A 123,219-nucleotide genomic window follows, 5' to 3' on the forward strand; every position below is an offset into this window, starting at 1 on the left:
AAGCGTGTAGCTGAGCCGTTCTGCACCTTGCTTGAGCTGACCTGGTAATAGGGGAAAGACTATGTGGAGCAGAGGACCCAGCTGACAGCAGATCCTGTCCCTATGCAGTGGAGGGAAAAAATGATAGGGAGGTATGGACCTATGTGCGAGTGTCAACAGAGGGCTGCTGTTTTGTTTTCCCTCCCTGGACACTTATGCATGCAGTGAATTTGTGAGTCACAGGATGGCAGCCCAGCAGATCGACTCATTTGCCCAGTACTGGAATAAGCTAGTGTGCAAGCCTGAAATGGTGAGCTGGCTCTGTTTGCTCAGCTGACAGCAGTGCAGCAGTTTTCTAAATCCACTGCATCCCTTACAGCAAAAAAGGAGGAAATGTAGCAACCACCAAGAGAAAATACAGAAACTCTGTATTGCTCTTTCCACTAAATATGCCCAAATGCAGGCAGACAGCTCTCTCCCCTTATTTCCCCAAGCACAGAGTGTTCGCTTTATCCGGTGATGTAACAGATTGCTAAATAATAGACAAACCTGATATGAACTCTCCTACTTATCTCTGTGCTGTGGAAGAATGTGGAAGAATCTTGGTGCATTTTTCACTTGATTTTAACATCTTTACCACGAGCAATATGCCACTGCCCTCTGCTGGAAAAGCAAGAGCGGTCGTGCCAGGCAAGCGGGAAAGAAAACCAGAGTAGCATTTTGTAAATGCGTAATATTATTGCATTTACTGCACTTGGAACTGCAGCACTGCAAAATGCAGGATGACAGGGACAGCGGGATCCCTGTGCCCTTTGGGCAGAGCAGGATGCACTCCCCTACTACAGCCCTCTTCCGTTGCTTCAGTGAGCTCCCAGGACAGGAAAAGCCTGGCAGTGACAGGAAAAATCATACCAGAGTTATCAGCATTTGTGCTTTCTCATACACTTCAGAGAGGAGAACGGAATACTGCTGGGATTTTTGAGAACTCTTCTATCTAAAGCTGTTTTTTGAGAACTCTTACGACAATAGTCTGGATGCAAAACACCCAGTCTTGGCTATTTTGTACATGCTAAAGTTCCAAGCTGGCATATATAAGGTAGGTCATTCAATACACCTCGAGAAAACCATGCCATTCACATAGCTGTCAGATGCCTTTTGTTACATATCACCACAATGTGCTGCCTTCGTAAGTACTAAATCTGAGCTTAATCTTAGACCAAGAGCAGCATTGGTTTCGAGCAAACAGATGTATCTGAGGCATGCCTATCTTTCCAGAAAAGGTTTCCATAAGATTTATTTAGCTATTTCTGGTTTGGTACTTGAACCTTATCAGACTGATTTCTCATCATGATGGGGCATTAGGTTCTTCCTAAACTCACAGATAGCATTGTTAGGTTAGTCTCCAAGCACGGAAATAGTGGAGTTGCTGCCTTGAAGAACCATAGCAGATCTTCAGCTTAAAGCTGGAGGGTCAAAAACATTAGTTTTAATTGATAGTGCACAAATAGCCATAGCAGTGTGTTCCACCTACTCCAATGGTCTGCCTATATCACTGGTCAGGGTAACATCCTGTGGAAGGGTTGAGAACTCATGTAGAAAGTGTAAGAAGATGCAGCACAGGCCTTGACAACTACCCTTTCCCTTTCAGTCTCTCTTTATTTCTCTTCTCCTTACCCTTCCCCTAGCACTGCAGCAAATGATTGTCCTGAGGATGGGAGTGCCAGGATGGGGTCAGGAGATCTGAAAATTAAATGGACTGAGTGACCAAAGACCAGCTAAGCAGTGAACGCAAAAGCCTCCTTAGCATAGAAGCAGCTGGAGCACTGGGCGTGAAATGGCTGTTCCACAACCTGGTTTGCATGATTGCTTTCCCTGACATTAACTTCTAAGCCCTCTGCCTAATTTGCTGACCCATATATAGTTTTAGGTCTTTATATATAGTAAGTGCATAACAACTTTTTTTATAATGGCTCCATGAATGACACACTGTTGCCCTGTAACTCAGTAGCTGTCCCTGTGGTTACATAGATGTGTCTGATTATAGATCAGGCTTTCAAAAGTAATAAAATGAAGTGGCATTTTATGTAACTTCAATGGGTTACAGTAGGAAGCTGTTAAAAGTAGAGGCTTAAAATAAAATTGTTCTTGATATTTTAAAAGTGATGAAATGAGGAGAAATATAAATCCACCCCCAAACACTGCAGATCACTCTTTACAAGTTTGGCATCTGCCAAGATCCTTCTTGGGGAAAAAAACCTGGCTCCTTCCCTCAGAGGGTCCGCCCACACTGTTCAAAGCATAAAGCTCAAGGGTAATGTTCACTGTCCACAGGCACATGGACAGATCATTCACAGGCACACTCACCATCCTCATTAACAAATGCCACTTATCACACGGGTTTTTTTGATTGCTTTCTAAAAAGTATTACTGCTGTCTTCATATTCTGTGCACTTTCTGTGATAAGACTGAAATATAGGGGAGCAGAGCTGATATAGCCAGTTCAGCCAGTTTCTGCGTTCTTTAAAGGTAAATATTTGAAGCTAGGCCATTACTGTGTTAAATTTAACGTTTATACATTAGTGTGCACTAATCAAGTGATTAGCTGACTATAATGTTTCAGCAGTGGTCAGTCAAAGTATGATTACAAGTAGAATCAAGTTACTGATAATGAGAGAATATAGTCAGCTGGAAAGAAACACATGAACAGAAATAACTCCAGAATTTTAGATTATTCATTTGTGTTACCTCTAGAAGATCATCCCAGCATATTGTCTGTTGCCTTGATTTTCCTTTCATTTCTATGACATGGCTGTTGCCATAAATAAATGAACTTGCATAACTTTCAGATCATTCACTGATGTGGCACTGAGTAAATCATGAAAGGAAAAATTATATTCTGCAAAATGCATTCCTCTGATGAGATGAAGTAAGTCTTGCACATTTATTTCCAACATTTTGGCTAGGCATATACCTGTCTCACATACTTAATAAACACAAGATTATTTTCCAGAATTCCACTGAATGATTTTTGCCATTAAACACAAAAAGGAAAATAAAAAAATTAAAAAAACCCAACCATTCACTATTAAAAGACTTTAATTACTTGGAACACTAACATCAAGAATGTTTACTTGAAAATATTTCTTTCCACTTTAGTTCATCTTCAAACCTGTTACACTATATTCCACTGACTAATATTACAAATTATACTGACATGTTTCCTCACACTTATAAAAGATAGAACTACAGTAAATTGTTTCACAAGGTGTTTGGAAAAAACATATAAGAAATTATTCTCTCCCTCTTCTTCTATGATGAAGCAGAAGCTCAGTTTTAACGTACAAGAACAGTCATTATAGAGCTAAATATATTTGACATATTTAACCTCACAAATAAATAAATATATACAGGGGAGGTTACAGCATGTCAACTACAAAGTGGAATATTACATTGTAGAACTGAGAGCATTCAAGAGCATCTAACTGACACAGTTTAAGATTACTACATGGTAGTAAAAAAAAAAAGGAGAAAAAATAATTCAGCAAAAATATAGGTAGCTATACATTAAACTAATAGGTTACAGCTCAGCTTCAGTCAGGATACGGTGTTTGCTTTTTATTTATATTTTACTAATCTGTTACATTTTATTGATTCCTCATTTTTCAGGAATGTCTGGTCATCCTTCACTTCTGAACACCTTAATCAGGTAGAAATCTCACAGTAAGCTGCATGTGAACACTATTATCTACAGTAGGTAAGCAAGTGGGATGATAAATATAAGTTCAGTAAATGCTCGTACATAATCTCTCCCTAAATCATTTCCCTTACTAAAGATGATCTGACAACACTCATCTCTGTTAATAATTAGATTTTAAGTTAATCAATCAGGTTGACTTTCATTCACACCACCATGTAAGTATTTGCAGTTATGAGACTGAGGTCATTATGGTCCATGTAGTGACTGCGGTCAGATGGACAGAATACCATCAGGGCATCCTCCTTCCACCAGGGATTTGCAGCCAAGGAAAATACACCATTTGTGCAGTCACAGCATTAAATGATCTCTGCACATGATCACAGCATTAAGTGATCTCGTGCAAAGAGCAAAGAGAGGCACAAATCCACATCCCTAATCACTGAACATCCACCTGCTTGGCAACTGAAAAATCTCAGCACAACTTTCTGGTCCCTTCTGAATACTATAAATAAATACCTGGCTAAAATAATTTTGGTTAAAAAAAAAGAAAAGCCTTTTCAAAAATGAAAATTTCCATGAGGAAACATTCTCCTCTGAAAACAGTATTTAAAAACACCTTTGCTGTTTTGGCCTATTCCTTCAGCAACATGTGCAGTTACAATTGTTATAAAACTTGTCATGGGGCAAGACATGCTTTCTGGCAGTCATGGCCACATGCTAATGTGTCACACATTTATTAGAACAAGTTCTTTTATGTTCTTGTTCTCTGCACACAAACAACTCAATGTCGCTGTGCACACAGTATAGCTATGTGAAATTCCCCAATGTTGCCTAAATGCTGTTTAAACTCTGTGCCTCAACCTCAATCAAGTCAACCAACAGAGGGGCAGGAGAGGAATACTGATACTGATAACATTATGTGCCCAGAAAGATGTTATTTATTTATTACTGGTAAATGTATTCCAGGTTATTCTAATGTTGCAATGCCATCTGATGGAGGTGTCTATACATACAGCAATCTGAAGTACAGAAACTGACAAATGAACCCATGGGTTTACAAAGTATTCATCTTGCATTTAAATACTTACGTTTTAGCACCGTTCATTTTAAGACTGTGGTACACATTGTGGTTTCCTGTCATTTTACTGTGTGCATTATAAAAACGTGTGGAGAGAGTCCTACATACATATTTATACATCTACATATAGCTGCATGTCTTCTATTTTGTTTAGTGAAAAAGAATATTAAACATAGAATTGACTGGAGATGCCCTGTTTTATACATACCGATCAATAAACGTTGAAACATGACTTTGTGTAAACTTTGGATTTACCTGTGTACTTGTTGTGCACAGATGCAAATGATACATATGACTGTGTTTCCATATATATCAATGGGTTTAAAATCTGCAAAAGTTACTAATGACCTCCATGACTTTCTCAGCCAGCACATTTATGTAATACGTGTATTTCTTTGTACATGGATATAATATAGCCTGAATTTACAGCACATACTCTTTTGGCAAGCAAGATTTGCATGATTAGGTCTATTTAGTGAAAAATGGTTTAAAATAACCCTTTAACACTGGTGGTAGGGTTTTTCACTTATGAATAAAGAACAGACAGCACTAGACAGTAAAGAAGCAAGAATCTAACAAGTGTCATAGGGAAAAATACGTATTTTTCAACAGAAAAAGACCATCAGTAAACTGCTTTTCTGTACTGCATGTCACGTCTGTTATTTTCATCAGGAGTTAAGACTCGCTTCTGTCTGGACTATATAATTTAGAGATAGGCTTGTGGCTCTTCAGTTTTAAGAAATATTTACACAGGATTACAATTAGCTGTCCAGGCATCATGTTGGCTGGCGCGCATTTAAAAACAGCTCAATACCATAGTGGAAAAATTGACTTTTTCCACAACAGTAAAAAGGTAGAGAAATCAGTCCTTGAGTGGGAGCTGTTAACAGGAGAATATTATAAACTGGGAAAAAATAACTAAACAGGTCACATTTTATGACATCCAGTACTGGCAGTTCAAAAAAGACTTTCTGTCTTCCTTCAGTTTAAAAAATTCAGAAGCCCAGTTAGAACTTTGTGCTGTGACTGAATGTGTCGGACATGATGATATTTTTATAGAAGTTGTTGGAGTGAGGATTACAGTATCCCTTGACCTTGTCAATAACCTGGTGGACAGGGATAATTGATGTCTGTTCTCCATCATCTTGGGCAAATTTTGAAGATGGCTTGTCAAGATAAACATTCTCTAGAAAGGGGAAAGAGCAACAACAAGAAGTTAGAGCTCATAGTTTAACAGGTCTAACAGTGTCATTCCCACATAGTTATGCCTTCATTTGCCACTACTGGCATTATCTAAATACATTAATTTACTGTTGATGCTTTGAATCTTACAAACTAAAAACATTTTGATGTTTTTAGCACTGGAATAGGGGTTACCTCCTTAACATCTGGTAAATCACATCTCCACACAATAAAGTAGGGGAAAATGACAATAAAAGGATTTAATTATTTCAGTAGCTGAGGTTTTAGGGTAGCACAGAAATAATGCACTCTGTGCAAAATATACCAGAAAATGACTTGCATCTTAAAGCAGACAGCCAGACTGAAACTGGCCTAAACTTTGACTTGCTGAGCATCCCTTTGTTTTTTCCATAATATAGAGGGTACTGAACAACAGTGGGGAGAAAAAGATGCAGAAAACTGGCACCCCCTCACATTTCAGGTGCTACCAGCCAAGGGTGGAGCTGAAGAGAAAGAGGAGCAAAGGCATTTCCCAGCCGGGCTGGCGAAGTGCTTCAGCGGCTAACAGTATTGCTGTTCAGAGAACGGTCAGTAGGTAGAGCTCATGTAGTGAGCAATGAGACGACAGAGCCTGTTATCTCATTTTCTCAAGTACAAAGTGCCAATGAGCTCTCTTATCTCTTCCACCGCAGTGAATAAAGCTGGAATTAATTTTCTTAACCCAGGCAAGTTTTGCACCATTGCAAGCCAACAGTAAGATGGAGTATCCTGTGAAGCAGTGTTTTCTACAAGTGACATTTTTGATGGCTGTTTACAAGACTAGTGAAATCACCCTCAAAAATTCCTTGCTAAAGGATAATTTAAGAATTTAGCCTATTACTTAAACTATGATTTCATACAAAAAAATCTTAGAGAAATAAATTAACTAAAAGTAAACGGAAAAGTAACCCACCCCTGCAGAAGTCATGATATCAAGCCATAAAAAGCGTTGCAAAGGAGAAATGGATTGCAGAGTGAGAAATCAACACAATTTTACTTGTGACAAAAGAAACAGGCATGTTCAGGCATTATCAGGATGATTTTTTTTCAAAGCACGCAATAATATCTATGAATTGCAGCAAATAACTCCATGTCCAACAGCAACCTGCAGAGTACTGTGTGCCTTTCAGATGTATGCATTTACTAGCCAATGCTACTACATTTTGAAGTTTTTCTACATATTTAATCTTATTACAAAGTTAGTTCTCAGTCTTTAGCGAAAGTTTTTGAAATTCCTTGCAAATATGTACACTTTTTCTCACAAGGCATCATTACGTTAAATACCAGCTACTTCCTCATGAAATTTGTATGCACAGGAATTACGTAAGGCCTTTGAAACCACTGCGAGGCTCTTAAATTTTTTTTTAGCTCAATGGGCTTTGCACTTAAGTACAGGGTTAAAATCCTGTATCACTGAAGTAATTGGTAGTTGTACCACGAAATTATCCACAGAAATAATCTTAACTTTTAATTCACATAAGTGTCACATATGGTACTATCTACAAGTTTGTATCAGGCCCCTAGACAGCTGTCCCACAAGATGCTGAAGTGATTTTTTCCTTTACCCAGTGGGGTCCACTCAATATTCGTGTTCCAATCGGTGCATTCTGCAGTCAACCAGCAGTTCACAGCATGGCTTTCAGGCATATATAGTTTCTCATTCCGAGTTATTTTGGGTGTGACTAGATATGAAAAGCCATAGCTAGAAGACTAATTCCATAATGGCCATAGACCAAACAGAAATACAGTATCTTGAAATCCCTGTAATAACTTTAAAAAAATATGAAAATATTTTCTAGGACTCAATCAGATTGTTTTTGCTTTTTATTGTATTTTTTGTGTATGGGTATTTCAACTCAGTCTCTTTTCCACAGATTACTGTACACAGCATTAATGTCAGGACATGGTCTAGTTTCTAAAAAGGTATCTTCCAAATGCTTTATGCCCCATGCAGAGTGCAGACACCCAGACTCCGAAGCTCACTTATCCTTTGATTCAGCATCAATGGTGCAAGATGTAATATTGAGAAACAAGCAGCGCTTCTGATTAGCAAAGTACTTTGTGTCAATGAGGTCATCATGCAAGACACGTCCCTCCACCCTGCTGTTTGACCCATGCATTCAACAAAAGCAATTCTCATTTTACCTGTAATGCTCCACCACTGATGAGGAAAGGGCTTTAGAAGACATTATCTATACCACAAACACATGAACGCTTGTGTCAATTCCAGAGAGCACATTATAACCATATTAACAAGAGTTGCCAAGACATGTAGCTATTATATTATTTGTTTGCAATTTAGCTAAGACATCAAACAACTTTAGCTGTATTAAAAATCAGAATCTGAACGTTATTTTCTATTACTTTAACATGTGAGAAGAACGTCATCATATAAAAACCTAACCTTATCAAAAATTCCTTTGGATTATCACAAAAAATGTGTATTTTCAGAGGTCAAATGTATTAGAATCTTAAATGCAAAATGTATTAGAATCTTAAAAGCAGAGAGAAAACTGTGGTATTCCCTTAACGTCCAACAAACCATCACATTACAGACTCTGATTACATTACCAACGGCAGTCCCTTTTACTTGTCTATGGGATTAAGCTCACCACTTTTGAAGAAAGCATGAGCTTCTTCCTAAATGCAAGTTTCTTTTAACCTACTCACTTTTTATCTGGAACTGTTTTATTGTTTTGCTTTAAGAATGCATTTCAAAAGCCCCAGCATTAAGTCTCTTTAATTGTCAGACTGATAGAAAGTCGAGTCCAGCAAAACATTCAAGCATATTTTTATCATTAATCCCAATACTAAGGGTCTAGATGTTTATCTGCCACAAGTGCAAATGGGAATTCTCTGTCTGCAGAAGAGAGGTTGCTCTGCAGTGGACAATGCTCTCCTCCTCTACTATTAAATTATGAGCAGCATTGTGATCAGTGACTATTATAGATGCTGTCTGTGGAAGACTGCTGACAGAAGTGTGCCTTCATAGGAGAGAGTACTGAAGACAGCTTGCTTAGGGCAGTTGTGTGTGTGGCCCATCAAACCTGAGGTGGCAGCACGGACAGGTACCCTGGTGAGGCAAGCCCCAGATGTGTACTCCAGCATGGCTGCAAACAGCAGCCCTGAAAGCAAGCTCAGGTACACTGGGGTATTTCTAAGACACTGGTCATTTTTACTGCATTCAAAGCAAATGTTCTTCATGTACAATCTCAATAATCAGGAAAGACATACACTCTTAAAACACTTGATGCATAGCCCCTCATGCTAATGGATGCACTGAATATCGGTTACTGAGAAAATAATAGTAAGATTCTTATTAAACAGTAACATACATTTTAAAAATACCAAACCTATACAAATGGATAAATTTTCTCACATTAACCTTTGAGTAGAAATCCCTATTTTGCCTTTAACATGAAACTACATATTCAGAGAGGCAAGAACTCACCTGTATGGCTGTTCCGTTTGCAATATGTATTTGTTGTAGATTTTGATTTGGATGTTAAGTAGGTTGAATTGGAGCCAATGGAACTAGAGGATAGGGATTTCCCAAGATTATCAGAACTCTTCTTTATAATATTGGTGGCTGTTTTGCTCCAATCTAAAAATGATTGAAAATTTTTACATAAATAATTACCATAGGCACTAAATGCCTAATTTATTCAATTGTGAACATTTCAAGTATCAGGTACATTTCCTAATGTTGCTTCTTACACACAGCCTGTCCTTTTCCTATTAGGTAGCCTCTTTTATGCTTAAGAAATACAAATCAAGACAAATATTTTATCTTAAATCATTGCTTTAGGGTATCGGTTACTATTTCTCTGATCTAGCTGTGGCAGTGCTGCAAGGCTTTAACTTGTTTGTTTCTTTGCCTTATCATAGCATGCCCTGAAGTATACTTCAACTGGATAGGTATGCAAATTCACATTTGGCTATGTTTCAGTATTCTGCCGGAAAACTATGTCAGGTTCGTGCACAATAAAACCAGCCGATGGGGTTGGACTCGTTAGTGCTAGGCATAATGGCCGCACATAACTATACCACTGAAGTACTCAAATCATACCCACAACAGCAGCATAAAAATCTGGAAATAATGTGATCCGTGTCTTCCAGTTCAGGAGTTACAGCATGAACCACGTGGAAACTGAACAGATGAAACAATCTGGATGCCTGATCAGAAAGAATATGCTTTTCCTAATTTGTATTAACTCTTTAAAATCATGAATCAGATTTTCTTACTACAAAGTGAAAGCAGAAATACTTTATAGTGTACAATGACAATGCATTCCCTAACAAAACAGAGCAAGACAAAGCAGAAGTCACCATGGCAAAAAGGTTACTTAAAAACTTGAAAACAAACCTTGGATGCCAAGAGAGAAAGGACACAAGGATATTTGGAGCACTGTTATTATCCAGGATATACCAGCTCACCTTACTAGGCAATGAGCTTATGCCACTTTACATCAACTGTAGATTTCAAGGCTGGTCATTGAGCAAGAACCATATGAGCAAAAAATTATATGGTTCCATCAGACAGTAAAACAAAATCCAGTTCCTAAACATAGGAGTCTAATGCCATCTGAGACTGCCAAAGGTACAAGAGACTATAAATGCAGTGTCCCAAGTGGTGTACTTTTAAGTGTCCAAACCAACTGCTCTCCTTGCTCTCTGAGAGTTGCAGATGAAGATGAACTTCAATCCTGGAGCCTCATTAGGCTTCTCCTAAAGGAATTTTCTATGGTTTTGAGTACTCGGTGGTCTCCCTGAATTATACGGTCAAGTACAGAACAGTTTGAACAGGCAAAGATAAAAACAAAAGAAGTCAGAGTATTTCTATCTGCTTTTTAATAATTGCTCCTAGATCAACCTCACAGTCCACACAATTCATCGAACATGCTGTAATGTAGGAGACAAAGACTGGCTTTTGAATAACAGAGTTTGAATCTCTGGAACTTCTTTTTTTTTTTTTTTTTTTTCCCAGGTCCAAAAGGCTCTTTTGAAACCATGCTTATAGCACAAAATTCACCAGCTGCTTCAGTGGAAAACTGACAGAGAAGGCTTGAGCATTTTTATGAAGTGGTATATGAAAAGTCCCTTGGCAAGTGTTAGTACTGAAGTGAAATGACAGGCTGTGATTAATCTATATTTCCACATCTCTGGCTTACATTGAGTTATATTAAAAATAACATAGCAAGCTGTTCACTTTTATAGACTACTGGACTTTAATAGACTACTGCAGCACCTAAGGAGGGGAGCTATGAATTGCTTTTACCTGAATTGTCTGCCAGTCGGAATCTGCCACAGCAAAGATGTCTCCTCCATTGCTTCTGCACGTTTTCTTTCATTGCACAATGGAATACAAATATAAACAAACCTGTGACAAAAGCAAATAAACAGCAAATGAAGCATGTATTTATAAATAAACAGATTAATGAATGTCTGCTAAAACAAAGACTGAACTGTAAGTGAAGGAAAACAATTTTAAAGTTTTGTTATTGTCATCTCTGCCTCCTTTAGGAAGTATGGAAATTAATTAAAGTTTTTCCAACCTCTAACTGCCGTGTCAGTGTCTGGAGAGAAGAAGGGAAATCTAAAGAGAGAGAATAGGACCCCTTTTATTGACACTGTTGATTTAGATCCAGCTCAGTGTGGATCTTCTAATTATTTTTTTGGCTGGAAGGGAAATAATTAAAAGGTTTTGTCCTTGAACCAAATGAGTATTTTCACAGGACTGCTAGAGACAAATTGCAAAGTAAATACAGGCACTTATATTAGTAAGGAGATAATTTTATCTTCTCCTGTTCTGTATGTATAGAACTCTGGGCTGTATTCCTTTACAACCAGAAAGTCTTGTAATTGGCACTAAAGAATGCCCTGGAAAAGAGCACTTTGATTTATGTGCATCTCATGTATGTACTTGAAATGATTATGAAAATGGTAAGAATATGTTTACAAGTACTAATTAGGTGTCCAGATACTTCTTAAGAAAATTTCCTGGTTTGTGCATGCAATTGCAATAAATGTGTTTAAGAATGTTTTTGTAGTTTATTTTTTGCTTGCAATTGTATAATCTTTATTTTCAAGACAAAAGGTAAGCATCTACCATGCTATAAATGAGGTCTTAACTGGGCATATGATACAATTTCATCAGATATTTTGGAGCTAAATATAGAAGTTGGAAGTCTCATATGCTCCTGGCCCTTTCCAGGTAGGCACTAGTTGTGGAATCTTCCATCCTCTGTTTTGGCCTGTTCTTGTTTTACTCTTACTCTCTAGGAGAGAGCTAGCCTGAGGCTGAACACCTGATGGCAAAATGTCACTGCCAAATCCCTCATGATTATATCTTAAACATGGATAAATACTACTTAATGTGGGCAAATGTGGTTAAGTACCGTCCCTTAAAACAGTGCCTTTATGATCATCATGAATAGTTCTGTATACTAATGCCTACTATGTTTCAGCTGGTAGAGCACAATGGCAGGGTACAGCTTGGAAAAAAGTGCTCTGGAGTATAAAATTATCCTCTTTCCTCCAAAGCGTTAAAGTCTAATTTTGCATGAATGCATGTCATTGAACTGGACTTCTATTTGCTTACAGCCATCACGCCAGGCTCAGAGCACTGAGATCAGTTAACTTCAGGTAAAAGTTGTGACATGGAAAACTTTTTGCAGTTTTTCAAGAGCTGATAGGGAAAAAAAACCAAACCAAAACAAAGCAGCACAATTTAGGAAAGGCAAACATACCTTAACGCATCCCATACACAAGCTCTGCTGCACTACAGTTTTTCTGTTCAGTGAAACATTTCTTTGTGTGGTTTTAAGCACACAGTAATCCCAATTCAATCATTAGCAGCTCTTACAGGCTTAGAGATGAGCAGTTGTTTGTGGCCCAAATTACCTCTTCGTACTTCTGCACAGCTACAAACTTACTAAATTGATGCTTAATTAAGTTGTAGTGAATGTCTGGACCATTCTGAATGGTTAAAAAAGAAAATGTGTATGCCTATAGTAATACAAAACAAATGTACTGCATTAGTACTTTGCCTTTGCCCTGTCTGGACTTGGTCTCTAGATTTTTTTTTTTAATCTGTATTTCATTATTCATTAAGTTTACAATGTGCTTTAGTAGCACAGTTTTGGTTTTGCTTCCCAGAGCCAAATCAGACCTAGGCTTGGTTTGGACTTGAAGGTATTTGGCTTGCCCAGGCATACATATAAAATGAGCAGCCAAAAAAAGATGTTCCCATTTTTTTTTACTTTGAGCATCAAAGAGAGAAAAATCATTTCCTATGTAGATGAAATAGCAAAGTACACTAACACCAATAGTTGCGGCAATTTACTTTTTCACTGACAGTGCACAGAAAACTTGATGGAGGCTGCAGGTATAGCTTAAAATACTCATGCAGGTTTCAAAAACTTGAGAGGGAATAAACGTATTTACTGAGGTCTTCAAAAAAGCTCATTCTAATACTGATGAAAGACTTGTCAGACTTTGCCCATCTTTTTGGTGCTAAGAAATGCTTCCTGATACAAATCCTAATTTTTCCTTTGCTCCATTCCATCCCCTTACTGCTACATGTGCACTGCACCAGATATATGTGATTTTAAATATCCTCTTCCTTAGCTTTGCCTAGCTCTTTCTGACACAGCAGTAAGCATTTTGAGATAGGGATTGTTATCTTCCTGTGCTTTATATGACATTCCTGAGCATATACTGTGCCATCATTGCTACCAAAATCTGTGAAAAGCTCTTCACTCTTGCTTTTGCATTTACTCCTCAGCTTTTTCAGTTTCATCTCCTGGCTTAACTGCCTTCCAAATATTCATTTTCCATTGAACAGTGTTATTACCCCACAGAGACTTAAGCAGTGGTGGTCAACCTTGTGTACACTCTGCACATACAAGACTAATTGATTGCACTGGAAATTCTGGTTACAGAGAACTTGTTCAATTTGGTCCTTGGCATGCTTTTCAGAGTTTCAATCTTTTTTCATGTTCTTCGCATACTTCTAATCTCCTTAGGCCCTTCTAAATTTCTAACAGGGACACACTGCAGCAAATACTTTACTATGCTGCCAGGGGAGTATCAGAATCTGTTCTTTGGAAAACAAGTCTTTAGTAAGAACACCACATGCAAACAACTTTTGCCATTTTACCAAAGTATTTTTGGTTGAAACTGAACCATACCAAAACCTACAACATTATTCTCTTTCTGCAAATGCTCAATAAATCTTTTAGCACAGTAAATATACCTCAGCTGTAAGAGATATAATGTACACAGTGTCACAGTAAGTACTTTTTTTCATAAAGGGAAGATATTTTGCTGACCCTGAGAAAATGTGTTTCTTATCTCAGTTATTTGTGTGGCATAACACATGCTCCTCCAATGACATTGAAGGACAATGCAAATTTCAGCTCTGAGCTGAAATTCTTTTAAATGTCACCTATACAATTCTGTAATTTATGGCTGTTTGATTACAATTTTCAGCATTTTCAAAAAGATGAACTATGTTGGAAAGGTAAATATCCAAAACTTCACTAAAGGCAACCAAAAAAAAGCTGACAACAGTCACTGGATTTTCCTTACAGAGCTAAAAGATATCCCATATCTTTGTGCTACTTATCCACATTGGAACAGGACTGAATTTTGTCTTATGAGCTTTTCATGCCTAAATAAAATAGTTATGAGCTTTACAGATTCCCTTCAGGAATAAATTAAGTAAAGAGGCTTCCTATATGTGTTATAATCAGTGAAAGAAAATGCTGAAGGTCATACAGCGTCTATCTCAGCACTGATCGCTGAAGACTGTCAGCTAGGAATAGCATTATTTATTATTCAGTGCATTTTATGGAAAAGACCTTGAAGTGCTAATTACTTTAACTAAGACATTCAAGCCATATGTAGTTGGCATTATTCCACATAAAGGGAAACTAATGACGGTTTAGCATCAAGGGAAAAACTAGAGTGCTTGGATCTGTGTTTCCTAGTCAAATCACTAAACGTAGTATGTCCCAGGACAGCAACAGTTCAAATATTATTTGATCGGCTTACCTTGCAGTGAATTGAAAATTGAGAAGAGGTACAGGAAAGGAAGAGTTAAGGGACCCCAGGCAAAAAAGGCAAAGCCCCATGTCATGCCCAAGAGGAAGGTCAGGCTGACCACGCTACGGAGGTTCCTCAGGATCTCTTCCTTCAGGCTCCGATTAGTTCTTTTCCCATTCCTCCCACAGATCTGCACCATCACCACAATAAACATGGCAACATTCATCAGAAACATGATTCCAAAGTATCCAGCACATGTCACATAAAAGACAACTTCATTCTTGATCCAGCAGCTGTAAAAAAATACAAAAATACGATCATTTTTAGGTAATGCAAACTATACTCCAACTATTTATATGCCTACAAGGAACATCCATCTATCTCTGATATCACTGATGCTGAGCTATACTTTAACATGAAACCTTTGTCTATTTTCTGTTTGTAAAGAGGATCAAGTTTAGTGACATTTTAAATGACCATAGCCCATCTTCATTAGGGACTGTAGTGATAGGACAAAGGGTAACGGGTTAAAACTTAAACAGGGGAAGTTTAGATTGGATATAAGGAGGAAGTCCTTTACTGTGAGGGTGGTGAGGCACTGGAATGGGTTGCCCGAGGAAGTTGTGAATGCTCCATCCCTGACAGTGTTCAGGGCCAGGTTGGACAGAGCCTTGGATGACATGGTTTAGTGTGAGGTGTCCCTGCCCATGGCAGGGGGGTTGGTCTTAAGGTCCTTTCCAGCCCTAACTATTCTATGATTCTATGATTCTATGTCAGAAGTCTGAGGGTTGTACTGCATTTTTGTTGAAGCTAAACAGAAAATCTGGCCTCAGATACAAGTTGTGGGGACTGCAATGCCATCATGGAAAGCTTAGCCTCAGTATGTGTAGCTTCCACACTTTCACCTGTGTGAAGCATAGGATACTTTAGTAACAGAATGGGAAAACTTGGATTTTCAGTGTCAAAATCCCAAGTTTCTGTCACTTGAGTGAAAGGAGAACTCACATCTCTGCAGAATAAGCAGGATGGGTAGCCTTTTGAGGTAGCCGTTTGGCAGCTGGCCGTGTGAGAGACCTAGCTTGCTCCTCTAATAGCAAACTGACAGAATATTTAGCATGAAACAATAATAAAAATACAAAATGACAGCTTTGCCAGGCAAGGAACTTTTCCAAAGCATCTGACCAATGCTGTTTTTTCATACTTTTCTTTCATACATTCAGTGCAATTTCTTTCATACTTTAAATGCTAAATGGTATGAGATTAAAAGAAATACTCACAAGTTGTCTCCTCCTTGTCCATTAGCATCTTTGCCATATAACTGTTTGCCATATACATGACTTGCATTTGTATTAGCACTTGCAAAAACAATTGCTATCACCAGAGCTGGCAAACCTGTAACACAAGAAAACTAGCAGCTTGCTTTCAAATCACCTAAAACTTCAAAATCACCATGCAAAGCCAAATTACTGATGTCTCCACCCTTATTAATACAGACTATCCTGAGGTGGTTCTGTCAGAAAACTGCACAGAGAAGTAGAAGGAAACAATTTTTTAAACAATAGTTCAAATAGTAATCAAAGAAATTAATGGGTATTAACTGAATAAGCCTCATAACATCCTGTAAGTATGCAATATGGAAACTAAAGTAAAATAATCTCCCTTAGTTACCAAATTTGAAATTGCATGCAGGCTCTTATAGCGAGAAGAAGGTTAACAAACTATTACAAAAATGAGATCTAATGGAGGGATGATATTGGGAGTTTTTGGGGGGACCTTTTTTCATTGATGCTAGTGTCACTTTATTACTCTGGAGAATTGGGGAATGTGAACTTGAACCTGTAGTTTCTCCACTGCTTCTCGCAGCTGTAAATGTGTGTTAAGTGTATGCATTATTTCTTAATAATTAGGTAAAGGGAATATTTTTGTAAAATCGACAGCTATACAGAAGAGAACTCTGTGCAGAGTGGTACAGCTCACACAAAAGAAACCTACATTTCCTGACATGCCTTATTTACATGTCTTATCCTTGCTATGACAAAACAGATTCAAAGGGGAAGAGGTTAATTTGCTTTTCCGACCACTCAGTCCTTGTCCTCTGCTGAGGCTGCCAAAGAGGATGCTAGTTGCCAATGGAAAGACATCAATTATCAGCTGGACTGAGGTCAATGCTCTAGCCATGAGGTTAATGGTTTTGTATTGTGTTGTATTATTTCAAACACAATATGTGCATTCAAGCAGAGGGCACAGATTCCTGATACAGAAAAAAAAAAAAAAGAAGAATAAAAGCCTTGCTGCCTGAGCCTTGCAGTTATTTTTTAATATTATATTTTCCATTTCAGTCCTGCTGTGTACACTGCTTAGGGCAGGCAGGCTCTCTCTGTGGTTTAAACACTGTGCTGAAGCTCAGGAAGTTTTGTTTTGCTTCTGATTCTGCCATAGTCTTGTACTTGTTGGGAAGAAACTTTAAGTTGGGTTGAAAGCTTTTTGAAAGTCAATGCGAAGATCCCCATAGGCTTTGTAGTAACTGCAAAAGTTTCTGAATTCATTGTGTGCCACGGTTCTCCGTATTTGATATGACACTAATATTTCCCCTCTCCCATTCTGGCCTCCCTGGAAAGTCTGTTTGGTCTCCACACTCCTCCTTGGGCTGTGAGCTGCTCTGGACACGGGGTTCCAGTTATGGTGCATTTGCACAGAATTAATACAGAGTAATTCCGCAACAGAGTGGGTTTACTGCACTCAGGTACCACCGTGTGGAAAATGTCACACAAATTTTGATTCTGCTCTGCATTTGTGATAGACAGTTTTTATATAGCATAATTTCAAAATCTATGCTATGTAAATATTGACGCTACTGAACTCACCCCAGCCAATGATGCAAAACTTCAGTATGTATCGCCGTATATAGGTGTTAAACACTTTCACCAGAGCAATGTACATGTGAACAGCTTCCAGTCCCATCCATGTAAAGGTGGCCAGAAGAAAAAAGTGCAAAAGTGCAGCTACAGCTATGCAGAGGCCATCTATGTCAAAGGATGCAATCCAGCCATCAAGTAAGAAGATCAGGTTAAGAAAGAGCAGGGCTGTGCTCAAGTTCATCAGGATCTTGGATGGGTAATCTCTTCGCAACTTCCTAATGAGAGAAATACAGGCGCATATGATTAATTGGCTTCAATCACCCAAGCTACTTACTGGGATTTGCTGCTATCTGTAAGCTTTTATGGCAATAAAGCATAGTGATGTGTACTTCTGTGTGATATCTCTGCAGGCTTCTGCTGTATGTGATGTGGGAAAACTACTACTTCTTTGGGTGCTTAATAAGCTAATTAACTACTACAATATTTTAGCAACCTATTATTAAACCCCCTTCAAATTAAATATAACACAATGTGTTTTGTACTTTAAATGAAAACTGAATTAGAAGAACACTTTCAAAATACAGCTGATCAGAAGCTCATCTGGTAATTTTCCATGCAAATATTTGCTTAATTTTTGGAATATATAGTTCAGTGCATAATCTTTCCTGTTTGTTTGGGTTTTTTTGTTTGTTTGTTTGCTTGCTTAATAGCATTTTAGGAATATTGAAGATCAAGTCAGTTTTTGTTTTTAACTAATACACATTGAAATGTATGAACTGATGGCCAAGCCAACAACTTCTGCCATGTTGGAACAGAATGCTATACCATAGGTAATGCCATAGGAATGCAATCATTGGAGATACTCAGAACTCAGAAACTCCTTTTCTTCCCCTAGCAAACTATCATTCTTTAGGAGCTACTCTGTCCTGTTTTGTTACAGGCAGAATGGTTCCTTTGTGTTGACATGACTTCATTTTCTCTTTTTACTATTCACAGTACTGTACCACTTCACAACTTTTGTATTCCCTTGAGTCACTTTCACATTTCAGCAGGACTGCTATTGAAATTGTTGTAACATTTCACAATTTATATTAATTTTATTTCTCTTTCCACTTCTTCCTGAAGGGCTACATGTAATGTAAATGTAAATGCAGCTGGAAATTTCTCTCTTTATACTTAGGACTTGTTATACTCACACAGGTAAGATTTGTTTTATTTTTATTAAAAGCCTGGTGGAGGATTTTAAAATAATACATATCTGTTTAGACTCTAGAAGATTCTGTACTCCCAAAAGTGGAATTTTTGAGATGCACTAACGTAAAGTTAAGTCTCCTTAAAAAAAAAAAAAAAAAAAAAAATCACAACATTGTGACCATGATTTTGGAGGCTTTTTTTAAATTTTATATATATATATATATATATATATAAAAATTTCCTTTCCTAGACAAATAAACCACACTAACCATACAACTAATTTATTTTACTCATCACATTCAGATACCTCCTTTGTGATCTTTTTCACAGAACTAATACTTACTCAAATGCAATATATGTCAGAAGAGTTGCAGCTGAAAATATAGCAGATATCCCACAGCCTATGTAAGTGATAAAGGTGAGGACCTTGGTATTCTGTGGGTCTATTTGTGTAACGGTTCTCTGAAGATCCTATGTGAGAGAGAAGGAAGAGGTATCAGTCACAGCAAACACTTTTGCCATGTGCACAACACTCTTGGTAATTAGTCAAGTAAAATTCCAAAGCACTTTGGCAATATTACTGTAACCCTGACGTGAGGGTTCATGTTTACTGAGTATACTTAGTCTATAGTTGTTACACGTCTCACTTCCTTCCCATAGCTCTTCAAAACATTGTGTGTTAAGTATTATAACTGCTGGGATCAGCAGACAGAGTCTGATACTGACCCTTATAATTCAGTACCAGGAACTGAAATGTCCTTCTCTGGGAAAATTTTCAAAATTTTTAGTTCCATTGCTTTTTCAAAATTTTTAGTTCCACTGCTTACAAGCAACACTCTTTAAGAAGATGCAAGATTTAAGAGAATGTAATTTAAAAGTATTCATACTAAAATGTGCAACATTCTGGGAAGTTTCTGACATCACTTCTCATTATTAAAAGTTCCTGATCATCTATGGGTGAAACCAAGGGCAAGATACTCCTTTTTGGTTTTATGGTCTGTTTTGACATGCAAACTATAGTCATAAATAGAATTGGTCAGAAAAAAAGTGACAAAGACAACATTAAAAAAAAATTGGAAATGAAGCAGGAACATCCTGAGGATTTTTTTTTTCCAGTTTTCTGTCCAGCTGTAATTGTCACATAGTACTGTCTGAGCATAAATGGCAGTGTTATTTCCTTTTTTTAAGGACAAAAAAAATGAGAATGTTTGGATCTATATCACTGTGGAGTAAATGTAAGCAAATACTAACACATAATGGTGTCCATTTTACAGTAGCTGTCCCTAGGAAAATTATCTAGCAAAAAGAATGAAATGCTCCAAAGATTGCATTCTTTATAGGAAAAGGAAGAAGCAGGTTTCTTACACCTTGTCCCAACCTTATATGACAGTTTGTATATATAAGAAGAATGTTATTTGAAAACAATTTAATATCTAAATTAAAGTCAGAAAAGATTATTAAAATGGAAAAGCAATTAGAAGGGTCAAAACTATGTAAAAATCTACTGGAACACAGCCCAGATTCAGAGAACTTCTGCCTTATTTCAAAGTGCCACAAAAGCATTCGGAGAAGAGAAGGGACTCATTGACTATACCCTACAGAAAGCTCTTTTTTTCTGTGTTTGAGGATGAAAAGTGAAACAAGACTACAATTTAGCCTGCAAAAAGACAAAAAGCATGTGGCTTTTTCATATGTACATCTGAGCCTGACATGAAGAGAGTAGCTCTGTTAAGAAGGATCTGGAAAGCCAAAGCTGAAAAAATTGGTGCACGGGGCTCCCTTGTTCAGTTAAGTCAAGTCCTATGTGTCACTGAAACAAGTTAAATTAAACCCCAAAAACTTCCAGTAGGAGCACTGTTGTGATCAAGAGCAGATATCTTTTATGTAGGTATGCTTTAGAGGCCAAAGAATGTTCATTTTAGATGGAAAGAAATGTTCCAGCCCACTACTGAGCATAAAAAAAATCTCCACATGTTAATACAAGGTAACAGTATTCCATCTTTTAAATGTTGAGATTTTCTTCCTCTCAAAAAGACTTCATGTGCAAATTGCTGGAGACACTTGAATGAAGTGCCAGAAGAATTATGATACTGTGGTTAAAGTGCTCTGTACGTTTCCCTTTTTCATCTCCCTGATAGGCTATGCCCTACCTATCTCAGCCACCCTGTCTGGAGACTTTGCTTAAGGCTCTGAAAGAGTATGAGTTACACATATTATATGAGCTCTCAGTGAGCAGTCTTTTTCCAGGAAAAGGCTTGTACTGCAAGGCATCCCCAAAGCTGATTAAAGCCGTTTATAAGAAAACAGCAAGTAGAGGTGTACACATTTCAGGAAAGGAGGTACTGATCTATACTTTTTGGCAGTAGATAAATATAAATATTGTCAGATTTGCAACCTAAATTTGTGAGGGATGATTTAGTCTCTTGAATCTCAGGATGAAAGGGAATTATTGTGCTCCCTTGACTTTTCATCTTCCTTAGCCATTTTACTGACGCTAGGACATTTTTTCCCCGTGACTCTTTTCCCTGACAATGTGAGTCTCTCTTTTATTGTTCTGAAAACAGCACCTGAACTTTTTCTCCTACTTTTTTTCTTTTCTGCAAACAACTTTCCCACTTCCCTGATCTTGACATTTCAAATCTACCTAGACTTCGTTCACTTCCCTCTTGCTACGCCCTCTTGTTACATGTGACAGCTGCATGTCATTTTTGTCAGATTATATTGTTAAGAGAAACCCTTATGATTCATTAAGGTAATTTTTTTCTGTTTCACTAGTGGAAGTGTTAGTATTGGGCCTTGACTTTACAGTCTATGACTTTCTTTTTCACTGAGCCTTGTCCCAGCTTTGAAGGATGGTATAATATGCTCTCTGTATTTTGGTATTGCTCAGAAGTCTCAACACCAGGTCTTTTGTGGCACAGTACTTTTAAAATATAGAATACTCTTATGGGCACAATTTTTTATTTTTAAATATTTAGCCACTTGTAAAGAACTCAATAATAATCATAACAATAAAACAGCAACAACAACATACTTTCATTGCTAACTTTATTCATTACCTCATTCCTGAGTCCTTATCACTAGCTATTTTGTTATGAAAAAATAACTTTATGACAATAATGGGGAAAATGATGATAAGAAAAATATGAGTGTTCTTGACCCAAGACAAAAACTGCATTGCAGTTCCTAGAAAAGGTAACTTAGTGAACAGTGAGGTTGCCTACCATTAGGACCCCAAAGTGTGTGAGGTGATTGCATAAGCAAACCGTCTCATTTTCATTGGATTCTGTGTCCACCTGGCAGCCCTCAGGGCTCCAGCCACCACTTCCACCTGTGGAAATCAAAGAGGAGAAACTGTACTTTCCCACAAACTCATGTCATTCTCTCTTCTAATACATTTCTCATTTCATCTTGTGCAAATGCTTTCTCAAATTGTATAAGTGAACATAAAAAACAATTAGGAGAGAAGCAAGTGTCAGATTTCCTAGTTTCTGCAGAGAATCACACCAGATGAGTGTCCCAGTAACGGACCACTGAGCTGAAGCAAGAGATCAAGATCTAAAAAAGTAGGAAGCTTTTTTGAGCTGATGAATGACTTTGTGGATCACTCATTAAAACACAGTTTAGTTTTACCCAACAGGTTTTATAACTCCTTTTTAACACACTGACATAATGTCTGCACCTACCTCCCTCTACTTATATATCCCCAGGCACATGAAAGCATTTATTGCCTGGAGCAGAGGGTCCCACCCTTCCTCTCTGGAGCATGTAATGCACAAGGTCAGCGTGGATAATCCCAATGATCCTTTGTGGCCTTCAGAAAAAACATGAAGTAAACAATCCCCTACCCACCCCACCTGAAAAGGCCATTATGATAAATAAATAGAAATATTATCTTTTTAAAAATAGAAAGGTAAAAAGTAAAATTTGTATTTCTAGTTACTTCTTCTTTCATTTTTCTCCTGCTAAAACATGAACTAATTTTGTGAAATAGTTCGTATTCTCTGAACTCTTAGGACATTTTTGCACAGCTCCAGGCAAAATCAGCAAATTACCTGACTGGCCCTATAACTTTACCCCAAATTCAAGACAGAATCTCTCAAAAGACTGCGATGATGTTCCAAAACCACTTAAAAGTCTCCCCCATTCAAGCAGCTACTAGAAAAACTTTTCTCCCTGTGTGTTTCTCCTTCTTAAGTTTAGTTTCCAAAATAGATTATTCTTACCCATCCCACCCAGCCCCCCCTCATTTTTATCCTTCTGCATTCTCTTCAGTTCTTCTGTTGAATTTCACGATTTCAAGGACAAGTTTGGATGGTAAATTTTATTTCTTGCAACACTAAATCTCTCCCCTGGGAATCCTCCTGGTAAGGACAGTTATTTCTTTGCTTTATTTGTTTCACTGTAAGGAAGAGAAATATCTCAGTAGTGATCTTCTAAAGTAGAAGGATCTGGAAATTCATCCCAGAGAATGACTTTGTCTTTGCAAAGAATGAAGAACCTGAGTGTAACATCACACATGGGTTAGACAGTAGCAATGAAGAATGGGCTAAAATGCTGTCTTGTTAATGTCTCCATATGAGACCTCATCATGCTGGACTGCCATCTGTTTACAAGGTGGATGAGGTTTGTGTAATGCAGTTCCTAACCTTCTATGGAAGAAAAACGAGCTTAAGATTTGTAACAGGCACAATCTCAGAATTAAATAACACAACATATAAAAAACGATCAATTAAAAATATGGCTAAGAACCATTCATTTGTCTGTGTAGCATTACTTTTTTAATTAACAGATACAGACAGATCAGTGAGAAACTGCTATCAGATACAGAAAAGTAGAAAAAATTAATTTACAAATTTAAAATGCTAAACAAATTAACATTAAAAATTTTCTAAAAGTAAAGTATATTTAACCTCTGTTGTTGCAAGCAACTGTACTAACCAGAAGAAAAAATACAATCTAAAGATTTCATTGAATTCTGCAAGGACTGATTAAGAAGCAAAATGGCCAAGTCTGTGTCCAATTTTAAAACTTAGACACTTTTATTCCCCACATAAAAGAAAATACAGTAATTTTAAACTTACCATTTTTGTTCATATCCCAGAAGACGCAGGTAGGCTTAGGATCTTCCTAAGAACATATGCAAAATTAGGCTTTGTATACCTCTTCAGACAAGTCTTATCAACATATACATTTACAGCAGAAGTTTTACTACATATCTTTTCATTAAATGAGCAGAAGACTAAATATCATTCGGATTCTTGAAATTTTGTCTACTGGCAATTTAAAAAGTACTCTGCTAGAAAGACACAGCTGCCTAGATTATAAAATCTAGAGCACTGTTCCTTTGAACTGCTCCTTTTCCACATCCTCAGAATAATGACGTTTTATTTTCTCACTACAGTTATCCATGAATATGATGTCTTTACAGACTCTAAATACTTTTTACTGTTCACTTCCTTAGGACTTTTAAGTGAATCCTCTATGTAACTGGCCTAGAAAACGTGCAAAAGCCTGCTGAATTTAAGGGAAGGTTGTTTTGCCTGACAAAATATTAAATTATAATGAAACATAAGATTAATCCAAGTTAATCAAACTGTGAAAATTACAAAACAGGCTCTCACTATATAAACAGTTTTCTTAGGTACTGCATTTTAACATTTTAACATTCTGTCTTAACTTCTACAGTGCTGTCTCTTTTGGAGTAGCTATTGACAACATGCAGAACAGAGTCAAGCTCACATATTTTTTAACTGAAACAGCATGTAGCCAAAGGTTACATTTGGTCTGTATTTCCCTAAATTAATTGTAGTCATCTTTTAACAACATGATTCTGTCCATTCTTCCTTTGATGAAAACCACATGACAACAAAATAACATGGGGAACTATTAACAAAGCAATTCACGCTTGATCAAACAATTTAAGTCATTCTAAAGCTGAGGTGTAATAAATCATATCCCTGGTCACTGGTTGTGAATTTGGTCATGAACAGAGGTGCTGCCTACAGTTAATGGCACAGAAATTGCCTCTGAGTGGCAAAAAATCCATCCAAATGAATCAGGCTATATGCTTTGCCTATACATAATCTGCATTCTTTTCCGCTGAATGGTGAGTCTTGTTTTACCTGAATTTTGGTATGCTTAATTGTAACCTTCACGTAATCCTGAAGATCCTGAATGGTTATGTTTCCAATACTGCATGCCACCACAAAACTGGTCAAATCAGCAGGATTTTCTGCATCCTTTGAAAGATTCAGAAAAATATAATAAAAGCTTACATAGCAGGTAACATAAAAGCCAGAGTACACAATTTCATTTTTACAGAGTGATAGAGTAAGTAAGTTGTCAGCATTTCTGCACTTTTGATCATGCAATATAAGAACGTTATGTTATTCAATCAAATTATGGGTTTCCCTCACGGAAGTTTCCCTATTTTCCATATAGCCATAAACACATATAGGCACAATTATTCTGGAGAGGTTAGAAGGCTTAAATTCTCCTTTTAATCATTATGCCTGATGCCAAAAAAATTATGACTCAAACAATGCAGCAGATAACAACCCATGATATGATTAGCTCATTTCCTTAAACAATAATGAACTAGCTTTCTTATCTTATTGTCAACACTATCCTTTTTAGTAGATGCAAAGTTTTTGAAGCATAAAATATTTTCTGTGTATTGTTGCTAAATCATCCTCCATCTTAGAATGAATAAGAAGTAGTAAACAAATTCAAAACAATGTTATAGACTGTAGGAGAGAGTAATATCTAGAATGTCTTATTTGATGGGATTTTAAATAAAAGGCTGATGCTGTCAATAAGCAGTACCATTTCTAACCTGCAGTGAAAAAGTACCAGGTTCAGAATTTTCCAAAAGATAAGTTTTCCTTGAAAACTGATGTTTTACTAATATGGAAGTGCTTTGGAAATCCTATATTCTTCTGATGACCTTCCACTGAAACCTCATAATTACATGCCTGGTTGGCCTCATGGGAAGGTGAGAAGCTTGGTTACTGCCTGTGGCAGATCTTAGGTCAAATAATCTATTGCCACTCACTTTACCTCCAAAAATCTGGGCGGCCAAACTCCTAAACCCCTGATTCCTTCAGTCCAGGGGTTTTGTTAGCCTCACAAGATGTCAGATACCAGTACTGGGCTCATGATACCCCACCAGTCATGAGACACAGAATAGCTTCAGTTATTAAGTGCACACTATCCTGAGAAGAATATTTTCTTTCTTAAGAACCATATCCAAGAGTTTTTAAACACAGTATTTCAGATTATACTGAAGCTTTGAAACATAATTTCCTAAAAACTGAAAAATTGCAAAGAAATGAAAATGCAGTTTTCTGGATAGTTCTTTAGCATTTAAAAAAGAGAAAACCTCTTGGCTACCACCTAAATTTCAATATTAGTCAATTCTATGGAAGCCTTTGCACAGATTTTGATGGTTTTTTATGTATTCTATCTCCTGCAGATAAAAAGCAGAAATTAGTATCGATTGGTCTCTTTATAATATATGCTTACTTGTCCTTATAAAGGAATAGAAATAAGGTTTACATTAAAGTAGAATACAGGTAACTGATTATTTAGCTATAAGGCTGTGCTCAGCTAAATTAGGGGTAAGCTTTCAGCTAGCAAAATACATAGAGGTACAAAGTAAAGCAATGCTGAGGCTAGTTTCAATGACATAAACCTGGTCTAGTTTAAGCAATCAAAACAATTCACGTATTTATCATATTCGTACATTATTTTCATGGCCTCAGAACTCATGAGGATGATCCTTTCAAATAACTTTACACATGCAAAAAAGAAGATGTCTAGAAATGAAGTAGCCATTCCAGTGTTTCTTAACATAGTCAAAGATAGGAAATCAGTATGTCCAGAGCATAATACATCTTACCTATTCTTTCTAAATTATCTAGGTTGAATATGGGTCGCCTAAAAATATGTGTCCATTGTAAGAGGCTTTAAAGTATCCTGTCCAGTCTTTAGCTGCTACTGCAGAAGATCTCACATCTCTTACAGATTTATTGTCACATCTGTCAGCCAGTAAGTAGTACCTTTTACCTTGGGGTGTTGCAAATTGCACCCCTTTGTCTGATGCCTAGTCCTGCACCAGGATGAGATGCGTCACATCTCAACATTGTTAATTCTTTTCCATCAAGTGGCTTTGAAGGAAATTTACGGACAACAGTTCAGGCATAGGTATATATGCTGAACACACCTATGTTTGGTGAAATGCATCCTACCCTGAATATCTTACATCAGCTTTTCATACAGACTTACAAGTAATGTAACAATCATATTTTTATGAATCACAAGATAAAAATTACTAGTATTTTCTCAGTTGCAATAAAAAAAAACAAACAACCCTCCAGTGCTTTAAAGCATGCCGTTTCACTGTTATATTGAATGCTTGTAAGAAACACAGCCAATAGCATTGGGATTTTTACTTGCAACTGTAATAAATATTTATGAAATACTTTTATACTAATGGATAAAGTTATTGGGTTTGAGATGGCATGTACAATTCTGTGATTCTATGTGGGTCAATTTATTTTTAGGCTGTATTTTTAGCCTTTATTTACTTTTAATTTACTTAATTTTTAGACTTACCAAAATGAGATTTTTACACATTTTTAATAAATTACATTGAACATGTCAGCCATAAATAGTTTGAAAAACACACCAAAAAAAGAAGGTATTTAGATGCAAATTTTCATGGTTTCTGCTTTCCAGTGATTAAGTATCCCTTAGAAACCAGTTCAAACCATTAAAGGACAAATTCTGATTTTATATGTTTTTATGCCATTATGACGAGCCTACATCTGTAGTCTTCTGGGTTTTTTTAATTAAATATATCCATCCTGTTTTTTATCAACAGTGGCCTAAAATTAATATTATTTTAAATAGTTAATACTTAGGAGTGTATTTCAGAAGGCAACTGAGGGTCATGAGTATTTTCTTGCCTAGATTATCTTAAGAATCTGGATACACTGCCAATAAAAACGATAATATAGGGACAATACAATACTACAGAGTTCTGCGGATGCACAGGAGCCAAAGTTCATTTGAAATACTAATGGGAAAACAAACTCAAGCCTTCTGAGACTCAGTCAGCAGTTAAGTATGTAACAATGTTTCCTTCTTAATTAACTTTTTTTTTTCAAAATATGTAAGTTTTTGATTGTTTTTCCAAGCTGTGAACTCTTCCTAATTTTTTTCACATCTGCTATGCAGGAACTATTTATAATTAACATGTGTTGGGACCCAAAGGAGAAAAAAAGTCAAATGTACCTGAGTTCTCTTGGCGTTCAGGTACAAGTACTGTTATCCCATGTTAAAATACAGTGTGCTTATGAGAGCCCATATGTGGAAAGAATAATAGTATGTATAGAAACAAATGTTCTTTGGCTGATGACCACCAGCTCAGAGTTTCCAACTGAATATAAGTATTCAGGTGGATATCAGGGCCACCCAACTGTTTTAAGGAAAAGAGAAAGAAAGAGTACTTGGCAGTGTTAAATGCCAAATTCCCTTCCGATAGAAAAGAATCTGGCTCCACTGAACATCAACGACTTATATTAATACATTCTAACAGAAATTATGCTGTTTAAAAGGCCTTGCCACTTTACTCTGAGTCTAATCAGCTGGGATACAGTTTTCCACAGATTACCCTGAGAAAAAGTTTATTTCACATGTGACAGGAATGTGCAATTTGGGTGACAAGATTTAGCATAAGGTGTCCCTGCCCACGGCAGGGGGGTTGGAACTAGATGATCTTAAGGTCCTTTCCAAGCCTAATTATTCTATGATTCTATGATTCTATAATCAATTTGCAGTCAATCAAACTACAGCCAAAAGTTGGCTTTAATTCAACTTCAGCAATGTGACTACGTCACTATGAACATAACACTGTCTCTAGTGCCTACATCTGCTATCACCTTCTCATTCCTGTAACTCATGAGATGCTGTGAAATGATTAAACTACAGGAAACTTTCAGCAGCTGGCTTTGACTCACCCTAACTGAAATTCACACACAAACACATTAAAGTTTACCTGAAAAAGACCATTTTTATTGAAGAAAGTAAACTGAGCCCTGGATATAACTTCAAACTCATCTTGACTTAGATTCTTCAGTAAACTTGGTGGCAGAACAACAGAAGCGATGGCATTTGTCTGATCTTTGTCAAAATCTATCTGTTAAATAAAAAGAACAGAAGAAAATGTTCAAACAAAAAAGAAACCATCCACTGTCCACAACTGGGTTCACATCCTTACACAAAGATATGTAAACATGCAGCTAGAAGTTACCAAACTAATATGACCTGTACCTATGTAAGAACTGATGCAATAAATAAATAAAGGCCTGGGAGGTTTTCCCATTCTTTCAGCATGAGATCAGCCTTCTACAAAAATGTATTAGATAAAACCAACAAACAGAAAACCTCCCCCACTGCTATAATGATGATTTGGAAGTAATGAGATGGCAATAGTAGCAGTCAGTAATTTTCAGTAACCTTCAAGATGCTTCTCCTCATACCAAACAATATTGAGAAAAGAAAAACAAGTTCTGAATCCTACTTTCTTGAGTTGCATCATTTGATCTCCACATCTTAATTTTCTCATGAGCTTTTCTTGTTTCTCTATTACAGAAAGGAGATCTTGCAATAATGATTAGCATCATCTCTCAGTGTTTGTCATGCTATGTAGCACAAAGAAAAGACACCTTCTGGCATCAATATAAGCTTAATCTATACCTGCAAAATGTCAGACAGCTGAAAGCCCTCTATGGCATAGGGATGTAACAAGTGACCAGGAAAAGAATGAGGATGCAAACTTGCATTTCATCAGCTACCAATAAACAATTCTATGACTGCATGCTCTTCCTTCATGGCGTTCCACCTTATCCATCAAAAGGGGAGCAAGCCATCTCACAGTGGCTCTATAGAAAAAGCGATTAAGCATTTTACTGTGATATAAGGAAACTCACAATCCTGAGTTCTCCAGAGGCAACTTTATCACATATTTATGCTTCTCATGCTCAGCCACAGGATTCTTAAAGCACCATTAGCTAATAGAAAGTTAAAAGCCATACGCCAGATTTATTTAAGTTGCAAATTTTCGCAGTTTTACTGTGAATAACAGGCACCCTTGGAAATTAGTAAGAAATGGCTCACAGATATCTCCTGACATGGCTAGAAGCAGTTGAATAAATGATTTTGAAAGGATAATGGTGCCATATTAAACAGAAAGTCTGCGTGTGATAACGTTGTTCATTAGATACAGTCAGCAAATAGAATGGAAGAAGCTTCTATAAAGAAGTATGGATATATTACAGGAACAATTTAATAATATGAATCACCAAAAGCTAGCTCAGTCAAAGGTTTGGCAAGAAATGTAAAAGTACAGGGGACTGAAATAGAATCTTTCCAAATCGCCATGGACACTTTTGCTTAATATCTACTATAAAAAAAAAAAATAAAATCTGGAAACATTCTGATATACAGCTAGAAGAGTTTAATGCTCCCTGATGAGCCTGGGATAGGTCATCACATCACTGGTGAAAAACCTGGGTTTTCACAAGGGAATCTACCTCCAGCAGGGATAACAAGTATCTTTCCGACAGGCATGGAAAATCTAAACGGTGACCCAGCTGCTGCAGACTTTTCTGGGAGGAAGGATGCTAAGAATTCTCCATCAATCATCTGCTGGAAATGTGAAAGTCTTAGAATAAACTCATGTTCCAATAGGAACATTATAAATAATTTGATGGAGTTTGGATTCTATGATTATTTAGACAGTGCTGTAAGAAATGATTCCAGGGCAAGAAAATTCCTGGATGTCCTCAAGCCACAGATGGTAATTCTTATTATACATGCAAATATCCCAAACCTGGCTTCAGAATTTTTCCTTTCCTCTTTCCATAAATACAGGATAAAATCTGGATAAGAAGCATTCCTTTGATAATAATCAAAGAACAATCAGCTATTTAGCTTCATGAATAACAGACCTAAACAACAGCAAATTTACAATCATTAAAGATTTCTAATAAAATTGATTCAAAGAAATTTTACCCCAAATTTATATAAATATAAATATGTGAAAACTTGATTACATTACATCCATTTGTATCTATTCAAATCAGCATTTGAGTTTTGATCCAAGGTTTATATACATAGCATGTAAAAGGCCTGCACCTTATAATGCTACTACTACTTTTTCTGGCACCTTTATTATTTTTGATTTTTACAGTACACAGTACTTTATAAAATGATCAGACATATGTTAGGTTTGTTGTCTTACCAATTTGAAGCAGGAATTTTGTTTTGTTCTATAAGTTTATACCCCAGTGATTAGCCTGTTTTCATAATGGCATAATGGCACGTTTCGTTTGAATTCAGCTTTGGTTCCTTTTTGAATTCCTCTTTATTTCCTCTACCAAGTGATGGGTGATTTTTTTACTACTCCTGTTTAATCCTTTTTGTGTTTTTCTCCAAGTAAGACTCACCACATTCTAATAGTTAGATTCCCAGGAAACTGAGATTACATTACCTCTGTCATAGACTTCTCATATAACTGTGAAAAAAAGACACTGCACTACATTTTAAAAAGCATTTAGGTGCCATAAGATGCAAGCAGGCATATAGTGGAATTTTAAAAGTTTCAGCACCTTATTGCTACTGATTTCAAAAGAATCTTTGGAAAATTCCAATGGGTGTTCATGTGCTTCTCAAATGCTGTTTCATAGCTTTTAGATGTCTAGGCTTTTCTATTTGTGGAAAAAAAAGAAGAAAAAGTATTTTGTGATGACAAATATCTTAACTACAGCAGCCTGTCTAGATACTGTAGCACTAGAGACCATTATGCATTTTGTGTGATAAGTAGTTTTTTTCTTCATTTTTCATGTCTAGGCTGTTCAAGCTCCACATGAATGTCTTGAACCACCTCAAACATCGCCAACGGAGCAACCTATGTGTGGACAACTGGATCAGCCTTACATCCCTGTTAGCAGTAAGTTTTTAAACTCTACTGGAATATTGAAGACCTATTTTATATGTAGAAATTTACATGTAAATACCTACAGTTAGACGTCTTAGTCTAAAGCTGAAATGCATCAATGGAATTGTCTGTTAGCGTACAATGGGTGATAGAGAAGACTGTTAGAGACCATTTTCCCTTTTCATTATTAGAACGTAAATAGAACATGAAATGGATCCGTCCTGGATCTGTAAGGAAAATACTTTTTATCCATATGGAACATGTGACTTTATCTGGGTTTCCTGTCACTCAAAGAAATACTACATTAATTTGTTTGGATGGTTGCAGGAAAGAGGAAATAAAAAGTATGGGGAAAACTGGGAACTGCGGTTTTATAAAAGCACAGTAAAGACACCTGAACAACAGGCACATTTCATGTTCCAATATAACTGCTTGTTCCATACCTGGAAATCAGATGCATTATTTTGTGGACTGACACTGAAAGAACCACCTCTGAATGAAGTCGAGTTTATAGAAGACACTCCAAGTGCGAGGTTTCGCGTTGAAATACTCATGGATGGTCCAGTGAACTGGATCTTTAAAGCCAAGGCATCAATAGTTTTTAGAGCTCTAAAACCAGAAATAAAATTATTATAAAAACTGAAAACAGGAAAAAAAAAAATACTATGCTCTTTTTACTCTCCACATTTAAGATGATCCTTTTACTATGTTTCTATCACTCATCTGTGTATTCACAAGGAGACACTCAGGCTGTAAATTTAGGCATCTCTGTTGAAAATAAAAGGTTTTGATTAAGAAAAACTATCTGACTACATATCACTGGCCCTGAAATAAGTTTCCAACAATACTTAGATCTATGCTGTGTCATGTAACAGGAGAATTCCATCCAAACACTTTATCATCATCTTTGTCATGCACATTCATTTTAGTACAAGAAGAAATATTTGTATATCTAATTTGGAAAATTATTTTTGATCAAAATCACTGTGGTTGTTCATCTATAAATAGAAGGGAGAATCATAGAATCATAGAATAGTTAGGGTTGGAAAGGACCTTAAGATCATCAAGTTCCAACACCCCTGCCATGGGCAGGGACACCTCACACTAAACCATATCCTTCCAACCTTGCAGGTTGCTCTAAAAACCTTGACTTAAATGCAGAAATACTTACTCTGAAGATGATGCTGCCAGTACACTGTCTGAACTGGTTAGAATATTGGAAAAAATTGTCACCACGGTAGAACCCAGAGATTCATCAATTTCTTCATCGTTCACAATTTTTTTGAGCTTCTGCACAACATCATTCACTTTGTCTGAGGTTAGCTGTTGCCCTTCACCAGTGAGATTCAGAAGCTGATTGGCTATGTCAGCTGCATTTTCTGTAAGTGTATAGGTAAAATGAAGTAAAAAGAGAACATAATGTATATCAGTCCTGAAATATTCAGAAATACACATTTTTATCCTCATTGTTGAAAGCTACAGCATGTTCTGTGGTACTTGAACATAGGACCTTATAATTTTAACAAATCTATAATTTTCTGAAAAGCTATATAGAACTTGCTGTCCTCATTGGGGCTGTGTCTTTCTTGCCTTAATTTGATTTGAGTTTGCAAATTAGAACTATTATTGAAATGGCTGATTGAAAGGAAAAAGGGGAAGTAAGAAATAAAAAGCATATTTTCTCTCTTTTTTTTCTCCTTAGGCTATCCTTTTTTTTTTTTTTTCCACTGGGAAAAAAACAGTTTCACTTTGAAATGAAACAAATGCATCTGAAGTCACTATTACTGACAAAGTATTAACTCTTCTAAGCTTGAGGGAGAAAGTCTGACCACATTGCAAGTGTTTCAGTTCCTTCAGAAGGTCGTGCTTATACTGGGTTGGCAAGCACAACACACAAGCATATTTCTTGACAAGAATCTTCCTGGTAAGGAAAGTTTGACAGTTTATCCAATGGCAAAATATCAGAGTAAATCACGTGTTAAACCATAAATTTGATGCCATAGAAAACTAATGTAAACACTAAATTTTAAAATATAAAAGTTGAGATTTATTGGAATTTGTAAGTAAGATTTTGAAAGAAGACAGGGCTTCTTTAGTTTGCAACTGGATGTGTTTTTTTTTAATGCTGCGTTTTATAATATAGCTTTTGCTACCTTTACTGTAGAATTTTCATTTTACATGAAATAATGGTTTCCTATAGTCTGACTGTGAGTACTCAATCAAACAAGATAGGTAGCCAGGCCCCCTAGGACCCCTCTATCAGTGAGGGTGCTTCTTCAAGAAAGCAAATTAGAACAGGAGCTTAGTGTAGGTGCTCTGAATTCCTTAGGTAAGTATCATTCTCCTCACTAGCACTGGCACTAAAAATGGGGGCCATAAAATTGTTATGCATTGTTTCATTACTCCTTTAAGGCTAGAATGACACCAAGGGGTATTTTGCAAAGTGAGAAAAAATCTGAAAATTTCTGATTGTAAACCCAGTGAAGAGAGTGGGAGCCTTTCCACTGGCACTTACAGGCACTGGAAACATTTAAAATTTATCTGAATATCAAGCTACCACCTGCTTCAGTTCTTGCTGAATTACCTTTAGAGTTTGATTTATTTCATGAATTGGTACCCAGAGCTTTTCATGGATGGGCTGAATTCAACTTGATGTACTTCCCCAGAATTTAAATATTTTACATTTGCACTGACTTTTTAGACAGATTTTAAGCAACCCAGCATAAAGGAATATTTTCTTCCTTAATGTAACTTCATTACAGCAAGCGGTAACCAAGGCCTACAAAACTATTCCTTTAGCCAAAGACCAGTATCAATATACACACCTGTGCAATTTCTAAGATCAGGCTGGCCCCAGTATGATGTATAATTCTGCAGACCCAAATAGCTAAAGAGGAAAAATGACAAAATTCACATGAAATACAATAGCATGCATTATATAAATTTTTCATAATTATTCTATAGGAGTCACAGTGGTCAACTCTTCTCAATTCACAACTGTCCTAGCAACATGGCCCCTAGTAAAATGAAATATGTATGCTTGTCAGTGTAAATATGTGAACAATTAAGTGACAGTGCTGAGACAAACCCTTGCTCTTTTGGACAAATTCCCAGCTGATTGCTATACTGATTTGATAAACTGCATTAGTAGAAATTCTGGCCTTGCATTTCAGGAAAGAGCAAAATGTTGACAAAATCTACTGTGCCCTTACTATGACCTCATCAGATGCTGTTTCCATAATTTCCATCTGATACAAATGGTTTTGATCATGCCAATGGCAAACTGTAAGAAGAACAAGGACAGGAGCTATGTGGAGATATATAAATTTATGCCACCGCTGAAAACTGGGGCAAGTCACCGTCAGATCCAGGTCCCAGGTGAGGGTCACGTATAAACAGTTTTTTCAAAATGCTTTTTAAAAAAAGCCTTACCATAGCAAAATACCCAGATATGGCTCTGAAATGAACCACGCTTTGCTCCTCAGTTTTCTTTAAACACAGTCATGTTATCATAGCAAGGCAAAGGCAGAATGGAGAACAGGAAGAATGTATCCTTTCATTCAGCACATGATAGAATAAAGTTATTCCTCCATTGATTGACTTTATTATAACAGCACACTAGTTGGTAACCTTCCACTGTGGGAAGTACAGCATTAGAAGAAGGCCTTAGAAGAGCTTCCTCTTCTCTCAAAACACATCCCACCTGTACTCCACATTAGCAAAACCTAGTGGATGCAGAGTCAAGGAAAGCATAGCACAGTGCAGAACATGTACTTTTTTTTTTTCATGATAAGTGCTGTACATGGACAATCAACGTATTGTGCAGACCACACATGAACAATAAAGATAAGCAATATGGGGCAGCAAAGACCAGAAGCCTTAATTTTTAATGATTCTGAGGTTCTGACACAAAAACAATTTGACTTCTGCACTACTCACTCTACAACAAAAGTTGGTCTATTAGAATCCAGCAGTTCTTGTATAAGATTAAGAGGCTGAGGAAGTGAGTTAGTTACATATACTGCTGGTTGCTTTCCTGTTTGGCACAGATGCTCAAAGCTGATTCATATTCATGTTGCCATATTGTTTTCAAAAAGTAAAAGATCTGGTCTTCTCAGAACATGTTCCAGATGTAATGTGGGCAGATAAGACTACTGTATTACATGTAATGGTGATCATCCTAAATACTGATAAAATTAAATAACACATCATAGCCATGTTCAAGCCACTGAAAGGAGATCAAAGCCATATTGTTTTGGTAATATAGCAAAGGAAGTAATAATACTACCATTTTACAAATGTGAAATAGAGATATGGTGTCTAAATCTTTATTAAATGCTCACAAAGAAAGCCAACAGTAGGGAAAATTTATGCTAAACCATGTGTTTTTAAAAATACAAGCTTAAATCTTTAAGCATAAGATTATCCCCAACTTCAATCCTGACTAACTACTAGCAAAATGCTTGTTTCACAGAATTTCTTTTACTTTCTCTTAATGACATGAGATGATCTGGATTAAACCAGTTACACCACTCATCATCAAATTTTGTTGAAATTTCTTATACAAGTCAGATACTAGTAGTTGAGAGGTAGCAAATATGAAACTTTGGTTTCAATAACATAAACATCAAGACTAGAAGAGAGCAGTTTAATTTTGTATAAAGGTGCTATTTTTATAGTCACTTTGAACACGTATTACTTGTGGGCCTCAACTGCCCTACAGAAGCGGTAGATGAGCCTTTTTTTTCTTATCAGTGAAGTACATACTCTTACTGTACACACATAATCTCTCACAGTATAGAAATCATCTTCCTGAAATACAATACCAGCCAGTGACAACCATTATGCAGGATGCAGTTTAACAATATAACCAGAAAGTTGCATTTGAAGCTCTCAGCTTCTTAGGTATTTGAAAACCTACCAGGTTCTTGATGCAGTCTGAACAGAGCTCCCATGGCATAATGTGAAGTTGGTAACAGTTGGTCTGGTATCTGGCCAAAAATAGTTTGGAGGGTTTTCTTCTGCTAAACATTTTTCTGTAACAATAAAAGTGTATCAGTGTTAATGGTAAATTTCTTCATCTAATCATCTTCCACTTCTTCCTCATCTTATCACCCAGTCTACAGTGCAAAGCTGTCTTTACATTAAATGCTTGGTTGCTGTCTACAGAGTAGTGGCAATGGAAGGGGCCACAACAGGGGACAATATATAGTGCTGGTGCTTGAGACACAGGATTGAACCATGCATGCTGCGCATTCCACATGCACTCCACCAGCCCCCACCTCCTCCCTCTCAAAGGAAGGGCCATCTCTGCAAGAAGCTAAATGGTAAAAGATGAGAGCTAAAAGGAAGACGATTAAGGACAGCAACTGGCAGGAGCACAAACAACGGGGTGGAGGAGTGGGCATGAGGGGCCTTGGAGGTCCAAAATGTCTCACGAAAGCTCTGGCTGTAAATCATACTTCTTAGAAGAGGAGCTGTCAGGAACTGTCCCAGCCTCTTTGAACCAGACAGCAAAACTGACTAAAGCAGTCTGGACAACCGCATTTGCGTTAAAACAGGTATCTTGAGCACAGCTCTCCGAGATTAGTGGAACAATGAGGCTTACAGGAAAAATTTAAAATTTGAAACAGCCATACTGCTTGGCAATGTGAGATTAGTAGAGCACAGAAAATGCTTACTTATGGACAAGCAAACAAAATCTGTTGTAGCAAAGCCAAAAACTACCTACCCACTGGATCAACATCAACAGTATGAATCTTATATCCTCCTTCCATGGTCCCATTATTACTTATGAGCTTCTGTCGGATGTCTTCCTCTTCTAAATTGATGTTATTGGTAGAATTATAAACCAGAAGAGCCAAAACCCCAAAACTGCAAGGAAAATTATGAGTGTTTGAGTCAGAACAGCAGAGGCCAAATGTGTGGAAATAAAAATATCTGACAAACTCTGGTTTTCCCAGTATGGAACAAGTAGCACCAAGACAATGTTGCTCATTATCTGTAAATTACTTTTTTTGTATATATAAGGCCATGAAAAAAAGTACATTTAGGAAATTTCATCCTCGAGTTACCATTAAAGAAGCATCTTATCAAAGTAGCTAAGAAATGTTTTCAGAGGATTCAGATTCTTTTAAAAGATGAAAGCATAAAGCTGTGAGTTCTAAATGGGCCTTAATTAAATTTAAAAATCTGGTTGCTGATGTCTGAAGAACTTAAAAGCTGATTCATCCCACCTTACAAAACTTGGGAAAAATCATCCAAGAGGGTCTGTCTCTTCGCTGACTGCAGAAGACTGGAAGATTAACAAAGAACAGATGTCTACATTTTGATGTAGTGAAAAACACCCCGACACACTTCTGAAACTTGTAGTCCTAATTAGGGAAATCTAGTTACTCAGATGAGTAATTCAAGTTTGAGCAGCAGCAGCTGTTTTGTACTGTAGCCCACTGCTACTTTCTTGGGCATAAGATGTAGTTAAAAGTGCCCAAGACTCTTTCCTGTGAGAGAAATAAAGGTCCCCACCCTTGTCCAAAAACATAGCTTTTCTGGAAGGGAAATAATGAACAGAAAAAAGTTCTCGCAGGACACAGGAAAGAAGCCCAGAGTAGAAAGCTCAAAAATTTCCTCCTGGTACAGAGAAAACACATGTTGGAGAAGAGAATGTCGGTACCCAAGAGCACTGCTTGGATCTGGCTAGTAGAAGGTGACGCCACTGAAGCATGGAACATTGGCTCTTCGTGTTAGCCAAAATGCAGAGAAAAGGAAAAAGCAAGCCTCCTTTGGGTTGTCTTCATCATAGCCTTGCCCTTGGATACCCAGCAGTCTGAATAAAGACAGACCTTTGCAGCATGTGAGCAGTTCCTGGCAGCCTGGGAAGTGGCAGCACTGTCAGCACACATAGAGTGAGCAGGGCACACACCAAACAGAGCTGCTTTCACTGGCAGCACCCAGTGCAAGAAAGCAGCTGTGAGCTAAAGGGTCTTCAAGTCTACTTGAAGACTAGAAGAAAAAATCTGTATGGGTGCTGTATGTAGGAGGGCTGGTAGGGTTTTCAGGTACCCCTTCCTAGACAGACCAGGACTTCATTTCCAAAAATCTTTCAGAAGGACATCCCCATGATAACAGCTCAGAGTTGCACTTTCCAGAGGCGCCTAGTCTGGTACAGTATAAAGCTACAGCTTACTGTACAGATGTTGCTCTTAGATGGCAGATTGAACCCTCTTTCTCTCAGACATAATTCTAAAAACTGAGCAAATCCAGTAATTTTGAAGTGCTCTCATTAGTGGAATGACATTAAAAGAGCTGGCATTAGAGCAACCTCTCAGTCTAGGAAAAAACCTACAAATGAAAAACAAAGCCCAAACCTCATAAAGAAATCCCGACTGTTAACTAAATACTCCACACATTTCACTGTTGCAGATGTAAAGTAAATAAAATATACACAGTCCCTGGTTGGAGCCTTTTTTTTTGTCTAGGTTTGGGTTTGGTTTTTTTGTTGTTGTTTATTGCACACCAGGGCACTTTCCTATTTTTTTGCCATATCCACTGTTTTACTGGTAACATTTTGCTGGAGAAGAAGTGAAAAAGTGACAACCTGGCTTGGCGTGTTGTTTCCCAGTGGATGTATTTTAGCAGAGAAATTACAGCTATCCCTGGCTAGGTCACTCCTACCCTGCTCCCAGAGATAGTGAGTTCCTCCTAACACTCTTTTGGCCTCTGTGGAGTGTTCAGTATATGGCAATAGGCTCAGGAGGGTGGATATGCACCCTTGCAGCTTTTGCTATATACCTCGGGTATATTATGTGGCATAAGTTTATTAAGGCATTTATTTTTAGCAGAAGCATGGAAATTGCCTATGGGATTGCCAGTTCCTTCAGCCCTCCAGCACTTCAGCCCCAGAGTCTCCTGGCACTTAACCATCTTTCCTAAAAGATTCTGGCTTCACTCATCTATTCCCTTTACTTCAGAAGAGGAAAACTTAATGTACTGATGCCACTCCCTACCTCAGCACTTTGGCTGCAAAACAGAAGTCATCAGTCACTGCTACTGCTATGCTGCCTATTGCAGGACTCCCAGCTAACCAAAATGATATTTAATACTGTACCATAACTGTGCAGAGGGATAACGGCAACAAAACAGAAGGGATAATGATAGATGAAGTAGAACTGGTTACAGTTATCTTGAACAATTATAGAGAAAGGTATTGATTATGAAGCACTGATAAAAATAATCTCTAAACCACTTTGTTATTTGTGTTCTGAGAAACTCTGAGAGCACAAGACATGTATACTGTGTAATAAGAGCCTGTACCATATTATGATGAAAACAATTTCTATAAACTTTTCAGAATGACTCATGCTAGCTTCCCAAAGTAAATAAATACCTTTTAACTTGACAGCTGACGCAATATGAAGCTGAGCGCTTCCTTCCACTTTTGTCACACTCAGATCCCAGAAAGAAAACATTTTAATGGTGAAGAACAAAAATTCTTGCTTTGGGAAACAGTAGGCCTACACTCAAATAAATGGCAACACTGCTATGCTCTGCTGGTGTCACTGGATTTAACACACCCAGTCTTACATCTTTTTTTGTGTGGCATATAAAAGCAGAATGATTCTCAATGCAGTAACCAGATACAAACTGCACATCACCACAGCAACCTGTACTGCTAGTACTACTGCAGTCAGTATAAAAAGCTGGACTGTGGTGTACGTAAACACCATGGGGATAAGTATTTATGCCTCTCTTCTCTTTCACTGAAATGGTAACAGCTGCAGCAAGCAAGGAAACAGGGGAAGACTGGTGTCTATCCCACTTTTTCCTGGTCTGTTGAGCTAAGCTGGCTCACAGAGAGAAGTTTACAGAGCTGCATCCTCATCAAAAGCACAGAAGGCGGTGGTGGAGCCTATGCTGCCATGGTGCGTACCACAAAGCCGGCTTTCTTCTCTGGCAGCGTGACTCAGAGCTATTCCAGGACTGTGTGCCTACACACAGGCAGTGGTCTCACTGCTACGCAATGCAAGAAGCCTGAAGGAAGGATTAACAAACCATGTGAACCGTGCAGCACAGACTCCCTCATACCTGAAGATATGTGGTTGATAATTAGCAATGCATATTTCTCCATGCATTTCAGTTGTACTAGACAGTCTGGGCTAATACTGAGTTATTGTGGTTGCCAAACTGTTTAACAAATCACTATTTATTTCCTTTGTAGTTAATGTTACTTGATTTAAAGAATATAAAGAATCATTTTAAAAGCACCTAAGTACTCAGGGAGTCTATACTTCCACGAAAAGTCACTGGGAATTTCATTCCTAAGTACCTTGGCATATTCAAAAATGTTTCAAGATGTCAGAATTAAATTCTTTACCAATGTTGCTGTTATGCTGGCTTTGAAGAAGCAGAGATGGGTAGCTGTAACTCAAAACTGGCAGCACAGGTAGGCCATCTAGTCACCTGTGAACACTACTAACTTCTTCCCATTAAATGGACAAAGAGCGAGCTGATTATTGCTTAAGCCACTCATGAATATTTACTATAAAAAACAGAAAAAATATTAGAAAACACACAGAATGAGACAGAATGAAATGTCAAAATAGAGGGAAATTAAAAGTATTCCACACAAGCATCTGAGTTGTGGATCAGCTTTTACTTGAGTTGATTTTGACTGTGATATCATTAAAATGTTCAGAATAGAGAGAAAAAAAACAGGACTGGCCATAAAAAATACATTCAAAATAATGCCAGGGATGAAGTGGTTTCTTTATCAGCAGAAGGTTTTATTACAGAAAAAATAAAAAATCACAGACATCAGGACACAAAACTAAAATCTGCAGTTTCTTTTTAGACTACTAAAAATAAAAGAATCCTAAGCCTTTCTCTTAAGTCAGTGGCCACTGTATCAGAATAGACCTGTAAATAGCAGGGTCATACCTCTATGCCTGTCCTTCTGCCTTTGGGCCTTACTCCTCCTTACAGATCTGGTGTGGGAATACAAAAAAAAACTAAGGCTTTTAAACAGAAACCACTTACAGTACGTGAAGATTTGGTATGAAGACTATTTGTTAGTAGAGAATGTAGCAGAAAGGGCTGGAATCCTTCACATTTCAACATCTTGTTTTCACTGAAATGTTTTTGGTGGTGCTTGAACTATGTTCCAAAGATACAAAGAAAAACCCCATTCCCTAACACAGTACTTCCCTAAAAATGGCATCTAACAATGTCAGGCCAGTTAAAAGTCACTGGAAAGACAATGAAAGTCACTGGAAGTTGGAAGAAAAGCAGGCAGCTCCAGCAGGACACTAAGAAGCGTTCATCCCTCAGTCACTTGGGAGAAATTCTCAGATTTCTCCATCTGTAATGAAGGCTTTATTTATAGGTCATGGACACAAGATGCCACTGTGGAGAAACCTGTGGATTTATGCTTGGCTCTTTGTTGCTCAGTTTTTCAAGCAGAAATGTTACACATAATGTACACATTATGTGGCATTTTAAAACATTGCTCAGCACTGGTCAAGGCTGTTCTTTTCTGCCTTCAGTAACACTGAAGTTGAATTCACAGCGAGTAGAGGTGTGCCAGGTCCAAGTTGTTCCTAAAACCTCACCAGCAGAAACCAGGAAAATTTTAAAAATAGGAATAGGCATCACAGATGTGTTCGTTTAGAACAATAAAGTAACTATTATTTCATAACAAATAATCTTAAGTAACCTACAAAGAATGCAAAAGGCAGATACTTTACTCGGTAAAGATGCTTAGGACTATAAAAGTAAAATTATGCTGCTCTGATGTTGCTAGCTCCTGTCTAAAGCTATTACGCAATGTAATTAGCTTAAGTTTTATCCAAGTGCATTAAAATTTCCATTAAGCAACACAAGACCCAAGAACACAGCATGCAGGAGCCTCACTCTGCTTCACTGACACTGGTGGCACAACTCCCACGGACCTCAAAAAAGAACTAGGCATGACTATGGGCAGCTCTGATTTCCTGCTTTCTTCTCTATTTTCATTCTTAAGAGAAGGGATTTCTGTTTAACTTTAGTGGTCTTTACACAAATGCTCACCACTGTGGTTTTTAATTTGGATGAGTTGTTTAGCAGTACTAACATTAATGTTGTTTCCCACAGGAGAAGAAATTGAACATGGGAAATAGGTCAGAATTACGACAATCAAGTAGTGGATGCTGGAGCAAGCATAATCTTCTTTATATATTAAGCAGAGAAAAGGTTTTAAATTAATTGGGACCTGAATTCTCAAAATTACTTGCAAAATTAAAGAAGAAATAAGAAGCAGTGGAGCAGAATTGTTTAATAAAGACGAATTCTGGAGGCAGCCCTATAGAACCATTTGACAAGACCTAGGATCAGTAGGACCCTTCTGAGAAAAGCAGCAGCAGGAGTCACACAAAATTCTGAAAAAGCTGCAGAGTCATAAAAAGCAATGAATTAATGAAAGAAACAAACACATTTATCATTTATCTACATCAAATCCACAAATCGGCTGCACTTTCAAAGATTTGTTCAAAATAATGGGGTACCATTCTGAAACTTAATTTTGAACAGCTGCCCTCTCATTAAGAGATGGCAACAGTATGACCAGAGTCAAAAAATAAAAACAGGTATGAAGTCAGGTTAAACTGTGATAACATTCTATTAAGGTAGTTAATAATCTACTAAAGTATTAGCTTGATATATTGCTCTCATACAGATATCTCACAGTATTAAATGTGCTGATAATAATATGAATTTTGGACTTGGCACTCTATCTCTCACCACCATGTACATAAATTCGTAACAATCACAGTGTACTTTGGATTTCCGCAGCTCATAGAACACAACAATGAAAGATTAAGAATCCGCTTCCACATTTTTGTTTCGTTTTGCTCTTCTCTGGAAACAGTACAGTTTAAAATATTTATTTGGAAAACACCTATTTTTAACATGCCAAAAAAAGCCAGCTTCCTACCTCCTACTTTCAGCTTCTATTTCTTCTCTACATCATTCTAACAATTCTTCCTCTTTCACTTGCAAGAAGATTAAGTGGGGAGAACGACAGCAGAAGTGCCTTGATAAGGTAGCAGTGTGGTAAATAAGGTTGAAGGAAAATGCATAGAAAGTATTGGGAAAGTTCTGGGGGCTTTTATATTTGTTTTGTTTGTAGTTTTGGTTTGGTTTTGGCTTTTAACTGCTGTATAAAATACTAATCCAAAAGGTAAGGAAAAAAGATGCAATCTGAATAGTAAGAATATGACTTCATGTAAAGAGAGGGAAAACTTCTGAAGAGCAATTTGAAGAATTATAATAGTGCCTTAGAAATAAAAAAGGTTATGATCTTGGGGGAAATTCAGAAAAGAGAGATAAGGTTTTGTGAGTTACAGTAAGATTATTACATTCACTTCTGTAAAGATAGTTAAGGCCATGATACTTATGGGTTAGGTCTTTTAACTGTGGAGTGAAATTCTGTTCAGGTGAACACAAATGGAATAAGAAGTATTTAAAGCTAAGAGAAGTAGTAGAATGGCTCAAACTACAACAGACTTACTCTTGCCTATCCAAAATGGAGAAACAAGAAAGCTGGAGAGGGACTTTTTACAAGGGCATGTAGGGATAGAACATGGGGAAATGGTTTTAAACTGAAAAAGAGTAGATCTAGAAGATATTAGGAAAAAATTCATTATGAGGCACTGGCACAGATTGCCCAGAGAAGCTGTGGCTGCACCATCCCTGGAAGTGGTCAGTGCTAGGTTGGATGGGGCTTTGAGCAACCTGGTCTGCTGGAAGGTGTCCCTGCCCCTGTCATGGGGGTCAGAACTAGATGAATTTAAGGTCCTTTCCAACCCAAACCATTCTATAATTCCATGAAGTATGAAAATCTTCAGACAACTATTCACTGAAATAATCTATATGAATGTTTAATTAACAGAACCTGCACAAAATCCCACTGTAAGTAAGTTACATGCAAGATATCATCCTTAACATTTTAGTGGATCACCTGAGTAGTGAGAAAGTAACATTACTTCCATCAGGGATTAAAAATTTCCAACCTGTAACCTGCTAATATTTTATACCCCCAAATGTTACTCTGGCGTGCTGCAGGATTTCCTTAGAATCCTACCCAGGACAAAACCAAGAAAGTGGAAAACCTAACAAAGTATCTTGAAAACAATGATTGGAAAATAGTTTAAAAAAAGTTTGTTTTCTGGATCTTCAGAAGTTCAACAGATTTCTTCCTTGCAAAATCTAGAAATAGATGCATGAACCTCAAAGAACTGGAAACCTGGCGACTAAACCCAGGAACATTGAAGACTACTGGTAAGCTGATCCTTCTTTTTTTTCGTAAGGGAAGCAATATATAATGACAGACATATACTTAGAAGACCTGAAGCTGAGAGAACACCAGCTTTTCTCAAATGTCTCTCCTGTAAGAGGTAAATGATGCATGAAAATACATGTCAGACATGAAAAATGCACGAGAAAACAGCAAAAAATTCAGTGTATATATATTTGTATATATGCACATGTGCTTATACAACGCATGAAAAGTTTAATTTTTGTTAGTCATGTATCATGCAGCTCAATAAAATTTTTTGTTTTCCCTGTGTTACCCCAACTTAGTTGCTAGGTTGGGCAGAATTTTGATTTCTCTTTTTGCACTTTTCTAAGTAAACATGCCCAGCATAACAATCCTGATTATTTGGAGAACAGTAACATTTTGAGTGACATGCTCACATTTATACTAAATTTTTCAGAATTATAAAAAAATACCAGTTGGCCTTGACACAAAGTGCACTAGAGCCCATGAGAAGATTAGTTTTTCATTAGACCTGAAAAGCTTTATGACATACTGCAAATGTGTAATTACATTGCTTCTGAAATTACATATGATAAGCAAAGTAAATAGGAATGAGGTTACTTCCTCATAACTATCTAGAAGTAATTTAGTGCTGTATTCACTGTCTGTCACAAAAGGAGGGAAAGGGAATTACCAGAATTACTAGAATAATTTCTCCCCCTTCACCTTTTTTTTTTTTTTTTTTTAATAGACAAGGAATAATAAACAGAATCCAGAAGACAGGACGGTGGGAAGGTGAGACAAGAAGAAATCAGGTACGCAGTCTAGGGGAGAACATGCTGACAGGCTGAGCCGGTAGCCTTGTAAAAGATGCAGGAATAAAGATGGGGAAAGTTTTACATTTCTCAGCAGTCTTAGATTGTTGGTAAGACCTGAGGCATGGTCTCCACTTAAAAGGTTCTGCTGGCATAACCATATCAATTACAAGTGGGAAAAAAAGTCCAAGCCACAACACTACACCTTACTGCAAAAATGTAGGTTAAGCAGCGAAACAGCCCATTCAGAGACTGGGTTTACACTATACCAGCTAAATGGTTTTGCCAGTAAAAGCTGTCTTTCTGCTGTGGGTGTGTGGGAAGGAGATAGTAACTTTTACAAATCTTTTTGCGTGTAGCTAAACTGTAGAAAACTGGAAGCATCAATAACTACTCCCTGCTGGTAAATTGGGAATACTTGGCTACCTCTGAAATGAAAATACCCAGCTGTTACTGTGGCAGTTCTCGAGTCCTTTCCCATGAGATTTTTGCCTACTACTGCAAACAGATACATCCCATACCCACTTGTTGCCCCTTCCTCACAATACTAATAATTCTGTTTTGGTTTCCTCTCCTTACTTTGGTTCCAAGATTCACTCCCTCCCCACATATCTCTCAGAAATCAGACTGCTGCTTTCAAAGAAATCCCCCAAGGCCCAATTTTCAGAGGGTGTGACCCATCTAACTTTCTTTGGCTGCCTTTGAGGCTGTCCCAGCTCAAGTGCCTCTGGGCCCAGCAAAAGCCAGGAAATGAGAGCATATGGTAAATAGTTTCACTCACTCTCATTTGACTTTCAATTCTAGCATGATTTTTCAGTGTTTTGCATCTAGTAAGATGTCTGTTAACTCAAAAGACTGTGGTTCAAGAGAAAAAATGCAGCGACAGTGGATAGATAGCAGTGTACCAATGCTTGTTGCTAAAGCAAGCTGGGCGTGCCATACCACATATATATGATATGTCTATTCAGTTTTGTGACAGGTGAAACCTGAGCCCCGAAAAAGGATCTGTTAAGGTTTAAAGCTCAGCAGGTTCAAAACAAAACAAACACAATAACCAGTATTAGGTTTTTGAACACATCCAGAGCACACAGCTCACCAGCAGTCATACATTTACACACTGGCAGCATATGCCAAATAACAGACAATGAACCCAGCAACAGACAACAAAGCCTGTTGCAAAGCCACTTGTAATAGCAGCCATTGCCTCTATCAAGAAAATGTCTTTAAAAATGTTACCTTTTAATACTTCTTTTTTCCCTTGTTCCCTCTTTTATGGAGCCAGGGTGGATGCTATGAAAGAAATGAATATTAATTAGGGTGGGCTAGTTCTCAAAAGGAACATAGCATAAACATCTTTCCCCTATCATTTACCTGATATTGACCACATACACAGTATAATTCCAGTTCTGGAAAGTACGGTTTAGCTGAAAAACAGAAATACATTGATCAGATGAATAATGAGATGTCAATAGGATACTTTGTTGCTTAAGACAGAGTTAGAAATTCACCCTTCTCCCCCCTGAGAAATCCCCTTCTCTTTTTCAAAGCAAAGAGAACACTCTCCCATTTCAGTGAGGTGACTGTTGTATTAGATGCATAACTGGTAGTGAAAGATGTGGACTTTTTTACTGACAGAAGGAAATCTTAAGGCCACAACATGCTGAATGTGCATGGGATGCTAAACTTTTCCTTTTTTCCTGTTCTTTCGCATCTTAAATTCCCAGAAACAACCTTTTAATGATCTTTTTTTTCAGATCTTTGTACTATTTATTCTGAGTGGGCAGCGGGTGTTCAGTTTTCCCACTGGGAGAAACTTCTGTATACTCTGGTAGGGCCAACTGACACCTTTATAGATTTTCTGGCTCAGGCACCTATGTACATTTGCCTGGTTACTGCTGTCAAGAGACTTGCACCTGGCTGTATTTCTGGCTTGTAGATGACTATTGGTTTCTTTAGCTTCTGAAAGCTGAAAGTCTCCAGCTTTATTAAAAGAAACAGAAAGAATAACTGCCATATATTATGATATCATATTTTCACATTAAGTAGTTGGTATAAAGACTACCTACAGACTGAGTGCCACTATGTGAACTGTCAAAAGGGACAGAGAATATCTGTACTCAGACAGAAGGCACTTTCCGAGACAAGAACTTCAAAAATCCTCCACCCAAAGGGCCCAGAAAGCAGCTTGTTTGATAAATGGGCTGAAAAACAGGGCCCCAACAGAAACCCCAACAACTAACCTATGATAGAAGACTTTTGAAGTAGAGAATATTAGTGTAAATTGCAAAATTATATTGCCTCACACAAATGAATATTGTCTTTTTTATTATTATTTCTATTACTATAACTTCAAAACCATGTTAGTATTTTTGGAGAAAAATTTTGCTCTCTATAATGACGTTGGAACTTACACATCTGCCTCTTTCAGTAGACAATTCTGATCTCTCTGAACTTCCAAAAGTTCAACTAGCATCTACATTTCTTAAGAAGATGGCTAGTATAGTGGAGACATTTCAAAATTTTATCTATAATGCTTAATAGCCCCAGTTAGACCTGAACTCATTACTGTGTAAATCAATAATAGAAAGATTTTCAGAGAACACAAATTAATTTAAGAATTTAGTTAATAGCCTCCCCTTTTTTTTTTCTTTTTTTTTTTTTTTCGGACTGGTAACATCAATGGGGCAGATTCATGTATGTAATCACAGAGGAGAAAAAACGTAGCTTACCCATTCTGCAACCACATCATGTACTTTTAACGTAGCATCAGAGTTGGAACTAAAGACAACTATAGATATCCTGTAGAATAGCCCACCTGTTCATTAGAAAGGTATTATAATGTTAGAAATTGAGCAAATTACCCGTCATAATAATGAGACTTTAGTTTCATGATGAATAGAAAGATTGGGCTGAAACCAACATACAAGGACACGTCAAGCTCTAGATGGCATTCTAAAATTTTGGAGTGAACAAGCCCTGTGGGCTTGGGCTCATTCCCATTAGACCTGTCGAATTAGACAGGAATTTCCTGCCCCCCTCTCCCCCCATTTTTTGAGACACATGAAATGTGATATGGAAACTCACAAATGCATGTATAAATAGTATTTTGCATATGCCTTTAATGTGGTGTGTAAAAGATGATGAAAGTGTAAGGAATTTACGAAATTATAATTACAGTAGTCTGCAACACAATAAATTTTGCTCCCAGTCATATTATTATAATCCAGAATTCAACCACTGCAGATTACACTTAAAGAGAGCAGATAAAGCTCATCAACTAGAAACCACAAGACAACTGACAGCAGAATTAGGTGGGAGAAGGAATACCCCATTCTTGTTTTCACAACGCAGTCATTGCTCTCAGGCCTAGTGATGGCCAGATAGTAGAACTCACATTAGCTTTAGAAAACTGGCAACTGAACAAACCATCTTTCAGTCACAAAATGTGTAACACTTGGCTTGGGGCAATTTTATATTCAGTAAAATGGTTTTGAAATGGCACAGGGTAAATATAAATTCCCTTTAAGCTCAGGAGTTGGTAAGCAGCATTAGAAGATTACAGGTCTAATAAGTAACATCAAATATTCTCTGTTAAAAGCCTATACTTTTCACAAGTCAAATTAAGTCCTTGGAAGTAGAAAATTGGACTTTGGGCAAGTTGAAAACACTTGCAAGATTTGGATCTCATTTATATGCATATATCTCTGTATATATATATATATTCAATTTTATATGTATAATGTAATTTTCATATGTGCTATACCAATACACACATACAGAAAGTGTGCATTATATATTTCATATATAGTCATATATATAATTATAACCTTATTTATATAATGATGCATATGGAAAAAATCACCTTAATATAGGAATATGCAAAGTATGTCTAAAATCAAATACAGTAACTATAAACTAGTCAAGAGCCTCAAGATCTCCACCAGATGGTTACCCAAAGCATGTTTTAATGAGGCAAAGAAAGAACAAGAACAAAGAACTAATCTACATTTTGAAACACTCTCAGGAGACTGCAGTGGCAGATAGTGAAAACCAGAAATGATTTCTCACACTCCAAATTAAACAGTGGAAATCCCATCCCAAAATGGTGAATGAAAAAAATATTTTTATGGGCAGAAAATTGATGAAAAGTAGCCAAAGATAATTTGAAAAAAGAACCTGGAAAAACAATCTTCCCACACCCACCATTAACTTCAAAATTACAATGATCAATGAAATTCCAGGCTTGCTGTTGGTTTGGTTTTTTTTTTTGTTCTGTTAGGCAAACTAAAGTTGTTTTTTGAAAGTTAAATCCTCAAAAATATATGAATACACTTAGTTAAAAACAATCATACAATCTCAATAAAATGGCATAAAAATATTAAATATATGGCAACCTAATACATTATCCTCACAGTCTCATGACAGCTGTTTTAGAGATGCACACAAAAATTAGAAATCAAATGTTAATGACATTTACTATCACTAAGATGTTACTAATTCCCTTCTACTGTAATTAAACTACTGTTGCAAAATCATTTTATATGCTAAATGGATCTATACCTAAAGGATGAAAGCCAGCTACTTCTACCAACTGTATATATAACAGATAAGATAATCTGGATTTTTTTCTATAGCTAACTTAATGGCGTGACATACTGTAGTTGACCTCAGGTCGACACAGGCAGCCCAGCTCAGTGATGGAGTAACACAAACAAGACAAAAAGACTGCAGAAGAGCTAGTAAGTTGATTCAGTGGTGGATAAGGAGTGGTATTTTGGCTTGTCTCAGAGGGTAAATTGGCCAAGGAATGAACATGTGCTGAAACTGGAAACTGATGGTACATTACAGAAGAAACTGGCATTTGGGATGGCATGACAGAGTGATGGATTGCTGCTGCAGGTGTCATCAGAGTGCCCTGAAAGATAGTGTCTTTTTGCTGAATAACAACTCCACTGTATGAAGACGGCAAAGGTATTGCATCACCCATGACTGCAGTTCTTGATGCCTTCAAAACAGAAGAGAGATTTGCAAAACGTCCATAATCAGCATTTTCAAAATCCAAGACATGAGTACTAAAAGTATTCAGAGAAGACATTCCTTCTCTGGGCTTGCTGAAGGATATGTACACCTCCCCTTCTGAATCCCATTCAGAAAGCTTCAATATATTTGTTGATGTCAGAACAGAATTCCTTATGTCTTCATTATCACCAGTGCTTTCTTGTTCTACTGCCCATAGAGAGTATCTCAGACTGTCCCCTTGATTTTCAATGGAGTTTTGTCCTATAACAGTTAGATGATTTCTTGGTACTACAGTTGCTGGCAAGCTTAACTCTGGTATGTCCCACTGAGTAACCAGGCTTGGAGAAATTGTATCAAGACGGTTCTGAAAACTCTGTGAGACTGGAGGTGTGGAGTAAGGTTCACTGACTCTGAATTATGAGCCTGAATGAAGAAGGTGCCTTAATTCCAAAGACCAAGTCACTGGAAGGAAGTCAGAACTCATCAAAGTGATGTTTTTTAAAAGAATATCTGCATCTATTTGAACTTTACTTCTTGCTTTATCAATAGCATTTGCTACAGCATCATTTTCTGAACGACTTTGAGGCTGCAGTGATTCATGTGTTCTTGTATGGTTTACCAAACTCTTAACTCGTGTATTTATCAAGAAAGGAGCTTGGCTATACCTTGAAGACTGGGTTCCTGAATGCATTGGAAGGACAGAAACAAGCTGCTGCCTTTTGTTTAGGAAGGTCATGTTGGTTTGATCACTTACTAGGTCAGTTCTAATTTGCATGTGTAAACTATCAAATATAATTAATTTCTCTGTGGAGTTTTCAAGTATCTTATCAAAGGGACTTAAGGGACTTACCTGTACTTCTAGAGAGGGTTGTCGCAAAGGTGCTTCCAAGGAGGGCAAAGGAAAATCAAAATAAAATTCACTGTTGGAAGACATGGTTATGTTTGCAAAGTTCATTGTCGAGTACAACTGTGATATTGTCCTGCCATTACTTTCTGAAATTCTCTTTGAGAGGCCTGGAATAAATGAACTAAAGATTTGTGTTTCCAAAGCTGATGCATGACTAGAGAATTTCATTTCTTCAGCCCTGTGACCTAATAATCTAATGGCAGATGTTTGTTCAGAGATACTGCCAGATTTATCAGGTGAACTAATGGATGATAATCTTTCTGTTGGGGAAGAAAGCAGTTTATTAAATAAGAGCCACCTATTTTCTGATGGCTCCCCAGAAAACACTTGAGATTCTTCTTTCAAATAGTAGGAAACAGTCCAGAAACTTGCTGTTAAAGAAGGAGAAATATCTAGATATTCTGTTGGAAAATCCAAGTAACCTGAGCCCCCAGAGCTGCCAACTCTATTCCTGTTCTCTGCCTCTAATTTGGAAAATGCATCCAAATTGTTCTCCACTATTCCATACCTGAGGATGTCACTTGGATTTTGAAAATATACTGTATGTTTTAAATAATGAGACCAGTAATTGCTATTGGAAATAAACATGCTGTCACTTTCCATATATATGGCAGTCAACAATGGTTGATAAACAGGCAGGTTTGTTACAACATCCTTAAATGCTGAACTTGTCCAGCCTGCTCCTAGCAGAAGTGCTGAGGATGGTGGTAGTTCTCTACTGTGTCCTAGGAATGAATTTGTCAGTTGGATATCAGGCATAAATTTTGTGTATCTTGTTTTCATGTTTTGAAAAAAAATATTTGGGTTTGCATGTGGAGTCGCCATAGAAGTTAAATTTGTAATGCCTCCTAAGTGATGTTCCTTAACGTGTGTAGATTTTCTAAACTCAAATTCACTATTTGCTTCTAATGCAGAAAAAGTTTCCCTATCAGCATTGCCTTCTATCATTTCCAGGTAAAAGTTTTCAGGTGAGGAGTCTAGCAAATCTAGCTTACTTTTTTGGAATGATGGTTTCTGCTCTGCAACTGATATAGATAAGCTAGAAAAAGAATGTCGGTCTTCAATGTCAGAGGTGATATAATGATGAAATAAGGTCTCATTCCACCAACTCGCAGGATCCAAGATGTTGCTTATATGCTTGAAATCGGTTGTGCTGCTGTTGGAGGATGAAATCCACAGAGTTTCTTTTTTGTGTTCATAAGCAGTGCTGCTGCTGCTAACAGGAGAGTGGAACACTGACTCAGAGTCAGAATGATCCAGCCCATCTGCCAAAGTCTGTGCTAGCTCTGCATTAGGACTTCTGCTTTGACGAAGAGGAATTGCTGCATTCACAGAAGGCTCTGTAACAGCATCTGATGCATCAGAAGTGCCATGAAATGAACTTCTAGAATAATTCAAAATATTTTCATTTGGTGACTGATTCATCGCAGTATTATCTAGGTTGATTTTTTCTGTAAAAGCAGCCAAGGTATCATTGCCAGTGTCCTCAGAAGTGGCTGATGTGGACATAGTTAGAAGAAAAAAGTTGTAGATAGTTTTTCTCTCTGGGTTCTCATCTGCTGAGTTTTTACTGAAATGGAGAGGCCTTCGTTTCACTGGCCAAATAATCGGGGTTGAGATAATTCCTATGGTTTTGACCCCTTCTATCTTAGACTCTTGGTGCCTCTGTGGTCGTATACGGGAGGATTCAGGTGAATTTCTCTTCATTCTGAAGATAACTGTAGCAGGAAGTCTGAATTCCTGCAGGTCTGTGTGTAGTAAGCCACATAGTTAAAGGATTAAAGAAAATATATGCAACTTAACTGTCTGTTCTTGGCCTAAAAATCAACTTACCAAGACTGAAAAATTACTCCAGACAGCTGAGTGAAAGTTTAATTTGCTTCTACTGTAAACAAATTTGGGTTATTTTTCTTAGTCTTTCTACTTTCTCTTGGGAGTTTCAAAGCCAAAGAAAGGATTTAATTGTCCAGTTTTTATTCATGCTAACATTAAGAAGGCTTATCCTCTGTAGTTACAAAAATCAGTTAAATGCTTACAGCGAACATAAAGTGAATGGCTCCACAAAAGAAAAATGCAGTATTTAGAAGAAATTTTCAATATCTGCTTCTTACTTCTACAGTTTAATAGGTCTGGACAGGCTGAATGCAGATAAATTATTTCACATTGTCTACTGTACTGCCTGATTGCCAATGTACAACAAATGATCTTCCAAGAATCTCCAGGAATTTTAAAACCTACAGTAACAACTGATGCATTTGGGGATAAAACCAAAATCAAACCAGGCCAAAAAAAAAAAAACAAACCAAAAAAAACCAGCCCAAAATGGAAACAAACCACAAAACCCCCCACGTATTCTAATTTATTTCTGTGGAGCACACTGAAAAAAATAAATCTTAAAAAAAAAAATAATAATCTTTAAGCCTCAGATAAAAATTGCAGAAATCTACATCTGTGTTGTTAATGTTTAACAACTACCTTTAACAAACTAATAAATATTTTAGCTGTGCCTCATAAAATGATGCTCAGTCTCTAGGAGACAGTGATATCACAGAATTTGAGAAAACCCCAAAAGAAATCCCAGCTTTTTTTCCTGTGCTAATAATAGGTTCATTTACTACCTTATTTTTTCCCTTAATCTTTCTAAATGAAAAGTAAATGATATCTGATACTGTCAACATTTTCCCTAGTAAAGTCTAATCCAGCTCTTCTTGAAGTCAGTGGAAAGATTCCTGTTGACTCAGTGGAGGTGGCTTTGCTCCATAGGAATGATTCCACTTAGCTCCTGCAACTGACTAGTGAGGAACAGACAATCTCAGCATACTACCACCCTGGCTGCATAAGCAGGAGCTACACAATGACTCATAACCTGTAGCCTTAAAACATTTCAATAGCATGATTCTTTACAGACCCTCTTTAAAAATCCCTCTCCCTTCCCTCATTCTTTGCATGGGTAAATACAATGGGTGACACATTCATACAAGTGTCAGGTAAACATGATACAAATAAACACAAGAGTTTGGTTCTGTTGCCATTTACACCATTCTTACATGGTTCAGTGAAGTTACTCCTGATTTATTTCAGTGTAAATGAGATCAAAACTGAGGCATGACCCTTGACATTATGATACTATGAAAAACACACCTTAAAATACAATAATTTTGCTCTAGACACAGTACAAGGAAAAATGTAACACAGGATTTCTTACCATTGTTTGGCTTATCGTTTCTATTAGTATCGGGCATGTTAGTGGTGACAGTGGGTGGTGTAGGAGTAGTAGCATTTACAGTAGCTGGTAATAAAGATGAGAGAGAGGTGAACTTGAATGAAATATGAATGTTAATACGGTAAGACAAAATGGGAACAACACATGACAATGTAAAATGAAAACATCTACACACAATGCCATATTTTAAAATAAACTTTTTTTTTTTCCCTGCAGAAAGTGATAAATGGATATGATCTGAGGTCCCAGTCCTGCAATCTTCACTTTCACTGTTTTGCAAGTGTAAGATTTGCAAGATCAGTCCTGCTGCTATTATAAACTCAAAATCCTCTTAAAAGAGCTTCAGATCCAAACGGCTGCGCAAAGACCAGAAAACAGATCTAAGATGCATGAATACAGAATATTTCTTGTGAAAAGAGTAACTGTCCCTGCTCAGGGCCTGAAGACGACAAACAAATTTGAAACTAAACCACCCAAGTAAGGATCCAGTTATCACCATTGAAATCATTCACTAAAGAGAACTGAAATCACATTTGGTATAATTGAAATGGACTATATATTTTGAAAGCTTCATGTAGGATCTTGGCTGTATTATTCCCACTGACATTAACAGGAGTCACCCCACACAACCCTGGGAAATATTTCCCAGGAGAACCAGCTAGAACACTTCTCAAAATCAAACTGCAAATTTCCCCCTGGTAGTGGACTGGGAAGATAAACACGCTAAAGGAATTCAAAGATCATACCACTACATTTTCAAATAACAGTTTGGAAAATAATTTCATTTTTTCTAGAAACTCCCAAGGAATGCAAATCCACTCACTGACAGGTTTCTTTTTCCCTGAAAACTCTTTTTAAAATCTGAAGGTTAGTGCAGTATAATCTCAGCGTTACATTGCTTTTGCAGATTTGACCAAGAACCAACCTGAAAAGGTTAAAAATGTATTTTAGGCAAGAGATTCTGATTTTTTGTGTGGTTGTTTTAGCTAACCTTTTGAGTCTGAAAGTCATAAACTCAGGTCTCAGCTTAGGGAGCAGGTTCATGCTCAGGTTTCAGTGAAACAAGAAGCTTAGGGCAAGAGAAGGAAGAGTTGGACATTCCAGTAAACAGGTTCTAACTGGGAATGTGAATATATAAAGTGACACCCTATAATATAAAAAAACTCTTCTTCCATGAAACTTCAGGGCTGTATTGTCTGAGAAACAAGTTATAAGGGTTCTTCCTGACTGTATCTTCCAGCCAACACCATTAAAGGAGTTATGTTCCAATGAATGAAAATATTTGTTAAGCATAATGGAGAAAATGGCTCTTTCATCAGACTATAGCTGACACAATCTGGCATCTGCAAACTTTGTTACTGGTGCAATTGCACAACACACAACAAACAAACAAAAAAGGAATCCAAACTGGCCTCTCAGTTTAAAATAAATCTGCATTGCTGACAGAAATAGACATTTTTTTATGATTTTCGTAATTATGACAATAACAATGATGGTGATGATGATGGTAAATCTGATCTGTCACTTCCAAAGTGACAAACACAGAACACGAGTGACACTTTAGCAAATGCTTTTCAGAAGAAAAAGAAGAGTATTACCTTAGTGAAAGGACTCAGTCTTTACTGAAGATGTGATGGTCTAAGAAGTTAAGAGAGGCAAGTTTGAAAAGTAGCATCTTTTACTAGAGGCAACATCTTCTACTAAACAAGTTAATAAAGCTGAAAAAAAGGACGAGGCTTTTAGAAAAGCAGGCTTGCTTTGCTGAAAGTGTGCCCATCTCTGCAGTCATATTGGATGACCTAATGTCCTTTCACACCGTCCCATTTTGATAGAGGAAAATGCCTTGAGCTCTTCCAGGAGAATACAAGAAATTTTTTATATGGTGGCTATATTACCTTTTACATATAAAAAGACCAATATTGATAATTGTTGCTGTCACATTTACCTAAGGTATTCAGGTAGCATTATTTAGATCACACTGTGCTTTGTTAATGTGACACCTGAAAATTACTGTTTGAAATCTGATTATGGACATTACTGCATTTCACTTTCCCTGTGGAGACCAGTACAACACGCTCCAAGAACATGATAAATTAACCTCAGGAAAATATGGGAGTACACTGAAGACTGACATAGATCTCTTACTGACTTCCTAAGGAAAGTGCATCTTCCGTACTGTTAAGCTCAAACTGATTTACCTCTAAATGTCAGTTTGAAAGACTCCTGAGACTTCCTCCTCTCCTTTTATATTTTATTCTCTGCTATATCCTTCCTTCACCATTCAGCCTGAAAAGGATTACAGAGCTAGACATTATTTTTGGTGCATCTGCTGCTGTGACTGAAGTTTAACGTAGCATGACACCTCATTAGCAGGTCTGTGTTCATGAAGGTATCGTGGAAATGAGCTGACCTTGGTCATGTTGAGCGTTTTTATACAACTTTCCCCTCTAAGCAGAGCAGAAGGAATTAACTGTCTCTGCATGTTCAACGATTCAATTGGCATGGAAATCTCCAGACTTCGCCTATTCTTTGCATTCAACTGAGCTGATCTTAAAACCACGTAATATATCCTTATATGTGTAATTTTTACACTACTAAACCATCCCTAAGCACTGTATAAAGTGTTTCATTAACTAATAGCTGCTGGAATTTGCAGTTTGATGTTAGATTTTCACCTGCTAATCTCAAAAGTACTTAGCCTCAAAATAGTTTATTGGAAAAAAATGAATAGTCAGATCCTTTATTTACATCTGCTTATTTTTTTTGTTTGTTTACAGATGTACCCACTTCTTATCCTAGTTAATACTTTACTATCAAAATGTGCAGGAGGAAAAGAGATGGAGAAAGAAAAGAAAGCAGTCAATTAATTCAGTTTTGATATAATGGAGACTATCTGGAATATGTATTATCAACAGAGTGATCACATTTTTTCCACATATTGTACATACAGGACACCCACACACTTGATGAGACTAAAGAATTCCTTTCCTTGCTATTATTTATTGCAGTTCACCCTTTTAGAAATAATAATAAAAAAGGAATAAAAAAAGAACAACCAAGGAAAATAAAGATTTCACAAAGACGAAACTGTGAAAATAACCGGGGCTTCTTACCTTGGCAAAGGCTTCCCAGGTTCGCACAACTGGTTGGTTCAATTGTAGAAGAGGGAATTAGGTATGAGCCTTTAGGAAAAGGAAGCAAAATAGTTAGAAAGGTCTGGCTACTGGGCATAAAACTATCATGTCTCAAAATACATTACACTTCGCAGTGACACAGTCCTCTTCCTAATTTCTCTCAGTGGCAAAACTGATACTGCCATTTGCCTGCAAGATTTATGTGTTTGCATTTTCTGTTGCAGCTGAGGGATCCATGAAAACCCGCTGACTTGCAAGTTACAGTGACTTATGTATCCTCCACTGGTTTTCCTAGTTTTCGCTAAATAACATAACATTAAATGAATGCAGCCTGCGTGTACTCTGTGAAATGGCTTTAAGCAGAGGGGTCAGTATGGCCACAGGATTTATGCAATCCCAGTGAGTAATAATATGTGCCTCAGAGAAGCAACCACACTCTGCTGCTGTAGCACAGGTTACCCACCTCCCACCTCTGAGTAATTTGCCTGTGACAGACACCAACCAGATAAAAGGTGATTAAACTTGTTCCTCTGCCCAGGGTGTGGTTGTGATTAATATTCTGGTATGCAGGATTTATAGGCAGATAATGTTACAAGTCTGTATCTCCACTGAATTATTCATAACATGTACACACTTTCATGATCTGAAGACAAAAATAGGGCATATAAGAACAGCTACAAAGAACTGGTGAAGCCGCATTAATCACACTTTGTGTATCCCAGCATTTCAGCTGCAGATAGAGCAGCTTTTGCACACTGCACTGAAAATAATGGGGCCATAGAGGATGGCATAATATGAACCTACTGGGAGAGTTTGCCCTTTCGGCTTTTGCTTTACCACTTCAAGTTTATATGGGCTCAATGAGCTTCTCTCATGAAACATTGTATCCTTCCATAAAATTAAAGAGCCACCACCCACCAGCTCGTAAAGATAGCTAGGAAAGTATTTCCTGTGATGCAAGAGCAGATAAAGCATGCGGCCTCAACACAGAAATCATGTCAGGACACAGATACCATTACATGTAAAAACATTAAAAACACGTGATCCTCAACAAATATAAAAGCTTGGGCTTTTTTTGTGGGTTTTTGTTTTTGTTTTAATGGATTAAGAGATTCAGACAAAGTAATTTCCTTGGTACACTTTCCATGCACTCCAGGAAGGATGCTCTAAGTAGGTGCAGTACCACCTGTGTGAGAATTATTTTCTCCAAAAAGTGTATTTGCTAGTATTAAACAGTCAATATCAAAACCTCCTGTAACTTATCTCCTTTTGGTTCTGTATAATGGAAAAATCACCTGAAAGTTGGCTTGGAAAATCTGTGGACCTCTGTATTTTCTTCAGTGAGTAGTTAAAAACTATTTTACTTAGTGAAACTGAAAAAAAATACAATCCAACTTTGCAAAACACTTAAGTCAGAAGATTGTTGTATTAGTTCTGCATTGCAAGGTTTTGGTAGCTGAGGGTCTACAGAGGTGGCTTCTGTAAGAAGCTACTAGAAGCTTCCCCTGTGTCTGGTAGAGCCCATGCCATCCAGCTACAAGACATACCCATCGCTGGCCAAGGCCAAGCCCACCAGTGACAGTGGTAGCACCTCTGAGATAGCATAGTTAAGAAGGGGGGAAAAATAACTGCAGAACTGCAGCCAGAGAGAGGAGTGAGAACATGTGAGAGCAACAGCTCTGCAGACACCAAGGTTAGCGCAGAAGGAGGGGAGGAAGTGCTTCAGGCGATGGAGCAGAGATTCCCCTGCAGCCTGTGGTGCAGACCATGGTGGCTGTCCCCCATGAAGCCTATGGGGGTCCACAGTGGAGTAGATATCCACCTGCCCATGATGGTAATTGCTGAGTGATCTCTCCCTGTCCTTATCTTGACCCATGAGCCTTTTGTTGTATTTTCTCTCTCCTGTCCAGCTGAGGAGGGGAGTGACAGAGCAGCTCTGGTGGGCACCTGTCATACAAACAGCATTAACCCACCACAACCGTATAAAGAGAAATGTTTTCAGTAAATATATTTATGAATCCAAGTAGCATGGTCAGTAATGTGAACAGAAGATATGGACTTGTATTATGGAAACTTTGTCTAAAGTATCTCACTCTAAATGTCTGAAACTCAGACATCTGTATCTGCTTGTCATGCTATACTTTCTTTATAGTCAGCGGAGAGGAACTCCTACAGCAACAAACTTCTCACTTAACTGAAACATCTTCTCCAGTATGAGATGCATTGACCTTTGGAACAGTCTTTTTCTTTCCATTATTCATTAACAGCACTGAGGACAATTAGCTCAGCCAGAAACATCATTCAGCTGCCTAAGGAGGACAGATCCTACCCTGAATTAAATCTGAGAGCAAAATTAAGAATTCCTCTGGCTTTGAGGAGTGAAGGACTCATATGAAGTGCACATGAAGCAAGTGCAATTGCAGGCACGGTCAGACATGGGGCCACATTACCCTTAACTGAGTAGATCATATCCTGCGATAGATGTAGCCAGTGCAGGCTCCAAAATTAGTATCAGAAGTTGATTAAACGCTCCTCAGTTTGCCTGCACTGAGCTCTGAACTGTTGGTGGTACACTGCTATCGTTACTTAGGCTACTTGTTTTAAAAGTAGTCTGGATACCCAGGCTGTGTACATATACCTTTAAATGCAAGCTGTCTGAAGGTACTGCAATAAAAACAGAATTCCATCAAGTCTTACAGAAACACCCCACCATGATTGCACAGCTGTGAAAACATTAGTCTAAGGAATAAAGTAGGAGAAGGTAAAACTAAGAAAAGATTATCTGGAACAATTTGCCAGTGTTTTTATGCTCCGTAAATCTACTTGTAAAATCTTTGTTTAAAAAAACATGAAAATAATACCCCTTGAAAAATGTAAGCACTGTTCAGGCACAGATATGCTGAGATCATTGCTAAATGCGTGGCTTAGGTTTTTTTAAGCTACATGCCACTTCTTGCGGAAGCACTGGAGCTGTGCAGAAACCTCTTTTCTGCCTAAATCCTTCCATTGCCGGTAAATGAAGCCTAATCAGTTAGATTCATCTCCCTACTGTCAGTGGTTTATTCATGGGTGATAGCTTGACTCATCAACTCTCCTGTTGGAGGCTGGTTTTACAATGATGGCTTTTATTCAAGAAGATGAAGGGAAGAAAATTCTAACAATTCCATGTCTGAGATCAGTAACCATGTTTGAAATGGCACTGCACTCAGTATTTTCTTTTACAAAATCTCTGGGTCAGGAAAGACTGAGGGCGATATAGCATCTTCAAAAGAAAAAGACTGACTAATTAATTAGCTTTCTCATAGGCCTACAGGAAGTAACAATGATTACATATAAATATATTTGAAATGGCTTGTATAGAAACCTGAGCCCAACCTATGAATACTAATGCACATTTTCTAAACTAATAACCTGCTGTAAGGAACCACTGAACAATGACATCCCAAGGAATAAAGCTGTGGAATGAAAATAAATGTACTGTTTCTATGAGAACAGCTGTGGTATTACATTTGTGTCACAGAACTGTACAGCTTCTAACAGAAAGAAGGGCAAAGACCCATACTCCAGTCAAGACCACAACATTCACATAGGTCTTGGCAGGCTGCTTAGTGAAAGTGTTGCGGTAATCTTCATGGTACAAAGGTGTAAGAGAAGTAAGAATGTCTGGGAAGTTATTCTCAGTCAGATCTGGAAAAGCAACTTTGGTTGGTTTGTTTTTTTTTGTCCAAAAGGCCTTCACCAGTCATGGTCACTGTTTAGATCAGCCTTTTCTTTGTTCTGGTAGAGGGGTGAAGACACCTAGTTGCTTGTGTTTTCATAAAGGTGTTGCTTCAATTTTTTTAGCAGAGGCATGCTGAGAACTGTCCCAGTGAGTCTAACTGTGAAGGAGTACCTCACACTGGTTTGAGTGAACTAAAGCAAACAAGACGTTTTCTTAGCCACCTTAATCCCTCACGAGCTATTAGATACAGAAACTAGCACACCTTAACGATACCAGCTTCTGTTTCAAGCTAAGGATTCTCAGAGCGCTGACAGCTGCTCTGTCAGGAGGTGCTTACACTGACACTATCTAAACTATGTTTAAACTAACGAGGAGTAAGGTGTCAAAGGGACAAGGTGGCAGAACTGGAGAGGACATTACATATGAAGAGACCCTACATGGTTCAGAAAGAACCAATATTTGTAAATGCTTAGTTTGACTTTTCTGGGTGTTTTTTGTTTGGTTGGTTGCTTTTTTTTCACAAATGCCAGGAATGCATTTGCTATAATAGGAGGGCTCAAACTCTTTTAAGAGCTGATTTTCACAAGCATACATGTGTGTATAGGCTACTGCTGCCAGGATTTTTCCCTATGCATTTTATAATTATCTAAATATCTCTAAAGTTGTTACTAAGCAAAAAAGAAGAAAAAGCACTGGTCCAAAGTGACAAAGATTTTTCAGTTTTTGATGTTCCAATAGAAAACTGTCAATCACCTGTAATAACATATACATATGTAAGAATGACACCTGGACAATTATGAGACTCACAGAATGGTTAGGGTTGGAAAAGACCTTAAGATCATCTAGCTCCAATCCCCCTGCCATGGGCAGGAACAACTCACACTAAACCATGTCACCCAAGGCTCTGTCCAAGCTGGCCTTGATCACTGCTAATGACAGAGCATTTATCACTTCTTTGGGCAACTTGTTCCAGTGCCTCACCATCCTCACAGTAAAGAATTTCTTCCTTTTACCTAACCTAAACCTTCTGTGTTTGAGTTGGAAACACATTGCCTCTTGTCCTATCACTGTATAAGGTCCCCAGGCTGAACAGCCCCAACTCTCTCAGCCTCTCTTCATACGGGAGGTGCTCCAGCCCCCTGATCATCCCTGTGGCCCTCTGGACTTGCTCCAACAGCTCCATGTTCTCATGCTGAGGACACCAGAACTGCACACAGTACTCCAAGTGAGATCATGAGAGCAGAGTAAAGGCGCAGGATCACCCTGCTGGTCACGCTCCTTTTGATGCAGCCCAGGATACGGTTAGTGTTATCTGAGCATCTGAGGCATGAAATGAGAAGAGGCTGGACAATGTACTGAAATTTATCTTCTGGAGTAATCTACAGGAAGAAAGTCCTTCAGTAATTACCAGTTAAAAGAAGGACTGATAATATGTCACCAGGAAGATAAAACACAATGATTTTGATCTAAAACTCTTCCTGTCTGCCTCCTCTAATTTAATGTTTTCTCATACTCTTCTGTCTCATATGGATTGTTGTTTTGTCACTGTTCTTGCTGGCTCTGCACACACAGCACAAGGCTAGCAAGTGCTCCTTCTGGCTAATCAAAGGGCCAAGGGGCAGGCACAAAACCATTTCCTAAATGGTTAGTTAACACACATTTTTTTCTCCAGATATCGCTGTAATCTTACTTAAGGCTAGCACGTACTTGCCTGTTATCCCCATTTCATATGAGTAGAAGGCCAGGAAACAAATTGTTCAGAAAAAACTTTGATATGCAGATTATTTCAAGCAGCAACTCAACATACTCAGGGGCTTGTTCTTTTCCTTTAGGGAATCAAATCTACACCCTTTCAAAGCATCTGCATATGGCAAGAGTTGAGCTGAAGTCTAATAAAGGTAAGAGCTAGCAGTATTCCTTTCACAGGAACTCTTTATTTTCCATACTGGTATATGATATGTTCAGCACAATGCACATGTGTGGGGGGAAAATAAGCAAAAAAAGATTTGGCAAGGCATACTCACCACAACTCAAATTGTTTTCTGCTTTCAGTGCTGAAGTTGGAATACTCCAGAATTCATTTTCCCAGTCTACAATGTTTCCTTTCACATCACAGCTGAGGTTGGCCAGTGTTTGTGCATTCATGGTGAAATTCCAGAGGCGGAAGTTGTAAATGTCTCCATTTAGAGAGCTCACTTCATTGCTGTTAGAGCCCAGCACCAGCCTGCCGTTTCCAGGGATAACTTTGCCAAAGATACCTGGACAGTACACTATATGATAGGTGCTTTTGGCATATATACCTATGCTGCCTGAGAAGCTATCCCCTACGACACAGAGCTGTTGAAAAGTTCCCGTGAAAAACTCTGCATTTCGGGGCAATGCATTCTCAAGGATGCACTGCGTGCCTGAGATGGACAGAAAATGGCCTTTTGTGGTCTTCCCAAAGCTGAAAAATTCTTTTGACAATGCATCGGTGTATGAGAAAACCTTCCAGTCATCATTGTCATCATTGCTGCCCTTGGTTGCTTCGAAGCACAGCGTAAACTGGCTGAGCTCTGGCACTGAGACAGTCTCTGCCACATACACAGCATCAACATCAGGAACCTGAGGAATGATGACTTTCTGATTCCTCAGAGACACGGCAACTAGAACCAAGAGCAGATAAATAAATAAAAAAAAAAAATAAAAATCATCATATAAAGGCAGACTGGCAGCAGAAGCTAAAGTTACATTCATTAAAATCAAACATTCACCAGGTGTTTTTATCACTGTAATATACCAATAGCACCTACAAAGAGGAATTTGGCTTGGGAATGCACTCAAGAGAAAATGTACAATTCCTTTTCAGTAACATAGACAATGCTGTTAACAGCCTCTCAAGATGCTTTAACAGCAATATTAGGACATATTACCTACTAACTTCTAACTCTGCCTCAGCTCACTTTATAAAAATTACTACTCGTTCATCCAGTAAGTATGCAGTAGGCAATGGAATAAACAAGTTACTTGAAAAACACAGTATGACTTCCTTTAAGTTATATTATTTTAACTTGTCTGCATGACTGCATTACACCAGTGAAGTTCACATCTTGCTTCTTTTAAATACTGCAACAGAAGTAAGCCCCCATTAAATTCCTTGGCAAACTGAAGCTTTTTGTTCTTGAATCCAGCTAAAGGGTTTCTGCAATGCATTAGGCATCTTCTCAGCAGCCTTCTGGTTGAATACTGAAACCATGAATATTTATATCCAAGCTGTTCACCATTTGTTAATATTTGTGTCATCAATTTTGGATTTTGCACAAGTATCTAGAAATGGCTAGTCCTCCTGCAAATGCTCACTGCAGTAAGGGCAGACTGCAGCAGCCTTTGGTTTCACTTGTGGTTCCACAGTTTTGTGACAGACAACATCGCCAGCAAGTATCTGCTACTTCTTTTACACAATTTCACAGTCTATATGCTGGAAGTGAAACTGGTTTTTGCTATACCTGAAACAGTAAATGTCACAGCTATTAATCCCTAGTCCCTTCTGGGATTTTTAAGAGATGCCACAACACATACATTAATTACTGTTCCCTTCTCAGAATTAAATAAAAGCCTTTCAATATGGGAGAGTGAGACATGTAAAGAAAGGGTGACTGTAACGCTACGCTCAGCAAAAAAGACAGACACATAGGATATAAGGATTCTGCGTAGTCTGTGGTATTGCAATTTCCCTTTGCCAGCAGCTTGCAAAGTCTCTGAGCTCCAAACTGCCATATTTGGATACACACAAGGACATAATTTGACAAATATATAGTAAAATAACATCGTGCATTATCTGCCAACCCAGCAAATAGAGAATGGGAGGGAAGAGAGAAAAATACTGGCCTTTATAATGACTGGATTTACTTCATAATTTTTTTTTTTTCCTTCCCAAGGGCAAAAGTATGTTGTAACAATTTTATAGATAGAAAATGCATTCAACTCTCCACTGAAAACAGGGGCTTTTTTTTCATGGGTTTATTATACTGAAAGCTTCTTTACATAATATGGGAAGTGTTCCAGAAGAAGTATAAGGATTCCAGGCTTAAAAAAGAAGAAAGAAACCTCATTCATATGAATGCTGTCCTGCCTGTGTTAGGATGGTAAGCAGAGTTATGAACCACCTGGTCACATTTAAACAGTACAGAAAGAGAAATAAACAGGGAAGACATTGCTCCAGCACTGAAGAAGTCTACCCAACTTCACTGTACTCGGATCCAACAGATTTAACCACTGGCACCTTCCCTGTAGAGTGAAAGAAGAAAACTAACAACTGTTTTGTCCCTGTGGAGAAAACAGAATCGTGCCATCAACATAAAGCAGAGATTTCCTTCCTGATTACAGCCGCACAGCCAGTCATCATACTGATGAATTTCAGATGTTTGTATTGGAGAAGCTGGTTATTCTCCAAGGAAGAATATACATATATATTCTTAGAATATTTATTCAAGTGTTTAGACTACTTCCAGAATGATGTTAAACTGTTTCTGTTAGGAAGATAGCGGGATTACAATGAACAGGGGTATTTTTGGACACACTGCTACTTACTTGTGAAGAACGTACAAAAACCTTGGCAGCTCAAAAGCAGCAGAATTGACCAGCAACAGGCAGCTCACTGCTCTGAGATCCACATCTGCTTTTATGGGAGCACTGGGACAACATGAAGCCTGCCTCTGCTGCTTTTTAGTGCCCCCAGCTTACGTGCAGCTCACTGTCTCACATCTCGTATGCCCCTTTACATAAACAAGCCAGGAGTCTCTAGAAAGTATTTTATAATCCCTTGCAGGAAAAACTGCTTTCCTGACAATTGGTGGGCTTTTCACCATGGTTCAGTGCTTAAGTGGTGGCTTCTGCTGTTCCTAACTTCACCGCTTTCATCTGCCCTTTCACTGTTGCTGGAAGAAATGCACTACCTTTAATGAGATCTGCAAGTGTCTACGTATCAAATACCTGTTTGAGAATTTTTTGTTACTATTTCACTGAACTGTGTTTTTAATCTGGGCTACTGCAGTACTACTGAACTCTATGCTAATTTCACTTAACATTGTCTCAAGCATTTCTAACAGCAAGGAAGCTAACACAGGTCTGTTGGCTAGCCTTCCTCTCATTTAAGTGACTGAGTTCTACTCACCAGTTAACTTATGCAGTTAAGAATTACTAGAAAATTATTTAACATGCCAGCTATTCAGCTGCTGTAAATTGACATAGCCATCCTAAGACTAGCAAAGCTGCATTCATTTACTGCGGCTAAGGATATGGCCCGTCCATCTACTTTTGGTGTGTTGCAGAAGGTGACAACAGGAAAGGCAGCATTTGTGTGGGTGGCCAACTTGTTATGAATAACAGGACATGCTCTGTGAAACTCAGCTTGAAACTGCTCTTACATAAAACCAAGGAGCCACACAAAAGCTGTTCTATTCTCTGATAATTCCCTCCCAAAACTCACTCTCTTATTTTGTCTTTCCTTTTTTTTGCGTACATATTTTATATTAGGATGAACCATTAATCTCTTTCTAAATGCCATGTCCAGTTAGAAAATTTCTGTGTGTCTTTGAACAGTCGTTTTCATTGCATTACTTTGTTAAACTCAAAACTGAACTACTTAATTTCATTATTTACATATGACTACTTCCGAGAAATAAAGTATGAATATAACCCTGTTTTTCTTGCTCTAGGATAAATGAATGATTTTGCTCAAGCATCATGTTTGCAGTAGTAACAATGGTGTCAGCTTGACAAAGGAGTTTTGCAGCTCCATTGGGAACCTGAAGTTAGGGGGTGTGCAATTTCTCCAATGGCTTTGGGAACTCTTTGCAAGGAAAAGAGAATGTAGCACTAACATCTGCCATGCAGATGCATCATAATGTGTGTGTGTGTGGATGATGTCCTATTGTCTACATGCTTTTATAACTTAAAGGAAAGCAGTACATTATCCTCCCTTTATGAAGCCCCTTTTCTGCATCCATAGCCAGGTTAAATGCTGCAGTGATCTTTGCCTGCAAATGGTTCCCTGCTATACCTGTGGACCTTTTCTCTCCTCTTCACTGAACATATTTGAGGGTAACATTGCATCTTTCAATTCCAGTTGTGAGTCATCTCATCCCTTATAGTCATACTTAGACATGAAAAGATTAAAGAGGAAAAAGGAGATTAATAATCTTGCATAATCTCACTGCTCCTAGAATTACTACTACATTAATTTCTTCAGCATGAAAAAGGACAGTAAAAGTAAAAAGAAGTATTTTTAGCTCATATGATATGACATTACTTTTTTTTTTTTTCAGAATTACACACAAATTTTGCTGGCAAATCAGGAGTACTCTTTTCTTATGAATCCTGGGGGCTACTATCTTAATGATGTTAAAATATATAATATATGTAATAAATATTAAAAAATATTCTGAGGAAGATGTACCTGTGACTGAAGAGATAACTGCAAACCTCTTTCCTCTGTCTTTCTACAGCAGCCAGCCAACCAACAGAAGTGTGAAATAATAATATAAATGCTCAATACAATACTAGTATTTAGTCTAAGGTGTGTGACTTCAGAAAACCTACTGAGAGCAGGCAACTGTAAACTATAACCCTGAAGTGGAATGAATGGTCAGTAGCATATGGGGCCTGTAGGCGATGATCCTATGTCCTTCTGTTACCTCGCCGCCCTTTACCGCCATGTGAGAGCCACTAATTAATGCTTTAAACAACAAAACAAACATAGGCTGTTTGTACCTATATATTCTAAGAGAATAAGAGTAAGTGTCCTTTTCTTTTCTGCAGCTGTTAAGCTTTTTAAAAAGTAAGCATTGCTACATATTTAAGGGAGGGAAAGAAAGATCAAGGAACTGGAATGAAAGGTAGCCATCCTGCAATGCCAGTTCATCCCTGGGAGTTTGTTCTAGAGGCTAGAAGACTCCTGAGAAGTTCTTCAGCACAGCTCCTTCCCACTGTTGGGTATTTCACTGGGCCAAAGGTCTGTGCCAGCCGTATTTCTGGCTCAGCTAAGCTCCCTTTCATGCTCTCTTTCAGTTTTCTGTCCATGTGCAGGTATGTTGACCTGAAGGAGAAGTGTCTTGCTTCCAAACCCTCCAGCATAAATTTGCAGGGAGAGGCACAGCTAGGCCTAAAATTTTTGCATGTGAAGAAGTTTTTCTAACACAATCTGATGCTTTGTTTCAGAATAAAATAATTTATTTTCACCCAAAGAAAAATAAATTCAGTAAGAAAAAAATAAGAGAACTCTGTAGCTTTACCCTGCAGCCTCCCCATCCTTTCTCTTCTTATGAAAGACTCGATTTACTGAGGAAGTGTCATTCTAATCCTTATAAGACATTTCCTTCTAACATCTAAAAGAGGAATGAAATGCTCTCGGTTTACTTACTTCGTACATAGGTGGCATTAAAACCTTTCTTTTGGATACTGAAGTCACTTTTAAATGACACAATCATTTCATTTCCGGTAGAGTTATAGGATAATCCTTTGGCAGTGATGCCACAAAGATTCATTGGGCTTTCTCCATTGTCTAATGTTAATGAATCATAAATGCAGCCTGGAGCTTCTTCAATGTCAAAATCAATAAATGTTAGCTGTATGATGAATCCATGAGGTGCTCGGATGATCCACTTGCATGCTTGGCTGTTAGGATAATCACTGGGGAAGCATGGAGAAGTGAAAACTCCAGATGGGTCAGTTAGCACAATCCTACAGTCATAGCATCCATGTGCTGGCAAGAAAAACAGAGAAAGGTTGACGTCAGGAAGAGAGAGAACAGAAAAGTATCATCAACACAATAACTAAATGTAGATCTATATAGAAAAACATAAACAGAGATAGGAGGAAGAAAGGCAGAAAAAAGTCCTGGTTTCTAGTGGGCAAAATGCTGTAAGAATAGTACAGCAAAATATGATTTTATATCAGAAAACCTACAAAAAATAAATATAAATTATAGTGCTAAATATCCATTTGTGCACACACTATGAATCTGCTATATGTATTGACTGGACAAAGGTGAAGCAAAAGCAAGATTTTTTAATTCAGAACGGCAAACAAATCCTTAAACTGCAACTTCGAAAAAGACGACTGGTGTCCTTTACAATTTTTAGCTACTCGTCTGATGCTGACTAGTGGCCATTCCAGCAGCTCTGTGCCATGCTACTGTTTCCAGTGGAATGTCCCTGGAATGCAGCAGCACAGAGGCTGGCTGAAGAGTGGCACAAGCAACAGCTCTGCAGAGCTCACGAAGGTTAGTCATCAGCATTCACAGAAAATGCCCTCCACATCACCCAGAAGGGTAGCTGGCTTTTGAATCCACAGCAAATTACTGCACTCCAGCACTCTTCCCATGCTGACTTAGCTCCATTGACATACTTGTGGCAGTCACGCTCTAAGAAATTCTTCTCCGATTCCTCATACTCCTTTGCCAACCTGCTGTGCTTATTCACAAGATAAGCCTGGTTAGTTGCTGTGGTTGTGTCTATTGTTTGCTCATTTATCATATATTTATTTAATGTATTATATGATACAATTACTGTGAACTGCCTGCTGCTAAAACCTGCAACAGTTTGCCAAATCAGCACTGAACAAACTAGGTGGGAACAGAATATCACCAACAGATAACCAAAGAAACAACCGGCACACTCAGGCTGAATTACTTTGCAAACATTTCACTAGGCCATAGTCCTGCATCAAACACCAAAGTATGAAAAAATAGGACAATATGAGCAGGCATTATCAGTTGCAGAAGCAAAAAGCAACTAAAAAATTTGTCAAGTGTAAACTACATACACAGCAGCTATAAAATAGGAATTAATACAACAAACTTCTCCAAAGAACCCTTGATGTTTCTATCCACTGCTTGGGTCCTGATATCATTCAGTCACATTCAAATGGTGTTTGGCCTAAGCAAATGGACCCTGACTCTGTGAAGCTGCACAGCAAAACTAGAAGCAGCTTACATCTGCAGGGAGAACTGTGAGGTGTATTTTACAGAGGTTTTGTAATTTTTATTTGAAAATCAAAAATTCATATGGCCCCAAAGAGGTAAGAGCAATTCATCAGGCTCTCAGAGCTGGCTACACTAGAAAAGATCAGAGGGATTCTTACTTGTTCAGATGAGAAAAAAAAAAGACTGTCTGAAAGATTTGCAGGTAACTTGGGAAGAAGTGGGGCTCATGACACTGGAAAATGATCATGCCGTAGAAACAGGAGCCTGTCCACTCCTAATTTCTCTGCAGATCTTTACAGTCAGAGGACTATGCTCACCTGCCCTAGAACCCTGCTGTTCCATTTATTAACCAAAGAGGGAACATTTATTTATTGGTATGGTGACTGTAAATCCTACAGTTGCACAAACAGCTTCATCCAGTAGATTTTGCACAGGTAAGTATCAATTTTCAGAGAACCACCCTAGACTGAGAGGAGGAAGAACAGGAAAAGCATGCTCTATGCCACAAGCCACAGTGGTCTTCTAGTCTCAGGGCAAGTGAACCTCTACAGGGCAGAGCAGTTGTAAGACTGATCTGGCTGGAGCTGCCTCCAGCTGGAAGGCTCAGTGATTCACGCTCCTGCCTACATTTTTGTTAGGATGAGGGCTACAAGGGCTAAGGATCTGGCAGTATGCTGCACCCACTCTCCTACTTGTTCCTGCCAGAGAAATAAATGACACAGGGCTATCTAGGCAGCTGAGAGTATTTCCTGTTCAGATGGACCTGAAGCCAGGGACCAAGCCGTGAAGTGGTGTAAATACAAATACGAACATAAGTGTTAATGTGCACTCATTCAGCCTTGGACCCCTAAAGTAAATCTTAAGGGCACTATAAAACACTGCTGAACCAGAAAAGCTATGCTACTTGTCAGTAAAAGTGTATCTTTCAAACTGGCAGAATATTACATTCAACCTGAGACTGGAAAAGTAAAATTTGACCATCAGAAAGAACACAGACATTCTTAAGAGAAGCCTGCCTTTATTAATTCCATTGATCACCATCACCCAAAATAGGACTCAGCTTTTCCTTTTATCTCTCTGATGAGTATTTATAACTGATGCTAAGCTGTATAAAATCCCCGATCAGTACATGCAATAAAAAACTTTTTCCCTGCTGTCACTGTTAAGTGCTAAAACATGAAGGTTATTTAAGCTATTGGGGTTTTTTACTCATTTAGTCTTTTGCTAGTGTATTATTATTATATCCATATTGTTTTGTTGGTTTTACAGAACTAACACACACACAAAAAAACAGGCCCTAAATTTAGATAGGAAAATAAGTGCTCAAAACTTTACATACACAGAAGAAACAGATTTGGTGAGCAAAATAGTTTACTTTTTTGAAGTGCGTTGGCTTCATTTTGGCGTAGTACCTATTATGTCCATGACTGCAATTTGAAGGAGAAATAGCCTGTTTTCATGCAAATGTCCACAGTAGTAAGTAAAAAGAAAAGAAAACAAACAACAAAACTATATATAAACAGAATGGTTTTGAATGGAACTTTCTGCACAGCTTCTCGTGAGACAGTTATTTTTCTATAAACACCATCTATTATACTCATTAAAGAGAAAAAATTGCTGTGGCAACTTCAGGCTGTCAGCCAAAGCTGACAAATATTTTGCAATCCCATTGGCCCAGACCAGTTCAGAACGGTGGATACTGAATACTTATTGCAATACACACAATAAACATTTCTACAAGCAATCTAAGATATTTTCTTGATTTTAATGGAAACAAATATAGGTATGATGCTCTTGGTCAGGAACTCCACATACACAGAATCTGCCTATCAATTATTTTTTGATCACCCTAAACCACAGGAAATTCACTCTTGAAATATATTTTACCCAGAAAAGCCTTCATCTTTTCTCTCCATCTTTTCTTCATCAAACCAAAATGAACACCTTCCTCATATAGTGAAATCAAGGACTTTCAAGACTTCCTAAACTGAAAGTTTCACTAGGTAATTAATTTTTCTCCATCATGAGAATAACCTGAGTATGGTTTTCATTTCATAATCACTATTTTTTTTTTTCTGCAGGAATCATACTTCCTATAATATTATACTAAAAAGTAAAATTAATAAATTCCTCTGGAGTACATTACAGCTTTTACCAAAGTTATCTAAGCAATTCACAAATGTTAATTGACTTCAGAAGAGGAACTGACCGCAGGGGAAATGTTTTTTTCCCTCCTATCATACCCACTTTATAAGGATAACACTAGGCATGGACATAATGGGCAAAAATGGTGAAAGTTTCCATGGATTTTGGGTTCTACTCTAAGAAATGAGAGTACTGATTTTCCTTAACTACTTAGTATTTGTATGGGGTTTTATATCTGTCCAATGCACACTATCAGTGACCTTAAACTGCAGCTGGAAGAACAGTCTGCCAATCTGGCCCACTGTAGAAAATCCAAAAAGGAGTACTTAGTGGCCAGTGGAAAATTTTGGTCAAAGCAATCTGGCCATCTTTAATAGGAACTTATCACTAAAGGCGGGGACAGAATCCCATTCTCATAGTTGCTAATTTTCCTAACTATGAGACCATTCTCTTGTCTTCTAGGAGTCTTCTGCCTATTTCACATATATACCTTTGAATTTTTATGAAGAGGAAAGTACCCTGTATTGGTCTTCCCCACACCATGCTGAATCATTTGCAGACTGTCCTAAAAATAAGCGGCTAAGAGACACAGTACATGACTAATTAAAGATTGCATGAAACAAACAGACCTGTGCATACACTGTGCGTAAACCTCATATTCTATAGAACAAAACTAAGTGCTAAGCTTGTCCCATCTACTGATTTTGTCTCTTTAGAGCATCAGCACAGAATTCCACCATTTGAACTCATGAAGACACCTGTTGCTACTGAGATACAGAATTTGAAAGTGACTTTCAAGAGCCATTTGTGGGCAGCTGAAGCCGTCATCAGACCCAGAGCTACAATGCTGAGCTGCTGATTTGGGAAGGAAACATTCTGTATATAACCTCATCCCATACATTTTGTATTTCTCTTTTTCTGATTTCTTCTTATATCACTAACACATTCCAGCACTTGCCTCCAAAATCTGTGCTAATATTCATATTTTCCTCTAGCTCCTAACATTTCTCTACTTCTCTCGTTGTCATCATTTCCCCAAAAAACCTCATCTTTTGCCCTCTTATACTCTGCACTTCTTTCTCAGGCATGAGTTTTTACTTTTTCTCCACCTGCTTTCATTTCTGCACTTATCCAACCTTGGAGAAATGCTGGACAACAACTTTTGCTTGGCCAAGAATTTTTTAAAAGAGCAAAAGCAATCTATCTTTGTACAGTGCTTGTTTCAGCCCTAAAGACTTGAAATTTGTGAAGGTTAGAATCAAAACAAAACAAGATTTCTGGGGAAAAATGTCTGTGTTTGAAATCTGTGCATTATCCAGTTTGTTTTCACACTAAGTTACACCTTGAACTGCATTTTTCTTTTTACAGCTGTGGCATGCAGCTGCCCTTCCGTACAGCATTTTCCACCTTACAGAAGTGTAAATGACTACATGTGCGTAGGCAGCAGCACAGGATACCAGTGATAGTCGGTGCTGGTTCAATTAACACTGCTGGTATTTTTTTTAAATCCACTAAAAAGGCTTCTCATAAAAGTAAGACAGAATGGTGCTGGATTTCATTTTGGCATGAAAATTAATTTTATTTCCCCTGTAGAGGACATAACTTTCATATGAAAATATTCTGAAATAAATCTCTGCAGCTTTGGGATTGAATTTTCAGAAACCGAACAAAACAGTTGATATTAACTCCAGTTTTACTCAACTGAACAATCAAATTTCTTCTGCCTGACAGAATTAGGCCAATCCTAATCCACAAAAAATCTTAGCTACAATACGTGGCACTTTAGACATAAAAAAGCAGTACAGAATTAATTATAATTTGCTTTCATGTAGACATCTGCGAACCTTTAAGCACTCTACATACATTCTTAAAAGGTAGCACAAGGATGGTCATTTTGAACTAAGTAAGAGAGGAGCATGGGGAAGTGACATTACACAGGCACTTGCAAGCATGTGGCGAAGCCCAAAATAGAAGTGAAAGTTTACAATCATTTACTGTAACAGCATGAAAAAATATCTCTTTTGATGAAATTTAGGCAGAAAAAAAGTCTTGCTTTATAATAGGCAATTAATTGTTGGAAGTTTTTTCTATTTCAAGAATGTCATAACAGAGATACAGCCAAACATTAGGTTAAATGTATTTATGACTCCAAATAGATGGGTGAATGAGGTCAGCAATGGGCACACCTGCAGGCAAGGAAGAGGAAGGGCCAAACCACCAAGGTGTGGGTGGGCTGGAATGGCTACAGAACAAACAAACCCATGTTATTTCAACGAGACACAAACACTAAACCCAGAACAGCTATCACATGCCAAAGGCTTCAAGAGTAGCATATCTTCACTCTAAAAAAACATTTCAGATGTAAAGGCAATCTGTAGATCTACAAAAATACCTATAAGCAAAATGTCAATATAGTAATTGCAAAGAAGTGTCACATCACTCACTCTGGACATAAGTAATGCTCTGCTTACTCGCTTAAAAGTTAGCTGTAAGGTAAGACCTATACAAATTTTTATGCAAAATATTAAGCATAGCACTCTTCTGGAGCCCCTGCACGTCAAATCATGTTGTTCGCTCTCTGCGCAACCCACAATTTGATTGAGCTGTGTTTGAGAAAATGCAAATAAGGAGGTGTGGCAGGTTTACTTTTGCTTCTTTTCCAAATTGTAGAAGCTGTATGACCTCCCCAAAAGGTCCTCATTTTGCTACGGTATGCTGGCCCTGATAAAAATGACTGTAAACAACACATAATTTCATGTTAGCATGCATTGTAATTGTCAAATTAAACAGACAATCCTAATTCTAACTATTTAAAATATTCGTATTTAAACAAAGAGAAAAAAAAAGGAAAAAAAAAGAAAAAAAGGATTATCTCTGCAATAAATAGAAGGGAAGACTCTCATCCTGACTTGTATAAAAGTTTGTCCCTTCACATACAATGTTACAGGGCTGAGGTCTACTGTTTGGAAATATGATTGTGATTGTGTATAAATGTAAAGAACCTCTGATTTGCAGTGATAATATAGAACCATTTCTACTTCATTTCTACAGTGCATATAACCCAAAATTCACAAAAATCTTGAGCAAAATCTAAAGTCTCACAGCTATGATTTGGATTTAAGCATGGACTTGAAATTCAGCAACTGTTTAAAGTCCTTTCCCACACAATGATGCCTTTGAGTCCTGTATTTGAAGCTTTACAGTCCTGTCTTCATCCTTGCAGACCCCTCAAGGCAGAATGGGAGGGCATGACTCTACTGCCATATGAAAACAACAGCAGAGGCACTGCACAGACCCAAGCAGTGTGGAAGGCTGTGCTATCCCGTCTAGTTTTGATCATTTTCTTCCCATTTTAAGGTAAGGATTAATAACTGGACCAGCACCATAAACAAACGCCCATTCAGAGAGAGAGATCTACTCTCAGACACAGAGGCTGCATATGAAAAGATGATTACCAAATGATTAAACAATTAAAATGAACCATTTTATACCCGGCCTGATGTCCACACAGCAACCATACTCTTCCTTCCTTTGCTTGACAACCAAGTGAGCATATTCTAGATTTCCAAGCTGCTGACTGAAACTGAAGGGAATGAGAGGTTCATCTTTTATATCAAAAAAATTATCGTCCCAGAAAAAGTTCCTTTCAGCCTTTGAATTTACTTCCTAAGTTACCTTCTGCCTAAAGACCAGGAAAGGCAAGGTTTAATACTAATTAAGTTATGAACTTTCTAAAAATGTCACCAGGTAAAAGACTTTTATTCCCTGTCTTCTCACTTAAAAATAGGGGCATTGTTCCTTCGGGTATGGTTCAAAGATGTCCCATCAGCCACAGTCAGTAGGGTGTTATATTAACTTACAGCTCCGTGAAGGCATCAGTAGCATGCTTTCATGCTGGACAACTCATGTGTGGAGGAACACATTCCGGCTAACCTTCGCGGGGGTTTAAAGTTCTCAAACACTGAACAGTTAAACTGCTGGTCACTAAATGCCTGGCAGTGTAGTGTAGGTCATCCAAAATGAAACCCAGTTCAATTTAAATAATTCTAAAACATTCCTAAAATACCTACTTATATTAATACATGTAGAATATATAGAACCCCCAACAGGATAAACATTACCAGTTTTTATGTGGAACCACCTGCATACACTCATCAGTAATATAGCAGCATAATTAAAAATATAAATCTTATAAGCTTTATCTGAGAAAAACTTCACATTGTCCTACTTAAAGCTGCAACATATAATCAGTTACATTTTGCACAGCATGAATATAATAGAGATGTAATTAAGAAGAATCTTTCATCTCTGTTATTCTTAGTTTGCAAATGTGACTTTATTGATTTGTAAGAAAACGCTATTTTAAGCACTACTAAAAACTCACTCTAGACTTTTATTCTGCATCATTCCCATTGCATCATCTGCATAGTACTCCTTGTACCCAGCAAGAATTTAAAGCCTCCATATTCCTGACTGGAAATAGCACATAACCCTGGCAGGGCCTTTTATAATTCAATGAAAGACAAGATTGTGCTCTCAGAAAATAATTCAACAATTGGGTTTTGGTCACTGAAGCCAGGAGACAAAGACAGTACTATGCTTTGGCCAGTCATATCAGTTTGCCTCACATCATCATTTGCTGATGCATTATGTCCTGCAGCATACGTTTTAAATGGTGGAACCAGTTGGTGCACCTAAGAAAAGTGAAATGGTAGAAAAAAGTCTTCTCACAGGCTATTACGCAGACATATATGAAAATATAACTGTTGCCTGTGAAGTCACTTCTTGCATCCTGCTTCCTATTGCTCTAACCCTGATTGCTTATTAACGGAATTAGACCTGGTTATTTTCTCTCTTTTGGAAAACAAGAACAAGAAACTTAATGAAATTATATGTAGCAAACTGAAAACTGATAAAAGACAGTATTTTCTCATATGTTACATCAGCATGTGAAACTCTGACCCTAAAAGTATCAGAGGAAGGATCATAAAATTCAGAAAGCAAACATTTTTCCAAGTATCTAATAAGACCTCTGAATCCCTCCAGATATGTAACAGTCGATAAGAAGAGACATACCTGTAAAGAGTTGTAAACATTCTGGCTTATGCTTGAAACTTACCTCAACAACTGATCAGGAACACTATTAACACCCATACCTTGATGGCAGGCACGATCCCAGGCTCTGGGACTTGACCTTCGGGACAACTGCAGAGAGAGGCTGACCCTGGCACTGCTCAAGCCAGCCCAGCCACCTCTTCTACAAACACTTCCTGGTCATGGCTCAGCAGCCAGCACAGGTCAGTGACCATTCCCAAAATGCAACCTGAATACAGCTACCCTAGTTTTTATAACCATGTGCATTTGGGACATGGCATGAGCTGGCCTCTGAAGCAGAGCACAGCCTTGCGGAGCACAGACTCCTTGCAGAGCACATCTCATTTAGTGGAACAGAGATGGCCAGTGCATGGGTGGTAAAGGAAAAGTAGCCACGCAAGACAGAGCATGAGGCCCTATCTTATTTATCTTACGTAGAAGCCAATAGAGCAGGTCTCGCTAGTTTTGGTGGTTCAAACACTACACGTAAATCTGGGAGAAACAGGTGGTAGTACATCCTGTTTCTAACATGATAATCAAAATTATCTTTCAGGATATGCTTTAGGCCAGTAAAAGTAATAATGTACCAAAAAAAAATCAGGAAGAGCAAAGCTTAACTTTCAAATCAGGTTAAGATTAGAAAAGCAGAAGTGAGAATAGTAAATTACTGACTCAGGAAGCATTTGCAATGAAAGCAGGCAGCAGCCAGCTACTACTAAACCCAGCAGCAGACTTCACTAAAACCAAGACAGCAGAAGCTGATCTGCACTTCCTCATGATAAAAGTGTATAACATGGTCTCAACACCTTGAGAGATTTTCTTGCTTATTTTCTCACAAATAAATAGCTAAACCACAGCATGATTCTTAATCCTTTTCATAAGGGACATAGAGGGACTAGAACTTTACACTGATTTAGGGTGTACTATTCATACACAGTCTGTTGAGACTTCGGACAGGACATTTCAGGGAACTGATCTCTTGACTTCTCAAGACCAGCATCCTAATCAGACCTCTGAGTCATTCAAGTGTTGACATTATCAGCATCTGTTATATACCAGATCTCCATAATGTTATGATAGCCCTGAAAAGATCAGAATTGGTGCTCTTCACTCTCTCAGACTGGGATGCTAGCACAGTACAAAGACCGCTAGAAATTCAGTGTGTTTCCAGATACTCCATAACGCCACTAGGCCCCATTTTTATCCTGGAATTCAGCAGATATTTATTTCTGTTATCATTGCCACTAAAAGCTCTGGCCCCTCTTGATCATTCTAGCACAAATATCCTACCTCCTGACAGCAACCAACTTTATCACAGCAGTGGCTCCACAGGTTTTGATTGATCTGGGAAATTGAGGGAACCAGCTACAATAGAAGAAAATATATTCAGAGCCAGGGTGGGGGCCCTGCACTGCCTGTTTCCCCTTAGTTGTTTGGTTTTGTGCCAATGAAAATGGAAGTGGAAACAAACATACTGACTGGGTAAATCTCCCCTGACCCATATGAGTGGAGTTCACACTGTAGACAAAGTTATGGATTTCCCCCAGAGGGAGGGGGTAATGTGAAAATCCTGTGTTACACCCATTGTAACTTAAGAATATTTTCATTGGCATTCCTGTGATAATCTTATAAAAATAACAGAATTGACTCGCTAGTTTTGGCCTGAATTGGACATTTTTTTCCATAAAGTAGCAGAAGTTTGCGACAAAGAGTGGTATTGACAGTTCAGTTTAGATATGCTGAATAAAAAAGTATTAACTAGTAAGTATACAGGCTGGTACAATAAGCACATAAGCTAAAATACATGCCCATAAAGAGAAGATTGTATTAGGGAAGGGATACGGTGGGAACAGGTAAGTTTTTTGTGAGATTGCTGCATTTAACACAGTGGTTTCAAACTGAGATCTATGTATCACACTCCATCGCAAATCATGCTGAGACTTACAAGAGTTAACAGTTATAAAGAATGTTGGGGTTTTTCCACTCCAACAAGAAGTTCTGGCTACCGGCTCCTAGTTGTTCATTGTTAAAAGAGGACCACATCTTTAGCTGGAGTAAATCCATGAGCCCAGTTAGCTTCAACAGAGCTATACCAGGCTGCACAAGCCGAGGAGCTCATTGGTTAAATAATTTCCTGGGTACCATTTGTGCAAGCATTTGTCATGCCTGCCTGGGAAGCTGTTCAAAAAATGAGTGGGAAAACATCTAACACTCTTTTAGTGAAGAGTGGTTTGTAGGAACTGGAGATCCCACCAAACTGCAACGTTATTTTAACCAGTATCACAAGTCATGTTTTCAGTAAAACTCAGTCACACAGATGGATACAAGAAATAGATTTCTTCTATACACTGGACACAGACTAAAGAAATTACCAGGATTAAATTTCCGGGTAACAAATAGATCAGAAGTTATTTCTCAATAGTTTCCATTGCTGAGAATAGAATAATGCTATATGTGATATGGCAATTGTATCTCTTGTGAGGGTGGAGAAGTATACACATTTTTGACATGTAGTGTTACTCTGACATCTCGATGCTTTTTAATCAATGTTTTCAAACAAGGCATTCATTATGGCTTTAGAATAATTTCAGTGATACAGTACCTAAAACTGCTTTCTTATCCTGGTGTTTCTATCAAATGTAAAGATGGAAGGGAATGACATATCTAGCTCAAACCAGTAATTCTTTCACTGCTGTATTAACATTTCCACCCCTGGGTTGTTCGTGTATTCTTTCCTTTACGTAACGGCAGCAAAGAAAATGTTATGAACACAGACGGCAAAGTCTGTATTAAGCTGTCAAGTGTCTCCTTACTACTTCCATTAAGCTTACAATGACTGATCTTTGTTTGACTAGACCTGAACCTTTCATTTTTGTCAGTTTAGGCTATGTGATTTATTTTTCTAACCTCGATCCAGATCTCCCATCACTCTAGCCACTGAACTCCCACTGCAATCAATCAAGAAATCTCCCTACACATTCCAGTACTTTTCCCAACTCTATCAGCTTTTTCTACTAGTTTCATAGAGAAAAATATTCCATGGTGAATGGACTTCAAAGTTAGGAATTTGATTCTGATGAAACCACATGTATTTAACTCCTTGAGGACGTACAGTGTGTGCCCTACTTTCTACATCTTGCTTCTTTACTGAAAGCAAGAAAACATATTCACAATGATCAAATCAGAAATAAATAACTGACCTAACTGTGTCTGTTTTGTCAACTATGACCACTTAACACATAAAACCTGGACATACTCTCTTTTTAGCAAGGAAACTATAATAGGTTTAACTAAGCTTGGCTTGGAGACCTCTGTTAGGTTTCAACATGCCTTATGTCTTGTTTTTATTATTTGTCTTCTCTACCTCTTAATGTACAGATTTCTAGATAGTGATTTTTTTTAAGCGAAAAAAGCTAAAAAAAAAGCTAAACTGGTCTCTGTGTTCAAAACGTGTATAGCATGTAATTGTGTAATACTGGACAGCTTCAAATCTCAGACTCCAGGAGAAATCAGTTCTTCACTGAAAGACGAATTCTAATAGTAGACTTAAAGCTTCTTGTTTCCCCGAATCTAAACCAGCAAGTTACTCAGTTTATTATAAGAAAAGAATGCTTTCTTAGTGTTAAAAGAACTTGCTTCGTGTGAAGGAAGTTCATTTTTTGCCATGGTTCTGCAATCATCGGCATTATTTGGAAACAAATCTAAAGCGCTTGCCACTTAGTGGAAACTTCAGAGTTTTACAATTGACTTGCTCTGTAATTACTGAAACCAAACCAAGCCAATCAACCAAAGGAAACCTCTTTCATGAATCTGTTATTTACATATAAAGCAGACAGGAAAAAGGTATTTTGTTAGTTCTGGAGACACAGTTTAAGGGGTTTTAAAAGATTAGGAAGTATAATGACAGGTGCACAGTGTTCCTTGAAATGAGACGGGAAGTGAGTATGAGACAGAACTTTATGGCATCATCCTTCTATAAAACTAAACGGACAAACTGTTCTCTCTTAATGATGACTATACTCTAACATTTATAACCAAGTATTGTACCTTTACTTGACCTTTAACACATTGTACTGTGTTAATTGCCTGAACTATTCAATTAATGACAGCCAAGCCCTGGATTGCTCCCATATTCCTTCTGTCTGAGGCTATTTTTTTAAATATCTCCCTGAAATATGAAACTCTGCATGTCTTTTTTGTATTCTACAAAGCTTTGAAGTTCCAGCAAGCCAACATGTGTCACCATCATGGCCCAGATAGGTGTATTCTTTGCTGGGTAAAACAATGGCTAGATGGCAGAGCCCGAAGAATGTTGATAGTGTCACATCAAGCTGGTGATCAGTCACTAGTGTTGTCCCTCAGGGCTTGGTATTAGGGCCAGTGTTGTTTAATATCTTTATTGATGATCTGGATGAGGGGTTCGAGCACACCCTCAGTAAATCTGCAGATGACATCAAGTTGGCTGGGGGTGCTGATCTGTTTAAGGGTAAGAAGGCTCTACAGAGAGATCTGGGCAGGCTGGATCAATGAGCTGTGGCCAATTTCATGAGGTTCAACAAGGCAGAGTGCCAGGTCCTGCACTTGGCCCACAACAACCCCATGCAGAGCTACAGGCTTGGGGAAGAGTGGATGAAAAGCTGCTTGGTGGAAAAGGACCTGGGTGTGTTGACTGAGTCACTGAACATGAGCAGCTTGTGCCCAGGCAGCCAAGAAGGCCAACAGCATCCTGGCCTGTATCAGAAACAGCATAGCCAGCAGGACTAGGGCAGTGATTGTCCCCCTATCCTTGGCACTGGTGAGGCCACCCCTTAAATACTATGCTCAGTTCTGGGCACCTTACTACAGGAGAGACATTGATTTGCTGGAGCGGGTCCACAGAAGGGCAACAAAGCTGGTGAAGAGTGTGGAAGAACAAGTCTTAATGAGGAGTGGCTGAGGGAACTCAGGTTGTTTAGTCTGGAGAAGAGAAGGCTCAGGGGGGACCATATCGCTCTCTACAACTACTTGAAAAGAGGATGGAGCGAAGAGGTGTCTGATCTCTTCTCCAAAGCAACAAGTGATAGGACAACAGGAAACAGGCTCATTTTGCCAAAGGGGAGGTTTAGACTGAAAGCATATCACAGAATATTTATGGAGGGAAAGAAAAATATCAGTGCAAGGCCTGATGTGGGCAATACGTTACCTTCATTTCACTAGTGTCAGGAAAGGTAAGAAGTGGCCTAAAAACAGAGAGCTAACTGTTGGTGAGTCCTAGCTGTAACACAGAGTCATAACAGGAAAGCTACAGCCATGGAAAATAAGGAAAGGCATACCATTACACCACTTTGCTTCCTAAATGATCATATCATTGTACTTGCACAAAGGTGGAACAGAAAAAGGCAGACAAAGCCTGGTGAAAACACACTAAGGGCTGTATCAATGATCAGGGGGCTGGAGTACCTCTCCTATGAAGACAGGCTGAGAGAGTTGGACTTGTTCAGCCTGGAGAAGAGAAGGCTCAGGGGAGATCTTACAGCAGCCTTCCAGTACCTAAAGGAGGCCTGCAAGGAATCTGAAGAGGGACTTTTTACAAGGGTGTGTAAAGGTAGGACAAAGAGGAATGGCTTTTAACTGAAAGAGGGTAGATTTGAATTAGATACTAGGAAGAAATTCTTCCCTGTCAGGGTGGTGAGACACTGGAACAGGTTGCCCAGGGAAGTAGTGGCTGCCTCATCCCTGGGAGTGTTCAAGGCCAGGTTGGATGGGGCTTGAAGCAACTTGGTCTAATGGAAGGTGCCCCTGCAGGGGCATTGCAACTAGATGATCTTTAAGGTCCTTTCCAACCCAAACCATTCTATGATTCTATGGCATCTGACTCTCTATTTCTCCTAATAGTAGCTCCTTCTGACTCTGACATACTGCATCTTAAGAACAAGGATATTCCAAAACATCCATCAGGCTACCCTATGGGTAGGCATTAGGAGGAAGCATATTAATGTTGCAGTGTATAGGTTGGAACCCGGCACAAAGACCTGCTAAAACACAACTCAGCATACTTAACAAGTTCGTCATGCCATGCCACAGTGAGATTTTTTTTAGTGGGCATATTTCTCTCATGCAAGCAAGAGAAGAATGAGTCATGAATGAGTTCTCAACAGCTCTGCAGAAATTAGTCCAAAACCATGGCTGTGGGAGAACTAAGCTGAACAGGCTGTGAGAGCACTGAGGAACAAGAAGAAACGAGAGAGTCCAAAACCATCATTAGGGAGCACACAGTAAAGAGGATAGAGTCTATGTAAACAGGAAATAAAGGAAGTCTTGCATTTCACCCTGACCACAGTGTTTAACTGCCACAGACAAGAAAAATTAAACAATTCCCTTCACACTACCTATGTGCATAACTAAGTAGTTATTGTATTCTGTGCGCTGTCATGTTGACCTAAATCCACCTTGCTACAGTCCTGTGACAGCATTCCTTCAACACAAGTCAGTGACTAAGCTTAGAACTATGGCTTCTGTGGAAGGAATGGCAGAATTTTTAGATGTATCATCTGAGTTTTATTTTGACTTATGACAGATCCATGTGGTTAAGACTAGGGCTTTAGTTAAGAGGTCAATCAATAAAACTTTGTGACTTAATGTTTTCTTTCTTCTAGATTTTTTTATCGAGGACTCCCAGCTAGTAGCTTAACTAAGATACAGTATTTATAAAGAGCTCCTTACTGTAAGTATTCCTTCTTATTCTAACTACTCCAGTTGACCCTAGTGCCAAGCTCTACAAAACAGCTGCTGCCCAGACCTCCTATTTCTTATGAAATCAAAACAATTGAATCTATTTTATTGGCTGTATGGCTGACACAAGCACCAACCATTACAAGCTTTCCAGTGAAAGTTACTGAGCAGTTTGTGCAAACCAACAGGGCAGCTTCAGCATAGATCTCCCTCAGTGTGCACAGAAAAGTCGAGAAATCTTTTAATACCTGCAGGTATTAAATCTAATATGAACCTAATACCTGGACAGCAGATCCAGGCATGTTAATTTCATGTAGCAAAGAAATAACTGGAAGATTAAAACATAACAGCTGTCAACTGGACCCCCTTGGAAATAAGCAGCACAGGAATAACTGGACAGGAAAACGTATTCCCAAAAAAGGAAAAAATAAAAAAATCTTCAAAAAAATATTCTGCAAAATATATCAAATAAGTCACTTCAAGTGAATCAAAACATTTCATTGGTATTGCCTATAAAAGTTTAAGGAAACTTTTAAAATATTGAAGTAAATTCAAAACAATTATTTAAAACTTTGCTTTAAATTTTCAAAGCAGTATTTTTTCTTCCATCATCAAAACATTTCTGCTAGATTTTCATCCTGTCACTTTTCTTTAAAATTTAGACTTTTCAGTTTCAACAAAATTTATTTGGAGAAAAACAAGAAAGCAGTCTGATTTAATAACAACCCCATTCCTCATCCAAACAGCTTTCAAGGAATGCTAGTATTTTCTTTCTGATTTAATAACAACTCCATTCCTCATCCAAACAGCTTTCAAGGAATGCTAATATTTTCTTTCCTCTTTGTAGTTTTAAGCGCTATTGTGAAGTAAACTGCAGTGAGACAGAGCACTGGAGATCCATCTGTAGTTTGAAAAGCCTTCAGGTGTGCTAGACAGCTCTCCTGTGACTCTCATGACTGCAGGGGTTTCTCCATCCAGGCAGTTCCCATCCCCTCCTATATTCAAGTCTCAAGACTACTCAGCCAGAACAGCCAAAACAGGCTCTGACAGCATACAGCTAACAGCAATTATAGAATTTTATAGCATGTGATAACTGAGTCATTATGATCAGGCTGCAACAACTAGAAGAAGGAAACTTCTTATATAATAGCTCAGATGGTAACTGATTGCATATATTCTTCAGTCGTCTCTGGATCAGTTAGGAAACTGGCAGAGCACTGCTTCATGGTCTGTCTGGGACACCACTGGGCAAAATGCTATCCTTTCAAGATGAGAGAGGCCTACAGTGCTGAAAAGACTCACTCAAGTACCCACTTGTATCTAGGCACTGTTATAGAAACAAAATTTGATATAATCCTGATCTAAATGGCCATGAAACTGTGACCACATGTCTTGGTTTCTGCTGGGATAGAGTTAATTTTCTTCCTAGTAGCTGGTGCAGTACTGTGCTTTGTCTTTAGTCTGAGAACAATGCTGATAACACACTGTGCTTACACTAAATCAAGAACTTTTCAGTTTCCCATGCTTTACAAGTGAGGAGGTAAGCTAGAAGTCAGGAGGGAGCAGAGACAAGACAGCTCACCCAAACTAGCCAAAGGGGTATCCCACACCACAGCATGTCATGCTCAGCATACAAACTGTGGAGAGTTGTGTGAGAACTGCCATCACTGTTTGGGGATGAGCTGGGCATCAGTGAGCGGGTGGTGAGCAATTGCATTGTACATCACTTGTTTTTCTTGGGCTTTATTCTCACTCTTGCCTTTCCATTACTATTAATTACTATTACTATTACTATGTTTTACTTGATTTCTAAATTAAACTGTTCTTATCTCAACCCACAGCTTTTATCTTTTACCAATTCTCCTCCTCATCCCACCCTGGGAGTACAAGGAGTGAGGGAGTGGCTGCATGTTACTTAATTACCTGCTGGGGTTAAACCATGAGAGCACATCTTCCACTACTGAATCACACGCTGCACTACACAGTAGTAATAGTGGCAAGCTAAACGCTTTCTTAGCTCATCTTATAAATCTGCTTCCAGCCTGCAGTCTGAACTAAAACAAAGTGTCAGCAGCAACTTTAAGCACTTTTTAATTACGGAAATGGCAGGAGGCCGTTTGTAAGTAATCAAGCAATTCCTAGGTTCATCCCAGGTACGACTTGCGAACATTTGCCAGACTGCCTTCTTTCATTTATGACTAGACAGACAATTTCAGCTTTGCTTCTCAAATGTCCTGTCTGTTCACAGGTGCTGCCTCTGAGGCTGACTCTACCAACAAAACAAACGCAAAATGGTAACAAAAATCTTGGAGTACCATAGCCTAAACCAGCTGATCATATCAACTTTCCAAATAGGACAAATCAACAAAAATAAACCCGACCATGCTTAGAGTCTTCTCAGTAAAGTAAGAATGATCTGATTTAGCCTGTCCGTGGAGAAAGGGCTGTGATGAAGCAATTCCAGCAAAGTATAAGGGACAGAGCGGGTTAAGTGATACAGGTGTGAGGAAGAGTTGTCAGGAGAGGTCTGGAAAGCCAAACTTGCAGCAACTATTGCTTTTATCAGTATGAAATGTCACTGCTGCTACTTGCACGGGTGATCCCACCTCCTCCAGCATAAGCCACACATTCACATCCCTTCCTTAATGGTAGTGAGGTTACCTTGGGCTGTATGTATCAGGATTACAGCTGCTCTGCTGCCTATAGCAGACTTCCACTTAAAGCAACTACTGTGCTCAACGTCAGTGTGGGATGAGGCTTTGAGCAACCTGGTCTGCTGGAAGGTGTCCTTGACCATGGCAGGAGGGTTGGAACTAGATGATCCTTAAGGTCCCTTCCAATCCAAACCATTCTATGATTCTATGAACTCTCTGCTCTGCCTGAAGCTGGTCCTCCTCCCAGAACTGTGTCTCCAAGACCAACCAAAGGTCTGGTTTCATTTTGAAAGTCAAAGCAGGAGCTTTAATGGGAAATCACCTTGTTCTGGTTTTAATCCATGACTCTTATCACAGATACAATGTGAAATGTATCATTTCATGGCAAATGACAGTTACAATAAGAAAATAGTAGTTCCAGTGTGGAAATTTCTTAACCTCAAGAAGTCAAAGTGATGGTAAACACTGTAGTAAAATCAAGATACTATGGAAAACAGGTATATTAGAAATGTATTACAGTAATTAGGAGTACCTGATTTTCCTCCTATTTGGCACTTAAAGTGGCAAATATAACTTTAGAATAAAAACATGGGGAAAACATTCTAGACAAAGCATAAAGAGACATTCTACTAAATTCTTGCCCATGCGTCTACATTGCACACCAGCAACATCATTAATTTTAAAAGAACTCTAAGAAGTTCTAGCTGCGAATCATGCCATATATATATATACATATAATTTTGTAAAGTGGAATGTAGGAAAAGCTACTGTTCCAGTTGTAATGCTGACAGCCCGAAGGGATTTAAAAGCCTGATAGTTCAACTACATTAAGTAATTTGGGTATTCTCATTAATACTATTTTCTCTTATACTTAAATTTTCTTTAAACCAATTTGGTTATTCCCTGCAAATATAATCCTTGCTATTTCATTTACAAGTTACAAGCCTTCCTGTTCTAAGAAAACAATTACTTTCCAGGAAGTAATAGTATCAGAAGTTTCTTGGCATTTGGGATTATTAAAAAAACAAAACTAGCACAACAGTGCTTATCTTCCACTTAGAACTGACTTCTGCGTGGCCTTTCAAACAGAAAGGTATAAAAACCTCTGATGTCAACCAGATGATCTCTGAACTGCTTACCAGTAAGAATTAATCTATTGTATTTATGTGACCATATCTGAGTTGATATGAGGATATGCAGAAGTGCTCTGTCCTTTCAGGGAGAGGTAGTACTGTTAGTGCTATGACTACCACATGTGCACTGTGCAGAGTAACAGGTTTGTCTCTACACTTGTGAGACAGAACATATCCCATATATGGTGAATTGCAGACTATCTTGGCTCCTCCTGCATTTTAGTTTATTTCTGTCTCTTCTTCATTTCAGAAGAAAGCAGAAATTAATGCTTTCTTTCTCCAGTGATTGTTCTTTTCTCCCTTTCACACTCTGAAGGAGAATTGTATGAAAACCAAATGCTGGTTCCTTTCTCAAGATAGTCAAACTGTGGTCTAGCTATTTACTGCAACTGAAAAAGTTCTGCTAATGTTCAGGGTTGTGAGCCACAAGAGAGGCTCTAGGACAAAATTACAATGAGGAACCACCACTCAAGTGAGCTGCTCAAACCTTTCATTACATTTTAATAAAGTACTAGAAGTACCACTCAGTCCTTTCCACGCTTGTCAGCATGATCAAACACATCCTATTATTTTCTAGCCTATTTTTGCAAGATGAAGTCTTAGTCTAGAGATCTTGGAACAGCAGTGTAATTACAAGTCATACATCCTGATGATTTGCTAATAATGTTAGCACCTGTAAAGGTTGCCAGTAACTGGCAGTCAGGTAAAACTGGTTTACTCCAGTTTTATTTTTCTCACTGAGCAGACTACTGCCATGGCTACCACAAGGGACCTGTGGCATAAGAAATGCTAGAATTAGTGGACACCTGGATAAATAAAATCTATTTGGGAGAGTCAACATGCCTTCTGTAAAGCAACATTTTGTCTTACAAACCTCTTGAGAGTTCTCTGCAGGGTTCACTCACTCTATGTGGGTAAATGTGACCCACTTGACACAGTTCACTTGGATATCCAGAAAATTTCTGTCAAAGACTTTTGCCAAAGGCTTTAAAGGAAACTAAGCAGCCATTACTTAATGAGGAAGGTTCTGGCAGGGATAAATAACTGGCTAAGAGGCAGGGCACAGGAGTAAATGTGAAGCTGTAAAAATGCAAGAAAGTCACCAGCAGAGTTCCACAAGGGTCTTTGCTGGGATCAACATCAGGTACCATATTCAGAGAGTATCTGAAAAAGCAGTAGAAGAGTATAGACAAAGTTTGCTGATGATAGAAAGCTACTCCAGATAGTAGATACGTTGAAAGCAAATTGTACAGAACTGAGAAGTGAGTCTCTTATTGGTTAGACTGAATAAGCGAAAAAAAAAGACAAAATTCGATGTACATAACTGACAGTGCCCTGAGTGCACTGAAAGACTTTAATTGGCTTTCAGTTCTTGCTGGATGTATGTTGTAGATGTATCTGTCTCTGGCTGCTCCTGACCCCACTTCCTGGATGGTCCCTGGACCTGGTTCATTGCCTTGCCCTGTCTGCTAAACTGGCTCTGATGTGGTGGCACTGCACCTGGGCAGTGAGGGCCCTGTCTGCACTAGGGTTGCCCCAGCTCCCATATTCTTCTCCATCAGAGGCTGCCCAACTCCTGCTGCTCCCAGCTAGCTGACAGTCCAGGGCATGCAGAGGTATTGCAGCCTGGGCTTAAATGAAACCTCTGAGCCACAGGCAGAGGATGTCTGGGTGGGGGTTTTGGGTTGAGATGGTCAGGGCAAGCGAAGGAGTAATCAAGTACTCTTCAGATTGGGAAAGAGATGATGTAATAGAGACCTGAAAAAGGTCTACAAAATGTCCATGGTGACAAGAAAAACTGGGAGAGGGGCTATCTGCTCACTGTCATGGTAGCCCCTTGTTACAGAAGCCAGGTTCAAACCAAGGAGAACAAGGTGGCTCTTCATGCAGCAGGAAGTGGATATGTGGCACTCCCTGCCTGAGGACAACTGTGGATGTGGGAGTTCAAAGGGACAGTGGGCAACTAGTTGGCAGAAATCTATTGCAGGTTACTAAACAGGCAAGCCACACCAGCCTCAGTGAGATTTTCATTCCCAAAATGGAAACAGTTGAAGTTTGGGAGAGTTTTGAGGGGAAGAATCATGTACGTAGGCTTTAACTCCTTTATTTCAGGTGCCCATCTATGAACACTGGGCTTCTTCCATCCCGGCCTAAACCAGTAACAGACCTACTTCTGTTCCAAGAGAAGATGGGCATCAGATCTTGTCCACAGTTACAGGAAAATTTAATTATTTCATGATCTGTAATCTGAAAACAGCCACAGTTATTAAACATTTCTTAATTTCTGGAAGACTCATTTGTCCAACCACTACCTACATGTCTGGAGGGTAAGAAAAACAACTTCAGCTCTAAAGGAAATCCTTTTTCAAATCTGATGTTTTAAGGATTACAATCCTTGTTCTTTTTGAGGATGTTGGCACCAGAGGCGCTAAGGAAACAGGGGGGTGCCTGGCACTGCATGCCAGCTGCAGTCTTTCATCTAGCAGAAGATCTTCACATCAAAGATATCCTACCCTTGACTAAATATATTTATTTATTTACTTATTTTATTTATTGCTGAAGAAGTGGGCATCTTTCCACAAAGCTCTGGGCACCCTGCCATTACTTCAGATACACAGAAAGATTCATGCATTTCCAAGAACCCATTTCCTAGCAAAATGCCACCTTCATTCAAACCTCAGTCTACAGAGGACCTACTCATCCAAACTCTAACATTCCCCAGATGCTCATCCAGAAACTAACACTGCAGAAGTACAAGCCTTAACATCTCCTCATTAGATGATAGGTATTTTCTTGTCTGTCTTTTGCTAAGTGAAACACTGAATCCTCTGTTGCAAACAAAAAGTGTTTTGTTTTCTTTTTGCAACAGGATGACATAAATCAATCATCAATAAGCTACAAATTACAGTGCCATAAAAAAAACAAATGAACAAAAACCCCAAACAAACAAACTGAAAACAAAAAGAAACCCAAAACTGCAACACAAAACCAAACCCAAACAAACAAAAGAAACAAACCCAAAACCCCTATGCACAGTACCTGGAAAGAATATTATAGAAGCTAAAGAAAGGAAATATTTCAAATGTATAAAACCAGATCTCCTTGAAGTTATGGATGGAATAAATAATTGAAGGGAATCTCCGTCCCCAACCCCCTTTTGATCTTACAAGTGATAGTAGCACATAGCAAGCACTACAACAGAATACCCCTCTGTTCTTTTTTTCTACTTCATTATGAAATACTCTGTTCTGGTGTTGCATGGGTCATACAGAACCAGGTTGCTACTATTCTACCTGCTTGGTCATTCAAAGGCCACGATAAATTACTAAATTCAAAGGAAAGTTCTACCCCTAAGCGAACTGCTTCACAGTGAAGTGACTTGATTACTCCATTCACTGCCAATCTCAGCTTCCTTAAATTGTCTCAAAAATATGGTGGAGAACATTCTGATAAAGTGAGAATGAGCAAAACAAGAAAAATAAGTAAACAACATTTTGTTAACAAAGATTTTCTGCTCCGCATATGGGTTAAAATTCTAGGTAAGCATCTCTAATTATACTGTTATCCGCATATACACTTACATGCCAACAATATAAAACTCTCCCAGAAACATGCAGACACCATTAGGATTGAACAATCAAGGACTACTGAAGTTAGGAAATACCAGAGTTAACCTTCCTTTGACTTTTGTGCACAGATAATTGAAAAAACCCTTCAATTACATAATCACACACTACCGCTTCTGCAGGACCTCATTCAGTGCACAGGAAGGACAAATTCCATGAAATAAGCAACTTTTTTGTATCCTCCTTTACCTCCGTTCTTCCATGTATGACCCTCAGCCTTGCAGGAATTCCAGTCCTCTCCTGAGACAGAATCAAATCACTGATTTCCTTGTGAGCTCTCCTGTGCTGAACATGAGTTCATCTGAACATTTCCCCAACAGTTATGAATTAAGAACTTATAATATGACTGTGAGAGAACAAGTATTCTTAAATTAATTTTATAGAAGAGTAGCTGGGGAATATTCTTTGGGATAGTGGGATAGTAGCTGGGAAGAACCCTTTGACATTAAGTGTCTAATCTCAGATATGCAAGAGCTAACTTGCTCATAATTTGCAGCATTATGTTGAGGTTAATATAGTAAAACACTGTTCCTATTTACTTCAACTGCTAACTCTATAGCTTTAAATTAGGCACAGAAAATGAGATACATTCAAGACAGCAACGAAATTCATTTGCTCAGCCATCCGTAGCAGACAAGAGTCAGAGACATACTGTGTCATAATTAGAAAACATAAATTACATGGACATGGCAATATCCACATACAATTGGGAGCCTGGATATTCACTCAAACCTCTCATATTACTGATGATAAACAGGTGCTCACAACAAAAAACATTATTTAGTCAAGTCTCACACGTATCTATTTTTCCGTGACTAAAGCAGCCCATATTCAGGATCAAAATTCACTTAAAGTGTGGACAAAGGTTCTGTGCTATTGGGCTAGACTTACAAATCTGTCAGCATTCACAGGCAGTACAGGAGAGCCACCTGCACAATCCAAATATACACAGTAATGTGTTTCCATATGTATATTTGCCTGTAAACTGTTGTAAAAGTTTAGCTAAACATTTTCCTGTATTAAAGTTTAACTTGTGTCATAAAAATATAATGTTTTATAGGCATTTTTATCACACAATTAATTGTACTTTTAAAGTAGAACCAAAGAACAAGTCAAGTAACTATTTATGGCAGTACACAAGCACAGGGTAATGGCTGATCCAACATCCAGACAATGTATCTCTAGTGAGATATGATGATAACTAATATTATTTTACTTATTAAAGATCAGGCTACATGGAGACTAAAATAAAATACCATCATTATTACTATTTGACATTTATATTGTAACCTTTAGTGAACAACTTTCATGGAGTTGCATTATAACTTTAAAAACATAGCAGGTGAATTGTTAGTCTTACTGAAAACTCCTTATGTGTTTTATATAACCCCAAGAAAGGCCAATACGGGAACATATGCACCAGATCAGTGTTTAGACTGAGCATATGGCCTTCAGCATTTTGCATAACCACTGACAAATATAGCCCAACAATGGGATCTAATGGAGCAGATTATCTCTTTGCATTTCAGGATACTAGTTCTTCAATGTATAGACTATCTCGGCAATACAAAGCCTACTTGCATAGCGTTTGATCATGATATATGTTACCATCGACACTTATATATATACTTTTAAGTTTACATTCCAACACTGTAGGTTTTATGAGGAAAAGGACAAATGGGGACTATTTGTGAGAACTATTGTGAGGGAGAATATAAATTATATGAACTACAAACATGAAGACTATTAAATTATGACAAATTATAAAGAACAAATTGCAAGTACCACAGAAGAGCTGCTTGGGAAGAGGGAAAAAAAGTTTCCTTTAATTTTCACTAACCACTATTAAGTAATTTATGTCTGTGACTCATAACATGCTTGTTTTGTGACCAGATTCTGGCTGAAGACATTTTGAGGTTTCTTTGGTTGGTTGTCTTTTAAAAAAAATGCAAGTTTACTTTCCATTCTACTGCCATTCCTTACAATGAATTCTGTAAAGAAAAGCTAATAGAAATCTGATGTGAAACACCACAATTTACTGAAAGGGGTGTTGGGTTTTTTGGTGGGTCTTTTGTTTTTTTTTTTTGTTTTTGTGTGGGGGTTTTTTGTTGTTCTTTTTTTTTCTTAGTTTGTTTTGATCCCTCTTAGTAGATATTTCTTCAGATTTTCACATATTTCAAGTGAATAAACACAGTAGCTGATTAAGATAAGAAGCATTGCAGACCTCATCGTAAAGATTAGACTGCCGGCCAGGCTGAGCTATCTTCTCACTAGAAACACACACACTACAGTAAAATATGAGGAAAGCTCAAAAAATCTTTCATGCCACTATAATTAAAAGCAAGCCATTTAAAGAATTAAAAAAAAAATCTTTGCTCTCTATGTTAGGATAAAAGACCAGGCAGATTATGAATTATGGGTAGGTAGGTAGAAGCAAAAGTGGATGTCTGGATTCTTATGATGTTTCAACTGGCTCTGCCAGTTATTGAACAGTCCCCAACCAGATGCAGTAAACCTAGCTGAAAAAGGGAGATATAGCAAAAATGCTGTCTTCTCCTCAGCTTAGCTTTTGGGAGTGCTGAGAATGCTCATTTCCCACTGAATCTCTGGGAATATGAGGTGCTTTGAACTCCTCAAAACGTATCGCGTCCCACATAAAGCATGAAGAGTGCTGGAAGAAAAAGTCTTTCAATATCTGTTGTTCCAGGAGAGTTTGTGCATTTGAGGTTATTTTTGCTAGAGCTTAAGTCTGTTCTTAAGTACCAAGTCAGAATTCCCATGACATGGGGATTACAAAGACAGAAAGCAGAATACAAAACCCTCTTCCATTTCAAGAATTACTGGGTGAGATTACGGTAATCTGCAGACAAAACCCACAAGTTACAACATACAATTGCTACCAAGCGTACACAGCAACTCTTCTTTCATTCTTTAAATCCTTTTCCTCTCCGAACACTGAACAGCACTGCTGCAGCACTATGCAAGTTAAATCTCTTGAAGGCATGGGGCAGAACTTTGGCTTCTTCTGACATCAGAACATTGTTTGGCCAAGCCATCAACTTCCAAAGAGTTTCTATATGGGGAGGGATTTTCTGAAGTGTTCAACAGTTACGTCTCTAAACTGTTATTCAAAGGGGTGTTAACACTTGCATTGCCTTTGCTGGGACTCAGCAAAATCAACGTTATGCAATAGAGCTGAAATGAAGGAACCACCAGATTGAATACATCTGAACATTTACTCAAGAGTTTCCTTATGTTTTATTCCAAAAGGTGTGCAAAACTATTTCAAGGTTAAAGCAGCTCAGTCTTAATTTCACAATTGCTAGGCATAAAAAAAGGAAATGGCATGCTTGCTACGAATTAATTTTATTATTTTTTCAATCATGTTATTAGTAACAGTTATTCTTCTTTACTTTCTTGAAAAAATATATTTTATTTCAGAAAATTAATTCTTTCTAGAAATAAGAAAATGTGAAATTTTAAAATCAACATTGTCATTTTCTCTTTCAGATTCAGAGTATTTATTATTTTAGAAAACTGATTAAGATGATAAAGCAAGATAAATGTTTTGAAAACAATAGCTTTAAGGACTGGACTCTTCTCAGCTACATTTCTGGCATCTGATACATTCCATTGCTATAATGTGCTATTCAGAAAAGATTTATGTAGCCAAGCACAAGAAAATAGGCGATTATTTTTCCTAAAATCTTGAGTTCAGTTGTTGATTATATAATTAAGTTGCCAGTCACTAAATTCTGATATGCTATAAACAATACAGAACAATTTCAGATAGTTTCATTGAGGGTAACAGTCAAAAGGATCAGTAACTATAGCAGTTGCCTAAAAGTGAATACTTGTATCGTGTAAATCAATGCTGCTGACAGCAGGGGGGAGAAAATCACCCAAAACTAAAGACAACTGACTAAGCCAGACATCTATTATTTGTAGATAACTTCCAAGTTACTAGCATTTGGCAAGGGGTTTAGAACCCACTCATTTGGTATTACCCACAGGTGAAAAATATGCACAGATTTTATTAGAGGGAGGGAGTGTATATACAGATGTTTGCTTTTTTAATCCTCAGCACTATCTCCTGATTGCCATGTGCCAGCAGAAGGAGAAATCTAACATCATACCAGTGCTACTTCTATCATTTTGACTTTCACTGAGACCATTCTGAGAACACAGAAGGTTAAATGCAATTCACTTGTAAAATAATCACTTAACAGAAGAATAATTTTCCATATGCAGAGACAGACAGAGGGAAGGCCTGACTGACGGCATTGCTGGTATACAACATCTTTTGCCAGTTCCAACAGTAAGTTTTTAGCAGAAGCACACCCAATTAGAAAGAAGATCAAAATACTGGACATCAGGGAAACAATATACAGCCAAAATTTGACAGTTCCAAGAAAAAAAGCCTACATTTTATAAACTAGTCACATAATACACAGTAACCAGAACAGCTGTTGCACACAGCACATTGGACGTACCAGGCTTACCCATGCAGGGGAAGTGGCTCATTGCTTTTACTGCTACGCTTCCTTTCAACAGTTTCATCAGTCAAACATTTATTTTTTTACAAAACGCACAACTTCTAACTCATTGTATGAATGATGCCTCTGTTCAACACCACCATTTCACCCTTTTATTTTTGTGTGGACATTATAGATACGACTTCTTGAAATTTAAAAATCTTTAAACCAAAGTTAAAATCCAAGAGCAATTGGACACCATTTGGGCAGGGTTTTTTTGTTCAAAACATTGGATAGGTGGACACCCACATCCATCACAATATCTCTCATTTTACATTTCAGCACAAAAGACATATAATTGATGTTCTGCTGTGTATTCTTAATGACTCGGCAGAGAGGATGATTTCAGGATTCTCTGTATGCTTCTAGTTTCTGAAAAGTGCACTATGATACATGACTAACATACTCTGGAACTGGAAAATACTTAGACACATAATTACAATAAAAAATAGTAAAAGATTTAAAATTTAAACCTTGTAAATTCAAGACAATGAGAAACATTTTTCTTCACTCCTCACACCAAAAGAACAAAAATCAGGGGATGGAGTCACTTGTACAAATGCCTCTGTCATAACTGCAACCATGAGGCCTTTTTCTCCACCTAAAAAGCAAGTGCTGAACAAAAAAATGCCTTCAGCTTCATAGTATGGATTTGTCACCGCACAGCTCATAATTAAAAGAGCTATGAGAAACCAGAGCACGCATCTGAACAAAACAAACTCTGTTCAAGATAGCGAGTTGCAGTTTTCTGTCTGACACCCATTAAGAAGCATAATCATGAGGGGAAAAAACCCGGAACTGGGAAAACTCTGACTGCATTGTATCCTTTCAAAAATTAGGCTAGCTGTGTGACGATCTTTTCATGGATATCCCCTGTGTTCTTCAACAGCTAACTCTCACAGTTATTTAGCTGTGAAAAAAAAGCAGCTGTTTTACAGTGTATTGGAAGACAATTGGACTACTTCAGGTATATCCAGAGGAAAATTGGTTTCAAGAATGGGAACAAACTTTCTGTCACTCTTTAAATTGAGAAAAATACTTTCCAACACACAATGTTTCAGTCCATAAAAACTTTCAAAAAATAAGCTGTTTGAAAATAGGACATGTTTACACTTCTATAGGATATAAGTACTTGATATAGCTGCAGTTTTGCTGTATTAAGCAATCTGAGTTCCCACTGTGGTGGCATCTCTTGTCAAAAGTGACTATTTGCTGCACTGGAATTTGGATAAACCAGTAAATAACTGAAAATACCTTCAGAAATTACTGAAGGGGAAATTCCCAGAATGGGAATTGGCGAGTGTGCTTGGGGGCTGAAATCTTGAGGACAATTAGCAAAAATATTTCCAACTAACAAATTGAAAACAGTCAACATACTGCTCCAACTGCTGTTGTCCCGGACAATAGGGTAAAAACTACAACATGAAAGATGAGAAAAAAGGAGTTCAAATTCATAGTGCTACCAAAAAATTATGACTGGAGCTGGGCTCAGAGAGAAAAGTGGTTTCATCCTTCAAGATAAGGTCAATAAATGAATTAGCATGAATGATACCTGGAGGCCAGACTACATAAACAAAACTCTAACTATGAATTATGCACTTAACTTTCCGATACTGCAGTAAAAGTTAGAGCTTAGATTGTCATTTACAGGAACTGAGCAGACCATCAAGCAATGAACCCAGACAAAACACGAGGTGCTTCTTGAAGCCCTCCCCTCCCTTTCCCTGCGTGTATTACGGCAGGAAAAGTAGTTTTGGGTCAATGTACCACAGTAAGGGATGTACTTCTGTGATGTAGCTTAACACTGTTACACTAATATTTTAGTTAACTCTGTAGAAAATCTTTATGGTCTACAGTTGAAGTACTTTACTTTCCTATCATGGGAAGGCAATTTTTCTTTTCCGTGATGGGAAGAAGAAATTCTGAATCTGTATGGGTGAATTATTTAATCAGAGGTATTGGTATACACAATCTTAACAAGGAATGTAATTTTCCATGTGGGTCTTCCTATTTCTTAGTTTCTTTCCAAATTGCACCTAAATTCATTCACCTTTTTTTTTTTTTCTAGATTCTTGAAAAATGTCTTGTCCATACATAGATATACTTGCCCATACATTATCTGAGGTATCTCTGTGCTGTGGTTGTAATGTAAGTTCTAACATTTCATTTATCAGTGATAACAGAAGCCTTGATCTAGTGAACCTTACATGTTGCACCTTGTGCAAATCACTTAAGCAATCCCATTAAGTACACAAATCCAATATTTTAGCAAACCAATCATGGACATAATAATATGCATCTAAAACCTGCAAGACCAGCCCTTTTGATTGAGAAATTCTGACTTGACATTGGTAGTAACTCACCTCTAAAAGGTTCACTTGTATATGAAATAAATAATTTTATTACTCTATATTAATTGTAGTACTTACTAAAGTGCATGTCACATGATTGCTAAACTTATATGTAAAGAACTCCCATCTGGAAAACTTCTGTTAAGACCTGCACTTTATGATGCAACATTTCTTGCATTATTAATCCACAAAACAGAAAAAGTTACATTTTCAAAGAAAGACTTGTCTTTTAATGAGACAAAACTCATTTTGTTTCAAAATGTCCATTCACTTTATTGATCCAACTGACAAATACCATAAAGAATAATTTCTTTTACATAATAACCTCTATCAGAGGCAGCCTTTTGTAAAGCACAGTCCAGCTGGCCACAAGTCATTCTATTGCTGGATCTGTCACTTAGCTAGATACTTTTACTGTCTGTTGTCATAGACAATACTGACAAACTCAAAAATTGTCATTTGACAACGTTTTTAATTTTTAACAGTGAACAGAAAAAAAATAGGTAAGAATAAGTTATAAACAGATTCTAAAGCCTAAAGGTCATTAAGATAGAGCCTTCAGTGAAAGGTAAATTCTTTCTTTAAAGGTGTATTATTTGGAGAGAAGTATATTATTTAGCCTATCTTCTAATAAAGGAGTGCAGAGAACCTGTAAAATGAGGTCCTAGTCAGTCTGAATTTCTGTGATGTTTGACTGACCTCCATTTGGGTTTGGCTACAAGTACATATCAGAGGAGGGAAAAAAATCACTGTGCTTTTAAGGCAGTATTGTTATGGTTAATGCAATAAGGTCGAAACACTTTAGGGAAAAGAATTATCAGCAGCATCAAAAAATTACAGCTAAAAAGTAAACAGAGGTAATGAGAGGCACCTTCCTGTGAAATTCATTCCAACAGTGATTTACTTTTACATTAACAAACTGTCAACTAAGGGAAATACAAGAAAGCCAACTAGTAACTTTTCCTTCGCAAGATTTATATGAACAGAAATTCTAAACACATGCCCCAACCCCACAGAAATTTAGATGTTCAACAGAACATAAAGTATTGATGATTTGCTTTTCTTAAGCTACATTAAAATATAAAATCAGACTGACAGAGAAAGGGGAAAGAATAAAAGTACCTTTCCACTATTGATTAAATATCCAGACTCCTTCTGACTAATCTCTCAATTACGCCTGTGTAAGGAAAGAGACTGCCAGACTGAGTACGTTTAAGGTTTTTTGAGCTTTTTCGTAACTTCCTGAAACATGAATTTCCATGCCCCAGTCAGGGACAGCACTGTCAGTCAGTTTTATCCTGCTCAGCAATATATGCGTGCCTGTTCCCACCACGGCAATACCATAGGTGAAGTTTCATAAAGCATCAGTAATAAGGTTACAAAATCATCCCCTGACTTCCCACCATATGTGAGGATTGTGCTGACTGACTGGATGAATGTCTTGGCACTTTGGCTCCTAATATGCACATGTTAAGAGAAAGGAAGATAAGGGAATGTGCTGACAGCCATTTCATCATTTGCTCAGTGATAGGATCTTTGGCCCTTGTCTGGGGTAGGCAGTTTCAGATCTGTGGTGAAAATACACATTTCCTGACATGGGCCGTTTCAGATAAAACCGGATCCATTTTCACAGAGGGCAACGTGACTAACTCTTGCGGCTAGTGCTGGTGGCATGAGCAATACTTCCCACCATACTCCCTTCCCATTTCTTATTAGGCTCCTGAGCCTGCAGAGTCACTCTGAAACTCTCCCATAAACAAAGGAGGACTTTAATCCCTCCTTTATCTACACAGGCCCAATTAAAGAGGATGACAGACAGAGAAGATCCTGTATTGTGGACCAGTATCAGCCATGTGGGTAAAGGACCTGTTTTCAGATTTATTCTTTTTTCTCACCTCATTTTTTCTTGACAAAATAAAAACAGCACAAATTTTGAATCACCACTAAATTAAATGAAATTAACGTTTCAGTGACTGTTATAGAATTGACACTTACTCTTAAGTGAGCTCTTGGGGATTGATTAAAGCCTTTTGAGGATATGGAAACATGACTACAGACACCAATGCACTTTACTGATTGATGAACAAAAGGACAAATGCTCACTCTGACATAAGCTAGTTGCCGTAATTCCATGATAACAACTGCATGGGAAGCAATGCAGAAGTAGTGTAAGAAAAATTGTAGGTGCACCCATGGCTTTATTAAAATTAGTATTTTCCACATCCTGAATAAAACTAAATATAGTTGCATGGTAGCCAAAATTTAAAGCAGCTACTGACTCTTACACAATCATGTACCTACTGAGGACAGAACAAGGTAAAACTCTTATGAGGATATTGCAGTCTCCTCTAAATGTGCAATGTTCAAAACACTGGAAGACCAGTACTGACAAGACCTTTTAAAACTAGATTGGAAAGTAACTTTGTAAACTGGAATCTGCATTTAAGGTCACTGAATATACTCCAGTTCTGCTCCTGGGTTACCATAGAGAGCACAGACCTAAATCATCCTACCTCCTTCTGTCTGTCCTCATTAGTTATGTTTTCCAGAACTCTGTTCACTCTTTTCGTTCTCTTTTTGACTCTCTGGAACCAACAACATGTACATACAAATTGAAAGTTAGGAATGCCTGAATCTCAGATAAAAGTGGATTTAACTAATTCTGTTTAAAATGCCACCATTCTAACATCTCAGCAGCCTCTATACAGTCCTTTCACTGGAAGGTAGGCAAGCTGTTTACAAGGGAAGCAAGACATGCACTCATCATTATTGGCAGGGAAACTGAGGCACAGCCAAATGACTAACTCAAGACCTTCAGGGATGTCTATCCTAGACAGGAATGGAAACATGTCAAGTTGCTTACAGGGCTGCTCTGTAACTTCACCTCATGATACAACACATGATCTGAAGCCAGTATGCAAAAACAGTTACGACTGCTGAGATTCATAATTTATTTACTTTTATATTTTTTTCCTGCCCTTCTTAGTGTCAGAGTCCATCTGTTGATTCTTCTGAGGTACCACACCTGTATTTTGGGATTATGCTCCACTGCTGCACCTGTTTGTCAGTGCCTTACTCATAATTTTGTGGCTAAACATCCTTTTCACAGACCATCCTGCTTCTGTTCTAAGTTTTTTTTTCTGTGTAATCCTTCTCCTAAGCTTTGTTTCTGAAAGGAGGCCAAGTCCTGTAATTCTTCTCAGGTTAAACTATAAAATTATTATTTTTGCATTTTTTCAGTGTCACAGCATGACTGATATTTTTATCCGTATGAGTTGCCCCTTAAATAATCCGTAACACTTGTACCTGATAATCTAAATCCCTCACTTGTATCTAACCTCCTCTAGGCAAAGATTAATAGCCCCCAATAGCTTTCTAAGTTTACAGATTCCTAAATTTATAGCTGGATGAATATCAGGTTTTATGATATTTCTACAGTAATTTCAGTAAAACTTAAGATGCCAGAGAGATTATGGATACTGCATGAATCCACAACCAAAGTGACCAATATCTTTTAAGAACACAAAATAATGCAGGAGCAGCAGTGCTTCCCACCTTGTCTGCCTTGTTCTATTTTAAAAATAATTAAAAAAAAACCAACAAAAAGAAAACCCACTGAAGCAACAAAAGTCCCAACAGATGAAAAGACTCCATTTTGCAGCATAACCTATACATATAAAGAAAAGACTCCATTTTGCAGCATAACCAACATAAAAAGAAACATGAGCCCTGAGGGTCTACAGGCAAGTACTACCAAATGACAGGTTGCTGTAAAGGTTAATGTCTCATTTTCATTTCAGCCAAGTATTAACAGGAGACTATCTATGATCTCTCTCACTGTCGAACAGCAAACATTTGTCTACTGAACCTGGGTGTTTGCAGTTTACCTTATTTATCTACTCATCATTCACACAGATAGGGAAATGTCTTTTCCATTTATTGAAAGTTTTGAAGATTTCAAATCTTTCCCAGCCAAAGCAACAAAGAAAAAGCCCCCAGGGGCACATACTTGAGATGCAGAAGACTCACGTTCAGGTCTCTGCCCTGATTTCCACCAGAGACCTGTTTCCGAGTCTCCTACATACCAAGCCAGCACCTTAAGAAAGGGCACGGACAATAACTGTAATAGAGCAGACCAAATTAACAACATCACTTTGCCTGCTTTACCAACCCAACAGCATCAACCTCTTTACTGTTGAAGTAGTTAACCCAGGGGCATATATGATTTTGTAGAAATGCATATTGGAGTTTGGCAAAGGGCTTTTGACCCATCTACTTGTTTAGTACCAGCACAGGCAGCAACGGTATGCTGTGGTTAGCTGAATTCATTTGTAGTTGGCTTTCTCTGTACTCACAGCATACTGACTAGGACCTTCTGGCTCATGAAACTTACTCTTGCTGTGTCACCTGCACTTTTGATAACTAAACTTTTATCAAAAGGAATCAGCAAAGACTAATAGTCTTTGGGTCTTAATGTTCTAGTTTAATGCTCTAGTCACCCAATAACAGCCCCCAGCAGCTGAAATTAGAGCAGATTTTGCTGATTTTTTACTTTGTGTTGAGGATGGCAGCTGCATCACCAAGGATCACTTATTGCCCAGGAACACAAAGGCCATCAGCCAACAGAGCAACGGGTGGGAGTTAGGCCCTAAGTACATTTCTGGCTACACAATTTAATGGAAATGGAAAACACCTATTAAAGTGACATGAAGCTGGAAACTGCTACTGTACAGCTACTGCATTTTCTCTAAATAACAAGTTCAAGTTAAAAAAAACACAACACTGCACTTTTTATTTAAAGCAAAAACAACATCAAAGAAGCTAGAAACTCTATATATAAACCATCCTTTTTTCCAATGGCAAGTCTGTAACAGCAAAACTACCCATCTGATATGGAATTAGCTGAGCACTAAAAGCTGCTCCAAAATTTTCATATGCTCCAGAATAAACTCCAGATCTTTTTCATTTTTTTTTTCCAGTAAAGCAGCTGGAGCTCTTAAAATATTTTGCACTCTTAGTGGTTAGGAAAAGACATTTAGTAAATGAAATCTCTCATTCATATGTTTAAAGAAAACAGTTGGAATGTGTTACATTACTCTGTACTCAAGTATCACTACAGACCAAGATGATGCTAAGTTTAAAATGACTGTTCTTTACAGCGCAGGATTACCTTATGTACTACAGTTTGCTGAGGAATGTTTCTATTATTTGAATCATAAAAGCATTTAAAAATAATAAGCACACTACAGTTATTTTACAGCTCAGAATTAGAGTGAAGGGGTACTGAATGCATCATCTATAAGCACAAACAGTACTGTGGAAAATGAAAGAACTTGCAATATTCCAACAACTGAAAGAAATTCAAAAGAAAAGTAGGTATTAACAAGGTAAATGCAAATGGACGGGCAAAATGAAGGAATTCAAAGTCAAAGAAAACAAAACCAAAGCCAATTAACAACAGTAAATTTAAAAAAAGAAGAAAATTCAGCAGTATCAGAAAATATGACCCAACTTATCAAATCATGATTAATAATTATAATGCATCACTTTGATCAAAATGTTATGTTGTACATAATTCAGTCATAGGTAAGCATAATCCTTAGACATCAAACTCTGGTCCTAGGCCATTTATTAAAACAAAAAGATAATTTGATGACTTACCTGCTTGCTGCATATATAAGATATACATAGTAAACAAGCAGAGACAGTGCTGCAGCTTCCATTTCCAATGATAGCACCACATTTCACTTACATGAGACATCCTGTGGAAAAAAAAAGTGAGCAAGACTTTAGAAGCTTTACAACAAGCCAAGAAAATGAGAAAAGACTGTTGTTAGTCAAATTAGAGTAACTAGCAGAAATAAAGTAGCACTTGAAAATTATGGATGGCCCTAGTGTTGCTGAATCAGAGACAAAAGTCTCTACGCCTGCTAAAAAGGGTCAGAAATGATGCTGTCTGGTTCTTAGCAGACAGCAAAGTGGAAGACTGGTCAGCACTAGGCTTCTAAGCAGGTTGGTGTGCGAGTTATTTCAGTAAAAGAAACAAGTAGCTCATCTGATGAGAGCCTGAAAGAGTTAAGGTGTAGGTTTCTTTCGGGGAGATTGCAAAGTTTTACTCTATCTACTTATATAACTTGCATACACATTTATGTGGTTTAAACAGATATATAATACAGATGCATTTGTTATTAACTATATCAAGAAGGCAGGTGAAAATCTGCCTCTGCCCTTTACTCACCTTTCCATATTTTTCAGTGCTAATATTCTGATAGCTACATTTTCTTCTGACATCTTAAATGAAAATTCTGAAACTTCCCTTGAAAAAAATCTATGGGCTTATGTGTGCTGCAAGTGAAGTCAGGGACATCTTTATTATTTAATAAAACAAATGCAATTATATAAAAAATATTATCAGTTCTAGCTTGAACTTAAAGGTTCCTTTGCGTTGAAGCATACAGGACATTTAATGGCAAAACCAAAATATTTCCTCCATACTGGGTAGAAGAGGAAGCAAGAAAGACTTCATAAATTTGGTCAGACTTTTAACCGTGTATCCAAAATGAATCGTGATCCATTACATTACTGTCTCCTTTTACTTAACATGTTAACAACAAGCAAAAGTAAGCAACAAGTAATAAAACACAACATGCATTATTTTGACCAACTCAATCCCCTCTTATTTGATGATAACTGGCTTTTGTTCAGTAGGATACTATCTACTTATGCTGGGAGAAAATTTCTAACAGAATGAATTCCCAAAATATTTAATAAGTCTATTCCCAGCAACAGTATATAAGGAAGAATGACGAACAGTCACGAAGAAACACCGGTGAACACAAATGTGTTCCAAGCTAGTGCATTTAAATAGGGAAAAAAACAGTATTTGGAATGGCCACCAGTATGATTTATTGGGACAGAAATATGAAAGAGACAAGGAAGTACAGAGTTCATACTCAGTGGCAAGAAAAATCATCTTTTTGAAGTTGGTAAAGTAGTCTTTCTCTGCTCCACAGACATTCATTGCTGCAAACCCGTCAGTGAAACCGGGGGGCAAATGTAAATCCTTTCCCAGTATCAGCCTCTCTTACTCCCCAAAGTGGAGTTCTGCAATGTAGACAAGCCAAACTCAATGCAGCAAGATAAACCATTGTAAAGGAACAACTAATATTTCACTTCTGAAAGTAGTAGTTCATGAAACCACTCCTGTGGCTAGAGGCCAATTGGGCCCAGGTAAATGGCACTTCAACAGACTGCTGCGATCAGATTTCCCTTCAGTGCAGTGTTACATGGCACAAGTATCTGACTACAAAAGAAGTCCAGTTCTTTATGGGTAGTTGTATCAAGTTAGGAATCTGAAGCTGATTTATTTTTCTGAGATACTGTAAAGTCAAACTTAACAAGTGTTGAAGACAAGCACAGAAAACACTTGGGTCTGAAATACAAGAATCTCTTTGATGAAGCCAGACACATAAAATAACCAGATTATCAAACAACAGAACTATTGTCCTTCAACTTAATGACCAAAAAAATCCCTGTTAAAATCTCAAACAGCAGAATGCTGAGTTTTGGGAACAGTTGCTAATCAACATATATAACTCATAAATCCACAATACCATAGAAGTTATTTAGAAAATAGACTTTAAACAGGGGTCTGTATGAAAACACATACAGCATGCATGTAGACTCAAAGAGTGACGAAATGGAAATGCTGAGGATAGCAGCATGACAGCTGAGATAGATACAGAGGAATATTGCTGTTTCTACAGAAGAAAGAGTTTGCAGCTACTGATGAGATACATGCCAGACTGGTGCATGATCTACCAAAGTAAATCTGTAGAAGTGGTTGCATTACTGTTTTCTGTTTGTTGTTTACTTTTGAGCAGGCACAGTTAAAGTCACCAGACTAGGAAACAGTCACAAACAGTTATTTATTAATTCAGATGAAATCTGTGTTGGGTTTCATCATATAGATGCATTTTCTGTGTGCTACAGCAGTCAGAAATTTTGATGTCTGTGAACTCAGCTGAAATTTTTCTCATTGAATAGCTGGAGAATCCAAGATAACTTCTGAGATACTCAAGAAAAAAATAACATGACAAGTACCTGTTGCCTAGGTCTGGAGTGAGTTTGCCCAGTCACATTGCCTTTAGCGCCTTTCTTAAAGAATCGGAGATTCTGCATTACTCTGAGTGTGCTATTTAATTTTGCCAATTTCTATTTACTAATGTTTACTTGAATTGTGGCAACGCTTACAAGCCAGTACGTCATGGTGTTAGCTGACATTCTGTTTCCTCTTCTTCACAAAAGGAAGCACAAGAAAAAAAACAGTACAAGAACAGAAATATTTCAAGAACATGGATAATCAGCAACAGCACAGAGCATAAATAAGTGTGTATCACAAGGCAGAAAGGAATAACTTGAAAGATTTTTAAACCTAGGCAAAGGCTAGATCATTATACAATTACTGTAAAAAACACATAATTCTTTACCAAATAAATAAATACATAAAAAATAGCAAGCCTGCCTTCTCCACCCACATTCTCCACGTATAGAACGATTTTCTGTACACCACATCAACTGAGCTCACAAGACAGAGATGTTTATCAAACTCCAACAAGAATGCCCACAGAAGCAGCACACTACCAAAACATTCCAGGCACCATGACTTAGACCTGTTTCTTTTGGAGAGAACTTTTGAAGATCTGTGTCACAAATCATAACCGCTAGCTGAATGCTAAAAACGAGAGACAAAATCAGTTATTTCCATGTACTTGAGATCTTGCATTGGCAAAAAGCCAAGATTCAGAAACCTAACTGCTCAGAGCCTTACACTGTGATGTATGCAACACTCCTGTTCACACAAGACATTGTCAGCAATGGAAGTCAGCTAACACATTGCCAACAAAAAGGCTTCTTCCATAACAAAATCCATCCCTGGTATTTTTCTAATGGCAATCCAATCAGCAGCCATTTGTGAAAATAAGCCAGAGCAACTGGTAAATACTTCCCAGGTATTAAAAAAACCCACAACTTAGTTGCAGATATTATTCACCTGCTAATACCCATTATATTTATTTTAAGGTTCATTTTCTTGATCATTATTGTTAACTGACATCTAGAACAGAATCCAAACAGCATATGAATAATTCAACAGAAAAACTGGCAAACAGTCCTGAGCTAATTTATAACTTATCAAGGGATGATATGGTCCCCTGCTATAACAGTACTGACTTGATGGCTCAAGAGACCCTTTTGGTCCTGTGTTCCTATTTTAAATAGTATTAAAAGGATGTGTTCTGTGTTTTAATATTCATCAGTAGCACAGAGAATAAGTATCAGCACAGCAATGTACTAAACCACATCAAGAGTAAACAAACCAGTCCCTATCAAAGATCTCAGAACATACAAGGTTTATTTCAGTCTTTAACTCTGGATACATTAAACTTGCTGAATGCTATTCCTACTGGGTTTTCTTCTCTATTTTATTACAATTTAAATGAGAAAGCCCTGTTCTGTTCCCAGCTGGTAAGATGCTAGTGGCTCTGAACACATCATTGTAGACTGTCAAACAAAGAACCAAAACAACATTTTATCCAACATATCTGGGAACTATTATGACACCTACAATAGGAGTACATCCATTTCACTTGGATATAGTCTCACAACAGCAGTGTCACTTAACACTTTTTTTTTTTAAGTGGAAAAATTAGAATGGGACCTTCTGTGGAGTCTCATAGAAGAGCTACTAATTTTTCTATGGAGTTGCATTATTCTATGCACTCTAGTTACCAATTCAACACAGTCCACTTCACTGCTACTTTAATTTCCTATAACATAGGGGGACAATGAGCTTATTCACAATTCATTCCAGAAGAGCAAAACAGACATGTAATTTATCTAAACCATAAATGGATGGTAACTTGACATAGCTCAAAATTAAAATTAGTTAAGAGTCCTGCTATGTCTAACTACTAAGCCTTTTACTCTACATGCCAGCAGCCAGTTAACACCATCACCTCTTACGGAGCATACAGTTCTGCAAGAACATATACGCAAAATGTGAATAATCCTGGAGCATTTCATTTGTATACTGTATGGTCTCAAAACATCCAACACATATTTGAAAACACCATCTTCCTTGTTCAAAGCTTCAGCAAAGTTCCCTGGAGCAGGATGTGAATTCTGCCTCAGGCAGGCTGACATGGCTTTCTTTGGTCTTCAACATGTCTAAAACTATTAAGGAAAAACGTTGCTAACACTTTAAAATTAAAAGAAAGATAACATCAATTTATTTTTTTTTCCTCACATTAGTTATAAACAAAAGTATTTTAAGCTTAAATCACTCTAAAGGGAACTACAACAAGATGATTACAACTCACAGTTTAGTTCCTGCAGGTTAACAGAGGAGTCGGTTTTAACTTTGAAAACCTTGCTTGAAATTGTAGCACACGAATGTCTTGAAAGATTAATTACACAATTCCACTTAAAACTTTCATTTTGTTAAGCATTACTTGTTCCTAAGTATCCTTACATTCAACCGTTAAAACACCCTCATGCTTACGGAAACTGATGAAAAAAATAAACCACTGCCTTTTTAATTTAAACAGTGCCAGCTGTATCAGATCCATCTTAGCCTCTTGGCTTTCCTTTCAAAATGAACTTTTTCCCAGTTGCAGACAACTAATCCGCTGGATGCCTGCAACTCCGTAGCACTGCAGCAGTAGGTCTTTAGGAACTCCTCATTTCTGCCTCTGCTGCACCGTGCGCTGCCAGAAAACCCTGCCCTCTTCCCCTTGCAGTGATTCCCTCGGATCGAGCCACAGGTCGCTTTCTCTCACCTGGCTGTGAACGCATCGGCCAAAACGCCTAATCCCAAACTTTAGTGCCTTGCCTTCGACAAGAACCTGCCAGTAAGGGCGAAACATACCGCGGAAAGCGCCTAGAGACCACAGGAGTGGCCTGCCCGGGACCAGGCGGCGGGCGGACGGGCCCACAGACAGACGAGCCACCGACCCGCCCCTCGCACCCCGACGGCGGCTGAGCTCCGCGCTGCCTCCTCCTCTTCGCAGTGCTCTCGAAGGAGAGCGGCGGGGCTGGGGAGATTTCATGGAGGTCGCCCGTCCCTCCCGCTCTCTTTCTCCCTGCTCCTGCTGGCACCGCACCTGGGGGGCTGGGAACGCCGCCTGTGCTGGACGGGGCTCCTCGACGTGAGCACCCACGGTCCCCAGCCGGGACGCAGGGGCTGGGCGAGCGCCGGGGCACCAGCGGTCACAGGGGGCGGCGAGCGGGGACAAGGGTTTCCCTACTTGCCTTCAAGCACGGGGAAGCTCATAAGAGCGGTGCTAAAAACGGGACTACAGCGGTCTGAGAAAGGCAGCGGCCATCCGGGACCCCGTGGGGCAGTCGCTGGCGGACCCGGAGCCCGGACGGAGCAGAGCCGTGCCTGCCGTGCCCTCAAGAGCTTCCGACGTGAAACTCTTCGTTTCCCCATTCCTTCAGCCCTACCTATCTGCACAGCTCAAACCTGACATTACTCATCAGCTACTACTGCGGGAGAAGGAGGGTGAAAGGGGAAGCCCTGCATATCCAGCTGAAGTTTCCCACTCCACGAAGGAGCCCGCTCGCCGAGGGGGTGACCGGCGCTCCCGGAGCGCAGGGAAGAGCTGAAACTTACATGGTGACATTACGGGGCTGCTCCTACCGGCCTCAGCAACCATCCTCCTCCTCCTCCTCCTCCTTCTTCTTCTTCTCCCGCGCCGCCGCTTGCGGGCTCCTCGCGAATGTCATCGCCAGTCGCCCACCGCGCCCGCCCCCCGCACGGCACTGCTCCGCTCCTCCTCCTCCTCCCGCCGCCGCGGTGCCCGCCCCGGGACGTGCCTCTCTTGGCACAAGCCGGAGGAACTTCGGTGCCTCCCGCGGAGGGCTGGGACCGCCCCGTCCGCGCCCGCCGGTCCCCGCGCCCGCCGCGCCTGGGGCTCAGGTGGCGGCGGCTCCGGAGCGGCCCCGCGGTTGGCCCGGCCACACCCGCCGCACTGGGGGCAGGACGGGACCCGCCGAGCCGCCGCCGCCACCGGAGGGCCTCGGGCTCTCCTCCCAGGACCAGCTCCACCAGAGCAGCGCGCAGCTCTGGGAGGAAGGTGGCTACCGGGACCGCACGCCAGTCGCAACGCCCCGGCCCACTGGTAAGGGGCTAACCCAGGGGTGCACGGTCCCCAAGCAGATTTATACCCACCAGGAGAGCCCGGCCCAAAGCACACAGGCCACCTCTGAGGAGATCCCATGGCAGGGATCCCATGACCCTCGGTGGTCACAGGCTCCTGGGCACGAAGCTCCTCGCAACACCCCAGGGGCAGCAGGTCCCTGGGTCACGCACCCTGTCCACCCGCCACACTGCAGGCAGCAGAGGTGAGTGCCCACAGCCCTGTGTGCCTCCGAGAGACAAACCACCCGTATTCCACAGTTGCTGACACGGACCCCAAGGCACTTGAAGGTACCAGTTTTCCCTGATGCACACAAGGCACACTTGGAATAGAAGACAGGTGGAGGTGGTGCACCTCTGACCCATTTTCTGAAGCGCACAGGGCTGTACAGTGCTCACACACACAGTGCCAGCCCACACTTACTTCTTGCCTGCATAGCAATTTGGAGGGTGGTAGTTTGCACCATTTGCTAATGATCCTGAGTTGCTTTGTTCAATTAAAATCTGTAGAGTGTGGTACTGGAATGATAGAAAGGGAGATACAGCACAACACAAGGTCACAAAAGAAGTCCAAAAGTTTCATGGTGCTCCTTGGATCTGAGCTGGAATGATTGGAAGAATGGGGGAAGAGAAGACAGCACAGGGAATTATTCAATGACTTTATCAGCATGCAATGGCAGTTAAAAGCAAACAGAGTTCCTATTAAAAACAAAAAGAAACAAACCACTACATCTTTCATGAACTTTATACTGGACATTAATATTCACTCATTCTGGTCAATTTTCATTTTTAGTCTTTAAGAACAGGGGAGCTGTAGTTTCTCTTTCACTGTAACTTCCTGGCACTGAACACAGGTGCAAGAACCACTGGGACTGTGTTCACCAAAGCTTTGAGTGGCCAGCTTCAAGATGCAACCCAAAGGCAGGAAGGATGACTTTGTACACAGGTTGGCTTTTCCTCCATGTTAATAGCTCTGTATCCTGAGAAGGTATTGCACCCCTTTCCACCCTGCTTCTGTGTCTGGGGTCACACAGGGAAACCCCGGGGACTGTGAGAGGCATGGGGAAGGGTAAAACACCAGGTTTGCCCCAGGACTTGTAGTCAACTGCCCCAATGCTTTCTGCAGCAGTCTGTTGGATGAAGTCTGTGTAGATCAACTTTATACAGCATTTCCAGTGAGTCCGATGTATCAATGCATGTCAGACTTACTCTACTAGGTACAGTCAGTTTGTGCCTGAGCAATAAGTTATCACCACCTGGGTTTATTGTACACACACAGATTGCATTTATCCCACATGCACAGCAAGTTTGTGCATCTAGAATGCATTGGCTCACTGTATATGTGCAGATGAATTGAAGATAAAGCTCAGTATCTCCTGGGCATATTGGGCCCACTGCGTATGTGTGTGATGTACACAGAAAGTCAAGAGCATCTGAAAGAAGTCAATCTGCTGTTCATGCAGACATTCTTGATTGATATGTGTGTAATGCATCTGCTGACTATGTTGGAAAATTGCATCTTCCTTCCCTACTTGGAAGGTAGAAGAAAGGAAAGGAAAAAAAGAAGTCATGGGAGTTTTTTTGTTTCTTGATTAATTCTCCTGTTCTGAATTTGCTGTCATTTACTTCAGTCTGCTTTCCCCTTCACAACAGGAGCACTGCTGCTCCTGGATCCTCAAGACAAACACTCCCTGTGCTGTCCAGTAGGAATAATGTGCAGTGCAGATTTTCTGGATGATGAAGTAGCATGTTGCTGGAGGCTGTCTCAGAGCTGCAGAGTAGGGAAGAGCAGCCTAACTGCTCATGAGAAAATGCCCATCATTATCTGGCAGCAGCTCGCTGTGCCACATCTGCCTTTAATAAACATTGAAACAACTTCGTATGGGGTTGTTGAGGGGGACTACTTTTCTGGCTGCTGCTTAGCAAAAGTGAGAGTTTGTGTAAATTACAGTGATTTTAAGGTCTCTGTCCAGAGAGACTGCAGGCTACCTTACAAAACCTCACTCAGGTTAACATTGCAGGCCATGATTTGGAGGAAAAAAGTTCCCAAAGTCTGGGAAACAGAGCTATAATCAACCAGTGAGAGGTTCTTTATATGGACATCTAGTGAGTGATACCAACAGAAGGATGAGAGGGTCTTTTCTTTTTTTTTCTTACTGTGGCTGTAGTGCCAATGTTGCTTTGCACTTCTTTTTATTATACTACAAGCAATGGTGTCTGAATATTGTTAGGTAGAGGGGTAGCATATTCTAGGAATATTCCAGAGTGTTTCATGAATATTCTGAGATGATTAGTGAAATATTTTTTATGAGTTTTGTAGGCCCTGATTTTTATGGCTTTGTTTATATAATGTTTTAAACTTATGGGTTAAGTTGGTTTCTTCATGTTTTGTGCAACATTGCACAACCTCCTGAAATATTTTATAAGAATGCTTAAGAATGTTTCATTAAATGATAATATGAACTATCATATTTTATGTCTGGATAATTCCTACATGATTTTTCTTGAAACTTTTGTTCTGAAAGTTTCCTCCTTATTATAACAATTTCATTTAGGAAAACCTGTGTTTATTTTCCAAAGCACCGCAAATGATGAAACTGTATTGCCTGTAACAGTGCAAAAGAGAAAACGCTTGATGCACAACAATAAAAAGGAAGCTTAAAATAAATAGTGCAGTGCTATAAACTTGTGAAGAAAATTCAATATCAGATGCATTCTCAAAAAGTCCAAGGAAAAAAAAAAGTTGGCTTTGTGCTCTACCACCATTCTTGGCTTTCTGCCTGGTCATTTTCCTATCTTGCAGAAAACTTGATAGATACCCCCAGCTGAGTCTGCAAGTTCAAAGGTGAGCTCCCAGAAGCTGGTTTTGAGGATCAAAGTCTGGGCGTTGAGCTAAAAGGTGAAGTAGCAGCACTGATATGAACTGCTGCTCTCAAGTCTTGTAATTCAAGGTTACTTTAAACTGTTGAGATAGAGCAGGCAAGGACTCTGTTTCACTATGCTTTTTCTTATAGTAATCTTTAGAGTTCTGCAGCTCTTCCTTTTTGAGGGTCTTCTATCTGCCTAAAGACTACTTAGCCAGCACCCAGACTTCAGCCCCAATCAGCCTTGTTTGCCCCATCCTGGATCACAGCAGAAGTCATTTTTCACACTCCAGAGGACAACCTGCCTGAACGTCCTGGCTTTTCAACTAACTCTGCCAGAAAGTCCCTAAACAACTCCTCTTTCCTTACTTTTTCCTTATTTGAGAGATTCAAAGCCTTACCTTTCTGTTTTTAGGTGTAGATGAGGTGAGAACCGGATCAGGAAAGTCTTTTTCTTTGTTCAGTCCTTTTTTTTTCTGGAGAGGTGTTTTCCCTTCAGGTTTGAGATGCCATCCAGACAGTACTGGTTCCCATTAGTAATAGACTGAAGAGGCAGCAAGTCAGTTTTCACTGTGGTTCTTAATGCAGTGTTTTCATGTACAAGCTTGGCAGGGATGGCTGAATGCTGGGTGAGTGAATGTTTCTTAGAGGCTGCTGATCCACTAGATAGAGGGAAATGGCGCACAGTTTCTATGCCTGATCAAATATCAAGCAAGCATGGGCTTCCAGAGACTTGGGAGGCAAGGGCATTGGAAGGACCGTATTGACTAAAGTTGATAATTGGTGATACACCTATGAACGACTGCACTGACTTCTTATATGTTCTTGAATTTATTGTTTTGTCTCCAGAAAACAAGCATGAAGTGAGTTGTAACTCTAATACATTTCTACAACTTATGTGCAGAAGTTCAGGGGCTAACCCACCTTGATGTTTGCCTCATTGGTACTTTCTCTGTGTGCTTTCATGTGCATAAATCTTAGGTTATGAAATATTTCCTGTCAGAGAGGTTACCAACAGCTAAAATGCTGTGCTTTGAGCCAGATGAAATGTCTTTAATGAAGTGCTGACAGCATTGCATATACAGTGTCTGCACACACTGCTCTTCATAAGCAAAGCACAGACTGGGAAGAAAACTAATTTGGATGGTTCTCACAAAACATTTCAAGTTTTTAATCACTGTAATTTTTTTGAGCCCATTCCAACTCCTTACTCTCTTGATCAAGCACTCCAGGGGTCCTAAATCTTAGCCTGCTGGAGCACACTGCCACTCAGTGTTCTTGCACACCTTTCTGATCTCTGGGGTTGGGAGGATGCTGGAGGTCCTTGCTTACCATCTCTAAAGGCTTCCTGAACTTTGATTTCTCTCAAGGGGAAGAGGAACCTCAGAACTTTTTCCCAGCTTCAGATGAATGGAGTTAGGAGCAGTGCTCATATTACATGGTGATGCATTCTATTGCCATAAAGAACCTGCAGGATGATGTTAATAAGAGCAGCGAGCAATTATCAGCAGGCTGATCTGAGCTGGTGTCTGGTATTTGAACAGGAAGATAAACCTGGTAAGCAAGAGCTTGTAAAATCAGAGGATATGCAGTGAGAGCTAATCATTCTTGGTGTGATATGAAGAATGGGGGAAGAAGCACAGTATACAGAAAGTCACAGGTGGTGAAAATAGAGACTTCATCAAAGAGATCATTTCTGCAAAGTATACTTTAAACTCATTAGATACCAACCAACAGGGTAGAACACATTGAACTATCCAATTGTCTTGTCTAAAAATGTGTCTTTGCGACTGGAAGTCATTTCAATGAGAAGTTCAACACCAGCTAAACTCCCCCACCTTCTCAAAACACTGACTTTGAAATCAAAGTTATTTAAAGAAGGTACACTGATATGGCCTTCCCAAGGTTTCAGTTGAGTAGGCTGTAGCTTCGGGTACCAGTTACCTGATTCATCTCTCATTCTGGATTCTTGATTGTTTTCAGTCATGGACTAACCAGTTTGAAGGAGTCAAAAAATCAGTCATACTTCACCTATTTTTAGAATCAAATTTTTCCTATAATACAATTTCTGGGCAGGATTTCTCACTTCCGTTTTCAGTCCAGATGTTAAAGATTTGGAACAACTGGAAGAAAAGCTGACCTCATGGTATTTCCATCAGGTTCCACTAGTGGAACAACTGGAAACCTCATGAGGAAAGCCCTTCTCTAAGTGTTCAGACTAGTTTCGCAGACTCAAGAGCTTAGGAAACTTCGGATAAGTTTTGAGTAAGCATCAAAATATTTGGATGCTTATCAGAACTGGAACCAAAGTGAACATTATGAATTTCATTCATCATTCTTTGTAAAAACCACACAAGTGGTAACAAAATCACAGGATTACATAGAAGTGGAAACCATTGCACATTAATCATAATCAATTAGCTTTTTCACATGTAATAAAAAATAATACCCTTCTTCAGCAGAATGGAAACTAGATGCTAAAAACAAGTGCAACATTCAATCAAAGAAGTGTTGAAGGACCAGAGCTGCAGTTGTAGGGTGAAAGCAGTAAATGTAGTGATGTATAAACCCTTTCTGGCTTTAAAGAGACTGAAAGAAAAAAGATGAGAGAGTGCCATGCTTCAGATTAACTAAGTATCAGCTGCTTTTCTAAGACTTTTCACTGTATTCAGGCTGAAACCACAGGAGTTACACACTGTGTTTTAAGCCAGCACTGTAAAGTATTCTTTTGAAGGTATGAGGAAAAGTTCTTGCGATTCTACTGTCCAATAAAACATGCAAAAAAGAATATTGGTTCAAAGCTATGTGAAGAGTTGACCTGTTTTTTTAGCTTAAATTCCATTTCCTATGCATATGCATTATTGTAAATTATACAGGCCTATACTCCCTGTTCCACAAGACAAGCAAGAAATACAACAGGTTCTTGAGCCTGAAGCACATAATGGAGGGATACAGGTAACACCTAGTCTGGCAGCCTTCAGCTCCCCAAACCAAATGATTAGGAATGCTGTGAAATCTGGACTAAATAGGACAGACTGTGGTGTGAATTCACAGTAACTGTTAAACTTATGCTTCAGACTATAAGGCCCCAGCCAGTACAAGAACAGTTAATTAAAAATGTGCTTTCCATTAAAAAGTGATCTGAGAAAAAAAAATCCAAAACCTGAACTTTTCAAAGTACATTTTAAATTACCCTTACCATAATATCTAAATGCTTCATAACGTAGCACCCTTCAGTGAATATGTGGACTTACCCTTATTTTCCAAGTAGGGAACTTACAGACAGAGACATTATGGACAAAATTACAAGAAGAGTCCACATGCTCAGTGTCCAGCCCGGAATTATTAGGATATTATTTTCCTTTGTGATTTTTGAGTTATATTTATAACATTTCGCTATTTTTAAGATGTATTCCTGTTGAGCTCAGGCTTCCTTATTGTAAAAACCAATAAGGAAGTTGAAATACAGGAGTTAGTGATGATTTCTTTTAATATAAAAAGATCTGTGGCAGCGGTAGGAACCAGTTCTTTACAGCTTCCTTAAAGTATTTTTTGTCTGCCTTCAACTCCTTGCCCATGTGTTTTTCCCCCTTTATCACTGGTTGCAGGCATTGTTCACAGAAGCAGCATCTCAAATCGTACAACTAATCCTGATTCTTGCAGGAATATGTATAGACTTCCAGCAGTGAATAGGGTTAGGACCTTGAGGAGGGTGTGGTGAGAAATGAAAGCTTATGTCACAATACATATTGTTATATGGCTACTTTCTACCTGTGTCCAGCTCACTGAGCTCCTCTTGCAACTGGATCATCTAACTGCAGAAACTCCAGTTAAGCTGCCATATTTTACTCTAGCTTGACCAGGGACTGATACAACATCCTTGTTAGGATCTGCAACTGAAAAAAGGAACACCTTATACTTCTTTTTAACTCAAAGAAGTACCACCAGGTGAGCCAAAATGAGCTTGGAATCACTAGATTAATGTGTATTTGCCTCACCTAAACCTGGACTTTTCCAAACGATGACTTAGGAATACACACCTCTGCAGACCTCCTGGCTGATTCTTCTTTGTATCTTCTCTTCTGCTTTCATCGGCAGAATATAATAAATAAATAAATAAATAAATGAAGCCATGAAAACTCAAAAGCAGAGGTACAGCCCCATTAAGAGAATGATACTGGAACAGGAATAACTTTTTGTGATTGTGGAGGATTAGGAGAGGTGGTGACTTTCCACAAACCAGCTGCAGAACAAGGTAAAGCAGTCAGCAGTGAAGAAACAGATACCAAAGCTTTATAGACAGCTTTAATTCAGAATTGTAATAGAAGACCTAGTTCACCATCTGAACATGCTTAATTTAGTGTGAAAGCTGAGCTAGATGCATATGCTTTCAATTTTTTTTATTTCTTTATTTCTTTTTAAACACTGCTGTGACTTTCATCATAGAAGCAAGACTGCATCTACTTGTACTGCAACATGAATGTGCAGCTGCATGCATTTCCTAAGAGAGAGCGCTAATTGAGACTATGTAGGATGCGCTCATAACTTGTCATAGCCCAAGTCACACATAATTTTTTTTTAATCTTTTAGGTTCTTTGTGAAAGTTTATGCGTTTTCTGCATAAGCCATCCTAAAACATAGCCTCAGGAACTGAAATCACTTAATTCTTTGGTGTTACTTCTATAAGGCATGTGTTGGATGGTTTTATCTATGTTTATTCCTTAATTTGAGAGAAAGTGCATTAGAAAAACAGTTGAGATCATGTATCTTCATGATGACTAAATACGACCTGGAAAATTTTGTGGAGAAGGGGAAAGAAACAGGGAATGTCTACTTACCTAACTTGAAATCGGGGCTTGACAAGTCACAGAAAACTATGCAAGGAGAGGAGAAAATATTTTCCATTTAACCCTATGTGAAACTTTGGTGTTTCGTTCTTAGTATTATAAAATTTTTCCTACCCTCCTTTCCTCCCTGCCCTGCTTCCCCTCCCTTCCCTGTCACTTCTTCCCTCACCTCCCCCCTTCCAAATATTTGATGGTAAAGTTATTTTAATTAGAGTTTCTAAATTCAATGTTATTCAACTTAACTCTATATTAATACCTACTTAGATGAGAAAGCATTAAATAGCTTTTAAAGTATTAAAAAAATCTGTATTTTGCATTTATTTTGAAAAATAGTGAGATTAATGTATGTTTGCAGAAAAATAAACCCAAACCAGGAACTCCAAGCTTTATTACCTAGATATACTGTCATTTCCCTGAACTGTATTAAAATTTTCAAAACATCATAAAAAGAACAACCCGTATTACAGAACAAAGTCAGTCAAAACCTCTATGTTAAACACGAAAAAAAAAAAAAAAAATTAAAAAAAAAAAGAAAGAAACCACCCAAACCTACCTCTATTTTTTTTTTTTTCATTAGTTTTAAACATTATTTTCCATTTATGTTTGGGAAATATGGACCAGTCCTACCTTCAGTAGAGGTATCTCCTGTACTCTTTTGTTAGGACATGGAGACTGTTTATTTTAGTTCCCTAAGCATTACATTCTAAGTGGATATAGAGAAAAATCCTGCCCACTGTAGCCCTGACTGCCAGGAGGAATTCAAGTGCATATATAGCCGGCAGCATAATCCCCCCCTTAACACAGCCCTCTCCCCAGCACTGTGGTTAAAAAGGCACAGGACAGCATTTCCCAGTGAAATGGCTGCAGCAAGACCCTGTAGCTTACCCACAGCAAATTCCAGCTGGTGAGAAAAAATTCACCCACGACTTACTGAGGCAAGGAGCAAGCTTTGCCGGTGAACCAGGATACAGGAGGAGAGGACAGATCCCACAGCACCGGAATTGTAGCCGTGCCTGTGTTCCTATGGCTAGCTTCATATTTCAGCCTTAAAGTCTAGCTAATCACAAGAGCTTCTACTACTTAGATGCTTGAAGTGTTATAGTATAGCATATATTAGGGATACAGTGCTCTTAAGGTAAAAAAAATAAGCAAAATCTACTCTCATTATTAGCCATGTTAATTACTGACCATTTATATACGCTCTTAATCTGTGAAATCTATTACAACAAACAGTGACAGAAAGAAACCATTTCAAATAATGTAAATACAAATACAAGTATAAATGCTTAAGATTCCCAAAGTTTAACAATGTCTGGATATCATTCCCATTTAACTTTCATATTTTGCTGTTTTAAATTAATTTAATCAGAAATGAGCAATTATGAAATGCAGAGGGTTAAAGAACAATGTCCAAATAAATCCCTTGTAAGAAAACATCTGAACTTAGTTTAATGATTATTTTTGATAATCCACAAAGATTAATTAAAAATATACAGTAATTCCTTTGAAGTTCACCATTTTCATTATGATGTTGAAATGTCTTCCTGCAGCTAAACTTTGTCTAATCTATCCTGAACATACTTATTTATTTTTTCAAATAGAAAAGGAAATTTAGACAGTTGAATGTTAGTGCTGCTTATTCCACCACGTTAATATTGTCAGTAATTTATTAAACTGGAAGTATTTGGCGGGCCAGTTCGAGTTACTGACTCAGCAGCTCAAATATGTCCCTAAAGCAATGATCTAACACACAGGTTCTTTCATGTCCTAAGTTACTGGAGTCCAGGTCTCAATGACATGGTTTTACCATCATCACACCATAACTCTAAACATATGCTTGGGAATCTTTATTTGAAGTCTCAGTGGAGAAATCAATGGAGCTGTCACTTATCGTAGGTATATCCCATTCAAGTTATGGACAAGACATATTAGCTGACTGACCTGGGAAGGCACAATGTCTACCCCAAACTCTTCCTATGAGAAAGTAGTCTGCAGCACTGGAGTCCCATTTAAAGTATATTGCAAGAAATATTAACCTATCAGCAGAGGTATTTTCTGTATCATCATTAAATGATCCTCCTATAAAAGGCTGCATTTATATATTCAGAGTGGGTGTTCCTATGGGTACTGCCCTTTCTTCTTGCAAAACATGCTTCCTCCCCATCTTGTCTCTGCCCTTATTGCCTCATGTTTTTTTTGAAGGACGATGAAATAAGAAACAGCACTGTGTCCAAAGACCACAACAATGGCTTCCTAGTCATCTTTCTGCCCCACAGGCATGCAGCACTCCTCCTCCACCTTCTCCTTGCTCAATAATAGGCAACTGGAATTTCACACATCATCTTAGCGTGTAAGGGACAGGTAAACAATGGAGTGCAAAACCCTAACAACTACTGATTAAGAAGGATGAGTGTATGAGGCAGAAGACAGACATTGGTGGGGTGATTAAGGAGACAGAAAATCTCAGGAGTTGGGAATTTTAGAAGGAAGATGCTGGGAAAATGGTAGAAGTGGTGGAAAAAGGCTGGATAGATGAGCCAAAGAGGTGTTGAAGAGGTAGAGACAGGACCATGTAATAAAGAGAAATATAAATACTGCTACAGAGTGAAAAATGGCAAGAGACGTCATTGTAGTGAGAAGAGGAAGGAATGGAAGAAGGTAAAAGGAGATACACAAGGAAAACAAATTAAATTGGAAAATTTTGAAAATATTAAATGAGCATTAAATTTATTAAAATTAAAATTATTGGCTCAAAAGAAATGGGCGTGGAAAAGATGATGCTAAATCGGACTTGGAGTTCATACACTGCAAGCATTTTTGTAAACATTTTAACAATTTAACTGGAAACGCACTTTTCAGAGCACTGTTTTGAGGTGACACACCTATGTGAGAATGTGTGTGTAGAGATAATATTCACTATACTGAATATTATAAGGATGAACAATCTAAATTATTAAAAACCATGAAGTTACAATCATTGCATTCTTCTTCCATTTCCATCCCTTTTTTTATGAACTTGAATGCAGACATTCATTAAGCTAATGAGGAAAATGGAACTGAATTTGCTCTAGTCTGCCTGGAATGGCTCCCAATACTGCTCGGTTCAATAGTCAGTAAGATTTAAATTTGAATTTTCCAGATTTAAATCTGAAGTTTCTTAGCTTCAGAAACGTTCAAATTCCTACTGAAGTCAGTAAGAACAGTGTCTATTAAGTTGCTCTCCAACTTTTGTCCCTTTATCTTATATCAGAAGAACTTCCTCTACATTAAAAACAATCTCTGGACAAAAACTAACTTTTTTTCCTGAGTTATAATGCTTAAATACATTGTATTATTGACATGAACATTTCAAAAGACAAGAAGAATCATTATGCTGTCTCTAGTGATGGTTATTAATGACATAGTCTTTAGAAACAGTTGTACAGTTCTTAATTACTCTCAACAGAGAAGAAAAAAGTAATTTATCTGTTGTTTTTCTGGCAGGTGTTACTAACTAAGTTTCTTTAAACCCAACTAAAAGAGTATAATAGTAATTTAAGACATCATCAACTTAGCTGTAGTGCTGGATCTCAGGACAGGTTTCTGATTTCAACTAGTACTTAAACTGCAATCAGCAGTGGAAATAATTTGAAACTGCTCTGCTTACACAAGAAGAGCCGATTCCCCCTGAGGTCAAGGGAAAGGTTCCCACTGACTTCAACAGGCTTTGGATTAAGCTGTGAGTAGGGACCTGCTCGGACTAAATACTGGTGACAGAATCTGGGGCTCTGCCAGATAAACACAAAAACGGAATTTCAGAATGCTTCGTTCCTGGAAGAGATGCGACTTTCTAGCCTTTGTTTTCTAGCTCTAATTATTCCCCATCCAAAAAAGGGAGGAAAGAAACAGGAGGAAAGACTGAATTTTT

At 38.3% G+C, this 123,219-nt stretch overlaps 1 protein-coding gene across 7 annotated transcripts; it reads right to left on the bottom strand.

Moving 5' to 3' along the window:
• Positions 1–5,392: 5,392 nt before the first annotated feature.
• Positions 5,393–116,137, bottom strand: ADGRG6 (adhesion G protein-coupled receptor G6). Of its 7 annotated transcripts, XM_057407137.1 has the most exons (26): positions 111,077–111,207; positions 105,064–105,164; positions 69,591–69,932; positions 64,216–64,836; positions 58,450–58,518; positions 55,319–55,402; positions 48,917–49,002; positions 47,559–47,611; positions 47,424–47,477; positions 37,813–37,955; positions 37,003–37,117; positions 34,907–34,968; positions 33,253–33,460; positions 32,525–32,690; positions 29,139–29,279; positions 25,201–25,317; positions 24,160–24,205; positions 22,300–22,406; positions 19,419–19,546; positions 17,888–18,156; positions 16,301–16,415; positions 15,033–15,316; positions 11,254–11,355; positions 9,427–9,579; positions 8,121–8,167; positions 5,802–5,940 (listed from the first exon to the last, which is right to left on the bottom strand). In XM_057407137.1, coding segments are annotated over exons 1-25 (3,582 nt in total). In that variant the 5' UTR covers positions 111,079–111,207; the 3' UTR covers positions 5,802–5,940; positions 8,121–8,153. The 7 variants fall into 7 exon arrangements, with proteins under 7 accessions (XP_057263082.1, XP_057263074.1, XP_057263092.1 ...); XM_057407099.1 differs by lacking the exons at positions 8,121–8,167; positions 111,077–111,207 and adding an exon at positions 115,798–116,137 and having other exon boundaries at positions 5,393–5,940; XM_057407091.1 differs by lacking the exon at positions 8,121–8,167 and having other exon boundaries at positions 5,393–5,940.
• Positions 116,138–123,219: the final 7,082 nt, after the last annotated feature.

The sequence above is a fragment of the Pezoporus wallicus genome, unplaced genomic scaffold, assembly GCF_028554395.1.
Source record: "Pezoporus wallicus isolate ANWC-B61680 ecotype Strahan unplaced genomic scaffold, APGP_CSIRO_Pwel_v1 contig_3817, whole genome shotgun sequence".
NCBI classification, from domain to species: Eukaryota; Metazoa; Chordata; class Aves; order Psittaciformes; family Psittacidae; genus Pezoporus; species Pezoporus wallicus.

Bases quoted from the DNA above. Each gene is read 5' to 3' on its own strand.
- ADGRG6 (XM_057407091.1), bottom strand. The intron at 69,933-105,063 runs GTAAGTCATCAA...TTTTCTTGCCAG, and splicing joins CTTATATATGCAGCAAGCAG to CACATGGATGCTATGACTGT. The intron at 11,356-15,032 runs GTAAGCCGATCA...CTTTTGTCACAG, and splicing joins AATTTTCAATTCACTGCAAG to GTTTGTTTATATTTGTATTC.